Genomic DNA, 136,393 nt, shown 5'->3' with positions numbered 1-136,393 from the left:
CATTCCACAAAGTCACTTAAACCTTTTTAACCAGCAAAAAAATACAGCTGTACCTTATGCATTCATGTTTCTCTCTTTCGCTGAACTGAGACTAGCTTAATTGCCTTGTGAACTCCAAGGTGGATCTATTTGAAGAAGAATGTGTTGGTGTTGAATGGGTTCACACTGATCTATGGCAGCGAAAAAATTTACTGATTCCAACCAGAACTTTCCGGCGGAAATCATGTTCTCCTTGCCTACTCACAGGCGCTTGCGGTCGCTAGCTCATGTCAGCCACATGCAGGATGGCTGGATTCCCAAAGACATGCTGTACGGTGAGCTTGCCACTGGATCCAGACCTGTAAGAAGGCCTGTTCTCTGTTCAAGGACACTACAGAAACCCAGCAGGCTGGGAAGCGTAGCTGCACACTGCAACAGATGGAGGCTGCCATCAAGGCAGGCATCCAGGAGAACGGGAAAAGAGAGGACCTTTGGAGAGAGAGAGAGAGAGAGAGAGGAGAGAGGAGAGAGAGAGAGAGAGAGAGGAGAGAGAGGAGAGAGAGAGGAGAAGAGAGAGAGAGAGAGAGAGATGAGAGAGAGAGAGAGAGAGAGAGAGAGAGAGAGAGAGAGAGAGAGAGAGAGAGAGGAGAGAGAGGAGAGAGAGAAGAGAGAGAGAGAGAGAGAGAGAGAGAGAGAGAGAGAGAGAGAGAGAGAAGAGAGAGAGGAGAGAGAGAAGAGAGAGAGTGAGAGAGAGAGAGAGAGAGAGAGAGAGAGAGAGAGAGAGAGAGAGAGAGAGAGAGAGAGAGAGAGAGAGAGAGAGAGAGAAAAAATGTGAACCTCTGATATAGATATTTATTCATAACACAAGTTTCTACTCAATCACAGTTAATTAGTGGCCTGCTAAATAGATGTACTCTAAAATAATGATTGGAATTATTGGCTGCAATGCCACTTGAGTGACCTTGCTTTGGCAGTCACTGAAATGATACAATGTTTTTAATGAAAGATTCATTGTTAATAATGTCTAAATTATACATACACATAATGCGGGTATTCTCTTCTCCAGGTTTGGTCATGGTTCAGCTGAGTTGGAGAATAGTCTCTACGTTGTCGGAGTCATACAGCCATAGCTGGAGTTTTTCCTGCCTCTCCATCTGTCTCCCTAAAACAGGTATTGACTTCTATTTGAGAATAGTTTCAGAATGTACAAGGTTTATCTATATTCATAAATGTGAAAACCTATTTGTGTGTACACGTACACAACTACAGCCTGTAATCTCATTGTTATGAGGCGCTTTGATTAAGCGAAAACATCATTCGTCTCTCAAACCATATCTCTGTCTGAAATCAAACATGAATTGTGTTACTGTGTGTATTCATTTTCCAGGTGGAGCGGTATGACCCTCTCAGTAATAAATGGACTATGATGGCTCCTCTAAGAGATGGAGTCAGTAATGCAGCCGTGGTCAGTGCCAAACTCAAACTCTTTGTTTTTGGAGGGTCCACCATACATAGGGACAAGGCCTCCAAGGTTGGTGGATATGTATATTTACTGCCCTCATGATTATTACAAGGTAGCTCACACAATTCAACAACTGAGTTCCTAACTAAATAACAGACTATGAACTTACACTGTATGGTATCATCAAAATGTTCTAATTTGAGCAGGTTTTTTTTATTTGCTTTTTATAATTGAGAAACATTTATCATTTAATGTTTTTTGCTCCACTTGTCTATGTGTTTGCATTTATTTTATGTATGTAAGGCAGGTAGACAACAACATTAAGGGTCTCTCTATCAGCAAATTCTACAGCATGGTTGTCAAAAATCTGCCTGCCTTAATATCTCTGAACACTACTCAATCTACATTTTCAGTGTTAGTGTTGCACCTGAACAAAGCTCAACAATAGCACAGTCTAACAACTGCCAAACTTCCTTTGTCTTCTACATCTAGGTGCAGTGCTACGACCCTGTGGGTAACCGCTGGAATATTGCGGCTGAATGCCCCCAGCCTTGGCGCTATACAGCGGCTGCTGTCTTAGGGAGCCAGATCTTCATCATGGGTGGCGACACTGAATTCACCGCTGCCTCTGCTTATCGCTTTGACTGTGAAACCAATCAGTGGACTCGAGTGGGCGACATGACATCAAAACGGATGAGCTGCCACGCCGTGGCCTCAGGAAATAAGCTGTATGTGGTCGGGGGTTATTTTGGGACGCAGCGGTGTAAAACACTGGACTGTTACGACCCCACATCAGATAGTTGGAACTCCATCACAACTGTGCCTTATTCACTGATCCCCACTGCCTTTGTCAGCACATGGAAACACCTACCTGCCTAACTGGGAGACACCAGGAGCCAATTCCAGGTACATTCTCAAGACTGACACAAACACATCAGTGAGTGTTTAAACATATGGCCATCTTTCTGAAGGTGTTTTCTTTTTAGTGGTCCATGTTTATTTGCTTGTTTATTTGCCTCCACAGACCAAATGTAGAGACTGTACTGGCATTAGCTGTAGCTGGTTAAAGTCCCAGTGAAACGAAAAATACATTTTCGCAGTTTTAATCCAGTGTCCCTGTTTTGAATTTTCATGTATCTCTTGCTACATGCCAAATATATATAAAACATTAGTATCAACATGTGGTTGAAATATCTAAGACGACAATAATATTTAAGAGATGTGTGTTTGGATATGAGTGAGCAAAAACACCTATATTCATAGAATCTGGGGTTACAGTACATACGTTTTTATTTCCAAGACAATGTGGCTGAGGTGTATTTCAGTCACAGCTTCTCATGGGCAGAAACACCGATGACATACACTGTGGTTGACAGAAGAAACAGCAGACCTTACCTGTAGGGAAATGTAGCCAACTGCCTAACTTCTATAGATTTATTATTATTTATGATTAAGATTAAGATATAATTTTTTTTAAATTCTAACTCATTCACATCCCACTCCCTGAAATCACTTTCAAGAGAACTTAAAAAATGCAACTCAACTGTATCCTACTCATTTACTGTGTACTTCTACTTCAGATGAAAACATTGTGCTCCTTAATTTACCCGACAGAGGAATGATACTGGTTATGTTGTATATTTTGAAACATCCAGCATTTTATTAGAATGGAAAGCGTGAAGAAAAAAAGTACATTGCATTGAAAATGCCTCTCTTTCACCTTGAATGCAGGACTTTTAATGTGTGGTATTAGTAGTTTAATATTAATATTTAGTAGTTTTTGATTACTCTGTCACTGTCAGTATCAACTTTCCCAGTTACAGAAAGGGTTAAAAGTAAAGCAAGACCATGTTTGCCTGGGCCCCAAAATCACTAAATACGCCTCTGAAAAACACAACCGAGTAAATGGTTGAATACTGTGAAATACAAACAGCGGAGTTAAATTTCCAAATAGGCAGGTTAGTTGCTTAGCACTACTGTTCCTGTTGGGAAGTGAAGAAGAGTTTGGTTGTAGCGTGTAGCCACATTATGGAGTTAGGCAAAGGACAGAAACACAGACATTCCTTGCTTTAGGTAAAAACTAAACCCAGCAGACACATTTCTTATAGCAGTATCATGTAGAGTAAACAGAGTGAAAAAACAGTAGGGTCTTGAAATGAATCTTCACATATTTGTGTTTTAAATTTAGTTCTTCAGATAATTACAATTAAACCTGCGATCTCGTCAAATCATTATCAGTTTAAAATATCCAAGAACAAGTCATTCTTAAAATAAATGGTCAGGTCAAGCTTTAGCAAACAAAAGGCTTCTTTTGCTGAGTTGTGACTTCATATCCTGGTCTCCAGATCTCATGCATCACCGTCAGCACTTTTCAGAGAGTATTGATCAATGGCGTCAGGCCCTGCGTCTCTCCAAAATGATTTACTGATACTATTGTTTGCCCCCCTGTGAACTGAACAGTGGTAAATCAAACAGCACTTTAACTGATTCATGCCATGTAGAGTAGCTGCAATCCAGAGAATCCAAACACACAAGCACAGAAAGCCACAGTGTTGATAAAAGCTTTAAGGTTGAGTCAGTGCTTATCAATGAATTGTTAGATTCATCTCTGAACTTCATCTAAATACCACTTACAGTCAGTATCCATAGAGACCGAAATATCTGACCTGATGTCTGACCCTTGGTCCTTTATAAAAACCATCACAAGTTGTGCTTCTCTCACTCATTCTGTGTCCATCCAACTGTGAGTTAGATCACTATCAGGATGCTCAGGTGGTTAGGCCACAATCTGCATAACAAAGGGCACTCTGTCATTCGACCCTTGATTCAGATAAAGAAAACACACACACAAACAGACGTCAGGAAAACAACAGTATTTACATCTCACATTGCTGCAGTGGCGTACTACAGGACCCAATGACATCAGTGTTAGTAAATAAGCAATAAGTGAAGCGCTAATAAACGGAATACTACTATTTCAACTTTAACTCGGACTTTCAGGGTTGGAAACCTGACTTCAGAAGATTCAAGTTAAAATTTCCATTTGGGAACTGAGAAATTCCGGCTTTTTCAGCTCATCTTGAACGCACCCCATGCGCAGACATTTAAAACAATGGTGGCGAAAGGTTCACGTTGGTGTGATGCAAAAGGTGGAGTGTTTACTGCAGATTTGGTCGGATGAAAATATTCAAAAACAGTCGACAAGACGCACAAAAACTCAGAGGTCTATGGAAAGATTTGTAAACAAAACAACGTATCGTGATGACGTCATCAATGCGTGTGACGTGTTACGGCGTGATGACGTATAGGCAGCAAGAAGCATTTGCCGAGGCCCAGGCAGTGTGAGTACAAACGGGCCTGGCCCACCCTAAAGCACGGTGCACGGTACGGATGGACAGTGTGAGTGCGCCCTGAATGGTGTTCTAGCTCCATTTGATTGACAGGTGACTTCTTGCCCAATGACAGCTGGAACCGGCTCCAGCCCCCATGACCATCTACGGATAAGAGGATGATGATTGTAACATTAATGTATGGATGCAACTGGGTTTAATGAAAAATCTCAGGTTTTCTTTTTGTCTCTCAGTTCATTAGTTGTTGTTTTTTTTTGCATCATGATAATCATCAAAATTGCCGAAAATCTCAAACAAAATCTTTATTTCATAAGCCGTGGTTTAACCGTGAAATTCTAAAAATATAACACTCACTGAATTTTTAAAAGTATTATTATTATAATTATTATTATATTTTTATTTTGTTCAAGAGTACATAATGAGCCGTCTATACTGAGGTCAAGCGAAGCAGCTTTCTTCCTGAGAATATGTTCATCTTGTCATGTCTAAGGGCAGAAGGAACCTGTGCAGTGGGACTGCAGCATATAAATATCCTCCATCCATATCCACCCAGTGATGCATACCTCCTCTACATCGTCAGCCCCCTCCGTCCCTTTTCACCCGCCCCACCCCTTCAAAAATTCATGTTATGAAACGGGAGTCCCAGGGCAGCCTGCTCCTCTCAGATCCATCTTGTCTGTCATATTTACAGCTCCTGTTTTTCATCCATGCACTCCCTGTGTATACGCTCCTTATTGTGTACGTGCTAAGTAATGTCACCAGTCTTAGGAAAATGACCTCTTTCAGGATCCAAGAGGCCTGAGGGTAGAAGCTCCTCCTGAAAAGGTTACCTGGGTGGGTGGGATCTTTAGTGATTCTCTTAGCCTTATTCTTGCAGAATCTGTGAAATATCCTTTAGGCAGGGCAGAGCACCGCCTATTGTGTGTTCAGCTGAAAATAACGCTCTGTGCAGTCACAAAAAGTACTGCTAATCTGTAAAAAAAAAAAAGAAAAAAAGAACTAAATGTCAAGTTCCTACGTTTGGGGGAAAATCCTCTCCCATATCCTATTTGTCCTCATTACTCCTGACCTTGTGTTGTTGCTGCGATGGTTGGTGGATCATACTGGAATTGAGTACCACTTCCAGCACTCAGAGCAGCAGTAACAGCCACTTCTCCCATGAGCCTCCACTGAGCCTCGCTAAGTGAGAAATTGACTACACACTGTAGGCAGTATTTCCCTCACTTTGTTTTCATGGTTATGATTTATTCATCATCAAAACAGGACGGGAGGCAAAGACTTAAAAACCCATTAAAACCCACTTGCTCATGATTTTATTAGAATTCATTTATTTTAACACCGGGAATGAGAGTGATCCACACAAATGACCTCAACAGAGGCCTCCATAAGGCTGGTTTCTTATATGGATTATTTGTCCTTATGACTTGTTACTTCGTAGGAAAGAAAACAGTAAATGAAGGACCTGTAGGAGCAGCCTTTCCAACAAACAGGTCCTATTGTTTCTCTCTCGGCTCACGTATCAATTTACATCTAGCACAGTAGGGTGATCTAGTTTACAGTTAGTTGCTTCCTCTCTCTGCTGGACAAAACTGAGGTCAAGATAAGCATCAAGTTTATCAGCCAAAACAAGGTTTAACACAGGAAGCCACTGTTGGTAATAGGACCTTTTTTTTTAAAGATGTGGACAGGTAAAACGGAACTGGTATTTGGGAAAAAGCAAATGGCGTTCCCATCAACCTCAGCAGCACTTTAGTGCTTATTAGCAAATGTTCGAATGCAGTGATTGAGTTCAAGATTAAAAAAAACCCATATATAATAAAAACATAAATAAAAGAGTAAAAGGTGAACACATGAAGTTACAAAAGTCACAATATCAGTGATCATAATAGCTGTGCAGCATGAAGGTCCCTGTGGCTCTCCAGCAGACAATAACATTATATTTTAAGGCTCATAAAATGTACCCGAGAATCAAAACCTATTACACAGACACCGTCGCCAGGCAGAGAAAAGTGTGTCCTTCAGCACACGGACAGAGACAATGGGCCTCGTCCAAAAACATTTTCCTTTTCTTATCTCAACTTTCTATTACTTTTTTTGTACAAGTGTGCCACCTTAGATTCAGTAGACGTGTCTAACAGTAAAAACGTGTAAATGGCCTGCATAAAAATCCCCATCTGTGCATAAATGAGCGCATGTTCATGAGAATTCTAAATTAGCATAATTAACACTAACCTGACTCCCGTCAGATGAATTTGGTTCCGCCTTGCTTCCCTCATCCATCTGGGATCGCTCCATAGCAAAGTGATTTCAGGAGGCTGAAACCATTTTGCAGTTTGAGATGCTCATATTGATATTGTAGTGTTACAGAATAGCATCAAACACGTGCCCTGTGACAAATGTACCGAATGGGTAGGATCTTGTTAATAAATCGTTCCACCCCTAACAGACACAGATATTATTGTGTGGTTCCTAGTAAGTCCTAATGTTTCTTTCTTTTCTCCCTCTGGTCTCTTCCAGGTGTTTATATCCACTGAGACAGGACTCGGACTGAGGGAGAATCTCTGAGACCCCGCGCTGCAGTCAGGAGCTCCACACAGGAGCTCCACACAGGACCAATCTTTACAGAAACAAGCTGCACCTCACAGACTCTGAATCAGTCCGGAATCAGCAGTGTGGTAAACAAGCCAACAGCAAAGCACCCAGGTCTTAACACACTCTGAGGGAATTAGTCTCTGTAGGACATTTCTTAAATAATGTGATGCCCCTCAAACGGACGCTTTGACAGGTGCTTTTGTGTGTGTTTTGTCTCAGGACATGTTTTTTTAATGTCTTTAAAGTCATGAAACTCACTACTAAACCATTCCAGTGTAAAGACATCAACTAAACTAAAGGCTCCCCTCAAAAATACACGTAAACAAAATGCTGTTTCCTGTGAACATGAAACCAGTTTGTATTTCCAGTTGCACTGCACGAACGTTATCCCTAACACTTCTGCACCAATACGGTGTTAATGGACTGGGTTTGAGAGTTTCAGGTCCCATCACAAGAGAATTTAAACTGCCTTCGGTTTGTCATCGACATTAGGAAAAGTCTGCCTCATTTTATGGGTTAACATTTACCAGTGGATCAGTACAACAGGTAACCATCAGTGTACACCCAGAGAATATCCCGCATCTCAGTTGGAAACATCCTATTGTAATTTGGGATGTGTAAATGAACTACTCTCAGTGGAATACTGAATGTTATTTGTAGCTTCGGGTTTCGTTTGTTCTGCAGAAAATGATACAGAACATAAATAACATCAGCATTTAGAGCTCACCAAACAAAATGATGCGATCATGTAAAAGCTAAAGTTGTAGACAAATGTGGTTATTTTGACCACAAAGTGATCTTTTACTTATTACTCCTTACTACTCTCACTTTATGCTGAGCAGTCAGCGTTCTAAAAGTCAGAGCGGTCCTTGAAGTGGTCATTGCTGCGTTGTTCAGAGTGATTTGACACTTTATTCACTGCTCAGCGCGGAATTCTATACAGTTTTGGATCGTTCTCCTTAAACTTTCAGACGACACTACAAAAAACAAATACACTATATAGTAATAATGTAGCAACAAGTTAGGGACAGTGTTGTTAATTATGTAAACTGTTAGCCAGGAATAAAAAATAAATATATGAATCAATGACTGACTAAATAAATTAATTCATATACCATCACATGTACCAAAATAATCTTAAAAATAAATATCTACATCAATTTTAATTAGATTCATTTTTTATTACCTTTACATTAATTCCCCTTCTTATTAACTTTCCGGTTTAATTTTCCATTTTATTTATTTGTCATCCATTTTTAAAAATGTATTTATTTATGCATTTATTTTTTTATTTGAAATAGATCTGTTCACTTTTTAATGAATTAATCTATTAATTTTTGAATAATGAAGAAGACATTTATATAACAAAAAGAATGCAGGAATAAATAAATACATTTCAAAAATGAAACGCATACATTAAAATATTAATCTAAATAAATAAAAGGGAAAATAAAACAGCAAAGTAAACAAATAGAGGAATGAATACAATGGTAAATAAATAAAGAAGCTAATTATAACAGAAACGACAATTCATGTTACAATGTATCAATTACCCCTTACCTTTACTTTGGACATTCATTTTGATACATTTAATAGCACATTCATTTATTTTTGTCAGCTTCAGTCCTCCACAGTTGACGAGGAAACATTTTAAAAACACATACACTGACAAATCATGTCTTCAATAGTGATGAAAGTCATAAATAAGTGATTTGAAGCAAGCAGTAAAAAGAAACAAACGTTTATTCTTTATCATAAAGTCAACCGTTACCATAATAACACCCACCCGTTTACCCTCAGCCTGCGCTCACGGTGTCAGTGTTTTCAGCTGAAGTGCCAATACTCAAACTATTAGAAGGTGTTTGTGATGAGCTCAGATCAGCGTCGCGTTTTAACTTAACGTTCTTTCGGGTGATGAGGCTGGATCCAGTCCAGGGCCAAATATGGAGCAGCAGTAACAGCTGCTGGTGCCTGGTGGAGCCTGGACGTGTGCCCAAAATCCTTTGAAACCACAGCAAGTCTTACTTTTGCCCTTCCCCGAGTGCCAGAAAAAACTCTGACAAGTTTCCTGATCATTTTCATAAATGCCTTTATGTCCAAAACTTCGATAAAGGCGCAGGGAATAAAACTGCACAGATGACAGGTTAACATCTCAAGTTGCACATGTACTCCTTTTGTATTTCCAGTAGCATGTTTTCGTGTTGAAGGAGCATGTGGAAGTCACATCAGTCATAGGAAAATGTCTCATTTCAGACATCATGCCATTTGTGGGGGTTTTTTCATAGGAGAAATAAGAAAAGCACAGAACAGCCTGGTGTACAGTGTGTCCTGCAGAAACCATCACTGCCAAAGAGCCGTTGAAAGCTGAAGCTGGACCCTAAACTGAATTATACGTGTTTTTCCTGTAACACCTATGCACTTTTGATATTTATCAATGCATTCGTTAGCAGCGGTGGTCTTTCTCCCACAGGTGTGAAATATTTCCTACATGCTGGAGACAACACCAGCTGTTACAAAATGAACAAATAGCACAAAATGGATGAACAGGATTTCTGCAGGACACAGACCCGTCACGGCTGATACGTTGTATTGTCTCTGTGATACAGTGTTTACCGGTGTTGTAAGTCTTTTGCACTTGTCCGCTGCCCAACTGTTACAGAGCCGGAGATTGCAGTCTGCTAGAGTGTAGAAATCTTTAATTACTTTTGATTGAACTCGAGTTGAATCACTTTCTGGACTTGGATTTCAGCTGCTGCACAGGAGTGAAGAGCTGTTCCCGAACACTCTTCATCTGTTCTTTAGAATTAGGAGAAGGTGAGAAGGAACGTGTTTTTAAAAGAACTGATGATTTTTGAAAAAAAAAAAAAAACGAAAGAAACTTGTTTGAGGAAAAAATAATGTTGGATACACGTGTGTTTTTACTGGTGGAAATAAACATTGACTCACTTTTTAAACTGTGTTCCTCTTGAATGTGAAGAGGACGGTGAAAGCATGCCCTACTTTAGGTGGAGAAACATTTATTTCGTTGTGTTTTTATGTTTTATTAAACACATCAGTTGTCAGTCAAGGTAAAAACATGACAGTAGTAAAGATTATCGTAGTGATTTTGAAAAAAAGTGCATCTCGATTCAGCGAGAGAGAAAAAAACAACAGCAGCAACACTGTTCATGTTCTCAGGACTTTTCTCTCGGTTTTCCATCAGTGGGATTTCAGAGGCCGACGATAAAAATAGACCCTTTTCTCTTTGTACTTTGCACTGATTTTGATTTTTCTTATTTGTGTTCTTGCTTCAGCCCCTTAGGTGCAGTTTCATCTCTCCATTTACAAACCGTACCTCCCCTTGTATGCAGCAGGCTATGGACACATGTATCTGCCTGCTGTGTAGCTTCCTAAATATCCACTGTAGGTGTTTCACCCGTACACTTTTATACAATCAATGGTTTCATCACACTCTCGAGAGATTCACTGCCATAACCTGAAGCCAAGTGGGGACACGTCAACTTTCAGAATCAGAAATACTTTAATAATCCCAGGGGGCAATTATTTTCGTTGCAAACTCCAGCTATACAAACAACAAATATTATACAGAAGCCTGTGAATGTTCTCATTTGTCCAGGTCATCGTTATCCCCAAAGCAATTTCACTCAAAAGCAACTGGAGTTAGTTATCTTTCTAGGAAGACGTTTCACCTCTCATCCAAGAGGCTTCATCAGTTCATGTACACATCTGACCAGGCTGGGACTGGACCAACTAACTGGTGTGAGATCCAGGTATTTAACCTCTCACAAGGGCGATGATGTCACTGGAACCCTTTGTGCTTCAAGTGCCAACGACCGTCGTTAGAGTGCCAGTCGTTGGCGGGAAGTTGGTTTCGGCTTTGTTAGTGCTCTATTGAGTCTTAACGACAGTCGTTGGAGTCACAGGAGGCCATTTGTGAACAGTTGTTCTTTGAGGTTATTTTTTTGAATCTCCTGGGAAGGGATGAAAGGGCTGCATTGTAAATTGGAGATAAGGGGTATATATATATATATATATATATATATATATATATATATATCAAATTTACAATAGTATTATAAACAGATCAAAAGTACCGTAATAATCTGCAAAAGAAAAGATTGACTATGGCTCTTCCTGTGGCTCTGTGGTGCATCTGGGTGTGAGGAGTCTTCTGCTGAAGGTGCTCCTCTGCTGGGCCAATGTGTTGTAGAAAGGTTGGGAGACATGGTCCAGGATAGACCGGGGCCTGGACACCATCCTTCTCTCTGCAACATTGTCAGGGTGTACAGCTCCTCTCCTACGACATCACCAGCCCTCCTGATCACTTTGTTCAGTTTTTAATGGCATCAGCATGCACTGTATGTACACACTGTTGCATATATATATACACACACTCGCAACACTTTTTTGCTCTCTCCCTTGCATTATTTATCGTTGTTCCCGTCTATAAATATCCAACATGTCAGTAATGGAGGAGCATTACAGTATATTTTGTGTGGCTGAATGAGAAGTAATGGGGCTGAAGGTCACCCAGCGATGTGTGGAGCAACAACCACCTTGTCACATGACACACAGCACTGATACAAACAGCCCTGAATGGGTTCACGTAGCTCTATGTCACAATAGTCCTAAATCTGTAGTTTGCAGTCCTCCATGTCCACTGTTTTTGCTTAACTTAATGTAGCAACACTACACACCTCATTCACTTTTAATCACTCTGGAGTATCTGAAGCATTTTGAGCATCATGGCCCCGGACTGTGGGTGGAAACCATGTGAACAGGAGGAAAATCAGAGTTGGCTGCAGTTTGCGTCACAGCTTTACATTAAGTGTAACTCAGCACATCTGAGTCCATATTCCCAAATCTAAAAAAAGGCTAAAAAAAAAAAAGCTCCTAACTTGCTAATTTAAGAGTAGCTCTTAAAAAATGAATGTGTCTGTCCTAAATTTAGGACTCCTACATTTTTGGTCAAACAGTATTTCACAAAGTGGACTCCTCCGTCACCGAGAGCAAAACAACCCTAAAATGGCTGCTGCCTACAATCCGCCTCAGAATTTTAGCAACCTTTAATGACAGTGGGAAACCAGATTGATTCCTGCCATATATTTTCCCAAGCATCTTTTTTTTTTTTTTTTACCCGTTATAGGGATTCTAAAATGTTCCTTTAATAACGTCCTTTCTTCCATGCTTGTTTCACGTTGGGCAAGAATCATGGTCACTGTCTGCATGTTAAATCAGTGATTGCTGACATTTGATTTGAAATACATACCTCCTACAGTATTTCTGTTAAGAATTCACTGACAGACTCAAAACAGCCAATCACAGTTTCATGAAAGAGGCTCAACTCCGCCCTTTCTCTTAGCTTCAGACTCCTCCCAGATCCTTAGTAAAAGTTGGTCTGAGCAGCTTTGTGAAGAGGTGTGAAGGACACTCTTGTCTAGGAACCTTGAGTGTTATTTAGGACTCCTCCTAGAGGGAAGAGCAAATGTTTCAGGAAAACGGGCCCAGACCTCTGTAAAAATTCCCAACAGTGGGAAGTGGGGTATCAGCTGACAGTGTTGGAGAGTGAGACCTACTATACTACACGAACAAGCTTTAATACATTAATTAATCACCTTATTAATTAGGCTAAGTCATTTTTCCTCGTTAAAAAGGGCACCACGCCGATATAGTACAGGATTTTATTAAACCTCGGCAAGGGTTTAATACCTGTTGAAGTAGGAGACGCTAGTCTGTCATTTTAGAAGAATCAATTTTTCTATCATTCGCAAAGCAATTTCAGTCAAAAACAACTGGACTGGTTGTTTGTCTAGGAAGACGTTTCACCTCTCATCCAAGAGGCTTCATCAGTTCATGTACGCATCTGACCAGGCTGGGACTGGTCCAACTAACTGGTGTGGAGATCAAGGTATTTAACCTCTCACAAGGCCGATGATGTCACTGACACCCTTTGTGCTCCAAGTGCCCACGCCCGTCGTTAGAGTGACAGTCGTTGGTGGGCAGTTGGTTTCGACTTCGTTAGTGCTCTATTGAGTCTGAACGACAGTCGTTGGGGTCATCCGGGCCATGTGTGAACAGTTGTCCTTTGAGGTTAGATTGTTGAATCTCCTGGGAAGGGATGAAAGGGCGGCATTGTAAATTGGAGATAAGTGGTGTCTCAGACCCCCTCCTCTGTTTAGCGATGGTTTCTCCACTTTTACATAGATGGCTTCTTTTACTCCTCTTTCAAACCATCTGTCCTCTCTGTCCAAGATTTGGACATTGCTGTCATCAAAGGAGTGGGCTTTCTCCTTGAGGTGTAAGTGGACAGCGGAGTCCAGGCCTGAGGAGTTAGCTCTCCTGTGTTGGGCCATGCGTTTATGCAGTGGTTGTTTAGTTTCTCCAATGTAAAGATCTTTGCATTCCTCGTTGCATTGGACAGCATAAACCAGGTTGCTTTTGTGGTGGTGTGGTGTTCTGTCCTTCGGATGTACTAGTCTCTGTCTGAGTGTGTTACCGGGTTTGAAATACACAGGGATGCAGTGTTTGTTGAAGATCCTCCTGAGTTTCTCAGATATCCCAGCCACATATGGGATGACTATGTTGTTTCTCCTGTTATCTTTTTCTTTCTCAACCACTTTGGTTTTCTTTCTGGAGGCAGCTGCCGTTTTAACAAAGGTCCAGCTGTGGTTCCCAGTACACCCAGACTTCTCGTTTGGGCTTACCTGGTCTGTCCAGAATCTTCCCCAATCCTCTGACCCAGAGATCAGACGTAAAGATCACAAAATCGATCATCGACGTTCAGCCTTGGGGGCTCTGGTACCACGTACACCTATGTTCGAACATGGTGTGTGTTATAGACAATCCGTGACTAGCACAGAAGTCTAAAAAACTGACGCCCACTAGGATTTAGATCAGGGAGGCTGTTCCTCCCAATCACGCCTCTCCAGGTGTCTCTATCGTGGGCGTTGAAGTCTCCCAGCAGAACCACGGAGACCCCTACTGAAGCCCCATGCAGGACTCTATTCAGGGTCGCTGTTTGATGCATATGCACAAACAACAGTCAGAGTTTTCCTCCCCACCACCTGCAGGCGTAAGGAGGCGGCTTTGTCTCATTGAAATGAGTGATGGTATTTCTGATTAGTAAGAAGCAGCACAGCGCTAAACCTACAACAGACGGTGGATCCATGAGAGTTTGGGCTGAAGTGAACCAGGGCAGGTGTGTTTCATTTCATTTCCCGCTTCTTCCCCCTATCGTAAAATGTAAAACTATCGAAACGCAGCAATAGTGACCATGAATGTGACAAGATGGAGGCTCTGAAAGAACGGGCTCTCCTGCAATTACACCTTACCACCAAAGAGGCCGCTAGAAACAACATATCTCAATTCTTACGGAGTACAACTTTGTTTATGTCTTCTAAGCAGTTTGAGGCTATAGTTGTGGCCATCTTTGTTGCGTAAAGTTACAACGGTTACGTGTTGACACAGCATCCTCTCCATGCGATGATACAACAGAACCACTCCCCTCAGTAAATCCAGTTCTCTATATTAAGTCTGAACCGCCATAGCATTAGCATTAGGACAGCCACCTGTCTGAGGCAGAACAGTGAATCATTTTGAACTCAGATAACGTTGGGATATTTCTTGAGCGAACATTCTTTTCCGATACAGACGCTCAAGGACGCCTTTTGCGCCGTATCGAAAGCGAAAACTCAGGCACGGGTTCAAGTTAGGCTTTGAATTCTGATGGCTGGGAAGCAATGGTCATGAGAATACCGGCTCAGAGTTAAGGAATTCCTGATTTTTAAGCCTTTACCTCACTTTCAGTTATTATTATTATATCAGTTCTCGCGTCTCCCCCTCCCCCTCCCCCCTCCATCAACAGAACCACACAACACGCCTCATGTGACAAACAGCACAGGTTATTTATTGAAGGGAGAAAAAATTACTGTACATTTTCAAAACAGGAAGAGGACAGATAAATAAAGCTTTATTATTTATTTAAAAAAAAAAAACAACCATCCAACTAAACAAAATCCACAGTTATCAGTACTTAGGAAGTTCAAATTTGTACATAAAACATATTTACAAAATTTGTTGCTTTGCCCTTTTTTTCTCTGTACATAAAATGAGAAAAATATAATTTGTACCCTTTTTGTTTTTTTCTAGTACAAATACATTTCAAAAAGCTCACAGTGCAAAAACTGTAAGGTCTAATGTGGGTTTGTAAAATTCCTTAGGAAAGATTTTGGTAAAATTCTAGTGCATGCTGAATGGGAACAATGCTGAGGACAAGAGAGCCTCAAACCACCACTAAACTCCATGATTGAACGCTGTTTCTTAGCTTATTTTGTTTCAGAAAGATTGTGAATTCAACCGGATAAAGTTCAAACAATACAGAACAGCCCTATATATGGTTGAAATCCTGTTACTAGACTTGTTTAAATAGCAGAGAATGGATCAGTGAGGGGCTGGATGATCTGTGTAGGCTGGTATTCTGGCTCCGGCTGCTACCGTGTGGCCGCGTGTGACTTATACCGAGAAAAAGCCTTTGTGCCTTTAGCTTGAAATGTAGAAGAGTTTATCAGATAGATCAGCGGTGTCAAACTCCAATTTACAGTGGGCCAAATTAAAAAAACGGGACAAAGTTGCGGGCCAAACTCAATATCTACCAAAAAAAAAAAAAGACTGCAAATGTGCATGTTTTCCCTTCTCTCCAGATGTGTAATGTTGAACCTTTTCAGTGCAGGTCCTTGTTCTTGTCGTGGTGTTTCTTATGTTTGATTCTTTGGTTACAGCCACAGTGGCTCTGCAGACGAGACAAACAGCTCTTTACCTTAAGAAACAGATCATCTGCCTCCCACCGCTGCTGAAAGCTCCTGTTCTCCATCTTTCTATTTTTGGGGAGGGGTGGATTCAGTGTGTCTGCAGAGACTGGTAGCATGGATGCTCATGTTTGTTAACAGAAAAGTAGACGTGTATGTGCTTTATACTCGTGGGCCAGCTCTCATAAAGCCTTGATATGATCTTACGGGCCAAATATAACACAGCGGGCAAGATTTGGTTTACGGGCCTGAGTTTGACACCCCTGAGATACATGATGTTTTTTTTGTTGTTTGGGAAGGTGAATAAATTTCGACCGTGTGCTTGTTCGTTTTTCAGACAGCTTAAGTTGTTGAATTTAGTGTAGCATTGCACCATATGTGACAGACGCCGTGTATCTGTAGGACTCATCATTGAATAGTCATTAGAAATATACTCGTAGAAATACTTGTGGCACATCCTGATCCAACACATTAAACGCAACAAAAGTAATAAATTAACAGGGTTTGAAGCTAAAATCTCAGACTTTTCTCTTTACATGTGGTTGGGATCCATTTCATCTACTGCTCATCCGCGCAGGGGCGAAATCTGTATTCCAGTCCAACTGAAATCACAATTGTATCAAAGTGATTTTTCACTTATTTATTTATGGTTTTCATCATTGAATCCATCAAAAACGCTCCTCCAACCAAGACACAGTGTGGACTGGCCGGTGCTGCTAAATGTAGCTCAAAAGCTAAGGGCAGACTGCTTCGCTAGCAGAGTGACGACTACATGGCTTAGCATGTAAACTGACCGCTGTCTGATATCTGATGAAGTTCGAAGACGCTCTAACGAGTCTTCAAACTGGTGTTTCAGGTGGATGTTTGTTTGAAAGCTTGTTTAGCAAGCTACAGTGTGACACACGACATTTGTGTTTGTAGAGGAGCAAACGTTAGCTCTGGGCTAATGTGTGTCTGTCTCTCTCCGTGCTGCTGTCGGACAGATCACTGGCGGGTTAAATGAAGTTCCTTGTTAATGCAAAGACAGTGGGTGCTATTACGAAACACACAAATATAAAATATCTTTTTGATTTTCTTTAGTTTTCTAAAAAGAGCGTAGGGCCGCATCACGCCGTAGCACACAAAGATTTGAAGGCACTAATGTACAGAACACGTCTCAGTCCTATTAAGGCTGTAGAAACATATCGCTGTTTAAGGAACTGGTTTGGATGTGAATGTAGAAAACTGCAGGATTTTCTTCTCAGGTATGAACGAGTCTCCAGATCAACCTAACTGTGTTTTGCTTCTGATCGGGAGATTTGAAGGGCCGAGGGAGACTTGAAGGGCTGAGGGAGACTAACCCCTGCTGGTGTCCGCACACACCAGTGAGAGTGAGCGCAGAGCAGGAGCTGCAGTGAATCAGAGGTGAGCTAATGTACTCAGTTTCAGTAGGAAGCTGCTCCTCTCAGCAGCGAGGCGGGAAATGACCCTGTGGGCTGAAATATTATTCTTCAGACTGCTGCCACTTCCAATGAATCACTCCTCTGCAGAGAACAAGAGGAAAAAATCAATGCGGTGCAAATCTAAAGCCCCGAGTTATTAGTGTGGATGGATGAGAGGGGATGAATTGGAGCCTCGGGGCGTCCGCTGTGTGCTGCTGCGTTATCAGCAGCAGCAGGGCCGGAGAGAAGGCAGAGGACTGAGAAAGACGCAGTATTTGGATTTAGGCTGGGTGTTATTAATAGATATTTTCTATGTTTTGGAGGAATTTGTCCTTTTTCAGATGCGTTTGGTGTAACAGGGATATCTGCAGTACAATGAAGATGCTCGCGGGGAGTGTAAGAGAAACTATTTAGAATTATTATTTATTTTTTTCACTCATGATCCACTGCGCTCAGTAAGTGTCTTTCCAATAACACTCAACAGCCATCTGTTGGAACACGTTTAAAAATGTTGCCGTATTAATCCTGAGTTCACTTGAATTCAGGATTCCTTCCAAAATAAAATCTGACTAGATTACACCTGCTTTGGTATATACCGTCAATTCTCAAATAATGGCTGGGTGTTTAATAACAGTGAAAATAAATAAATAAATAACTGCGCAGTAAATTCACTGCCCTCACATACACAGCTTGACGTGTATTTCCACTGCATTGTTCCATGAGTCGACGGGGTCATCCTCAGCACTCAGTGAGTCTGTGTTTTAAAATAAAAGAGCCTCAGATGTCACCCGCTCGCCTCCTGAAGGGTTTGAATGTGAACCAGATGGAGGCAGTAGGAGAAAGAATATCGATCAGAAATAGTAACATTGTTTTTTCTCCCTCTCCGTCCATCTGCTGAACAGCAAACCAACAAATGGGAGTGGATCTGAAAACCAGAGGGGGTCCTACTGAAACGCTGTGATCACATATACAGTACGTCCTGTATAAGCACCAGGGGGAGCTAGGACGTGAAGGCCTTTCCCTGCCTCTCTCTTCAGCTGAGTGAAAGAAACAGAGCAGAGGATTATTGGCATATTTCCAGAGAATCGTTCAAATTGGTATTCAAGCATGAAATAAGGGTCACTTTTTGGGAAAAAGGCGTTGGCCATCAGTAATTGATATGATAAGCATTGAATAGCTTGAAAAATGGCCGTCACATTGAATTTTTTGAGTGGCCAACACCCTTTTCTAAAAACAGTAGCCCTTAGAGAGTATGTGTGCCAAATTTCATGCTTGTATACCAAAGTGAACAATTTTTTTCACTAATCTGCTGTACTTAGTTTCGAGCCACTATTACGCAATCTTGAGTGCTCCAACAAGTTAAGATCAAGTTTCTTCTTTACAAAGTAGAACGTAAACGCAGTGATTGTCATAGAGCCGGGCGATATATTTTTTTGTTCTAGTATCGACATTCATAACAAATATGTATGTAAAACTACTTGTAAAATAATGCAAATTCATTGACATCAACATGGATGTTAAGGCGGAAGAGCTCAGGATCATGTTTGAACATTATATTAATATAGTTCCATAGTGAGGGGGTGTGCTCAACAGCTGCAGAGGTGCTACTCAATGGATCTTGAGGTGAGACTCTTCTGTCAGCTGTTTCCCATGTGGAGCTCAGTCAGACTGATGTTCAATGAGAGAAAAAAAACCTTCAAATGTGTAAAACATAATCGACTGTTTTTCATTCACGTGCCTGGAGTCATTCGTTTTGACCGCAGGAGTCAAAACAACTGCTTCTGTCATGGGTGAGGCTTTCTTTTACAGTTCTGTCGTTTCCAAATCATTTCTTCGCAATTAACTCGGACCTTTGTAACAAAGAACGTTGTCATACTAATTATAGGGAAAACAATACAGTATCCAGTTGGTGGACTTCTGGTTAATTCATTTAAATGAAATGGACATGTAAGAAATACATACGGAGCACCCACTCATCTCGAACAAAAGGTAACAACGCGCATGCAGAATCTTTGAGGGCTGTGGGGGCTCCGGACGTACAGACAATTCAACATAGATTAAGAATGAAGTGCAGTGATAATAAACGGAGATTCACTTGGGTTTGAATGGAGCTTATCTTTAAAGGATGTTGCTATTTTCCCTATAATTATTACTAAATTACTGAAAAAATGATTTCATGGTTAGGAAATGAAAGACAGACCCTTAATATAACAATGTGTTCTCGTCAGTGGGTTCGTATGATATCTTACAAAAACGTATGCACAGCAATTGCTATGGTATCTGGTGAAATATGACGGAAACTGGTTTGTAGTATAATTTCACGGAATATGACGTTATTCTACAAATGCCCACGGTTTGTCTTAGTACTTCCGGTCCACCAGGTGGCAGTCCTGTGTTTTGACACCCATTCACCACCCCCACCCTCCTCCCTATGCAGATTTGGGCGCTCTTAAACCACGCCACCTGATTTCCTTCTTCGCTCCAGGTGTAATTTATACAGTAATAAAAACAGGGGTGACATACGAATTACAGTGCGTTACTTTTTCGTAGGTATATGTACGAAGTGTAGATGATAGCCTGACTGCAAAGCACCACTCTCTCATGTTTATAAAGTGCATGTTAAAATCTTTGTATTCCTGATCCTGTTGCTCTGCCGTGATTGTCACACTGAAAGCCTTTTAAAGATTCTCGCCGACTCTTCTCCAACAGCTCGTCCTGATCTGTTGGAGTCTGTTGTCGACGCTGACTGAGATAAAAACAATGACTCTCAAGAGATAAAAACATCTGCTTTGAACGTGATCTTCTTCCCACTGTCGTTACATTCATCAGACGGAGGTTTAAGGCACTAAAAGCAATTTTCTTTGGTGATCTTTCCCACTCAGACTCTCTCTAGATCCCTCTCTCTCTCTCGCTAGTGACTGAAGTGTCATTGATTGTGTCTGAAAGTGTGTGGCCTCGTGCACACTGACCACACGCACTGACCACAGCAATCAGTTTGTACAGTGAGAAAGGAAAACGGTGCTTACTATTTGTTACAAACGCCGTGTGGTGTGGCGTCTGTTACTCCCTCTTATGTCTTCTTTGACAGCTTGGCTGATAAAACCGGAGTGAAAGAAAATGTGTGTGTAGGGGGGGAGACACACAAAATCACACATGAGATTAAAAGTTCCTCGACTTGTTCAGCCTGAGACCCAGACTGTGAAACTGAGGACTCGCCAGCACCACAAGCACTCAAGAGTTAGCATCAGCAATACTTGAAAGAAATGGTTGGTGTTAGAGCTACAGTTTTAAGTGTCGAGGAGATGTGACTAACACAGCTGGGAGACATCAAGAGCAGGTTTTCCCTCTTGTGTTCCTAACAGATGGAAGGTTGAACAGGAAGCTCTCCTCCTCCTGATCCACTCATCGGCTCCACGTAACTTCACCCGGTGTCTCTGGGAGGAGGTGGGTACTTTTGTTTACCTGGGACACGTGCGGGTAAGTCAGAACCCGGCTGGCTTCTTGTCCACGATGGTCCATTCTGACAGTGTCCGGAGGCGAGACAGTCGGCAAAGACATGTGGGCGTTTTATATCAAAATAGAGAATTAGGGGACTCTTGAGACACATGTTTGCTGCACGGGCCAGATGTCTGGTTCCTCAGGAGGGTCAGCATCGTCCAGGTCCTCAGCAGAAGAAGATGTCTCCATCGTTGTGAGGGTCCGACATCACTGCGACTTTACTTTCTATAGAGACATGAAGACACAAGTGATAACCTAAGAAATAGTCTGGCACATGAAACCATGTTAGTTAGCGAAAGAGGAGCTGCTAGGTGCATCCTTTCCCTGATATCCTAGTTGAAGAGAAGTCAGGACAGACTTTGTTTATTGTACCTGTCTGTGTGGGCTCTCCTTTGCCCTTCTTCTTCCTCTTGTCTTTCTTCTCTTTGTTTTTGGTGAGCTGGAGCAGCCTGGTGGGGAGCTGGGACTCCTTCTCTGCTCCCTGAGTCTTAGAGGACGAAGACGAGGAGAAGGGGTTAAAGTTTTTGCCCATCCTCTTGGATCCGATGCGGAGGAAAGGTTCTTTGGTCGGGGCAGAGGTTGAGAGCTCCACCTGTTGTGCATCCGGTAAAAAGGAGAGCGTTTGATGCTGTTCTAGGACTCATATAGATGCACATTGTACATCATTTTTCTAATGAGGACTTTATTTTTTACCTCTTTTGGCGGTTCCGCTGCTTCCTTTGAATCTAGATCCAGAGACCAGGTGCTGTGGAACCTTAGGGAGTCTTCAGAGGTAGTGGAGGGGGTCCGCTGGTCCCTCTGAAGCCGCTCCGACTGTAAATTATGCACAGAGACTTGACTTGAAGTCACACAGTACGAAGCCACGCATCCAGTGGTCACATCCTTGAGAGAAAGACTAGTTGTTATTAAATTAAATTAAATTCATGAATATATTCTATTTATATTGCCAAATAATAACAGAAGTTATCTCAGGACACTGAGATACACACTCAAAGGTGTGTCAGGACACTGTGACATCATCCAACCAAGATTGAGCCTGCTGTTGAGTTACTATAACATCTGTCAGCACACTGATGAACTGCCTCTAGCAATCTTTTGCTTGTTGAAATATGGAAGAGTGCCTCTTTGTGCAGTTTTCAGTACTAATCTTTCCTCATCAAGCCAAGATACAAATCATCATTTGCTGAGTGTTTTACTGACTCATTCATTTCACATGTGCATCGACAGATTTTATAAGTTACAATCTTTAAATCAATCAGTAATGTGGAACTGTCACTGGTAGCATCATAGGTACTCAAAGGCAAAATTCTATTTCAACTTGAGTTGTATTTTGGGAGATGTGGCCATGACCTCCATCAGTATTTATAACATCATGTGATCAGTATCTTGATGGTTAAGAAGTGGGAACAATGACACAGGACAAAAACACATGTAGTCACAAGATCAAACACAATCGTCACTAGTAATCCCTCGTAAGACAAACATAAGTACAGCAGGGCAGTCGGTCTGAGATACCCCCACAGCCCTGTCAAATTAACTCATGTAACCCTTCACCACTCCCTAATGTATGTTCCAAATGTACAACACTATTCATTACATTAAAAATGATATTTAAATGAACAAATTAATTAAATAAAGAAACTGTACTACCACTAGCCAACACCAGCTATTTTAACAGTTTATTCATCACTTTTAGCTAACCATTTCAACCGTTTATTCATTACTTTTAGCTAACCATTTCAACCGTTTATTCATTACTTTTAGCTAACCATTTCAACCGTTTATTCATCACTTTTAGCTAACCATTTCAACCGTTTATTCATTACTTTTAGCTAACCATTTCAACCGTTTATTCATCACTTTTAGCTAACCATTTCAACCGTTTATTCATCACTTTTAGCTAACCATTTCAACTATTTATTCATTTCTTTTAGCTAACCATTTCAACTGTTTATTCATTACTTTTAGTAACCATTTCAACCGTTTATTCATTACTTTTAGCTAACCATTTCAACCGTTTATTCATAACTTTTAGCTAATCATTTCAACCGTTTATTCATTACTTTTAGCTAACCATTTCAACTGTTTATTCATTTCTTTTAGCTAACCATTTCAACCGTTTATCCATTACTTTTAGCTATTTATTTCACCCGTTTATTACTTTTTGCTAACCATATCACCACTGTGTCCATTACTTTTAGCTAACAATTTCAACCGTTTATCCAATATTTTTTGCTTTTTATACTGTATATCCATGACTTTAAGCCATCTATTTCTACCATTCATTCAATACTTTTAGTTACCGGTTTAAACTTCTGTGTTTGCTTGCTAACTAGTTTTCACACGCTCTTACATGACTAACATGAAGTGTTCTGTTGTTACTGTGGACTTAATGTAATGTCACATCATAATTTCTATTTTTCAAACTAACTGAGCTACTCTAAAATCTTTCAAGGAACCTCCTGCGAACTGCAAAAGTACCCTGCAAGTTCACTTGGTTTGTCACAGTTGAAGCAGGAAGTGTGTCTGTAAACTGATGGTGATCATTTTACTATTCAACATGTTTGTCCGACCTGGAGGTTTGATTCCAGCCTATCTGATCCTCTGAATGCTTTAACATGCCCCTGTGTTCCAACATCTCAGGAATCAACTGCTCTGACAGAAATATGCTAACATGCCCCCCTTGTTTTGAGCCCCCCAGACTCTGACCTCATCTCTCTCCATGGCCTCCAGTCTCTCTGTGTCTCTCCTCAGAGCCTCCTTGTCTCTCTCCAGTCTCCTCTGTGCCTCCTTCAGCCTCTCCAGCTCTCCCTGGTACTCCTCTTTTTTCCTCTGCAGCATCTCTCCTTCCTCCATCATCTCCCGACGCCTCTTTGTGGTCTGCCCCTCCTCCAACCTCAGCCTCTCCTCCCGTTCTACCAGACATTTCTCCTTCAGCTCCCACGCCCTCTCTCTCCTCCTCTTTTCCTCTTGATGTGCAGCCTGCTGTTTCTGGAACAAACCACAAATGTGTACATTTCAGTAAAGCACTTTGAGCTGCATTTTATGTTATGACAGGTGCTATATAATGAAATCTGGCGAACAAGGCTCTAATGTATGAGCGCACTGTAGCCATGGCTCATAATTTGAATAACGAATCATGGCTGAAGAGAGCAGTGAAAGTGAACCTGTAGGGTGGCCGCCTCCTGTCGCTGTCTCTCCAGACTTCTGTGTTTCTCCTGCTCGATGAGGGAGGAGGGGCGGGAGGAGGAGGAGGACGAGAGCGAGGAAGAGGACGAGTGTCTGGAGGAATTGGCGGTGAGCCGGTCGTTCACGGTCTGCCGCTGGTCCTCAATGAACGAGTCCTGCTGGACCACCACGGCCTAGAGGTGGGAGAAGACGGTTTGGGATGAAAGCAAAGTGCGAACGTGGACTATGTGTGTGGTGTCTTTGCAAAGCAGCCGTGTCTCTGGTACCTGAAGTGAAATCAGCAGCTCGTGGAGATGCGTCACGCTGTGCTGCACCTGCTGGAGGAACACAGCATTCAATTACATTGAGGTTTCAGTAATGAGCTGTTCTAAGACCCAGCAACCATTTGGATGAAGGTGAAGTAGATGAATACATGTTCACACTATGATATCATGCTCACAGACAGATCTTATGGCAAAATATATTTCAGTTTCTCCAAATAATGATTACAGTGGTCCCATTTACCCGAATATTTTACATCATTGACAAGATTTCTTTTTTTTTCAGTGAGGGAAAAAAAATCAAGACATGAAGGAGATCATCTGAGTTTAATTCACACCCCGTGCAGTTAAACTGTCAGTGTCTACACTGTAAGGCAGCGGCAGAGTAGAAGGAGGAGAGTTTACTGACAGGACCATGACGGATGCTTTGGTATGGCAATATTTCAGATTTAAGACATCAACAGATACTGCTGATATCACAGCAGCTGGGTGTTCTTTAAAAAGAGCAATAATTAAGATGGCCGGAGTGATTTTAGTGGCCTCTGCGGTCACTGCAGGAAAAGAAAAATGAATCATCTGTTTTGTGTGTGTGTGTGTGTGTGTGTGTGTGTGTGTGTGTGTGACTGCACATCTGTGTCTGTTCATATTTTCTCTCCATACCCTTATAAATGCATAATCTATAAGCTTGTTTTGTATATTAATTAATCAAAAAATAAAATGAATAAATTAAAATGTTATTCTATTTAATATGTCTTATTATTATCAATGAAATATTTAAATGAGGGGTAATAATACATTATGACAGATGCAACCTCTGCCACCTGTGTTCAACTCCACTTTCATTCTGCCAATGCTTGCTGGGTAATTTACATCCAACATACTAGACGAAGTCCTAAAACAGAAGCTCGTTCATTAAAGATGATTCAGAAAGTCGGACGCTGAAGGCAAGATATTAACTGTGTAGAGGTGTGGTTTTATGAATGACTTCATTTATGAATCACTCATAAACGACCACAGGGTGCTATAAGGCTCAAGCATTGAAGGTGTGATGGGGATTGTAGCGTGATTGTTACCTCATTGTTTCTCTTCAGAAGCATCTGTAGGCTGGCAGTGGCTCCCTGAGACACACACACACACACACACACAAACACACACTACATATTAACATTTACAGCACATTTAATACCACACAGCCGTATTGTAATAACCCCAGCAGACAGTTTGTAGACTACATATCGCAGGACGGCCCAGTGTATCCTATTTAAGGAGTTAATCTTATACTTTTGGGTTATTTCACTCAGTTAGGAACCTTCCTATGCAATAGGACTATTGGACTATTCATGGCCCGTGATTCATCCTCTCTGAAAAAATAATTGTCTTACCCGCAGTAATACTACAGTGTTTGAAATAGTTTGCTACAAGTAAAAGTCCATAAGTATTGGCATCAAAATGAACTAAGTGTTTATTCATGATCATTTATTTGTTGATGATAACTTGAAATATTATTCTAAATCTAAAGGTAACTTGTAACTAAAGGTCTGAAATAAATGCAGTGTATCGAAGCATAAAGTAGCAGAACATGGACAACTGAACCTCACCACTACTAACTTATCACGATTTATATCATCATGTATTGACAGATGACAACGTTTTGAACAGTAATTAAAACCACATAACTGTGTAAATCTGTGGGAACGTCTTAATACTTTTACTAGTAGATACAGCAACGGAGGTGATTAAGATGGTGTAAAGAGATGCATGTTCGCCGAAGAACGGCAGGATTTAACGCTGGCTCTGAAACATTTTACACCCAGTGACACGGGCATTCATTTTTCAAAAGAGATCTGGGAACAAAATTCATCATAAATAATACACTGAGGAGGCGCATCTTCAGAACACACATGCACACTCACACACGCACACGCATACACACACACGCACCTTTTTCAACACACTGTCTGACTCAGTCCTGCGGAGGTCCAGAGATTCATCCCCCTCTTCCTTGTCTCCATCTGAGGACGGAGAGGAAAAGTGGCGTAAAAGAAGTGAATCAGGTTTCGTCGGCCAACGTGTGGGATAAACCTGCTGTCATGACTTGTGTTTTCAAAATAAAATCATTCCTCAAGAGAAACTGAAACAAAGTGGATAGAATAGAAATGCATCTAAATACAATACTTTTCTGGATGTGTGTTTATTATGTTGTGTGTCTTACTCTTGCTGATGTTCATCTGATGACTGTCGAAGCCTCCGAATGTCTCAGCTCTCCTGGGCAGGCAGACCGGTCCCACATTGCCCCCTGACAGGACAACTGGAACACTGCAGCCTGCTCCACCAACACCACTGTTGACTAAACCATGCAGGTTCTCCACTAGAGAGAGGGGAAATATTACACATTATATGTCAGGGGTTCCTACGTTTGCTCCTATTGTGGCTGCTTAGGGTCATATGAGATGGATTCTTTTATGAAAATGTGAAATGTTTCGACTGTGGAATCTTTGCTTAACATGTCAGAACACAGGGTCAATAACACTTTTTCACACAATTATCCATGGACTACAGAGCTGCATGCTGCTTTTGAGGAAGCTGAATTAAGGGTTGAACATGGATAATGAGCAGAGCACTGCCATCTAGTGTCTCAGGATCGTAGTTGCAACAACAAAAAATGTATCCCAGCAGTCGGGTTGCCAGGTTCATTGCCCAGTAGCCTACAGGAGACCGGATTCTGTTTGAACCTGTTTGAACCAATCCCCTCCGGCGAATTGTAACAATAAAAACAAGTATTGCAGAGGAGTTTGACTGACAGTAACCGTTAACCGATGAAAGAGAAACGTAGCCATTTGGGTGTGCGTTTTAATAACGTTAATAACTCCTTTCTCTCAGTCCATGGAGTGAATGCTTGGCCTATATTGACTCTAGTTTTTGCCTGTCACCGGTCACTGCTGGGACAAAAAACGCCCTCTTCACTGAGACTTTCACCCAGTGCCAGCCTACAGTAGCTGCACCGAACAACCGACAGCCTGCAATGCCGGCTGCTATTGGCTGGTCTTTGTCAAACCCGTCAAATAAATTAAAAATATTAATTCAGACTAAATATATTTTTTGGAAAAGAAATACTTTCATTCTGTACCCCTCAAAACACCCCATGGGTGTATTATTATTTTTTAAATATAGCTTTTAATAAAGATTCGGCATATTCAACCTTTAGGATATATGTATTATAATAATTTACCATGTAGCATGAACATAATTAGAAAAAAAGATAGTTTCTACATTTGAAGAAAAATGGTTAAAAAATCCAAACCCAAAAAATCTAAACTATGAACACAGATTCAAATCAAGCACAATGATGGCACTGAACGGAGCAAACTTATTGAGTGAGTGAGTGAAAGGTTTAGCTGCACAGTTGAGAACAAGAATCCTGTCTCCTAGCCCTTAAGACTGGCAGATGAAAAAACATCCAGGAGGACAACATGTTGTCTGAATAATGTGAATGAGACTTGAGTTGAAACGAGTGTCATATCGCTTTAACTGACATATCTGTTTAGGACACAGGAATGTTTTGGTGCACTGACACAATGGCATGGTTGTTTGGGCGCTAAAGGTGGCTGTGATGCCTTTAATAAGAATCATTTAAATGCGATAATAAATAAGTTAAAAAAGATTTTAAGAAATTCAAGTTAAAAATCAAGTGTCATCTGCTGCCACCTACTGGTCATGCAGCAGCAGTCATCAGACAGACAGGCCTGAATTCTGTGGATGTTTCTGTTTGAATTTCGGATATGCTAGACTTTTTATCTGTAAGTAATCTGTGTAAACCATTATCAAACACTTGCATTTTTTAAAGGAGTGTCGTGTTACAAACGTTTCTACAGTTTTGGTAAAACATGTCTTAGCTCTTTGTGCTAATTGCCTTTGTGACGTGGCTGTTGCAGGAGTTCAGGTGTGTTTCTTTATGCAGTGTTGTTACAGTACAGTGTTTGCTTTACATTATGGCAGGTATGGTGTATCAGTAAACACAATTATCTCAGATTACCTACCTTTTATTTGTATATGTTAATGTTTGTGTTTTTATCTCTATAATATTTCAGTTTCAGAGGAAACAAGACTTCAGTAAAACACAAGAAAAGTCAAGCTTTCTGTTTTTATTTTTGGACTTTTAAGTGTTAACTGTCTGTCTAGCTTTGCAGAAGAACATAATTCTGCTTTTATTTCTAAATCCTGGGAAAAACATCAGGAGGGTTTATTTGTTTAGTATTTGTTAAAATCAAGTCTAATCATATACACAGTATTAACTTCTCCTCTCTGGGACAACATGGGGGAACCTCCGAAACTTGCTCACCTTCCCTCAGGGCATCCTTTATGATCGGCTCCCCTTTTGTGACATCATCAGGTGTGGCCATGAATAACATGCGCTCCCTGATTGGTTGGTTTGTATCGTCAGGAGCGGGGTTACAGTCGCCCAGCTCTCTGAAGATGTGGACCTTCTCCTCCAGTAAGGACACGATCTGCTCATCTTTCCTCCGGAGAAGCTCTGGAATAAAACACGAATTAACGAATGGACGGATGACCTTACAGCTGCGACACGATCAATACAACAACATATAATATAATGAGGAATGGTCACCTCGGATCTCCTTCGCCCTGCTCTCCTGCTGCCTCCTGTCTTCTTCTGTCTCACTGGGAACTCCCTCGTCCTCGTCTTTCTCCCTGTCAACACACGAGTGCACCCTCAGTGTGAATTTCAAATATTATCCGGCCGAATCAACAGGAAGAAGTCTTTAAAGGACCCAGTATCTAGAACTGTGAGTATCTGCTGGGACAATAAGACTCTTCCTGGAAGAGTCCACAGGGCCGTGAAGCTCTCCTTCCTCTTTGGTTTGTTCTTCGCACAGTGTGACACATGATTTCACTTTATGTTTGGAATGACCTAACAGGGTCTTTTGTTCCTAGTTTGGCCATCTTTTCTTTTCTTTAAGAAGACATTTCTTCATCGATTGAAGCTCTGGCTGCAGAAGCTTTACGGTCACATCTATGAATGTGATTGTGAATAGAACCAGACTGACTTAGATCAGTCAGTCGATATATCAGCCGGCATCTATTGGTATTGTCATAAATCTTTTCCAATATGTGCTGATACGCCAATATGTGTTGAAAACCTTTTTTCTTTTTTTTTACAGAATATAAAATGCAGAAAACGATGCTTGGGGTGATTTCTTATAATGTCATATAGCTATTTATTTCATTTTTATTTATCCTTTATTTGAATGGTCAGCAAATTGATTGATACTGAACATGATGTTTATTTAGATTCTATTTTATTTGTATATATTCTTTATTTAAATGATCAGCAATTGACTGATAATGAAGATAAGGTTTATTTAGCAAATTATTTTATTATATTTTTATCTATTTTTTATTTTCTCAGTTTTAATTTCTAGAATAGGTTGACAATACATAGCAAATATTCTTTAATACAGTTTTGTTTAGTAAAGCAGCCTTCTGAGTACCTATGCAGTCATATCGGTGCTAAATCCACAAGTATTTTTTCATTCCAGCGCAAAAATGTAGACGTCATATTTGTAATCTGTTCATTTCTCCCTCTACAATCAGAATCAGAACTAGAATCAGAAAGGTGTTCATACCCAAGTTTGTTTCACACACAAGGAATTTGCCCTGGTGTTTAATGCGCCCAACAATTCGAAAGAAATAAACAATAGGCAAAGTACTGCAATCAAGAATATATACAGAAAAAATACCATAAAATATGAAAACGATAAAAATTATTAGAGAGACAGTTAAAAACAACAAAAAGTTGTGCAGATGTGTGAAGATTTTGTAAAAAGTCAACTAGCAGGGGCTGTGTTTAATGTGTAAAACTTCACAGTATGTACATGATCCAAGATGTCCAAGTCCAATGCACTGTTGTAACGCATGGAGGCAGATGACTGTGTGGGTGGTGGTGGGGGAAGGGGGGGTTAGAGTGCGTGTCAGTGGGGGTCCTGGGCCTTGGTGTTGCTGAGGCCAGTTGCAGAAGGAAAAAAACTGTTCTTATGACGGGAGATTTTGTACTTGACAGACCTCCGCCTCTTGCTGGAGGGGAATGTTTCAAATAGTTTTTGTCCGGGGTGGGAGGGGTCGTAAATGATCTTCCATGCTCGTGTCAGTGTCCATGTCAGTACGGGTCTCAAACCTAATGTTGCTGTGTTAAACAGAAAAGCAAGGCAAAACGCCAAGCGGACAAAGCTCTAAAACAAGAGTAAACCTGGGGTTGGCTTTCACACACTGGCGAGCAGCGGTCGGAGGACGGTGTTAGAGGGACATGGGATTCTGGCGTTGTTGAGCCGGGGGGGAGGGGCCAACTTTGAATGTTGTGTTTACAAAACCACAAAATCCCACTCATTGTGCTTTTAACTATGGAAGATATGATGTTCTTCCACTGGACGACCTCTGATGCATAATATGTGTGTGCGCGTGTGTGTGAGTGTGTCCTCACATGCAATGCATGGCGTCCTGTATAATGGCCCTCCATGTGTTGCGCTCCTCCTTGCTGCTGGCCAACACCTCCACCATCTCTGGTCTCTCTATACCAGCCGTGATCAGAAAGAGACCTGCAGGAGACCGAACCTCAGTCAGTTTCACAACTATACTTTGTATCATACTGTCCTGATCAGCAGGAAGTTAAAGAAATGTCTGTAATGCTGTGTACAGAGAGAAGAACGGGAGAAGCCTGACCTCGCTCCTCATTGGCTACTTCTCTGACAATCAGATTCTGTAAGGAGATGACTGTAGAGCGCTGGTCCTGAGAACAAAGAGGACATATATGCATGGAATGAGCACATACTGTATATCTAAATGAAATATAAAAAAAAACAAAAAACAGGTTTTTGTGATGTGCTACCTACCAAAGAGGCAAAGACATATTTCTGGTCTTTTTCCTGAAGAAAGACCAACACATCGGACAGGAGCATGGCCTGGACATCTGCAACACCAAGAAACAAAACCGTGATTGCAACATCCTGTCTACCGTCTGGGTGCTTCTCTCTTGATGCACATGTTTAAAGATGCATGAAGACTGGGAACCCGGTGTACCTTTGAGTCGTCCAGCAGAGTTTTTCAGCTGCAGCGCTCCGTCGTGCAGCAGCTTCCTCCCTCTGATCAGGTCTTCTTTGGCAAACATCTGACCGCTCTTCATCCTCATGATGGACTTACTGTCAGTGCGGCTGGAGAGCACAGAAAACATACTCAATGTTTAACCTTCGAGTTTCTCTCTCGTCCACACTGAGAGGTAAAAGAGAATAAGGTTCCAGCTGATCCTCCTGCTTCACTTCAGAAACTCTGGTCCCTATAATGTGGATGTCCACACTCAGAGGAGAAATAGGCCTACTTTGGGCCTGTCAATAGCTTGTATATGTTGCTGCTTAGTAAAATAATGAAAATAAGTACTAAATATTATAAATGATAAAAAAAAGATATTGTTGTCATTTAAATCCTGTATTATTATACAACTGTATACCGTATTCTCCCACATATAAGACTGGATTTTTCTGCATTGAAAAAGGGGGGGCGTCTTATTTTCAGGGTCAAGCAACCAAGTCGGTGATTTACGTAGCTGGTCTATTAAATGATCAACAGTTATTTTGAAATTGACTGATCATTTTGTTTTGGTCATTGGAATGGTGGGCTTGAAATCGAATTGAGAGAAAATACTTTTGTTGAACAAGATTTGGACTTCAAAAAGACTTTTTCCGAAAACTATTCTTAAAAAAGGATGGTCATTTAATAATCATGGTTGTCTTATATTCGGGACAATACGGTAATTGAACACACTACAACTGCAAACATCTTATAAATGTCTGAAACACTCCTTTTACAAATATGCAGCAGTTCACAGGAGGAAAGAAAAATAAGAAAAATAGGAAATAAGAAAATCTACATAAATTAGACCTCAGAATCCAATCCCACAGTCACAGGTGTATTCATCGTTGCATTTCAACTTGAGAAGATAAACCGATTGTAAAGTATTTTTGTCGGGGAGGATGTCAGACCTCCACAACGGAACACAGTATTTGAATCAGTTATGTGCATTTGTCACAGATGAGTGTACCTGTAGACCTCTTTCAGTCTCTGCTTCTTCTCCTGCTCGTTGACTTTACTGTCCACAGCCGTGATCAGCTCCTTCACACAGCGCAGAGCCTCACAGACGCAGCCGTGGTCTTCATCGCAGTCTGTTAGAGCGGGGAGGTACCGCATATAAAAAACATGTCTCATGCAAGTCACATGTGCTTTGGGTAATCACTGTCGACAAGCTCACAAAGCTTCAACTGAGGTCTGACTATTTCTTTTTGCCTAAAACTGTGTAAAATGAATAACAGTATATTTTACACCAAGTGTGTCTTTGAGGGACAGGACGGATCTTCATCCTTACCTTTAGTGTTTTGGAGTATCCTCTGGATGAGACCGGGGTATTTGGTGATCCTCTGAGTGACCAACAAAATACACTCTGGAATACTGAGCCTCCGCACGATGCTGCTGCTCATTGTTCTCTACACAAACACAAAGATACACAAAGGTCCTTTAACGGTCCGGTAACATGCAGGTGAACCGCAGCACTGTAATCTGGCGGGAGATGAGTGCTGACCTTGATGAAAGCCTGGAAGCGTTTATCTTTGGCGTGCAGGTCTTTGTAGAGATTAACAGCTTCATTGTGGCGACTGCAGAACTTCCCGTAGACTTTCTTCATACGATCAGCACTGCAGCCTGAAAACTGAATTTGATAGCAATATACTTTACTATACTTAATGCACACATTGGAGGAAGGATTAAATTTTAACTGGAATTGAACCTTAATGTGTAACTCCTGCTGAAAGGACCCTGCGGTCTTTTTTGGCATGAATATACATCAGATAAGCCATCGAGATGCATTTTTTTGGAAGATCACCTATTGACAGAGACTTACCCAACTCGGTAAACAAGTTGATTGAACATCTATAGAACTCAACACCAGTGCATTCGGTAATTAACTTGTTTGGGCTGCCCCTCAATATAGACATAGCCGGCTGCTAAGGCTTGTAGCCTTGTAAAACAGTCTTTTTTAATAAACTCCAGGTTCGCATGCTACGTTGTTGGTGCTTTGTTTTCTGTGTAAGGACTCTTCTCATGCTACTGCAGAGGTTTGGTGTTACTTTGAGCAGTATTAGTGGTTAAAACAAAGCCATTTTGGATGCAATCAGCGCTCCGCCCCGAGCTACTCAGTGTTAGCCATGTCTGGCTGTTAGCGACTCCGGGATTTCTCTGCTAATAGGTGATCAATGAAAAAGAAAAACTGTCTGAATGGCTTATTTGCTGTAAATCTGTGCCAAAAAAGACCAGAGGGTCCATTTTCGGTGGCATTACACCTTAAATTATTCGCACACATGCTCTTAAATTTATTTTACAGTTAGCACACATCTATTTTTAGTCAAAAATGCTTGTGAAACATGCGTACTGTCGAGCACTGTTATCCTTAAAATCTAATGTCTAAACTGTCATTGTCAGTCCGACTGTCAAACACACTCACCTGGTTGAGCAGGACGTCCCCGATGCTGCAGATGAGGAAGCTGTTGTTTTGTCCCTCGGTGGATGAAGCTCTCTTTCTCTCCAGGAGCAGGGTGAGGAAATGTGTGTGTGTGTCCAACAGGTCATCCAACACAGGAAAAATCTACAGAGAATGACCAGTAGAGTAGCCTTTAATGTGTATATATTTTAATGAGGATTTTCTCATCAATAGTAGGTTAAACTGCTCCTCTGCACATTTCCTAACCTTGTCCAGAGTGTGAGTGTCCAGCTGCAGCTCCTTCTGAAGCCCTTTATAGTACACTTCAGACATGATCTTCAGTGTCCTCACATGGTGGAACTCTGTCTGGTACAACTCTGTGGAGAGAAAGGACTCGTATCTCCGCATGTACGTAGAAATGTACGTGTAATGTGCACATAAGGTTTGTCATAAGATATTTTACCGTAGATGACGTCTTGTTTCTTGATTTCATCTTTCTTCAACGTTTTCAGGAACTTCTTATCCACTGTACCGCTCCAAGAATCAGCTTCCAGATCTTTCGTGTCACACTCAAACTCTCCCATCAGCTGACTGTCCATCATCTCAGTACCTACACACGCACATGCACACACACACATTTAGAAGGGCACATGCAGGAAACTGTGTCAGATCAGAGTGCTTTGTCATTTGTTTTCACAGTCATTGTATATGTGTGTGGGTATTCTACCTTCATCAGTGAGCGACTCAGTCGAGGCATTGACTTTGCTCCCCTGATGGAGAGAGTCGGTGGACTGGGACAGAAACTTCAGGCCTTTCAGTGAAACATCGTCTAACCTATAAAGAAACCGTGAACGTGAATGAGTTTTTAATTATCATTATATCAATTAATAGGTCCCCTCTCTACAAAAAAACAACCACTGTCTTTGGTTCTAAGTATACACAAAGGATGCTTCCCACTAGCGCAGGAAACAAAGATCACCAGGACAATAAAATAAGAGTAAGATTGAGAACAAAAACGTGGTTTGATCGATACAGATGGAACAAATTAAGTGAAAACAGACATTTCTGCAGTAAGTGTCACGTTCTATGAAATAAGGTTAAGACGATACCAGTGCGGGTACAGAAAGAGTCACTTCTAGATGGCAGAAGGGTATTTTTACTACAACAGTTTAAGTTTCTCCAAGGTGCAACTGAATGCACCATGAAGTCCAGTAGGGGCCAGGCCACCAGGAAGTGCGTTGGACTTTGAAGTCAGTTTAATTTAAAGACCAAATGGTAGAATTACAGCTTCTGTGTTTGTCATGTGATGCCCATTTCATGTCATTTCGAAAGAGCTGCACGATTAAATCATGTGTGTGTGAGAGTGTGTGTGTGTGTGTGTGTGTGTATGTATGTGTGTGTTTGTGTGTGTGTGAGGTTTCTCACCCTGCTATATTGCTGGTGGAGATGCTCTTGGCCAGGTTGCTGTGTGTGCTGAAGATACTGGGGTGCCTCCGTGGAAAAATCACAGGAATCCCGTCGTCAGGGGTGGTTGCTGTGGACCAGCGTTCCCGTGATGAGGATGATGAGGATGTGGATGACACAGACGATGCTGAAGATGTAGCTAGATGTAAACATCAAAGTGCACATTGAGAACTTACTGTGCCTAGTGCTTTATTAGGAAATACAGATGTGTAGATTTGCCCGAACGACGACCAACTAGGAGTCTATGACGCATTGTCTATCAAATATGATGCACTGATCAAACAATCAGTATTATGTAACTGTATTGCCTAATTCTCGCATACAGTGTGATAAACATATACATAAACATATTTTAGTGTACTGTAAGATGAGAATGTTTGTCTGGCCGGTCGGCTGGTGGGTGGTGTTTGGTTTTGGCTCGACTTGGTCCAGTTTTCTTTATGACTAACTCGGCCGTCCAGGTCTCGTCCCTCCACAAAACGTGTGAACTTTCTAGTAAACAAACACGTTCCTCCCTACCACCACTACTGAAATGTGATCTCCTTCATGGCACAGCTTGTCTCTGCAGTAAATTGTGTATAGCCTGTCAGACACTAGCAGCTCCATTAGTCTGTTTATTAACAAACATAACAAGCTAATCATATTGTCATATTGCTAATTACAACTGTTGGGAAAGCTACGTGGAAAGTAGCACACTCAGTAGCTTCACTGATCAAAATCAAACCACTTTCCGCTTGTAAACCAGACCGGACCGCTAGCCATCGGGCTTTTAGAGTCTTTGTCTTGTGGCTTGACACGTTAAACGAAAGTGTACTTGTTTGTACTGTATGTGTTCTTACATTTGCTCCTCAAGTTAACAGCCGTCCCAGGAGGAGCTTCTGGCACTAGTGGCTGCAGCTGGAAACAAACACAGGGCATCAGCAGGTGAAAGCTAAAACTTGATGTATCGGACATGTTTGCTTTGGTCTTTGATAGAAGGGAATACTATACTGTATGTTGGCTGTCAGGTCTGAAGGTAAAACACCAAAACAAACATGTGCTTTTGTGTGTAGGGGTCACTTGTTTTTGCTTTTCCAAAATTTTTTTTAATTATTAACTTTGACATTTTATTATTAACTTAATTTAATACACATCCAACACTTGACACGGATTCATAATGTAATATTTCAGCTGGAGTATTCAGCCTATCTGGCGGTATTTTTGAAAACCTGAAGTCATCTTTTTGTCCACTGTCAAAGTAAAAGTGATGCACTTTTACTTTCAGAGAAGTAATAGGTGTGCGTTAGACGTACCTTCGTTCTGCTCTTTGTACACACAGACAGACTCTCTCTGCAGCACTTATGAACATTGGCCCCACAGTCTGCAAACAGCACATTATGATCATTAGAAACATCTCATTTGCATTGAAACTGACTGTACACATCTCTGCCTCTTCAAACCTACAACTTCCTGTTTGTGCCACTCGTCATCAGCATACTAAACCCTGACAGAGTTATGAGCGACACTGTTGGTTTATATATATATATATATATATATATATATATATATTGATATCTGTACATAGTAGTCAAATATTTATGTTAACCTTTGTTGTCCTTGTTTTAAGCCGGCCTATTGATGTGTATGTACATCGAGAGCAACAGAGTCAGATTCCTCAGATGTGTTCACCATTACGGCTTATTCAAATTCTAAGAAACCTCACGTCAACACAATGACACATTGAGCTCTGTTCAAACACATTTGAGGTTTTAAAGAGGAATAACTTTAAAGAAGAAGAAATCGAAGATGAAAAATAAGAGAAGGCACTTCAAATGATTTTTTCACTAGTCTAGTAATCTATGTTTGTATGTTTTTTTAACTTAAGCTTAGAAGCGGTGACATATCGATGAACAAAGCTCAGAAAGGAAAGGACAAAGAGCAAGCATGCATCTGTAAAAATGTCACATTTTGTAGATGGTGGTAACCATGAAGCCTGCAAGATCTCTAGTTTTAAAATCAGTAAAGAGACCAATGATCTACTGACTACACGAAGTTCAAAAGGACTGACATCATTCATTAGCATATGGACATTGACTGTAATACTGCCAAAAATAATGCTGCAGACAGTCTCGCTTTATTAGTTATTAATAATAATAAAAAACATTTTCCTACAGGTTCTGTTTCATTTCTGACAGTTTGAATGTGTATGAATGTGTTTTTTTTAAAAATCCTGTGAAGTGACATGACTGTCGTGTTGATGCTGTATGTGCATTCCCACTGTGAGAAGCAAAGAGTTGAAGGGAAACGAGACAGATGTGTCAGAGTGAAACTACTAAAGGAAAAGACTAAGAGGAAGAGGTGGCCATGGAGGAGGAGGAGGAGGACGGAGAATACAAAGAGGAAGGAAGGAGAGTGGGATAATCTAGACGAGACAGAGGAGAAAAGACACGCCTGACTCCCAGCAAAGACAGGAGAAAAACAACATGTCAGGAAGGGGAAAGGAAGAAGAGATGTGAGTGATTCTTACTGTTGCAGAGGAACGTTTCCTTGTTGTGCAGGAGTTTGGTGCAGTGCTGACAGGAGGTGGAAGGAGACGGACTGACTGGGATGAAGAGATGACCGTTGGTGCTCTTCTTTTCTTTCTCTTTACTGTCCCGGTCCTTTTCTCCTTTCTTCTCCTTCTCCTGGAAGCAATAGAAGAGATAGAAAATCAAAACAGGGACTTCTATTGTTTACAGATGAATATCTGCACTGCCTAATAACTGATTAATATCAACACATTCAAATTTGTTATTATTTTTTGGGGCTTTTTGCCTTAATGATAGACACAGCTAGCATGGGCCCTCTCGGTTCATTTTTGATTTCCAAGAGGCGTTATCAGTGTTGCAGAAAATGCTTCTGGAAAAAATTAGACAGACCTACAACCAATCACAGCCATGAAATGTGACCCGCAGCCAATCACAGCAGCCAAGCGGATGCAGTAACCGAATATCGAGTCAGTTTGAGAGTTTGATCAGAGTTTCGTGAGCCTTAAAAACTGAACTGAACAGACCTGCAGACTGGACGGTGACGCTGTCAGTCATCTTCTTTAACCCGCCCCACGTGAGATAAATGGTTGTGATTGGTCCGATGTTGTACGGAACCATCACAACAAGTTACTGGAAATGTGTCTGAAGTGGAGAGGGGTCAGACCTGTCTGCCAGGACAGATGGAACACTGGTCTGGCTTGTAAGGCTAAGTAACAGCTTAAGACAGACAGGAAAGGGACAGAGGGAGTGACATGCAGCAAAAGACTACAGGTCGGATCCAGGCTCTGCACCGCTGTGGTGATGACTTAGCCTTTTTGAACATGGATTCCCTGCTCTACCAGGTGAGCTACTTTTTTGGGAAATGATCCCTTTCTTTTAGTGTGAAGAAGTACAACATTCCTAATCTTCACCATCGTCATATTCATCATCACACACACACAAACTTACTGTCATGTCACATTCTCTCAGGATAAGCTGCTCAGTTTTCACCACACTAACACTGCTCTAGTCACTATGACAATGACAACACACACACACAGACGATCGTCATCATCCTACCTCATCTGATCTGGTTTCTCCTCTCCACCTCACAGAGCGATTAAACCGCTTACTCAGCATGGCTGTACCTGTCTTCTCTCCTGTCTGTCTGTCTCCTTCTAATCCTCAGAGTAAATTCTGTCTGTCTGGATTTCTTTCACTGACTGAGCATCCTGTTGTCGTCCTTTTTGATTTAGTCATTGTGTACAAGCTGCTGCTGCTCGTCTGTCTGCGTTCAAATCAGGAAGTGAGCTAGCATCACACACACACACACACACACACACACACACACACACACACACACACACACACACACACACACACACACACACACACACACACACACACACACACACACACACACACACACACACACACACACACACACACACACACACACACACACACACACACACACACACACACACACACACACACACACACACACACACACACACAGTTCCTCTTTCACTGTCTGTCTGCAGATTTTTGCAGAATTTTCACAACGCCCCCATTTCAGCATAAACCCAACTATGTGTTCGTATCTGATGACAAAAATTGACGCATCAGTAAATGCAGGATTACAAGGTTTAGCTGAAAAACATTTCTCTTGCGCTTTTTTGGTTTTTTTTCTTTAAAGAAGTTTTACATGTGGTTTTGGACATTTCAGCTTGTTAAATCTATGCTTGCCTCATTCACTTATTTGAATATTTTGTTTCACTTCAGCTTTTATTTAGTTTCAGTTCTAGTGTGCTGGGTAGGAGTCATATTCTTCTAAAGATATAATGACCCAATCTCATTCTCCACCTTAAAGACAAAGCCCTGAACCCTCACAGACTTAACTGAAGTCCTGGTAAGTGGTCGAGGGTGAGGGGCTGCAAGGGCTCCAAATGTTATAAATAGGAATGGCCAAAACATATAATATACAATTGTGGGTTTGGGACATTTTATTAACCTTTTTTTACCTTCTTTACAGACAAGAAAATCTACTCTCTTTACTGAGTGGAGCAATCAAATATTAAATGTAATCATTCAACAGCATCATTAAACAAAAATCAATGCACTCCTTTGAGTTCATGTGTTTTTATGCGTCTTTATTCCTTAATGTTAGTTTTTTGGTGTACACCCATGTGCAAGTCCTCCTTGTTTACTTCTCTTTACACTTTCTGGCTTCCTAAAGTCACAACGCAATGAACTGTGGGCAATTCTCTCAGGTAAAGTCTGCAGAGATGCTGTTTTAGGGAAAGTGTTCATAAAGGGCATGAACATGTTTGATAGAGAGCCCTCATGCCATACAACCCATAACAATATCTTCAACAAAGAATGAACTGAACTGTTCCATCTTTCCTAAAAGGAAAAAAAAAAAAAAATGTAATCAAACAAACACTAATAAAGCCGAGTGGGTACAGTACCTTTAGAACCATTGGTAACCCGCAGGGTCATGTACCTAAACATTGGATCTGTTTTATGTTTCCACTGCAGACAGACAGGATGTGACCACATTTTATGAACAACTATAGTGCAAAATATAAACTCAAAATATGGAACCCCACTCCAGTTAGTGAACTGTGGAAGAGACTGGGTCAGAATGGACCAATATCAAACCAGAGCAGTGTGAGAAACTAGTGATGTCCTGTGGGCGCAGATGTGCTGAAGTCATTCAAAAGCTGTGGCCTCTACACTTCCTGTTCATTTTTTAATCCTACAGAAGAAAACATAAATCTTCTCTTCTGACACAATGGTTACTATTCTCCAATTGCCCTGGTTTTTAAAAAAAACAAAACATGCTGGTACAGCAGTGGTATAGCCACAGTGGATATTCTATCAAATTATTAACAATAAAAAATAATACTAACAAGTCAATCAAGTATTAATACTTACATGGACTTTATGACTCAACTCTTACAAATACATTGAGAAACTGAAAGGGTTGCAACTAACAACTTGTTTAATAAATATGTAGATTATTACTTAGATTAATTAACTATTAATTGTATAAAAATAAGTTAAGTAAAATTGTATTAATTCCAGCATGTTATTAAAAAAACTAAACAGATTCCTAGTCTTTTTTTTTTTTTACAGTGCTTTGTTAAAATATGTACCGTTACATGTAACGTAATACATACCATGTTGTTTCAGTTAAGTTATGTAAAAGGCCACTACAGAGGCCAATATAATAAAACATGAAATTAGATGAATGGACATTGAGGTAATAAAAGTTGTGAATGCGATTTGGTTCTCAAATCCAGTCGTTTAGACAGACTCTCCGCACTGTTATCTGAAAGTGTTTTTGTTTATTTATAAGTGATCGGATTGGATTTGTGTACAAATACATGTTGAAAGGAGTTTTTACTTTATATTTTCTCTCAAATATAACAAGAGGTAATGCAGCGGGTTACCATGGTATACCCAGCTACAAGCACAACATTGACATAAATCCCACAGACACATTGTAGTGATGTCATCTGGAAGGAAAGAAGGAAACCACAGAGCTGTTTCAACTTCCCATCATGAGCTGCCGATGGTACTGCACCACAGACACAACCTACCCTGTGTGTGTGTGTGTGTGTGTGTGTGTGTGTGTGTGTGTGTGTGTGTGTGTGTGTGTGTGTGTGTGTGTGTGTGTGTGTGTGTGTGTGTGTGTCTGTGTCTGTGTCTGTGTGTGTGTGTGTGAAATAAATCTTATATAGCACACTCAGAAAAGCTAGCCTCCAGCAAGCTGGTCAGATATATCAGATATTTCATGATCACTCATTTTAAAAACTTCAGCCGTCGTTAACGCTGAGGGGCTTGTCTCTCTGTACACACGGCAGTAAAAAGTTCTAACTAGAGACAAGAACATTATGAGAAAATAAAGGGAAAGCATCACAGCTCTAGTGTGAATTTCGGGTGTGTACATGATAACTCGAGACAGTGGTTCTTCTCACCTTGCCTTTCTTGCTCATCTTGCTGCGGAGGTAGCTGAACGTCCGACTGATTTTAGGTCCTCCTTTTCCCTCAGTGTCGCTCCGCAGAGGGCCCGGCTCCTCCTCTGAAATACTGACAAACACACACACACACGATTATGAAGCTAGTCTGCTTCAATACACAGAACAAAGAGGAGAGAGAGGTCTGCTCATTTGATTCTAACTACAGCAATCTCATTCTGAGTGAGGCAGCAGTGTAACACGTTACGTTTGGATGTGAAGTCATTCCATTACAGTTATTGAGTTTCTGCATTCTGACTATGGTATTATGCATTAAATTGCAGCCTGTGTCAGTATTTGGAAAGTCTTCAGCTGTCAGAGTGTGGTTTAAAATATAAAACAACAGAGTTTCTTTTCTTACCTGTATTCTAGTGACCCGGAGTTACTGGAGAATGAGCTCACCCCTACAGGAAGCAAAGAGGACAGACGTCAGGTGAAAACAGCTGCTACACTGCAGCAAAACTGTTTATATGACACCTGCAACAAAGTGTTCAAAGCCAAGCCTACTCATTAAATGTGACTAGAGAGTAGGAAGTAAAGAGGGTCACACAAAGTTGAGCAAGGGAAAGAAGAGGGATAGACAAGTGGGTTCAAGTAATTAAAACAAAAAACAGGAGACCAACTTTCATGTTACAAACATGAACGTGTTTTGGTCACCTACAGCAACATACAGAAGGCAGAGAAATACAGACGATCAAAAGGTCCGTTACGATGAGTAGACAAAGGTCAGTAAAATCATGTGTCTTATTGATGGTTTACAGAATATGAGGGGGATGTTTTTATTGACACGTGATCAAGAAAGTCCATGGTGGCAGCTGTTTTATCTGTTTTTCATCTTTGTCACCATGATCGAGAGGTAAACAGCAGAAATACAGTTAGAGCATTATTAACAAGTGCGGTGTCTCAGGATTATGAATCCCAAATCTTACTTTGCTAATAAGTGTACGTTATACAAAGAAAACTTTAGAGTTTTCCTTTTCAAATAGAACATGTATCAACTCTTAAGAAAACAATAAAAATGTACAATTGTTAGGCAACTCCATAACAAATTGTTTTCTCTCGACTTACACAACAAACTTACAGCAAAAAGTTAAAAAACAAAACAAAAACATAAATATATATGAACAGGAAATGGTTAATGGTGATTAATCAATGGCATTTTTGCTTAACCCCTCTACTACATACTGATTCAACTTTTGGAGAAACACAACTCTTGCTGCCATGGCCAATCATGTAACCAGCGATAAACATCCTGCCTCTACCACAGCTACAAGAAATTCTTTTTTTTTTATTATCTAAAAAAGGTTAAAAAAACAAACAAAAAAACACCGGCACTTAACTACCCAGGAGTTTGGGTAACTGCTGATTTTTTCCTGCAACAAGCTGCAGCACAGTTGGTCAATCCCTCCGTCTCTTTTCTTTCTCTCTTTCTCCTTGAAATGAAGCTGCCTTCAATCACGCTTGGAAATGGAGATCTTAACAACTATGTGACAGAAAACAATAGTAGTGAAATATAAAGTCTACTTGTGCTACATAAGGGGGTTTAAGAACACAACCGGACGTCACACAAATGGGCCTTTTAACTCAAACTCCTACCTACGCACAACCCCGCGGTGATTAGCCGAAGCTGCCTGAGGAGTTTGAAATCAACCTTAGTTCGGCCTCACTGGTACTGATTTTTTTGTGTCTTAAATCTGTTTACCTGCTGGACCCGTCCCCAGCAACACATTTCTTACACTGTAGCTTCTGTGCCAGTCCCCTCTTCTTCTCCACACGACTGTACTGTAGGTAATACTGGGTACCTCAAGGAAACCACACTATCCCTTTAAGCCACGCCCTCTCTCAATCGAGCTGTTAGATGACCTGAAAATGATACTTTGCCTAATAACTATGAACACACTGTACCGCACTCTCATTATAAAGTAATGTGAGCTGTTAGTATGTGATTTGTCTAACACGGCATCTATACGGATAACATCACGTTGCAAAGGTTGAGCCTGGTTTCACTTTTTTTGTCAGAGCCCCCTACACAGCATCAATATGAAACTGATCCTCTCATCTACAGGAACCCTTGGTGACACAGCAAGACAGAAATGTGAATGTTGTTTTCTCTCAAACTGTCCTTTGAAGGTACGGTACAGAAATATTTTGGTGTGGTTAATATATCTAGGCCTTAAGATGGGAGTTTCATTTTAGTAACAGTAGAGTTTTGATACTGGTCATCTATAAAATGTTTTAAAGGCAACTTCCAGTCAGAGTCAAATGGACAGAAGAGACACTCCTGTACTGTTCAACAATACACAGAACTCTTAATATCCAAACAAACAGATGTTTTCAGTTTGAGCTGTAAACAGCTGATGGCCTCCAGGAACCTGGAAGTGTCTTTTCTATCCATCTGATGCAGCAGTTCCAGTACGACGTGGGCATGTTTTAGTGACAATTTGTTGTTTTGTTGGACAGTGTTACAGGACAGCACACCGACAGAGGAAACACGGGACTACAGCTACATTCATCATACTTACTCCCTCCCTCCTCCTCCTCCTCCTCCTCCTCATCATCATCACTGGAGGGAGAGCCAATAGAAAAGAAGCGTCTATTTTTGGGGAGGAGCGGGGAGATACTGAGGGAGAAGCTGATTCGCCGCTTTGATCGAGGAAATCCACTCACTAAAGGGCATCGATGAGATGCAGCAGTGTGAACAGGAAAGTAAATGAATAATCTTATTGCACAAGTTCAAGAGTACAACTTCAAAATTACGAGAGGGCAACAGGAAGTGAAAGATGAGGGAACAAAAACTGTCAAAATAAAACACACAGACTCACCATCTATATCGCGGTGACTGATGGCAACCATGGAGATGGATTTGGTGAGGATTTGGTGATGGAACATGGTGGGACAGCTGTTTGTCACTGACAGTACCTGATGTGATGTCTGAAAAATACACAAGGGGAACTCGAAAATATTCCAGATAGTTGGATTTTACTATATTATATATGGACTTGTATTTCACATCGCGCCCTTCAAGTCTTACGACCACTCAAATAGCTTTACACTAAATGCAACATTCATCCATTCACACACACATTCATACACTGCTGCAATTTGGGGTCCACTATCTTGCCCAAGTACACTTCGGCATGTGGACTGGAGGAGCTGGGGACCAAACCTCTGCTCCATAAGCAGATCAGACAATTATCTTAAAGCTATTATTGTAGATAGTGATGACTTCTGGGTAATTTATATTCTGAAAAATGATTGTGTTTAATCCTCCAACATAACCAGGAAGCTAGCTTTAGACACACACACACACACCTGGCTATCGATGCTACTTCCGTCTCCTTCCTGCTCCTCCTCAGTGAGGGACACCAGTGAGCCTCTCTCCTGGCTGTCCAGACGTAAACTCCTCAGAGCATTCCTCCCCTCCTGATCGCTGAGGCCGGGACACTGAGCCTGGACCGCTCCCCTCTCCACCTGCAGACCCTCCAGACTGTAGCTGCGTGCAAGGACACAACACAGGTATATAACCATCATGTCCTCTTACATGTCGTTGTGCTGTGCAGCAGGACTGGTTTTAGTTAATGCTTTGACCTCTGCCTGAAATCTTTCTTATTATTAACCCCTCCTGATTACCTTCTGTTGTCTATTTGCTCCTGATCAGGACGATGTAGGTTGGATGGACACCAACTCATACTGGAGAGATGGAAAGATGGAGGGATGAAGGGCGGATGATGGGAGATGTGAAAACATGGAAAAGAAAGAGAGATGTTTAAGAGAGAGATTATTAGATATTTGATGGATGGATGTTTTAAATCTCTAATGACACTGATGGATTAATAGTGGTGTTATTATGATGACATGCATGTGTAAACTATCAATGACTGATGCCTTGCACCTTTACATGTGTGCACAGCAGCCAGTGTTGTGTTACAGTAGCTCTTTTAGCAGGAACTGTTACTCTGACGCATTGTCTTTTAAACTAAGTAACTAAATTACCGTTACCGATAGGCTGTGACTTCGTTATCATCTCCACCATCCACCAAGTGGGAGACTGGACGGGATCATGTATCTGTGTGCAGGTGATCTCTCAAACTACAGTACCCATCAACTTAATATTTCTAGTGCACATGTATGACTGTAGGCTCGAGGACCTTTCGTGGTTGCCATGATTCACAATTGTTGAAGACCTTTTTTAATGACTAAACCGTTCATACCATCATCAGTGTGGAGCAGTAATATGTAATGTTATTACTTTGGCCAGTCCCAAGTAGTGTAAGGGATTATTATTATCATATCATTAATATAAATCCAAGTAATGTTGCGTTACTGTTAGAGTTAGAACGCAATTTGTTTTTTGTCCTAGGTAGGCTATCTTATCTGATAATGTACAATCAGCAGGTCAGGCCTCGGTCACAGAGGGACTTTTTATACATACTCCTTGGTGCTCTTTTGAGGGAATACAAAATGCAAAGAAACACTAGTTAAAAAGTCGAAAGAGGCTATTGCTATATTTTATCATTGTTTAACATACATGAGGTTATTGTTACTGTTCCAATAACATGGATTCAGTTCTAAAAGGAGCTGGATAAACAGGTTGTACATTACTTTTTAAATAAAAAAGTAATATGGTAATATAACAAGTAACGTTACTTATTTGATATAAAGTAATAAGTAATGTAATATTATTGCTTTTTAAAGGGAGAATAAGTAGTAACAAGAGTAACTTGCCAATGCCACACTGATCGCCATTGACTGAAACATGACCAAAGGCATTCAGTGTATTTTATTTTCTAGTGGTTTCACAGTGATCTGTCGAACTTAACCCAGTGTATCACCACCATAACTGATGAGTTGTTTTCTTTGAACTGTCAAAGACATTTGAGCAGCTGGCTGACCTTACTGAATGTTTAAAACCAGTGGTCCTCTTTTCTAGTAACCTTAAGGCACTTTAGAGTACTCCAGGGGGCATGCATAATGCCTAAAATAAAATATCTACTTTAATAAAGAATTAATTTATTGATGATAATTGGTGCAGATATGACATCAAACATAATCATTGTATGTTTTTGACTGCTTGACTCTCTCGTCCCAATGTGTATATAAAGCTGGAAGATGTTTGTCGTCCGGTATTATGACCAGGACCTGTTTTGCCCTGATTTACAGTGTACCTGAAGTTTCTCCTCTCCTCCTCCTTCCCTCATTACCTGGCACCTGCTGCTGGTCTTAAAAGCCCTGTGTGGCTCCACCAACACTCTACCCCTGCAACCAGGAACAGCAGCAATGTCTCCAGACAACATTTTGTTTTCCCTTTGTTACTTTTGGTTACAATAAACTTAGATTTCTTACATCTAAGCTTTGTTTGAGTAATACACGCTGCTTCCCTTGAGCTGGGGTTGTAACATATTGGGGGGCTCGTCCGGGATAAAGAAAATGCTTTTCCCTGTCTCCTCTAGGCTGTGTTAATCCTGTAGTTTTGGTGGTGTTTAGCATTGTGTCTGTGAGCATCTGTGGTCTTCTTATGGGGAGTATGGTGAGTATAGTATCCGAGTGCTTCTGATTTCAAATTGTGAGTGATCTCCCTGGTTAGTTAGGGAGTGTGGCAACTGGGCAGAGCAATCTGTCCTTCCATCGGTGTACTGTTTGTTATTTTGCCTTTTTTATATTCGAGGCAATCCTGGGTGGAGACATGTTTCTCTGGTGGGGAAGAGCATTTCAGGGCCTTGGTCAAATGGCTGAGTTTACTGAGGTTTTGCTGGACTTTTTTTTCTCTCTCCTTGATTCCTCCTGTTCTCACCTTAGTAATATACAGCTCAAGTCTCCAGAGAAACAAAGAAGAAAGTTTGTGTTCAGCTGCTGAGGTGATGAACTACACTTGACACCTAACACTGCACCATATTAAACTGAATCACTCCATCTCCCTCAGTCCTGCCAGATGGTGAGGAGCTATTTTTTATTCCATTAATGAATTTTCCATTGGATACCATGCATGGTTCTGGGAACGTGTGTAGACTGTCAAGTGAGCAGTCTGAGGCTGCAAAGATGACTGCATCACTGCAATCCTGGCACAAAAGACTGCTATGAAGAATAATAATGTTAGTATGATGATGGTTTAGGAGCTTAAGGTATTGTTGATAAATACTGCCGGACGCACATTTTTATTCAGTGTGACACACACACACACACACACACACAGACACACACAAGGACTAAGAATGTCATCACATACATTCTTGTCTTCAGACAGTGTTTCCACCATGTGTCTCAACTGCTCTGCTCATTAGTGACTAATGTGAGCATGAAAGAAAGAAGTCATTGAATTACTGAGCTGAATTACTGTCTGTCTCATGTGGAAAGGCCTGGACAGTGACTCACTGACACATCAGTGTCTGCTATGGCCAGTCTTTTGGCTTAAAGCAGTAAAAAGAAGAAGAATGTGGACATGTAAAGATACAGAGTGACGAAGCAGGGGCCGGATGAAAGTGTACCTTCTCCTGTGAAGGGGGGGGTTGGCTCTCTTCATCTCTTCCGACAGACTCTTCAACGAGCTGAAAGAAAGGGAGAGAGAGAGGGAAAGAGTTGAACGAAAGAATGGAAGTGAGGTGTATAATGTCTAGGGATGGGAATTGAGAAGCAGCTACAAATTGGAATTGGAAACTAGAATCATATGCCTCCAGGTTATCAATTCCTTGTATCAATGCAAGCATGTTTTTTTACCACTGCAAACTCACAGATCTACGCTCCTGGAAACTTGCGATAAGAAGGAATCATGGCAGAGAGGAAGAAACTGTATAAAGCGTAGCGTTATAATAACATTATCTCCACGCAAGCGGGTTTAGCAGATATTGAAATTAAAACCTAACGAAAAAAGAAAGCTGGACAAATATTCTCTAGTTTCATCTACACTGTGTTCTGACTCAGGGATAATAAAACAGTTGGGTTGACACTGAAAACCTCTGTAGACCAAAACAGAAAATTGATGAGAAATCAATCAGGAAATCGCTAAAGAATCGGACCTATGAACAGACTCGAAAAACAGCATTGGCATCAGTGAAATATTATCGATTCCCATCCCTGATTATGTCTGAAACCAATGCTAGGTTTCATTGTGCACATGCAATAATGTTTATGTTAATGCCTATAAAAACCTTTCTACATCCATACATATATCAAGTGTCCTAAGTGACAGGATGCAGCGTGAATCTTAGATTCATTATAATAAACTGGAAATGAGAAAGATGGTGCAGTGATGGACACCTGTACAGGGTTGGATCTTTGTTATACAGATACAGCATGCTGCACAGGATTCTGGTGATTTCAGTTTTTTGTTGACTATCCTGGTGCAGTCTATTGAGTGACTTGTGATCTGTGGATGACTCCTAACTTTATTGTTTATTTTGATAAATGTCTTTCAGATGTAGACAGTAGGAGGCAGGGTGAACCATTGCACAAATTAGGAAAGGTTGCATCACCCAGGGAAGTCCATTAGTCATCTTTCATGTCTAAATGCAACATGTAGGGAGAGGCGCTAGCTTACGGAGCTATTGCAAGTCGGAGTTAGCTTAGCAGCGTAACACAACTAACTTCAATCAGTTGCTCGCACATCCAGGTGACTGCTATTGAAATTTCCTGTCAGGTGAAACAATTCCTATGTTCCTCCCAAACTCTAATGTTCTGTTTTAATGAACCACTGTGGGGCCAACATGTGATGTGCGAGCCTGATCGGTTACTGTCATGTGCTGAGCTGAGACTGCTGTGGTCACTTCCTTACTTGCAGTGGCCCTGAGAAGTCAATACAATGCAAATACAGAAAACACACACTGTACTTGGTTGTGTTTCTCTATTTGCTGTGCACTGAGCTCTCAGAGCCACCGTAGTTACTGCTAGATGACTATGACAACAACATTCTTCATTAATATGCCGTGGGATACAGGTTCACAGTCTTCTAAGGTGTAATTTGGTACTGGAGGCAGTAACACCGGAACATAGTGAATGTCAAGTTATAATCATAACGTATCTCCTGTTTGTCTGGAATTATAAAACAGTCAGGTATCAGACTAATTAGACCTTTCTTCAGAGACAGAGAGTTTTGTAAGGTAGTCTGGCTCACCAGATGTACAGTTCCCCTTCTGCTATCTCCGCTATGTATTTTGCAAGAACACCGTTGCTGCATCTGTGGCTTAGCACTGCCCAGACAATTGTAATTGATTTAAAGAAATACAAACAAGCCACATCGCTTTATCCCCCTATCCCATGTTGATAACTTGTGCAACCAGACCACACTCCAGCACTGACACAGCGTGCAGAGAGCAATGTGAGACTATTTGTAGGGAAACTCCAAAAGTACGTGGACAGACTGTTAAATCAACCAGACGTACAATGTCTTCTCCTTTGAATGCATATGCATGAGGGAGAGAGGCCCATTTTAGAATCCAGATCAGCTGACAGATGTTAAACAGATGGCTGGTGCTCTGGTCTGATAAATGACAAAGGCACACACTCAGATAAAAATAACCCGGCTATAGTGGTGAAGATCATTAAGGGACTCCTTTCTCAAAAAACGTACTAGCTTAGTGCCTTTGCTGTGACATATATCAGTTTCGTGTGTATGGAAAATAGTAACTTGGAAACCAGAGGAATCTGCCAGGCTCCTGTTTCATCTGCTCTGGCAGGTACGTTAGGCCCCTCACCCCTTCAGACAGATTTCCAGTGGGTCAGATCCTGGGGAATCACTGCCGTTTATCTCATGTGTGGTGGAATGGCTATACCCGGCAAAATAAAAGTTGATGTACAGTGGAGATCAAAATTGGAGAACAAAGTATTAATTCTTGATTTATTCTGAAATACTGTTACTGTATTTTTTATTGTTCAGAATTTGATAGAATATCTGCTGTGGCTATACCACTGCTGTACTTACATGTTTTTTAAATGATCAAGGCACTGCAACAAAAACCTCTATTTTGTGAAAAAAGCAGTGAGCAAAATTCAGATCCCTTACAGTTATTGGTATTAATCTGACACCTGGTGACAATTGACTAAAGTGACTGAAACCCTGAGACAGCAGGTTGTCCAGGTGAAGGCCAAAGGGATGACCCTCTCAGCCATCAGAGAGAGGTTGGGCGTTCACAGTCTGTGATTTCAAGAATATTGAAACTTTAAGGGACACAGATTCATTAAAATCCCTCAAAAAGGCCGTTCCATGTAAAACAAGTGCACAAGAAGGATGGAGGAGAAGATTATGCAAAGACTCAATGGAGAATCAGTTCAACACTGCAGCTAGAGTTGCTCGCCAGTTCAGTGCTGAACAGGACAAGGATCTGTCTTTGCACATTGTCTCACCGTTAAAGACTTTTTTGGACCGAAAGCCCACTCTTCAGTGATCAAACCTCTCATTGGCAGAAAGAAAGGCTAGACTTGACTTTGCTGCAGATATTCTATCAAATTATGAACAATAAACAGTACTTCACATAAATCAAGAATTAATACTTTGATCTCTAATTTTGATCTCCACTGTAATATGACATAAGGTAAGGAGGATTGCATGTTTTTAAGGTTTTCCACATATTTTACATATCTACAACAGACAGATAGAATAAAGAGAGAATGATGAGATTTTTTCCCTAACTCTCTGTGGGTTACCATCTGGGAGAAGATGGTCATTTGATGGCTCTTTGAAGACCCACTCATCCTATGAAGAGCTTTGCAGTGCCATGAGGACTAGATGTTTTACAATCCTAACCTAGAAAGCCTTGCAGAAGGCTGATATCCAGACAGTACCTGCGCTGTGCGATGTCGTTATCTGCAGCGGCGTTGTTCCTGCCCGGCTCCCAGCTGTGGCGACGGAACGGAGACAAGGGACGGATGGAGGCTCGCAAGATGGCAGACGAGACTGGATTTTCTGAAAGCTGATCTTTTTTCTCTTCTTCTTCTCCTCCTCCTGGGATTTAAATCGGACATACAAAACTATTACCCACTGTGATTCTCATGAACAATATTCACTTTTTTAGGATTATGTTCTGGGGATCTATGCCTTACATCAAGGTCTACATACAACTTTCCGACCCTACAAGATTCAGAGTAAACAGTAACTCATTGTAAACTACTCCAGCAGAGTTCAAACTGTTTTGTTCCAACATTACATTGACCAGTTGAGGTATTTTTTAACCTTGACTTGAGCATTAAAGGCTTGATGATTATAAATAATTAAGTGTTTGACCCTTTGCAATCACTTCTGGAAGGGACGCTTTGTAAACTTGATAACCATCTTCTGCAACAGCTCCCTGGTCATTTTCTAGATGATCCCACACTGATGATTTAAGGTAGTTATCGACTGATATGGACACCACAGATATCGTAGCTTCTACAATTCTTACGGTTATGATATTGTGACGCAATTTAAGTGTGGTTAAGGCAAAATCAGTTAATCCAAACATCCCTGGTCGGCACCCGAGAGACCCCCCTACATCCCTTTCCCTTTTTAGATAAACTATGGCTGATGTAAAACGGCAGTTAGAAATTGAAAACTGGATTTTAGGTTTATACTCATCTAATAAAATAAAGCATCCACACACTCAAATCTGTGTAAATATAGTTTTATCTCACGATGTTCCACTGAGAGACCTTCTTCAAGGAGTTTTCACTCATTAACATGTTGTGCTTCCTGCTGTCAAACTGCCATTCACAGCTAAACTGGGTCCTCTTGTGGCAGGGAAAGCTCGGAATAATTTAATGAGTACACTAAAATGGTCTGTTGGAAAAGATAAAAGAACAAACTGTGTCCCTAACCTCTGTCCTCAGTTTCTGACTTCCAGGACAGTCTGGAGCTCAGAGGGGCCACAACGTCATGTGTGCCCAACGACAAAGCCTCCTCACTGGGACTGAGGGCTTCCTGTGTCAATGCATTATCAGCGGAGGAACAGGAGACACGAACGCCTCTGTCCCTGCGTCCAACACAGGGAGGAGGGTCTTTAGGCTGGAGAGGAAAAGAAGACATCAGAGATGAAGGCTCTACTATAATAATAAAAAAAACACACATTTCTGTCAAAAAATCAACAGGAAATATTGTGAAGTCACTGGGAAACACTCTCATGCTCATATTACTGTGATGGAGGACTTCCCAAATAATCTAAATACTTTCCACAAATTTCATCCAAGTTTGACCAAACACAAAATCCCTCATGCTAAAGTAGCCCCATAAAGAAATGACCATCACTTTTTGATCTCTCCATCCGTGAGTCATCTCAAGTACTCCACAACGGAGCACTCCCACCCCAGCAACCCCTCCTATTGTTGTCCAAATCTTAGAATTTGTTTCCAATGTGTTTAAGTCAGTTTTTAAAGGATCCTGTGAGACAAGGTTCTGGGGGAAACAGGAGTCACATGTCCTCTCTGGAGTTTGCTCAGTGGAAAAGGGCCTCTTCCAGAACAAGTGAGTCACACTGCTCAGCTGAAAACTGTCTGTCTGTAACAGTGTGCACACATTTTCACAGCTTTTATGAATGTCAAAATGTTGAATATAAATGTTACTCTTTTTATGCTGGATCTGGTGTGCGAACAATGTGGTCATAATCCACACTCTTTTGGTGTCACATGTTGTCCTTGTTGCTGTTTTCCCCTGGTTCCTGCCAAGTTGCAGAGAGGAAAGTGTTTCCTGTCTGTTGTGAAACCCTCCAGAGGTTTTCCCATTCTGGTTCATTTTAGAAAAGTGTAAGCAGCAGTCTTATTTCTGACCCTGACGTTATACAGTAAATGCCATCTGATACCATTGTTCATGTACACACAGATCTGAATGCAAGCTCTTGACCATGGATATGTGTGTGTGTGTGTGTGTGTGTGTGTGTGTGTGTGTGTGTGTGTGTGTGTGTGTGTGTGTGTGTGTGTTTCCTACCTTTTTGAAGACACTGTCATCCAGTTTTGCACTGACTTTCACGCCATCTTTGCCCCTTTGCAACACACACAGCGACACAGAGTCCTCTCTGTCTGGATGAACATCTGGAGAGAAACAGAGACAAAAACACCTCAGTGATCCAGGTAAGTGCAGTCTGCTAAGTAAGTGAAAGATACCTCGACAGAATATGTGAAGCCCTGTCTGAGCAAGTAGCTTATTGCACTGCTGGTTGCAATCCACCGAGACAGGAAGTTGACCTCATATCACCCAAACCACAGAGAGGCAGTCTGAGTGTATATGTGAGACAGTCAGCAGGACCACTGAGCATAACATCTGTTACAGTTCAAGTCAATTCTATTTTATTTATAGAGTCAAATCATAACAAAAGTTATCTAAGGACACCTTCCATATAGAGCAGGTCCCTCCACATTCTTGGATTTACAGAGACCCACCAATTCCCCCATGAGCAAACAGCAAGTTGTAACAAGAACAAAAGTTAGACACAGTGTTACTCCCTGCTGTTGTACAGCAGAACAATAAACCAAACATTACACAAGACCTAAGAAAAATAATTTAATAAAGAAAGTCGTTTATCTGTCTGACCACGAGCAAGTTACATTGTGCTTTTCATGTAAGCTAGGTTTATTGATTTTTTAAATCTTTTATTGATTGCGAACGTCAGCTTTTAATTGCATCATTAATAAATAAACGTTTTCCTTTTACTCATTGTCAGTTAACCACCACTGATCTAAATGAGTGATAAAAATGATTATCCTGTCGTGAGTGACTCTACAGTCTGGATGTAAAAAATAATGTGCTGCACATTTGTTCTTTTTATTTTCTTCAAGTAGGACATGTCCATCACTAGACCGTGCCGTTCCATGCCAAGAATTTGTCATTTAAATGAACTTGTTAATATATACCAGGTGTGTCAAACATACGGCCCACAGGCCAGATCCAGCCCGCCAAAGGGTCCAATCTGGTCCACTGGATGACTTTGCAAAACGTGAAAAATGCAGAGAAGTAATTAATCACAGTTTTTCAATGAAATGCACTGCTATTCCTATTTGTCTCCTGGGGGTTCCGCTGTCTTAATAAGAGTCAGTCACAACTATGTGTTGATCTTAAGTTAATAGCAAAGTCAATTATGTCTACTTCATAAAATATTTGCAATTTCTTCTCTAGAAATATATTGCTTTGTAGGGTGTGTTAATACAGCCATAAAAGCATCCCATTGGTCGATTTTACCGCACGTTTTGCGCATCTGGCTAGCTAGCTAGAGAGGGACTGATACTGTACATTAACGTTACAACAGTAGTCATGAATCATGTGGATTATTCAACGACAGTATGACTTAAGGACCGTAAGGACCATAAGAGCCGTAAGGGCCGCCACACCTTATTCCTCTTCAAGAAGTGAACTTCCTCGGTGATTCAAATGTATTATTACAGTATTCTCTTTAGGTACTGGCTGCTGTATTGACGGAAATGATTTACTGTGCCTAGTGAGTCAGCCTGCAAATTTAAGTTAACATTAGCTTGTTACCCAAACTGAATAAACATATAAACACAAAACTGCTTTGCTAGCTCAATCTTGTTGTGATTAGGAGACCCGCTGGACTTTTTCCATTGACATGTTCAGCCTACGTGACGTTACTATGTCCACCAACATGTAGGGTTAGCATTAGCTTAAGCTTAAGATAGCACCGTGTCATGGACTCACCGGCACCACTGATGTGATCCAAACATTACAAGAGTTCAGTTAGCTAACTAACCCTACGGATCTACCTATGGTATGTTTGGACTGCATCATGAAATCTTCTTTTATGAATATTGCGTGGGAAAATGTGTTTTTCAAAAAGCAGAAAAGTAGACACAGTGTTGGGTTTTACAAAAAACAGAAGTAAATGGTAAACCAGTGTGTTTTGTGTGTTCACAGCACCTTTCAGTGCTCAAGGTATATTCAGTACCACTATCAGGCTCATGATGAAAAATACAAGAACTTGCTAGAACTGAGAACAGAGAAGATAAATAAATTGTTGGCAGGTTTGAGGAAACAGCAGTCTGTTTTTAGTTTTAGCCAAGAGATAAGCGATGCAGCTGTGAAAGCTAAATTGCTAATGAAATAGCATCAAGTCGAACTCTGAAGGGAGTTTGGCTGCAGAAATCGTGGTCCCGACAAGTGATGGGCTTTTACCAATATCAGCCTGAAGAGAAACTCTGTGGCAGATACGATTTTGGATCTTGCTGTTTTACCTGTCCAGCACACTTGAGATCAAATCGGGCTGCATGTGTCCCATGAATTAAAATTAATTTAACATCCCTGATATATACCATAATATCTCTCCTAATGGGTTGGGTAACTCTGACTCAGTTACAGGAGCGGTCTGTCAGAGAAGAGTTTTAGGGCTGTATATCTGTGAAGCCCTACAGCTGTGCTGTTTTGGACTGTTGGCGCCTTGCTGTGAGCTGTAGTTTGATGAGGCGTAGGAGGAAATCCAGTGATGCACTGTAGTTTTAGTACCTGGCTGAGTGTGTTTTATGCTGTCTGTTACCCTTCAACAACACTTTGTGCATGCTGCACCTGTGTTCTAGGATATTTCTCTACTATATTTTTCGGACTGTGGCCCCTTTTTTGCTCACATTTATTCCAAAAACTAGTTTTGGTGGATAATTTAGTTGAAATGAAAATGTTGAAAGATCTACAGTGGGTGAAGTCTATAACAGGACTTCATGTCCATGTTCTGTTGGTACACATACTCTGTACTGTAGTAACATTTGTAGTTTTTTTCGGAAACACTCAAACCTTTTCTGAACACCAGCTCCACAATACTTACTCTAAGTATCACTCTACAAACTGCTCCAATTCTGAAGTGTGAAGTAAGTAAGTAGATTAAAAGTTTACCTGTACATGTTGTTACTGTGTTGGTTTCAGGGCAGAAAACATCCCTCTCCCTCTGGATCTAAGAGACAAAAGGAAACAGAGGAAAAATGATTTACTCTGATGAACAGAACTAGTTAGCAAAATTAAGGTTGTTAAATTGTTCAGAGTACTTGATATATTTTCAATGGGTTCTTTGTAGCACCAGATTTATGCTGTGGCACTATCTACTGGTTCTATGGAGACCTCTGTGCATGAGTGTTCCAAACATATTTAAATATGATGTAGTCACACCCACTGGCTTCACAAGTGACTGTTGAAAACACCCCACGGCCCTGTGTGTGTATCTCACATGTTTGCGCTATAGTGTGAGCAAATCAACATGCACTAGAGGAACTGCCACACTGCCATCACAGCAATACACCCTCACAACAGGTCACAAGCAAATCACTGTTCCACCCCTGCAGCCAGACACAGCCAGTTCAGTGTAATGTTGGAGAAACGTAGGAGGGGTTCGCTACAGCACACATACCGAAACACACAGGACAGCAACACACAAACGATCCATATCTGATACAACATTTTGCATTGGTAGCTGATTTGAATTGCTTGTCGAAATAACCCTTCAGCCTTCCCATCAACCCCTTACCCTCTGACATATCAGACATGACATTTTATTTTCCTATCGTAAGATATTTACGCAGCTAACAGCCAGCTAGCTATCTCAGCATTTGTGAATGTTAGTTGACATTAGCTTAGCTATGTTTCCAGATCTCATGAGAGTTTGTTGCTGAGACAGAAACAGGTTTTAAACAAAGGTCATTTCATGATTTGTTCAAATGGGTCCATTATTTACTTCAAGGGTTATGGGGCTAAGGGAGGAGTCATTATCTGTGTTCATGTTTACTGTTTCTACTGGAATCAACACACTCAGGACCTGCCACTAGTGTCCTAAAGAGGTGGGGCAGTAATGAAACACATGACACAGATACAGGAAATTACTATGAGTTGCACAGTCTCTGGTTTGATCTAATCGCAGATATTGGTACTATATCTACATTAGATAAATTGGAAATAGTATTTCCACCAGAGAGTAAAAATGCATTTGACATACATATATAAAAACTACTGAATTTCAAATTTAGACTTCAATACATTGTGTATAGTTCAATCAAATTTAGTTCTGAGCTTTTTAAGGCAGTATTTTTGACTTTGTTTCAGACTGTACTGGAGAAGGCCCAGTTGGGACAATCATATACTGTACAAGATGGTTTCATCAGCCTAGAAATGGACTCTGCAATGTTCAGTTGGAATATAAATATTCATGTACGTATAATGTAAATACTGGACGGCCAAATATTGATCCTTGCGGGACACCTTTATCAACCATCTGTGGCCTTTTTTTGGACAGATCTACAAAGAATGCAGCTCAAAGTTACTTTTATTAAGCGAGGTAACAATGGCATACTGTTCTACTAGTTGAGTTGATCAGGAAAGCTTAGATATGGGATCAATATTTGCTTGAAATTCTACTTGAACTTAATTTTTCAACTGTAAAATGCCCATGCTCAAACAACTTATGGAATCCTTATTGATAAAAATGTTTACAATATCAATATTGTTGTACACCTTAACAATCCAGTGTTTGTTGGACTCTACCTATAACCCCTTGCAAACAGCTTGAGATATCTGATCTGCTGTTAAACACCAAAGCAGCAAAATGTAGAAAAGAATTAAGTGAGTTAAATGAGACAAGTCCAATTACAGTGCATGATGGCTGCTGAAAACCTACAAGAACACACAGAAGATCTCTCCTTTGGTCCCAATTTTGTATAAATGTAAGTGGTCTACAGATTACACGTTGGATATTAACAACCTGACATGTTTGAAGCAATGGGATTTTAAAGCCCACCACTGGTCTGTGTAACTCCTGTAGGCCGAGCCATGAGAATGACCTCATATTTCGTTTGTGATTGTTAATCACTGAAGCCAATGAGTCCTTTGTACCCTCGTCCACTTGTCTCAAAGGATCTGTTGTCCTGACTCCATGCTGCCTGCTCTGTCTATTATCAACATCCTGCAGAAAAGAAAGATCTTCACAAAAGAGCAACTCTCCAACATGTAGGAGACAACGGGCAGCATTTATCAATCTGTTCACCCGAGCTGCATATGTTAGATGTCTGTGTGAACTCTCATTTTAATCCTCCTCATGCTCATTGATAGAAGTGTTTCGTTCACTGCTCACTCCACAATCTCCTACAAGAATGTAGCTAAACGATTAACTCTGGCGAATATCAAATCATAAAATATGATTTGTATTGGAACTACAGCTTCAAATAAAGACAATAATCCTTAACTGATTCTATTTAAAACGTGTTTAACTTTTAAATGGTCCAGGTGTAACTCAATAGTAAAGATAAAATAGAACCTTAGTAGGAAAACAGAAGTTAAAATTGCATTGGGCCAATGAATTGAATGATTTTCTTTAAAAACTGGAGGTTGCGCATGTAGTTGGGCGAGGCCCAGATTAAATGTACATTTTTTTTAAAAACAGAAAGTTACTGACAATAATTTGAAAATTTTCTTAGGTCCATCAGAATGCACTTTAGAGATGATTCTGAACATCAGCTCCTCCTACCCTGTCTCCACTGTGTCAGGCTTCAATATCAGATCATGAGGTGAAGAAATGACACATGTGGAACATCAGTCAGCTTTATCCTGAACTGAATATAACCATTAGTACAATAATGTATTCGTATCACACCACTTTAGGGGTGACCCGGAATAGTCAACTCTTCGACAATTTGCTCTGAGCAGCCTGATTCAACTGCCAATCTCATAGTCGAATCATCGCAAAATGCGCAAAATGTGGTTATGAAACACTGGATTATTCCATACTGGCTCTGGGGGTGCTGCATGTCTGATTTTACATATAGATGCTTGGTTTCTCCCAATAAACCATGATAAATAGCCTATTTGTTTGTAAGTTAGCTAGATAGAAAGGTGACTTTAGTGACTTGAATGCCAAGTTACGACCAACTTATGGTGTAGGTTGTTTCCTGGCTGATACTCAGTGGATCTTTGATATGACACACACAGCTGTTAGCGAACACAAAGGTCATGTCTGTGCAATTATTTTTTAGGTTGTGATCTTCAAATCTAGCCAGGCATAGAAAAACTCTATGTGGATACACTCCATTGTCCACACTGTAACACAAGACCTCGCATCGTGGCTTCTACACTGATCACACTTCAGTGTTTTCCAGGACCTGGTATGCAGTCATTTACTTTTACATTTTACCCATACATACTTGTCCCAACATTTCCCAGGATGCTTTTTTAACACTCTTAAATAAACGTGCCTGGACTCGTATTCAGCTCTGAGTTTTACTTGCTGGTGCACAGAGCAGACTGTATGAGCAGAATGAATAAGAGAGTCAGAGTTTTACTTCAGGAAAAGACGTCCTAACAAGTACTCAGACTGCACAGGGTTCTATTCTAGCATCTATTTGTCTTTCACAATGGATTTCTCTCGCCATGATTGCTACATTTTGCACAAAAAGGCTGAGGGACTGACATCAAATTGTAGGGGTGGGTAAAAATATCAATTCATTAGTGCATTGCAGTATAATATTTCCCAATTCAATATTGATTCATTCCTGTAATGCTGCCCTAGTTGCGTACGGGCGCCATGGGCAATGTCGTAGTGTGATTTGCGTTGTACATAGGCCCCACTCGACCAAACAACATTTATTCAAATTCAATGGTCCCTACAGTGTTACATCTCTTTGGCCCTATTCGCACGTTATTAATTTGGCGTGAAGACGTGGGGTAAGGTCCTTCTTACCAGAGATTTTAGTGCTGTCTGAATGTGCCCTGTCAGTAATTATTCTGAAGAATGTCAGTAAATAATACGGTGATTTTTAGCTTCTGTTAAAGGGTCCTGAAAAAATACTAATACTACCTGCTGATGGTTCTTGAAGCAGCGGCTGCGGGTTCGACTCCGACCTGCGGCCCCTTTTGCTGCATGTCTCCCCACCTCTCTCTCACTCCATTTCCTGTCCATTCTATTTAATAAAGGGCTTGAGAAATTGTCAAAAAATAACCTTTAAAAAAAAGAAAAATCCTGTCCGAATATGACCCTCTATTAAAAGGATATGACGGAATATCTACATAGATTTTACATTTAGTTTCTGTGTTTTTTTTTAGCATGGAGGCAATTGAAGAAGCACTCTTAGCACTTTTCTTAGATAATCTATTATGTCCTTTAGTTTCGTTCATTCAGTTGGTTTTGTGTCCCACCTCTGGTAGAATACAGGGATTTTATTAACCATCTATATTACAGACGTCCTGAGGTAAAATGATTTTACCTCACGTCCCCACCTCAAACTAATGCCGTTCGAATAGGGCTTTAGAGTGTAGTCTTGTTAGGAATAGATCACTTGGTCAGTATAGACAGGACAAATGATTAAAGTATAACTCAACATGCCAAGTTGTGTTGTAATTTATACTAAAAAAATAATCTCAACCTATTCTCTAAAATGATCTTTACTTTAACAAATCATGTAAATCTAAGAGAACTTAAATCCAAAAGTATGAAAGAGTCAGTAGCTTTTCACAGCTCATTATGTATATAGGTGTGCCTCCGTCTGACATACAATTAGAAGCTGTCCAAACCCGCCAATGTACAGTCAAGACATGAGAGACCTCAAATAACATATGAGCTGTGATGTTCAGGAGCAGGAATAAACAGCATGATAAAATCCTCCAGATGAAGAGGGGATGTGAGCAGCGTGGGAAGAGAACACCACTCACTTTCTGTATGTCATCTCTGTCTGTATATCTTTGCCCAGTATATTACCTTTTCTGGAGGTTTGTTTAGAACCTAAAATTCCTCCAGCCAGAGCCTAGTTAATATTACCAGAAAGTATATCATTTATTCATTTTAATGTTTATTTGTAAAGACAAGTATGTAGCAGAGACCAATGCCCCACATTAAAGCATTATAGCCTAAGCTAATTTGCAATGTCCATCCCTATGGAGCTTTTAAAATACATAAAACAGCAACGAATACAAAACAGACAGTACAAAACACAAACTCAAGAAAAAGTACGTACATTAAAACACAAAACAGGTGTCATTTGAATCAACTGAGGAGAATTACCTAATATTGAAGTCAGTGTCGGTATCCTAGCTTCCATGACAGAAACATGTTTGCGAGAGGAAAGACATCCGGTTTTAAATCAATGGATCAAGCAATCTGTTTTCCCCAATCAGATGAATGACATGTCATCTTATACCATTATCCCCTTCTTCTCAGAGTCCACTCTTAAAAATCTGAACAGACATCCCAGAATCAATATCATATTATCTCATTTGACTGTGTTATAGACTGTAAGACTAGACTACCTTTAGAAACAGGAATTAAAGTCTCAAATTCTCATTTTATTTGTATATATGTGTTACATTCTGTGACGCCATGAGCAGTCATTAGTGTCAGGGGTTCATCTTTTGTGTGTCAATCATGATTCATTTTATAGTTAAGATGCTGTGCGTCATTAGCAGTTGCTGTCTCCTCACATGTGAGGGTGCCCCCGTTTGGTAAATACATCTCCTCCATCCTCCTGTCTCTTCCTCAGATCTCTCTGGGAATATCTGAGACGAGAGGAAGAGACTTGAGTGAGGGAAGTGAGGAGCAACGGTAACTAAATGGAAAGCACCCACTGTCTCCATGGCAACATTGTACTTCCTGTTAGCACCACTCACAGCATGATAATGATGATGAAGTGTAGTTAAAAAACTCAGAGAATAAAAATAAAAATATCCAGAGCGAAAAGACGTTTTGCATTTGTTTTGCAGTAGATTCTGTGTTAAGGCTGAGAATGTCACACCGACAGTCCCCTCTATTTATCCATATACATATATCTGTGGTGCATTGAAAAACTGTGAACATTCAGGTAAAAAAACTTGTTTCTATAAATACTGGTATGGAACTTGTACAGTACAGTCCCACTGCATATTGACTGACACTTCTTAGTAGCTTAACTTCTCACAATCACAATATATGACATGGCCAGCCAGGACTTGGAGCGACTCTGCTAGAAGCCTGTTTATAAAGGGAATGGAAACTAAGCAAAGGGTCTGAAGGGTTAATGGATCATGCCTCCATATTGGTGACAGATTGTACACATTTAAAATACGCCACAATCTTGCAAGACATCGGCACCATATCTGACCTGTGAGACTGCAGACAAATGGCTTATTAAAAATCCAAAAGGAGCGGGCTGAAACAGCTAAATACTGTAAAGAAATAATACTTTCAAATGTTCAATACAGCTTGGTGGTCACACACACACACACACACAGCCTCCTACCTTAATCAGCACCACATCCACAGTCCTCTCTCCTTTGGCACAGAAGCTGTACCTCCGCTTGTGTCTCTCATACATGCTGGCAGTTTGTTTCTGCAGCTCGATGTGTTAATACACAAGCTGTGTATTAACCATTTCACAGGTCAAATCACTAACAATCACACCACTCTCTACTGTCTCTCCTTTCTCTCAGTTAGAAAAACAAATAACGTACGTATAGGAACGGCTGAGGGTGGAGTTCCCATGAAAAAAAAAATGAAAAAAGATCCAACTGGCAGTTTTGCAAGCTGCAGGCTGTGGATTTTCTTGACACCATAAGAGAAAAAACCCCAGCACAAATTAACTGTAACTAAACATTTTGTTCCGCCAATCTTCGCTACGGAAGAAGAGAGAGGTGTGGCGAATCCATGCTTTAAATCATTTTAATTCTGGCGTCAGAGATTACAAGATGAAAACTCAAGTGTCGATCGAAACATTAAAACCAAAAGAAGTCCGGCACGTCCACAGTCTGATGTGTAATCCAGTAAAGTCTACGTATCTGGTGTTCCTTCTCGCTGCAGTTTGGGTTGGAAAATGAGCCTCTCTGCCCACATCTGTTCATAGCAGCGGCCCCTCCCTCTATCCCTCCTTCCCACTCTATTCCTTTTTTCCTTCAGGCCCTCAATTTCTCTCTCTCTCTCTCTAACCATCACATCTGTCCTTCACTTTGAAACAAACTCCCTCACATCCATTTGCGACTTCTCTGCTGCTCCTTCACATCACAGGAACAATGGAGCTCTATCTGATAAATGCCTCTGCACTCTGAGAGTTGGCGTTTTATCTGCTGGAAAGAGAAAAATGAAGTGAAGGAGTCTGCTACTGGGTGAGATGAAGTGTTACTCTGCTGCTGTCTTTAAGTGAAGAAGAAAAAAAAACGGCATGGAGGTCTTTATGACGTTCTTCAGTGCTGTGGTAATTACATATGCTTCAATTATAATCTGCTGTTACACCCATATGCAGGATCAAAGCAGAGGCAACCCTCTCATTCATTTGTGCTGGAGTCTGTTTCCTAGGCTGCTCACATTGCTGGAACAATTACAAATGGGAAGTAAATGTGATATTTTCATGTAAACAAGGAATTGCTCTGCTCTTTCTATTAATGAGTGATGGAGGTGGTGATGCAACCTGTAGTCAGTAAACAAAAGCCTGTAAATTGGCGTTGAAGTCATCTGCACTACTGATTGACCGATACATTGGCCAGCTGTCGGCTGATATTTGCGGCTGATAATATCAGCTGCAAGAAGAGGTTTAATGATGAGAGATCTGTTTTATACGTCGTTGAATATAAATTTGTATTAACGTTTATCACGTACCAGACGATATCAGGTCAAGAAAATCGGCAGTCCGTATCGGTTGTCGGCTAAGGCTGATGAAAAAAAAATCTGTATTTGCCCTAAAAAAATCCATATCAGTCGATCCCTAGTCTGCACAGTTCACACTAATGTGAAGTGTAATTCTGGAGTAAAAGCCTCCCATCAATTACCCAATGCACTGGTAATTCACTTCAAGGAGGAAAGTATTGAACTGACTTGTTTTGGCTGCCTCTCAATATGGACGCTACGTCCATATTGAGAGGCAGCCAAAACAGTTAAAGCATGTAACATTGTAAAACAGTCTTTTTTTAATAAACTCTGTGTTCTCTAACTATGTTGTTGGTGCTTTGTTTTATGTGTAGGGACTCTTATCATGCTACTGCAGAGGTTTGGGTGTTATTTTGAGCAGTATTAGTGGTTCAAAAAAGCCGTTTTGGATGGTGTTGATCATGTCTATTGGCGACTTTCTGGGATTTCTCTGTTAATAGGTGATCAATGAAAGAAACTGTCTCGATGGCTTATTTGATGTACTGTATATTCATGCCGAAAAAGACCATGGGATGCTTTTACGCGGGAATAACACTTTACAGTCGGAATTACATTTTAAAGGCTTATGGCACCGTCCCTGGGTGGCATATATTCAGCATGAGTTAGTGCTACTATTTGGGCTTTAGGACACATTTTTTATGAAAACAAAAAGTGTTCTGCAAATGGGGAGTTATTTGTGTGTTATGCCTGCATGTCTACAAGTGTGTATACAGTAGGAGTGTCTTTGTGTCAGGGATATAAAGTGATGAGCAGAGGGTTAATGGATCATGCCTCCATATTGGTGACAGAATGCACACATTTAGTCATTGATTCATTCTCAGCCTTATATGGACCCATTTGTGTTGTTCTTGTTTTTTGAGTTTGGACATTACATCGTGCTTTGGGTGTTGCGGACAGAATGGAGTCCTGTTTTTTTTAGTCTGTTTTAACCACATCCTCAATCTTGTTCTGGCACATATTAAAATTGAAGACTTTATAGTCTTTCCATATAACATATTTTTTTATCAGACCATTACTTAATAACTTTTGTATTCTTTATGCTGGACTACACTGCATAGTCTATCTGATAGTGCTGTAGAGACAACCTTGGCTTTTCTGTGTGTTTAAGAACATATTTTAAGATCTTATTTCTAAAATATTTCCCACTTTTCTTTACACAACTACACCTGCTGTAAACTGTCCTGACTGCTGCTGCATGCGTGACACTATTGGAGCGTAACAGCTGGTTGTGGTCTCAGGTACTGTTTTTTGTTTAATCATATTCAAGAAATGTTGGTCCGTTAGAAACGTATGTCTGTGTGTGTGTGTGTGTGTGCGCGCACGTGTGTGTGTGAGTGTGTGTGTGTGTGTGTGTATGTGTGTGTGTATGTCTACGTGTGTATGTGTGTGCATGTGCGTGCGTGTGTGTGTAGCTGCTGTGTAGAAAATCAAAACGTAAAAGCTGTTACTCCCTACCTGGAACAGAGTGCTAACTTACAGCCAACAAGTGGAAATATTCAGCTTCATCTGAAACCAATCAGCAGCCTACAAACACAGCAATACCCATGGTAACAGCTGTACACCATCCAGCTGTGACGCAGAGAGACAGAGACACACAGAGAGAGAGAGAGAGAGAGAGGGAGAGAGGGAGAGAGAGAGACTGCTGCTTTTTGCTATGATCTAATACTGCTCACGAGGCATTACAACAGCAAGTGGATGATCTGCAAAACCTCTATCAGACTCTGACAGTTCATACGGTAAAAACTAGAATTATGACCCTCCAGAAATGACCCAGGTGTCGGAGAAACCCAAATATGGTCGAACTGGACACAGACACACAGCTACACATTAAGAACTAAAAAAATCACCTCAACAGGGAATTTCAATGTGGCCATAATGGTCAGCAGTGTCAGCTAATGTCCTCTCAGCTCTCATTTTATTTAAAGACACTAATTCTTTCCCAAAACTCCAAGATTTTGAAACACTCTGAAACATCTACTTGAAGAAAATAGTGTGGGCGCCAAAGAGGCAGCAAGATATGTGTGAGCATGTCACAGCCTGACAGACAAGCAGCACAACAACACAGCTGCAGATCTCCTCTCAGGCTCTGCCTTATGTTTGTTTTCACATTTGAAATGTGATACTCACCATTTTGTGATGATGTATTGTTGTTAATTGTTTCTTTTTTTCACCTTATGCTGCCCCGTCTATGTTTTCTCTTCTGGTTTAAACATACTTTCTTTGATTTACCGGTTAGTGTAGTGCTAGCAGTAGTTAGCGTTGCAAACAATAAACAAAATTTGGGAAGGTAGGTATTGGGGTAGTAGGACACGTACCTTCAGTTAACACCTGTAGCGACTCAAATTCAGCCAATCCTCCGCCCCTGGCTCTGAGGTTTTGTTCGGCAGAATTAGAGTTGCTACAGCTGCTAACTGAAGCTCCGTCTCTGGAGCCGCCTCCTCTCGGCAAAGGCAGAGGGACTATGGGGTTATGGGTAAACAGAGCGAGAAAGCGGCTGATATTGTGGCGGGCAACCAAAAATAAATCAATGTATGGTAAACACTTGATCAGTGACCGGAAGGATGACATACAAAAATGGCCTAAAATCACACATGAGGACATTTTTAACTACTTTATATGGTCTTTTAGTGTAATTTATTATGATTTTATAAGATAAACTTTATTATATTATTTATTATATCATCATTATAACGATAATAATTACAAAAACACTGTTGAGTCGACATGTGCCTCTGTTTGGCTGCTGGCTGGTCTTGCACACAGAGAGAGAGAGAGAGAGAGAGAGAGAGAGAGAGAGAGAGAGAGAGAGAGAGAGAGAGAGAGGGAGAGAGAGAGGGAGAGAGAGAGAGAGAGAGAGAGAGAGAGAGAGAGAGAGAGAGAGAGAGGAGAGAGAGAGAGAGAGAGAGAGAGAGAGAGAGAGGAGAGAGAGAGAGAGAGAGAGAGAGAGAGAGAGAGACAGAGAGAGAGAGAGAGAAACACACACATATGGAAGTAGTTATACCTGGTCTGACCACGAGGAAGCAGCAAAGGACCAACACTCACACTCACCTCTGACCTCCCACACACACAAACACAACAATACTGAGAGCAGGGCCCCCTCCTCCATCCATATGTGAACCTGAATACATCTCACAGTTGGCATAGTTTGCAAGAATCTAAAGAAAGCAACACTCGCTTTGCTTTGTCTCTTTTGTGGTGCAGGAAATAAATTCCCCCTGCAGATACATTTCCAAAGAAAGAGGTTTCCTGCACACACTTGTCACATGTGCACTGATTTATTTGAAGAACTCAGTGTTTTGGTCATAAGGACCCTCCTCGGTGACATAGTGCTTACAGAGCACAGTCCACAGCTGTGTTGTTGCAAAATAACCTCCAGAAAGGACTCTAAAGAAGAGGTTACAGCATTCATCAGCAAAAACAGAAGAGAAAATATCATCTTTGTTTATACTGTTTTAAATCAAAACAACTGCTAAATGCTACCGGGCACAGTTATAAATAAATTAATTTATTGGTCACATGAAATCATAATGCAAGTATTAGTGTGATCCGAAAAAAAAACTGAAGACCTCAACAGGGAGGAAAAGCTTGTTCCCCAGGTGGTTTGGATCTTGATTCTCTTAGCCTTGTTCTTGTAAATATCCTTTAGGCAGGGTAGAACACCACCTATTATATTCATCCCACTGAACCGCTCTTTGCAGGTCCTGTTCGGTAGTGTTTCTGTACCTAACAATGCATCAACAATGCGATTAACCACACATCATTTCAAGTCCAACACACCCATGGGAGCACCAATGGGCACATGACACTTGCTACTTACACAACATCGGCACTGGGTGTGAAAATGACAACTGTGTTCACCTGAAACTCACGATGGGCAACAGTGGGACGATGGGAAATAAATCTGCTTTCTATCTGCAATCACATGACCAACACTCAAACAATCTTTATGTTATATGTTATATCTACGTCATATGAAAGCTGCTCATGTTTTGTTTTTTTCAAAATAAGAGCACGCTGTTGTTCACGTACATGTGCGGGCCATGTTCCGGCCCTTACCGTGGTTAAATGGCTCTGTGACAGATGTTTTGAGACTAAAGTAGTCTCTTACTTTATTTATGTCATCTTTGGGTATTTATTTTCATCCACTCTCTGTCCTCACATCATGCATCTTAACCAAAACAAGACATGATGAGGTAATCTCTCTCTTTCTCTCTGGGTTTCTATTTATCCTACTCTGACCTGCTGCTCCAACGACTGCGTCATTAGGAGACACTGGAAAGGGATTTATATGGTGACCTTGGCCTGGTCTGCTCTGGTATAACGTCAAAATGCTTGGAGAGCAGTGAGGATGTGAGTACTGCCAAGTCATGTTCTTATCATCTGAAGGAAGGAGTGTGGAGGCAGAATCATGGGAGCTGGGAGTTTGGCACTCGGCTTGTGCTGTTATCTGAAGACGTTATCAGTGGAAATGGACTCTTATTATGCTGGTATTGTTCTCACCTTTGCGAGTCTGTGTGTGTGTGTGGGCAAAATGTGGTCCTGGGCACACCTACTGTGGCGGGGAACTAACACAAAGGCGGTTTTGAGAACTTTTGGCTGGTGTTTATATATTTCTATCTGTCTGTAGACGGACAGATTTTGTCACTGTGATAGCGTCACAACACTGCAAGACACAGTCATGAAACTTTAAAGTTTTATAGTTGAGATCTAAATGAAGGCAGAGTTCAAAGATGGGTGTGGTCCAAGCAAGGGCACGGGTAAAAGGGTTAGGGTGTAGGGAAGGTGCCCTTTCTCCCTCCCATATGTTGTCCGTGGCCCAATTTGGCGTCATAGCTGGTGTGATCCCATCACAAGATGGTATTTGCCTTAGGCTACATCAACACTACTACATTTTAGTTTAAACACATTTTTAGATACGTTTATACCTGGCGTCCACACTCCTCCGGCATTTCCGAGACACTAAAACAGAGACGTTCAGAAACACTGCTGAGCCTGTTTTAGTTTGAAAACTTCAGAGGTGTGTTTTAGTCTGGATGGGCAGAAACAGAGACCTTTAGAAACGATGACGCAGAAACATCAATCAGTCCTATCAGTCAGGTAGGCTGACACGTGTTTCATGATTTCAACTTTCTTGTCAATTACTCAATGCAAGTTCTTTCTGTATTTGATTTTCAACTGCAGAATAATGTTATAACAACACAGCCTACTGTTTACACAGGCAAACACATGCCCAATGTTGGCAAATGGTAATGTGATATGCGTTTTCAGCTACGGACACTAGTGCAGATAGAGAAAGTTTTTGATTTGAAACGCTGTTTTCCGATGAAAACGTAGTCGTGTTGATGCAGTCTTAGATTGGTGTGTGTTACCTGACTTATCTGCTCTGTGACTGATATCTTAGCGCTCAGCTCCCTCAGCGTTATTCATACACAACTGCATCTGTTACATTTGCTGTGAACGACTAAGTAAAGCCCCCAAATGACTCTGAGCTGTGTGCTGTGATTTGTTGGAGAGAGGTCAGAGAGGCAGTGGGAGGACAGACTGCAGATGTATCAGCTTTAGTTCAACTCTGGAAGGATCCGGTGTGTTTCTATGATACAACAGTGCCCATATGTTTCACATTGCATATGAATATGACCAACTGTTTCTGGTCCTGCACCATGAAACATTTTGGCCATGACATTTGAATATTTCCATTAACTTCAATCAATGTGAGTATAAACTTACCTGCAGAGTGTGTGTGCCATCTGAGTCTCTCCTGGTCTGTTGACACTTTTCTTCTTCTTCTTCTTCTGCTGCTGCTGTAGAGGACAGAGTATGTGAGTTCATCATTACAGGACATAATCCAGTTAGTGTTCGTTTCCTTTATGTAAAGTTATGATAGTAGAAAATTTGGGGGAGTAGAAATGGCGAGAATAGAGATTCTTATAAAACAGTATAGAGAGGACTATGGGTTACATATTCATATTTTATATTGATAAGATAGATCAAGGGTGTGAAACTGATCCAATAGATGGCTGCAGGTTTTCATTGCAACCGAGCAAGAACTGATCCAACAAATCAACTTTGTGAAGGCAATCCAGGTGACTGAATAAGTAGAATAGGAGTGAATAAGAGTCAGGTGTGTTCTTGCTTGGTTAGAATGAAAACCTGCAGCCACAGCGGCCCTTTACTGGATGAGTTTCACATCCCTGAGATAGATTATCTGTGCGTTTTGTTGCCAGACAAAATAGACTCTCCTGGCTCCCTAATTGCTGTATTCTGCAGTGTATCAACACCGGTTCTTCATCTACTCATCCCCAGAGCTTTGTTTCAGCAGAAGTGGATCCCCGCCTGCCTACCTGCCACACGAGCGGGACTTATCCCCCTCATCCCCTCTAGAAACTTTCTGTCTGAGCCTATGACCTGTTGGGTCCCCCGTGTTGATCGTAAAATATGCTGCAACAACAACAAAAACGGTCTTCAAATAATACATATGAGAGCACGGTAAATGCCATTATACTGCACCAAAATCCAAATGCGATACAAGAGGAATAACTGGTCCAGACTGACTTTCTGCACAGAGGAACCAATGAGATCGGTCAGCAGCTACCTCCACATCTATTACCACTATTAAAGCAGTTTCCCTGTTGGTTCAAGCAGCGGTGGGGCCTCTAAAGCTGCAGCAGACCTTAGGAGATCTGAAACCTACAGAGACTAAACGACCGACACACAGCGATTTCTTAGTTCTGACAGATGAGGTGTGAATCAGAGTGATGGCTTGCTTATTAAAAGGCAGCCGACAGTGTGTACCTGCACAGTGCTGCTTTAAGTGACATCCATAAAAACACACAGACAATGTGTGTGAGTGATATAACAGAGGAGCTGTGATGCTGAAGATCCTGTAGGGAGTTTCCTCCTTTCACGGTGAGTCAGTAAAGTTTCTGGTTAAAATAATAAGGGGGTGAAATGGAAACCTTCTCTGACCCAGCCAACCAGCCAGCCTGGAAAATGCTGGAACATTATATACATACAGAGCTGCCACTCCGGCTGCCTGTTTGAGTTCATTTATGGGAAGTGCAGCCTATTTTAGGACTCTGCTCACTTCTTCGGCTTTGATTTAACGCAGCATCCCATTCGTTCTCTTAATGTTTGGCATTTCTTCTGGTCTATAACGGGATGCAGTCATCTTCACCTGCACCCCCACAAGACCTGCTGTGTCTACTTCTTTCTGTCCATCAGCCACGTTACTAGACTCTTGGACTTGTCGACATGTTGGGCACCCGAGGAGATTTCTATGCATAATAATAAAAAGTTTCATATCTTGCTTCAGTGATTTAAAAACTTGTCAGCAGAACTTCAAGCTTGTCTAAAGGAATATCAATTATTATTCTATTCTATTCCAATATAGGTCACTTCATCATATCCATATAACAATACATAAAACTATAAAGCATGTTTTCTGCTAATTTAATAAATAAATAATCCATATGAAATAACTGCACGGTAAAGCCATTTTTATTACTCCTTTATGAATAAAATACTTGAAAAAGTACTTATTAGTACTGTATATTCTCATTTTTATTAAAAACACATAATGTGTGAGGATCAGAACGCAAAGTTATTTTTGACATTGTTATAGAAATAATATAGAAAAATACATACTGTATGATAGACATTTTAATGTTATTTTGATGATATACATCTTCCATCTCCGTCTTACACAAAGGAGAACTTTATCTCAATTTATCAGGATATCTGCTCACGTATGTGAAATCATAGGTTATGTTCTCCAGTAAGTGTTAATCACACTGAACTGTGTGTGCTAAATAATGTTAAGTTTGATCATAAAACTGCAATTTTCAAATGTTATCTCCTAAGGTATTTCAGATAAAGCTTCCTGAGAAGTGTTAATGTGCTTGTTATTGTCAATTTAGACAACGTTATTGTGTATCACAAAATCTTTGTGGGATGTACGAACTTATGTGCAAAACATCGTCAGCCTCATTGACTGCCATCGGCCTATCTGCAAGTAAAACGTCCTTCACCGATGGCAGGCCGATTTTTTTTGCATTTGGATTCAGATAACAGTCTACTAGCATATGATGCTACTGCAGCTGCGGAGAAGAAGTCACTCAAGGACACACCACTGGCATAACGTATGACTTTCGAGGCTTAAGGGTGCTGTTCATACATGGGGTTTGTTTAGAGTGACAGAACGCGTCGGCCGTGTGAGAGTATTACACCATGTAGGAAAAAAGATCAGCAGCATAAACCACCACCAGAAAAAAACCCTTGACAACCAAAGCAAATGAGAAAGGGACAAGATTCCCCACAGACAGCAAAGTTGAGGGATTTCGAAAAAAGGGGATGGAGTTCAATGCGTTAGATGAGCAGCCTTTCTTCATTGTGGAGGACGTTTCAAAGCCTGCACTTTTCCCCCAATCGATTCCATTGAAAGATGATGTAACAACTATTAACGGAGAAATCCGGAAGAGTCGCTAACAGCCGAATGCGGCTAACAGTGATTAGCTTGGGGCAGCACGGTGAAGGCATTAAAACGACTTTTTAACCACTAATACTGCTCTAAACAACACCAAACCTCTGCAACATGAGAGGAGTCCCTACACAGAAAACAGAACACCAATGGGTTCCTTCCTTTTGGATTGCATTTGGTAATCCATTTGAATGGACTTTACTAAGAGAGGAGCTGGTACAGGGGCCAGTAGGTAAGTCTTTCAAAACACTCTTTTAATAAACTCTGGGTTCACTAACTACGTTGTTGGTGCTTCGGTTTGTGTGTAGGGAGTCTTCTCATGCTGCTGCAGAGGTTTGGTGTTATTTTGAGCAGTATTAGTGGTTAAAAAAGCTGTTTAATACGTTTTAATGCCTTCATTGTGCTGCCCCGTGCTAATCAGTGTTAGCTGCATTACAATACATTAACTACTGTTAACTACTGTCTCCGGAATTTCCCTGTTAATCCGTAATTGTCTTGATAACTTATCTGATGAGTGGATTTGCCAGAAAAGACCACGGGATGATTTTACTCAGGAATTTCACTTTAAGTGTGGGACGTCCACGTGTGAAATGCCATGTTGACATGTTTGGGTGACACTTTCCAGCCTGTCTGATCGTCTGACTGCTCGCTTTGTTGTTTCAGCAGGTGAGGTTCTTCTTCTGAACAGCACATGTTCTACCTGCACAGCATTCTTTCCTATCCTGACTACGAGCTGAAGTCTGGATATGATAGTGTGCTTGGGACAAGCTCAATAAAACTGATATTATATTATTATCACCATTACAAACTATGGTAAGACTCAACCGCTGCACCTACATACATACACAGCAGGTCAGTCGCGGAGTCACAACTATTACAAGATGATGTGGCGATGCATCATGGGCCTTGAATCACACACACAGCACAACCATTTCTCACTCCACCTCTAGTTTCACTGTCCACTGTTAAGTCTTGATGACATCATCAGGTTTCCTGGATACCGTGCCCCATACAAACAGTGGCGCCGGATCAACAGCCGTCACACACACACACACACACACACACACACACACACACACACACACACACACACACACACACACACACACACACACACACACACACACACACACACACACACACACACACACACACACACACACACACACACACACACACACACACACACACACACACACACACACACACACACACACACACACACACACACACACACACACACACACACGTTACTGACATTATTCCACTCTTTCTCTGGGCTTCCTTCTATTCTAAAATTATCTGCCACTGCTGAACATGGAGGGGGAAACAAACACTGATTCAGTCAGACAAGTCAGTCTCCCTACATGAACCTGGTCATGACCCACTTAAGAGAGTTAGGAGTACGACTGAACAACTTACAGCGTTACTGTCTTAACAAGCTGCAGTGAAAGTCAAAGTCAATGACCACTGACAGCTGTAGCCTGCTGACGTTGTGTGATCGGCCGAACTACAAAATACATCTCTAAGCTGTTGACTACTGCTGAAACCATCCCTCGTGGAACTCAATTAACTCAATTACAACAAATCATCGATACTAATTATTTGCATCAAAGCTTCGTTTAATTAATTAATTGACTGTAAATACATATAGAGCATTGTGTTTCTGCACACATGATTATTAGATTTCACTTTGGACTCCGGACACCACACCTACGGAGGACAAATGGCGGGAGGAAGAGGTGATGGCGTGGGTTACAAAGTAGAGGAAGAGAGAGAAATGCAATGAGGGGGGGACGAGACAGGCCAGAGAAAACGACAGAACGTGTCCAAAGATTGGGATCATTTACACCTGAAACTACTGTGTGTCTACCGTAAAACACGACTAGCTCAGCGCAAAAGCACAACATCAATTTGACACAAGGTAACATTAATGATGATACGACAGCCACGGAGCTCCTCTCACCATAACTCTGATGCGCCAGACTTATAGTTGATAATATAATAATCGTTTGCCGTTAAAGAAATAACTTTTTTAATAAACAAACTTTTTATTCTATATATAAATGATATATGTAACGTCTCAAATATGTTAAAATTGATACTATTTGCTGATGACACAAACATTTTTTGCTCAGGGGAGAATTTACAGGATCTTCTGGGTTGTATCACTGAAGAAATGTGTAAATTAAAAAGGTGGTTTGACAGAAATAAATTATCTTTAAATTTAAACAAAACCAAATTCATGTTATTTGGGAACTGTAAAATGAACACTAAAGCAATAATACAGATAGACGGGGTGGACATTGCAAGGGTACATGAAAATAAATTTCTGGGTGTAATTATAGACGAAAAAATAACATGGAAACCTCACATAAAGCATGTTCGAAGTAAACTGTCACGGAGCATCTCAGTACTAGGTAAGGCTAAACACTTTCTGGACCACAAATCACTCCACATTCTTTACAACTCATTGATATTACCATATTTGAGTTACTGTGCAGAGATTTGGGGCAATACTTATAAATCTACACTACAACCACTGTCGATTCTGCAAAAAAGAGCAATCAGGATAATTCATCACACTGGGTACAGAGAGCACACTAACCCCTTATTCTCAAAATCAAAAATACTGAAACTCACTGATCTTGTCAGTTTCCAAACAGCACAAATCATGTATAGAGCAACAAACAACTCGTTACCAGTAAATATTCAAGCATGTTTTTTTTTCCGAGAGAAGGGGGTTATAATCTGAGGGGGGAACTGAATCTAAAACATCTGTATGCACGCTCAACTTTAAAAACTTTTTGCATTTCAATATGTGGAGTGAAACTGTGGAACAGACTAGCGGAGGAGCTCAGACAATGTCCAACCATGAGCAAATTCAAACAACAGTACAAACGGATGGTGTTTACAAGGTACAGGGAAGAAGAGGGGTGTGACAAACACTAGGGTTCTCATTTCTTGCCATACTTGTCATTTATTTATTTATACACAAGCAGTTATTGTTTGTTTGTTTGTTGGAATTGTTGGTTTTGTTGAGCGTATTAAATTTTTTTATAAATAAATAAATAAATAAATAAATACATTAAAAAAAAATGTAAAAAAATAAATAAATAAATAAAAGAAACAGGATAAACAGGAAGTAAGAAAACCTATAGTATAGATACCAAGTGGAGAAGGGGTAGGAATGAATAAGCTTATGCTTCTTCCTGCTCCTTTTCAAACATACAAAGTGTTTTTAATGACTCGTGTTTCAAGTGTAATTTATTTTTTTTCATATGTTTGAAATAAAGCATTCATTCATTCATTCAAAGAAATACAAATGTTTTCTAACAAGGAAACCAATCCTATTGTCTTATTTTCTCTTTTGTAATTTATGAATGCTCTTTAAGCAAAAGTATTTCTTATCCGATTGCTTGATAAAAGGGAAATTCCGGCGTAAAATCATCCCCAATTTTTTTTTGCATTACACCTACTAATGGAGAAATCCTGGACGGTCGCTAACAGCCGAATGCAGCTAACACTGATTAGCTCAGGGCAGCACAGAGAAGGCATTAAAACGTCTTTTTAACCACTAACACTGCTCATGATAACACCAAACCTCTGCAGAAGCATGAGAAGAATCCTTACGTTTTTGGTGCTTTGTTTTATGTGTAGGGACTCTTCTCAAGCTGCTGCAGAGGTTTGGTGTTATTTTGAGCAGTATTAGTGGTTAAAAAAACCTGTTTAATGGGTCCACCGTGCTGCCCCGAGCTAGTCAGTGTTAGCCGCATTACATTACATTACATTAATTACTGTTAGCGACTGTCAGGATATCTGGAAAAAAAATAGTCAGGATGGCTTATTTGATTATTTTGCGCCTGAATTTCACTTTAATCAATGAAATAATCGGTAGACTCCTTGATTACTAAAATAACCAATAGCTGCAGCCCTACTGACATCGTCACTGTCTAAACAAGCTGTAAGTCAATGACCACTCACGGCTGTAGCGTGCTAACGGTGTGTGGCTGGCTGAACTTCAAACTAAAGTTGTCATGTGCGTTGTTTTGTTTTTTTTCAGAGGGTTTTAATGTTTGAACAGAGAGAATGGAAGATGTCTATGCAGCTGATCACACCCCATAATTTTCATTACTGTGCTGCTTTAATGAAGCACCCTGGCAGCATCTTAATGTTGTTTCATGTAGAAACACTTGTGATCATTCTTGGCACAAACTCATCTTGTGTGGACCAAAACATTACAGACACTGCTCAACCCGGGTAAAGAGAGAGGTGAATGTGAACAGAATGAAAGATAGAATGTGAACGTTATTTACCTGTCTGGGATTTGACATCCACTGTGAACATCTCTTCCTCTTCCCATTCCCTCTTATTCTCTTCTCTCTCCTTCAATCCTTCCACTGTATCCAGAGTGTCTGCGTCTTTGTCCAACCCGTCAAACACACCGACCTCTTTATCATGAGCAACAGACTCATGAACTTCGCTCTGGAGCGTGCCGCTGCTGCCAGCATCAAGAGGGATGGCGGGGAAGCGCTTGATGTCGTCTAACGACTGGTAATCACCTGTTTCCACATCCACGGGGGCAGTCGGTTCCTCTGGGCTGGGATCGGCCGCGGGGGTCGAGTCACAGGGGGTGACAGGAAGCGTTGAGCTGCAAGTGAGCGGCGGAGTGGGAATCCCCCCCTCGCATGGTGTTCCGACCTCAACGTCCAGCTGGGGATCTCTCCCGTGCTCCGCAGCCTGACAGTCTGACCGTGACGTGTCCTTGAGAGCTTTTTCGCAGCTCTTTGAGCTGTGTGGCCTGTCCTGCTCATGTGTCTGCCTCCCTGCCTCACCCTCTGCGGTTATAGATTCTAAAGGGTGATTATGATCTCCATCACTCTCTTCCTGACAGATAGACTCCTCTTGGGGGCCTGCACGCTCTCCTGGTCCGGGATTCTCCTCAGAAGCCTCTGTATGTTGACCTGGCTCTGTAACAGGACAGGGGAGTTCTATCTGCACGTCACCTTGGCTGTCTGTAACCATTTCACTAGCTTCTGGCAAAGGTTTCATATTAACTCGCAGTGGGTGGTCTTCTTCTTCAGGTAGTGAGCATGGAGAGACTGTGTTTTGTGTAGTTTCCTCTCTGTCGAGTTGTGCTGAACTTGGAGCAACTGCGTGCGCGGAAAGGTCAAGGTTAGCCTGCTGGTTGCTACTTAGCTGAGCTGCTGGTAGCCATTCTGTCTCAGTGTCACACAGCCACACAGGCTCACCACAGACTTTAACATTAGCTTGTTCTTTAGAGGTGAACCTGTCAGCAGGTTCAGTGAAGGAATGCTCTGTAGGAGGGTGCTCTGTCTCGCCTGGTAATGGCTGACAGTTGTCATTGCTGACCAGCTGAACAGTGTTGAGTAAATCATCTCGACCCTCTGACTGGTTGTCTGCTAACTGTAGGCTCAGCTCTATGGTAGCCATGGCTGATGCTACCGCTACCGTAACTAATGCTACCGCCGTGGCGACTAGCTCTTGATCGTAATCCTCCTGAATGGAAGGCAACTCCTTCCTGTGCACCATCCAGCTGTCATTTTCCTCACTCCTACTTCTTCCCTTCCCAGCTTCCTCTTCACCCCCCCACAGCTCATTTCTCTTTTCCTCCTCGTGCAGCTGATCTCTCAGCATCTCAGGAGCCAAACAATGCTCTAAATATTCCCTGGCAGTTGTCTCAGCGCTTCCTTCCCGTATTTGAAGTGGTAAAACATCCGCTGAACCTTCAAGTGGCAGACCAAAAGCTTCTGTAGGACACACAGATTCTATAAAGCCTTCGGCTGTTCCCACGGGGTCCACAGGTTGTACTGGGTTGTTTGGCTCCGTGGATTGTGCATGTTGTGTATTCTGTTCAGGAAATTCCACAAGATACGAGTCCTCTGTGAATTCTGTAGGATCTGAAAGTTTGACAGGAAGTTCCTTTGGACAGTCAGATTCCAATAAAGCTGTCCGGTCCACAAATGTTACAGCTTTACCAGCAACCGTCAAACCCTCTGTTTCTGACCCTTTCTTTGACTCTACATTATCCACTGTTTGTTGGACCAGACTGTCGAGCCCTTTTAATTCCAGCTCTGAGGTCCTTTCCTCCGTATCCGCCTTTCTGACGTCCATTTGACTAAATTCTGAAGCAGTGACAGTAGAATCTGGGTTAATGTGTTCAGGTCCGTGAAAGTCCATGCTGTCATCCTCCGGTGATTCCTTTGTTGAAACTTGGACTTCAGTCAGATCTGTTCTCCTGTGGTCTGTCGGACTGAACTCTGGAATATCGCTAGGATCCGAGTTTGTGACATCACAGTCGGGCCCATGAGCGCCCCTGGCCTGGCCCTCCGTCTGGCTAGGGAGATGCATGGCGTCCCTGTCAGCTTCCTCTCTCTGGGTTGGCGGCTGGACGTCTGCCCTTCCTGTTTTATCCTTGGCTTCTGACTGAGTGCTCAGGGTTGTCTTTATCTCTATCTGACTCTGAGAGTCTACGCTGGAGCTGGAGCTAAGCTTGGCTTCTATGCCTCCTCTCTTCCCCCTCTTCTTCCTCCTCTTTTTTCTCCCCTTTGCTCCTCTCTCTTCGATCCCTTGATCCTCTTCGACATCTGCTGTTTCAGAACTCTTTCTGCTGTTAGTCGTCTCTCTGTTACTGAGCTCCTCTCTGTCTCTCTCCACTCCTCCCTCCTTCCAATCTGGCCCTACTTCCTCCTCTCGCTGTGATCCGTGTACTTCCCGTCTTTGTGCACCAGGTCCATGTGACAGTGCTGGCTGCGTTCCAGCAGCATGTGGCTGACTAAGAGCTGCAGATAGTTGATGAGAAATAAGACCAGAAGCTGGGGCTGAGCTCAGATCACATTCTTTCTGCTCGCTCATTCCCTGCTTCAGCTGTTCATGTTTGCTCCGATCCGCTGTGTCACTGTCGTACCAAACTGACTGGGAGTTCACTTCTCTGTTCCAGTCTTCATTGGCAACCTGGTCAGGGTTTTCACCGTGATACCAGACTGTTTTTGCAACAGTTTCTGGTTCATGTGGGGGGGATCCCATTCTGCTTCCAATCCAGCCTCCATCTCGCCACAGCACCCTCCGGGGTTTTCTTTCTGTGTCCGGGGACTTGCTGCTGGTCCTCCTGCCAGACTGAGGACTGTTGTTCACGGTGTCAAATTGGCGTGGCTCCTCTGTGTCTGACTGGTTTTCCTGGAGCTCCTGGGATTGTTCCTGGCCCATGGTTACTATAAGGAGACAGGTTTAGATTAGACTGGAAAAGAAACTCTTTCGCTTATTTGCATAATTTTAGTCATTATTTCTATCTATTGTTCTCAAAGTTCATTAGGGATCTGGAAACAAAGCAACATTGATGATCAAAACAGTTTGGACAAATTATCTGCCTAAAGCTCAAAGCTATTATACATACATATATACAGTTCAAAAAAAGATAACAATATTTGACCAATACAGAAAAGAGGAAATATATATATTGATATATATATATGATTCTATATATTTTTATTTTCTTTTTGCAATTTACTCACAGTGTATTGTTGTACGGTATGTTGTTGTAGGACCTGCATTTTCGTATGCAGTTTACATACATGCGGTATATATAGATTTATTTGTTTCTTCCGTAATAATATGATATTGTAAAGTTGGGGCAGGACTATATAAGCACTATGCTTCTGCCTTTTCCCTGTACCTTTTTTGTTTTTTGATGGAAGCTGAATGATTTATCTGTTTGTGTTTTATTCTTTTTATTCTTTTATAGTATGTTGATTGTTTGAAATAAATAAAAATCAAATCAAATAGACTGTGATGGATATCTACAACAGATTGTTTAGGAAATCATTTTACTACCTTCATTTTCTCTTTCTAATAAGTTTGACTGACCTGCACGTTATTTCCTGACCTATCTGTTTCTGTTTTCCACCAGATGCTTATTCTTTGGCATTTTTGCCTTTGCTGTACATACACACACATCATAGGGAGATAGTGCTTCTTTCTAGAATTTAATGTTGCCACTTTCCCAAATCTCAAAAAGTAATTCAGTGTGTACATCATTATAAGAGTTAGGACTGATGGCCAAACATTAAAATAAGTTGTAATAACCCATTAATGCAGGTCCGCATTGAGTTTGTTGTGGCTTTCATGTACTTCCATGTACACAAAACCCGTCTAAATAGAAAACCTTGTGGATCGCCCAACAGTCAGGTGGGCTGCTAACGGATCTCACTCCTTCCTGGAGCCGTGGACGTGCTCACAGCTCACTAATTTCAACAAAAGCAGCCTAGTCTTCAACACAATAGATTATAAAAACAACATGCCTTGATTGTGTCATTCTTAGCCTGCCTATTGATTATTTCTAAGAGAAAATGGACACATGGACCAAACACTAGTCTAAACTGGGCTTTAGTCTCTTTTAGTTCACTATTTTGGTTTACATTTGGTTTACAGTCACTCTTCTGGTTCCCTCGCACTGCTCTTATAGGACTATTGTCATATGTTACCCTAAAGCCCATGCTAACATTTATTTACTATGCTTTGAGTCATCTTAGAGGTGATTTTTCACTTTTGATTGTGTGAGATCAAAACTTGTGACTTGCGTATCTTTTGTTCCTGCACTACAAAACAATTTCCCCCTCGGGTGTAATAGTTCAACAATCAACAGTGACAATGACACACACAACCAAAAAATACTCAGTGACTCAGTGTTCCTGTACTTTGTCTTCTGCATGGGCAGTCAACTTGTTACCCAAATCACAAGTTGATTTTTATTATTCAGGTAAAAGAGCCTCTTATTATATTCAGCAGTAGGTCTTTGTGGTAGAACTTGGTCTGTGATTTTCATTTGATCAAACCCTGAGGTAGTTTGAATCATTTGGTATCCCACTCCCCATCCACTGAGTGACTCCGCTCTCTGACACATTGGAGAACTCACCTGTTTTCTCTGCAGCTGATTCCAGATCAAGGTTCACTGGAGCTTCTTGTGCTGGGAGTCTTCGAGCGTCTCCCTGATCTGTCTGTGTCACTGCTTCTGTCTCTATAACTCGCTCACATATCAGCAGGTCAACTTCCCACTTCTCTCCTTCCTGTTTTTCTACAATGGTTGTGGCAGGCAAGGCCATTGCCTTTCTGGCAGAACACTTCCCATCACCACCTGTTGCAGACACGGGCTTTATGGGTAACGGAGTCTCTTCTGTTCTGGGACTACATTGAGTTTTTGTGGCTCCTTCGTCACCAATCACAGATGCCAGCGCTGGTCCATCTGTCTCCGTTCTACTTCCTGTCGTCTTTGTGGGCTTGCGTGCACTCCCTCTAATGGCCTCTGGGGTGCTTCCGCTACTTCCTGGAGATTCTGTTGCATGCCTTGGGGTTTTTCTAGTTCTCTTTTTGTTTCTCCTGCTGCGAGAGTTGGCAGCTGCCGTACCCTTCTGTTCTCCCGGAGCTTCCTGGCTCTGACAAACACTTCCACTGGTACCGGATGTATGAGTGACAACAGCAGAGTCCTCCCCTTGTGCTCTCTCCTTTAGTGACGGCGGACTCCCCTTTTCTTTTGTTGTTGTGCTCGAGGTCTCTATGGTTACCACAGACAGGCCTGCATCCTGTCTGCTCTCTTGTTGGCCGTTAGGGCAGAGCTGCAGCCCAGAAGCAGGGCTGCCCAGGTCAGGTGTTGGCGCGTCAGGACCAGAAAAGTCTGAGTTCCCCTGCAAGAAGGAAGACAAAGTAAAGTGTTGATGGAAAAGGGCATGACACAAACTGAGCAGTCAAACACAACAATACAACATTTAAATGAAAAACTAGACATATTAGTTTGGTGAGATTGTCTGTATTTATTTATGCAATATATTGTTACTGTGTAACATGTTACCATGTATGCACATCAGCGTGTCAATGCTTGGTTTAAACAGGTGTGTTTCAGCAGTGAGTGGCCACACAGTGATCTTAAAGTAAGACGCTTGTGGTGTGGTGATTCACCACGTATGAGATGAGTCTGCACCTAATAATTAATACTCTTATTTAGTGTGTATGTTATCAGTCGGTGTAAACACACAATAGAACACAAGTGACAAGCAACCAATGGAGCTTTCTTTTCTTGGTCCAAATTAAATGTGCACAGCATTTCTAAATAGTGACTGTCTACATGTTCGCACCAACGTCACTGATGAGATGTGGTTATGGTAAATGGTAAATGGACTTGTACTTATATAGCGCCTTTCTAGTCATCTGACTACTCAAGGCGCTTCACAGTGTCTGTCACAATCACCCATTCACACAGACATTCACACTGATGGCAGTGGACATCTACATACCATCTAATCTGATCTGATCTAACCATTCACACCACATTTACACACCCATGCGCAGCACGGGGAGCAATTCAGGGTTCAGTGTCTTGCCCAAGGACACTTCGACATGTGGACCGGGGGGAGATGGGGATCGAACCACCAATCTCTCGAACAGAGGACGACCCACTCTGCCACCAAGCCACAGCCGCCCGGTTACACACTGTATTGACACTGTTTCAGTGAAAGCTACAGGCACATTACCAATGGCAGCATTTCAATGCAGATATTTAAAAAGTAACTGAAAAGTTACTTCTCCCAGTAATGCATTACATTTGAGTCTTTACATTTTAAATGAGGTTACTAGTAATGTAAAATATTTTCTATTTTTCAGTAACTAGCACACCACTACTTATGAAACATCTGAACTCTAAATATAAACCTGTCAAACTAAAGCTCAGTTTACCCAGGTACTGAAAGCATGTATATGGAAGTGAAAACAGAGGTAATCTTAACAAAATAAAATAAGTCTCAGAATAAAAACTGTGAACGCACACGACCAGAGAACCGCTTAAACAGGATATAGCTAGGAAAAATGTCATGGGCATTCAAAAAAAATGAAAACGATAGTTTAACAGCTTAGATAATTATTTGACTCTAGATAATGTGATTAAACTGAGGATCTGACTCTGTGTCTACTATCCCTACACATTGTCACACCTTTCACATAGAAGGCTCACTCAGGGTTAATTTTGAGTTTGAAAGGGGCCGACTCTACTTCATGACCCAAGCCAAGAGGTGGATTGGACAAGGGTTGGACACAGGAATGTTTTTTTTGTAATGTAAATGCACCTAAATGCTGGCTGCCACCAAAACTGAGCAGGACTGTTTTCAGCTACAGCGGAGGAGAATGACTGACAATTTGAACAACATGGATATGTGACCAGACTTGGAGGTGCAGGACCTCTGGGCTGTCCGTGATGAGTGAGAAGTTAAGCGGCAGACTGGGGGGCGGTGAGAAACAACGTAACATGAATGTGTGACGAGGCTGCTGAATGTGAGTGGTATCCGCCGTACACAGAAACAGCTCACAAACCAACTGAACACAGTAGACCAAAGTTCATGACCACAACAAAAATGTGGTGTCGGGCAAAGTGAACTGACGATACTCGAATCTGTGTAACTGCCTCAGCTCTGGTCGGCAGCAGAAATTGCATGTTTTTTTTCTTCTAATTTTGATGCTGCTTAATGTTACAACCACACTCCAACGGCAGGTTAAAATTACTTCTACTCTGTGGTTAGGAGAAAACCACTGAATGTGTATATACATGTGACACACAAACGTGTACATACAAATACCCCAAACCAAGACATGACATTGCTAAAGTTCAATTTATTTGGGTCTGATGGGAAACATTATGTTTGGCGTAGGACTGGGGAAAGACTGAACCCAAAATTTGTAAAAAAGTCAGTTATATTTGGAGGAGAAAGTGTCATGGTTTGGGGATATTTTCTGCAATAATAAATGCAAATGTTTATGTGAACCTCATCGGCAACATGCAATAACTTCACTACAATTATCTCCCAATCAGCTGCAATTTTCATGCAAGACAATATCCCTGTCACACTGCAAAACGGGTTTAGTAGTTCCTTGAAGCTAAGAATATTGAAACAATGAGATAACCAGCCCAGAGTCCAGATCTAAACCCATAGAGAATCTCTGGAAAATCCTTGGCAACAAAGTAATGTCTAAGAAACCCACTCCAGTTACTGAACTGTGGAAGAGACTGGGTCAGAATAGACCAAGATCAAACCAGAGCAGTGTGAGAAACTAGTGATGTCTTGTGGGCGCAGATGAGCTGAAGTCATTCAAAGCTGTGGCCTCTACACTTCCTGTTCATTTTTGAATCCTAGAGAAGAAAACATGGTTGGAATCTTCTCTTCTGACACAATAGTTACTGTTCTCTAGTTTTGCTCACTGTTTTTTTTCACAAAATAAAGGTTTTTGTTGAAGTGCCCTGGTTATTTAAAAAAAAAAAAAACATGCTAGTACAGCATTGGTATAGCCACAGTGGATTTTCTATCAAATTATGAAAAGTAATAAATAACAGTATTTCAAAATAAATAAAGAATTAATACTTTGTTCTCTAATTCAAACTCTAGTGTCGAGTACAATGAGCGATTCTAGTTTTGGTGTAGAGCAAGACTGGTGTGTGTGTGTGTGTGTGTGTGACAACCTCTGCATCACTGAATATAACGTGTAAACCTCCGGCCCACTTCCAGTACATGAGGTTATTGGTATGCATTGCTACCTGGTTTTAACCCAGGTCGTATCTGAGTCGTCATGAGTTGAACTTTGGTCTGACCCGGGTCACTGCTAGAAACAAGAATGTGTAAACGCCGTAGTGCCTCCCTGTGAACACCCCGACAGCTCACCTTTCTGTCCCTGTGAAGATGAATATGTTTCCTCAGCTCCTTCAGCTCCTCCTGTAAGCAGCAGTCTTCACTGTTCTGGGTCTCTGCCCCGACCTCTCTCTGATGGAGGCCCGGGGATGTCAGGGTGTAGGTACCGAGACTTGTGTGGCGCTGAAACACTCGGCCTTCTGGGTAAAAGTGAAGCTCCTCCTTCGGTTCCACTTGGATCCCTGAAGACGCCTCATACCTGCAATGACACAAAATAACATGTGTATCTGAGAAACTATGGACAACTTTAACTCAACAAATTGCACAAACAAAGACTCTCTGGTCTGTTCTCTCATGTAGAAACAGGATTGAGACACTAGTGAATGCTTCAAAGAAATGTCGCTCTGAGATCCTTACCCGCCTGCTGTGTGAGTAAATGGAAGGAAAAACGATTGACGATTGACAATGAGTTTCAGTCTCAAACTTCACGGCCTGCTACTCAAGTAACAAAAATGAGAAGCTGCCAAGATAAATATAATTCAATAACTAAAACATCAAACAAAGACACAACAAGACGACAGATCCCGACACCTGGCTTATGTGCCACACACAGCCCTGTGTGGTGGATGACATCACTTCAGTCATGCAGACTCTGTAGGCACGCCTTGCCCAGACCCACCCACACCCTAAGCTAGGATCAGCTGAGCTGCCAATCACCGCCCTGACACTCACGGTCTACCCTGAGTCATGAAGAGCTGCTCATTGACTCGTGCACGCTCCTTTCTCCTCAGCAGCACACTGAGTGTGTCTTCACCACAGGCATTCAGTGGGAGTGAGTGCAGGGACTTTGGGTGGCACACAGGACAGTGCTTTCAGGTGTACTTCAACATCATCAGCAACTGTCAAACACACAACAAAACCACATACACACACAGGTTCCCAGGGAGTTCTGTGTGTTTTAAACCGGTTTCTCTTCATAGTGACAACATTAATTCAGTAAGTTTCTGCTCTATTGTCCTATCTGTCAACTCAGCCCTTAACTGATTAAAACATAGAAGAGATCATACGCTGTACACAAAGTAGTCAGCACTGATAGTAAACAGTGGAGTACATCCAGAGGAATTCCTGAATAACAATAGGTTCTTTTGTTCCAGTGAGAACATACCCATGTATGCTGTCTGTGTTTATGTCTGTCAGTAACCAGCAGCTGTGTACAACAGCACATCTATTTCACTGTCCACACACTCCTCCACCCCCTTTCTTTTTTCCCTTCGCCTTCCCCAGACTTACTGACTGTGATGTCATCAGTATGGGACAAGAAAGTTGAAAGGAGGGGGGAGCAGGAGGAGCAGATAGAGGATATAATGTCCTCTCTCTCTCTCTCTCTCTCTCTCTCTCTCTCTCTCTCTCTCTCTCTCTCTCTCTCTCTCTCTCTCTCTCTCTCTCTCTCTCTCTCTCTCTCTCTCTCTCTCTCTCTCTCTCTCTCTCTCTCTCTCTCTCTCTCTCTCTCTCTCTCTCTCTCTCTCTCTCTCTCTCTCTCTCTCTCTCTCTCTCTCTCTCTCTCTCTCTCTCTCTCTCTCTCTCTCTCTCTCTCTCTCTCTCTCTCTCTCTCTCTCTCCCTCCCTCTCTCCTCCCTCTCCTCTCTCTCTCTCTCTCCCTCTCCCTCTCTCTCCCTCCCTCTCCCCCTCTCCCTCTCCCTCTCCTCTCCCTCTCCCTTCCCTGAGGGTGGCGCTAGAGGAAAGCTTGTAGAGTGGCAAAAAAGGGAAAAATTTAATTCTGTGGGCATGACTTTTTCTGTGAATAATGGTTATTATAAAAGACAGTTGAGGGAAAAACTGTATACAAAGATAGACGGCTTGACAGCTCCCTGAAGGTGAAGCCAAAGCATCTGGATCTCCCCCTGGTGGTCAAAGACCCTATAAACACCCATAAAGTTTGTTTTTTATTAGTTATTTGATGCTTTAAAAATGGGGTGAAATGTCATGACAGATGTGGGGCATGTGTATCGGCGGAACTTTGATACCGCCCGATAACTACCGCAAAATTACACGGCAGCACCTGTATCCAGGATATTATGGCTTCACCTTTGTACAGTGGGAGGATGTGGAGATGTGTTGTCCATCTTTATATACAGACTATGGTACACACAGTCCAGAGGAAGTGCTAAAACATGTGCTCCATATAAAATGACAGCTAAATATAACTGCAGCACAACATAGTGCTCGGATACGTGCGCAAAGGTTTGCGTCGCAGTATCTTCTTCATCAAGTTTTTGGTTAGGTTTTTTTTGCAGGATGCACCTTATTATAGGTTTATAGTGACTTATTCTAATGTCAAGAGAATATAGAATATACAAACATGCCGTTCAGCAGTGTCATTTTCTACAATTATTTGTGTTATAAATTGCTTATGCAACACAAACTGTTGTGTGCCATGGTGTTTTGCTCCATCAAAGATAGTTGTGGGTCATTTATTTTTGTTGTATACTGGTTTGTCGGGTACAACGCCCTGCACTACTGCAGCTTTCGATTAGGCTTGTTTTCATAAGATCTGATGAAAATCCATGTGGAGAATTTCAAACAAACAAACAAACAAACACCCAACCCTCATCAAGACTCCTGGGTGCAGTGTGCCGTACAGGTGTTCATATTATTGTGTCCATCCATTGTATGTATCAATATAGGTTCTAATTAATATAATAATAATAATAATAATAATATAATATAATAATAATATTCCTTTATAAACTTGTTTAAATGTGATGTGATGATGAGTCCATCTGTCACCACCACACAAACATGTATTTGTACACTGTAGAAAACGTGGTACTCTTTCCACTTTAGAGCACAGTGAAGCGATGTTACAGTAATAAGTACAACAGCTTACTCATATTCTAACAACATATAGTCAAACCAAGGCCTAACACTAACTCAACAGCTCAGGTACTCACTGTGCGAAGAGCTCAACCAGCTGCTGATGTCCTCTGCTCTCTGCCAGACACACTGCAGTCAGTCCCTGAGCGTTGGGCCTCCTCAGCGCCTCCCTGGCTCCCGGCTGCTGCAGGAGGAACGCCGCCACTGTCTTCAGACCATGACTGGCCGCCAGGTGCAGCAGTCTGGAGAGCTGCTGGCACTGAGACACAGCTGCAGAGGAAGAAACAAGACAAACAGTGAGGGGTGGACTCATCTGATAAGATGGAGACACCTCCTGGTGGAGAGAGACATGTGAGACACCAATATAGCAGTTTACTAGTACAAGTAGTCTTTATTCAAACTTGGGTATGAGCCAGTCATGGGTCTTTGGTTTTCTAGACGAAAGGGAAATGAAATTTAAAACCAAATGTTTCCTGTTACTAGGTTGTGTTGGTTGTTTATACCAGCCAACATGGTCTGCTTTTATATACTAATGATGAATGACCTAAAACACACTTCATCCAACTGAAAACAAATGGGATTTCATTTTCAGACCATCTTATTTTAATCTTCAAGTTGAAATACTAATTAGTAATAGAGGAAGTCAAAAAAGGATAGGAAAAGCATACTATTCCGAGGGGTGAATTGATAAATCACCACTTACTGCTTATACTTCACAATAAAAGCAAACAATATAAAGATACTTGTAGGCCTTTACTGTGAAACCCATAGTGCTGGCATTGAGCAAACAACTTCATATTTTGTCACGTGTTTACTGACAAACTTCGAACAGCAGGAATGAAAAAGTAGCACAGACTGCAGATTACAGAGAAGCCCACAGCTCCGTATAGCTGTGAGCAGGTTTGAGTGTCAGCATTCCCACAGTTACACCTGTCTGCCTACAGTGTGGACACAGTCAGTATTATTATAATTACAATTATCATATAATATATATTATTACAATACCATTTCTGTGTCCAGCATATAGGGATGGGAAATTATAAGATTTTACTGATGCCAATTTGGGGTTTTGATTCTGTTAAATCATTCGTATTATGTGTTGACTGCATCCTTACTGCATTATGAGGGCATTCAGATTGAATTATAATGCATTTATAAAGCTTCATGACACTGACACACAATATCAAGAGTCATAAAACATTACAGTTATGACTTAAAATGAATCATAAGTTCAAGTGTCTTATGGACGCTCTTGACTAGTTATAAACTAACGATGGTTGAATGATAATACATTATCACTGTCAGCACTCAACGATCAGCTGCAGTAAGGACTAATGTGTTAAAATGCTTTTTTTTTTTAATAACTGCATGGACTTTTCCTTACTTATAATGATCATTTTACAGACATTACACTGTTATCTTTTTGTGTGAAATGAAGCAAAACTTTGGAACATTTCTTCCTCTCTGCCATTACTCCTTCTTGTTGCAAGTTTCCAGAAGCGCGTGAGTTCGACGTTATTGTTTTGCAGTGCGCAATTGTCAGAAAAATGCCGGCATTCATAAAAGGAATTGCTGTGCTCGGGGGCATAGGATTCAGATTCCAATTTGTTACTGGTTCTCATCTGGAAACGGATCTCGATTCCCACCCTAATGCATGTGCCTTTTTCACAACTGTTTTTGAACATATTTCTGGAAACAGACTTTGTGCTTCAGGTCACTGAGTGGCCTTTCCCAAGGCAACGGAACAGTGACTGAACGACTTACTGGGACAATGACAATTCAATCTGTCTGTCCCTTTACAACATTCAGTATTTAAGCTTTGTATTCCACTGTCAGAGAGGAGGCTAATTAGCCTAGCCTGCTAAGTGTTAGTGCTTTATAGAAAGGAAGGTGTCCCGCTCACAACAATTCAATTCAATTCAATTCAATTTTTTTCATAGTGCCAAATCATAACAAAGGCTATCTGAGGACACTTTACAGACTAGGTAAAGACCACACTCTATGACTTATTTATGATTTACATAGACCCAACAAGGGTGGGAGTCCTGTCACCTCAGGAGGAATGTACAGACAGCAGAGAGCACAGATGTTCACACCTGCCTGTGAGGTTGCTGGACTTGAAGTGATTAAGCACAGGTTTAAATGAAGTCATGCATACAAAGTGATTTGGTTATTTTTGGTTGTAGCCTTGTAGCTCACCGGTGCAGCTGTCGAGCGGCACAGACACATCCATAAATGTTTCCTTGTGTGTCTCTGTGCAGTGGCTGTCTTTGCCATTGTGTGTATGCGTGTCAGATAGCGACTGGTTACCCATCTGTCTGTACACACCTGCTACAGTCCTGTGGGGGCGTAGGCTGAGGTGTTTCAGGGCCAGGGCCAGGCTCTGGTCCAACCTCTCACACTCTTTCAACGGAATCTGACACACACGCACATGCGTGCACACACACACACACACACACACACACACACACACACACACACACACACACACACACACACACACACACACACACACACACACACACACACACACACACACACACACACACACACACACACACACACACACACACACACACACACACACACACACACACACACACACACACACACACACACAATAAAGTCATCTCTATGTCCTCTCTCCCCTTCTAAAAACATTTATCTGCTGTTTATTATGCTGTTTTAATGACATGTCTTACTTCTGGACACAATTTGATTTAATTCAAATCCAGTATCAATACCAAAACAAATATCTAAATATGACAAATTGAGATTAATGACTATTATACCGAATGAAAATGTCTTTCATTCTTACCTGGTGATCATCCAGAAGCAATGCTTCCTGTGGAGCCACGTTGTCAAGCAGGAAGTGGGCCATGTCCAGAGCCAAGTCCTAAGCACAACACACACATTGATACTGCAATCATTGGGGTAAAGCACTCAAACCCATGTGTCTATTTCTGTGAAACGTTTCCCAACATGTCACATCATCAAAATGTTTTACGGTATCAAACTGTTTCATCAGCTTTATGTTGTTACATGCCATTCTTAAACCTGATTAAAAAAACAAATGTTACATACGGTATATGTTTTAGGTCATTTAGAATATCCGACCAAGTCATTTTGATTAAGATAAATACAGAACAGACAAATTTTTGTATGTAGTAAGAAAATCCGATGAGCATAAATCAGCCACGTCTGTCAAGTGATGCTCTATCTACACTCTATTTTATTAGGTACAACACTCCAATGCAGGGACGACCCTCCTTTCCCCGGACTAGCTTGAATTCTTGGTTTCAACGGGGTGCTGGAAACATTTCTTAGGGGTTCTGCTCCATGTTGATAGGATTGTATCACACATCATTACACTGAAACTGCTGACACAAGATGGATCCATGCTTACATGCTGTTTGCGATTAGATATTTGCATTAACGAGCAGGTGTACAGGTGAACCTAATAATTGTGTGCAGCAGGCTGGGTTTCTCCTCAGTTTGGAGACAAAAGCACTTTGTTCTAAATCAGGTTGTGAAATAATGAATTCTTACATCATTGTCAACATCCGGATCCAAAATACGAACGCTGTACAGCTTCTCAGCTTCTCAGAAATCAATTTCTCTGGTCACACACAAGTTGCTAATCGGACCGTAAACAATGATGGGAAGAGGAAGTCTTGGCTCGGATATCCACTGGCTATACCGTAAAGCCAGAAAAATATTTAATTTATTCCCCCAAGAGGCTAATTTGTCATCAGACAAAGAGCCGGTTGGTCCTGTGATCGCTGGAATCATGACCCATTTGGACCAGTGGAAGGACTGTGATGTTACCTGTACGAAGCAGAAGGTCTCCTGTGAGTGTGTGTCCACCGGGCCACCAGGACGCGCCAAGCATAATGTCACCAAGACCTTCTCACACACATTATGAGCTACAAACACACACACACACAAATAAATTATTGTTGGTTTTGTGTCCACAGTAAACCATCCCATAAATATAAAAAAAAACTTTAAACAACTTTGAACAAATAAACATTTTCCAAGGAGCCTGAGGAGCAGTAGATGTAGTGGTGTCATAGCTGCTGCTGCTCTGCATGGTTGCATGTGTAAAAAAAAAGTCTATAATCCGAACTGCCTGGCTGTGTGTTGTTGCTTTGTGTTGCATGCAAGTCTAACATGTTCTTGATGTGGAGACTGTTGTTGTATTTCTGTACTGTTTGTTGCTTACTGTTGCTCTGCATGGCTTCTGCACTGTGTTGAGAATGCTTATTTTGTTGCTGTCCTTACGCCGTCTTGTCTTCTGTCTGTACATTTTAACCTGTACTAATGTTTTGCCAAAAGACCACAGCTGAAAATTAGCCAGTTAGCTAACACTGGCATATTTACAGTAATTCTGATTTATGCGCATTGACCTTATAAAATAAATAAATAGCACGCACGCACGCACGCACGCACGCACACACACACACACACACACACACACACACACACACACACACACACACACACACACACACACACACACACACACACACACACACACACACACACACACACACACACACACACACACACACACACACACACACACACACACACACACACACACACACACACACACACACACACACACACACACACACACACACAAACAACACACACACACACACACACACACACACACACACACACACACACACACACACACACACACACACACACACACACACACACACACACACACACACACTACAGATGTCACCAATCAGAGAGGACAAACCACATGTAGTGAGCAGAGAGCAACGGGACTGGATTATTTACCATTCATTCTTAAAGTCCTTCTGCGTAAGAAATATACAATCTGTGTAGAGTTCACAAAACCTCAAACTCTACTGGTTTAACACTGCCTGGGTCCAGACCTTAGTATTCACCCACTCCACAGAGTTCACTGATTCGCCAGGCATCAAGAAACATCTGTCATTTCTATACTTGGGTCCAGAATGAAAAAACAGAATATAATGTATAGCCCGGGAAAGGGAAGTTTGGGGTCCCCTGCTGCCCCCGCGACCCGACCCCGGATAAGCGGATGAAGATGAGATGAGATGAGCTGTTTCTAATCTTTATGCGAAACTAAGCTAAGCAGCACATTTAACGGACATAAGAGCGGGGTTGAGCTGAACCTTTAACTCTTTGTCAGAAACTAAATGTGTTAAGAGCTGAAACTATAAATCAAAGGTCAAATTTCTCGGTTTCTTTAATGTGAATATTTCATACTTCTTTCCGCCTCTATGACATTTAACTGAATATCTTTGAGTTAGTAGTTATTCTTTAAAAAATAAAAAAAAGACTATTATGAAGGTAATATTGGGCTTTGGGAAACATTAATCTACCCTTTTCTTAATATTCGAAAATCTTATGGACCAAATAACTAATTAATTAACCAAAATCGTTAGATAATTGCAGCCCTAAATACTTGTATTTTCCAAAAAGTCAGCAGCTCCTTTAATGTGATGATAATGGGAGCGGAAGACTCCCTTCATGTGTACTTGACATGGTGGTAGCACGTATACTGTTATCACTCATTAAACCATTACAGTCTTCTCTACTTTGCTGCTACCTTTAACAGAACTCAACACTTTCTGTTTGGATGTTTCACCGTGTGACTTATTACAGTACAGTGTTCATTCAAACCCCACCCGCCCAATCACAAAAGATCAGCTTCGATTGGACGGTGTTGATAATCTGGTTGGTTTGTCATCACTACATTGCAGCTGACAGCCTGTCATGTGTAATTATCATAGCTCCGTTTCACCAGTTACACACATGTCAATATGCACAGGTTGGGACAGAGACACTGCTGTGTTTAGGAGAGTAGCTGTCTTATTCATTTCTGTCATGTTGAAATGCATCGGATGCATCCATTAATAATAATAATGAATGAAGTCAAAGTGTTTGCACATGTTGCTCTGGAAGTCTGACAAGAAGCATAAAGACCTGACAACACATCCAACCCACTGCCTTCACAAGCTGAACAGCAAAATGTTTCCCTGTAATCTATTTGTGGGGAAAGTGTTCTCATCAGACATGATGGTAGGGAGGAGGTCTCTGCTCGCTGTGGAGCAGAGCAGCAGAGAGAAGCATCAGCCTGGGACAAACATCCACTCTCTCCTTCCCTGTCTTACAGCTACAGTAGTTACTGCTCCTGGGCATTTAAAGGACTGTGCTCACACTTTGAGTTTGGCAAAGTTGGTCTGTTGCCTTTAATCTGCTTCGGGCTATAGTGAAAGAGCAACTACACCCAGGCTAATAACCCTGCTGACGCACTATTACTCCTTCATGCTCTGCCACACCCTGTACTATTGTGCAATGCCACATCTCAGCTGGGTGTGGTCATAACCGCAACATACCACACCTGAGCACATCGCCCAGAAATACTGGGTGATGTGTGGAGTGGAATTAATTTCTTTAAGCAAGCTGTAACCATCCACAGGTCATTGTAAACGCCTGCGCTGATTGTGACTAACACATGTGATGTTGAAGTCGCCTGGTGAGGATCTCAATCTGTAACTAGGTCATGAGGTGGTCAGCTTATCCATTCATCCATCCCTGATCCGTGCATCCATCCATCCCTGATCCATCCATCCATCATTCACCCACCATTCGTCCATCTATTATCCATACATTCATCCATCCATTATAAATCCATCCATCATTCATCCATCCATTCATCCATGTATCCATCATCCATCCATTCCTCCATCATTCATCCATCTATCTATCATCCCTCGATTCATCCATCCATGATTCATCCATCCACCACCCACCCATGAATCCATCAATCTATCATTCATGCATCCATCCATCTATCATTCATGCATCCATCCATCATCCACCCATGAATCCATCCATCATCCACCCATGAATCCATCCATCATCCACTCATTCATCCATCCAGGCGCATGCACGCACGCACGCACGCACGCACGCACGCACGCACGCACGCACGCGCGCACTATTATTTATTTATATATTCAGAATATTTATTTTTCTATTGGGAATATTGTAGCCTCACTGTTGTGTATATAGTGTATATGTTAGCAGCGTTACTTTCATCCATCTGCAACATTCTTAATTGTTCTTTCATTTCAGAAAATGTCTATCTTTGACTCACTTAAATAAAACTAAACGACTATACTGGTTCAGACATAAATCCATTGAGTAAAGTGTGTGTGTGTGTGTGTGTGTGTGTGTGTGTGTGTGTGTGTGTGTACCTGGACACACAGCCTGCAGTGTGATGTGGCTGACTCGCAGTGTGCTGGTCAGATGTCTTTGGGTGGATCCTGAGAATAAAAGATAAAACTCCACCTCCTCCTCTTCTCCCTCAGCACGACACACGTCATCATCGCCGAGCTGAACTGTCAACACACACTCTCCCTGAGAGGACACAAAGAAAGAGAAATCAACTTTAATCACACACTTCACATAAACATACCTTTTAATGCAGACTGATCATGTTCACTTTATCCCAGAAGAAGCCTGACAGACAGATCTGAGCCACGACTGTACACGTCGCCTCAATCCGTCCACCACAGCGAGCAGCAAGGATACCATCAATGGTTCATTGTTTCCAGAATATGGTCAAAAGACAAATGAGTGAATGTGCATTTCCATCCACTTTTTCTGTGAATATGAGTTCATTGGTTGATGGAGATAAACATTTGGGCAGCGGATTCTCCAGTCGGAGCTCAAAAGATGGAAAACCATGTGGAAAACGGGATGGAAATATGACATTTCTGTTAGTTTTGTGTATTAATGTGAGGAAGGTTAAAGTCTCCTCCTCGCTCCACACGGATCTCCTGCTTCACGTACGTCATCATTCATTCCCTCAGTCTACACGTTGCTCCTAGGGGAATTTGCTTTGCACAAAGAGAATAAAAGAATATGAAAAGAGCATTAACAACCATACATGACAGCACACAAAAATGGTCATTGCAGGGGTCAGAGAAGCGATGAAGTCAATGATCATTTTCCCAAGTTTTCTTTATGTCAAAAATGAATGAGTTAAGGGGTTATGAATTGAAGGGGTTAATTTCAGCTCTATAACTGTTCTCCGGTGAAAAGGACGAACAAAGCTGCATCATCTGCAAATGTAATCACTGTACAACTGTCCTGATGACTAACACCATCTGTCTTACATACGGCTTGGGTATACAATGTGAACAACAAAGGTGAGAGGGCGCATCCTTGTGGTTCCTGTCTGAGTGCTGATGACAGATGACTGAGAAGCTAATGAAGGTTCCAAGCATTTAACTGCTGTGACCCATAGACTCTATATGAAGATGGACGGCTTCACAGCTCCCTGGACCGCCCCCTGGTGGCTGCAGTATACCTCATAGATCCCACCTCCTCCATGTTGACACGATGGGACATGGGCCAAATGGATGCATGTCTAAGACATTTTCCCCAAAGATGGTTTCTGTCATTTAAGGTTGTTTTGATGTGTTTGAAGGGTTTGTCTTATTTCTGAATTGTGTGTCATCATGGCAAAACGTGGTCATGTAGACAACTGCTGGCAAGGGCACCACCATAGAGGCAGTTTGGAGTATTTTTCCAGTTGTTTATGTCCGTGTACAGATTTTGTCACTGCAATCCGGCTATTCAGTCTGACGTAACACCCTTTCAAAATTTAAACGCTCTGTTGAAACAACAACAGACAAAAAGGCCGCACATGTGGACAATTATGATCACCACTAATGTCAGTCACCATTTTCATCCATAAGAAAGAGGTAAAATGACAATTTCGTTGTTTTTTAAAAACTCAGATCTGTTCAAACAACAGGGAACACGGCACTGCTGCGTTGTACAAATACGAGGCATGGACCGGCTTGGACCTTGAAATCCTATTTTGAAAAGGCGTTACGTCACGATTTAACAGCCGGATAGCTTCTAAATTGTGCGTGATACGGTTCCGAAATGTTACAGGGGATTATTTGAGATCAATATGAAGGCCAGGTTGGAAAAAAAGGGTGTGTTCCGAGGATGGGGGCTGGAAGTAGAAAGGTAGAAAGTTGGGCCCCCCCACTTTACGCCCCTGGCCCAATAACCGTGCAAGATACAGTCACAAACCTTTACAGGTGTGTAGAGATAAAAATGGATGCCAAGTTCAAAGATGATTGTGGTCAAAGAAAGGGCGGCGGAAGTAGGGGGGTAGGGAGTTAGGAAGCCATTTGTGTTCCCCCACCCTCAACTCCCTCCCTGCAGTAGCTGGCGCTGTGATGACAGGATGGATGCTGTTCCTGTGTGGCATATGTGACAATATGGGGACACCTGTCATGTGTCCATCGACTGCTTCTCTGTAAGTGTTGTGCCACTGAAAAATAAGAACCTCAACTTGGGATTTAAGAGCTGAGAGAGTGATGTTTGCATTTAAGGGTTAAAAGACAGAATGGAGCCTTTAGAGTGTGTATGTGTTCGCTCTCGTGCGTGTGCTGTGAAACATGACACAGCACACACACTTCTGCTGAACAGGCAGTTAAAAGTCTGTTAACAGCCACACCCACACAGGCTAACAATAGCACACAGGAATGTTTCAGATCTCACCACAAATGCACACACGCACGCACACGCACGCACACACACACACACACACACACACACACACACATTACTGCTGGTAAACGTACTGCAGTGATACAGGGTCAGTTCCAGATGCTTGGCTGCTGATGAGTATGGAAACATAGTTGCTCCATTATTCAGCTCAGGTGCTCTGCAAGGGGGGTGATGACACTTTTCCAGGGCACATCAATGACATATTTGGTATACGGTATAGCATGCTAAAATGACATAAGAAGTAGGACTGCATGTTGAGATCAGGTTCTTATGTTGACCCTTTAAGAACATTGATATGTTTATGCATTGATATGTTAGTAAAATTTGCTTTTTCTTCAGCTAACTAGCTTCCTGAAGGTGAATGTGATTCCAGCTTCTCTGTCTGCTAAATTCCCCTCCACAATCAGAGCAGAGGAGTCTCTGACATAGTGTTAATATCTGCTCTGAACTCTGATCAAACTGTGAAAGGCAGTGCTAATCAAATATAAATCAATATTCTGTTACTGTATTGCCTATGTATTTCTTCCGTGAAGTGTTTAGCTGTAAGATGAGAAAATGTGTGTCCAAGTCAAGCCAAAAACGAGCCCCTTGCTTGCTTGTGTGTTGTAACATTTCCTTAACTTATATATCAACTTCAATGATCACATAAGAAAATGTTTAGATCTGTTTGGACGTTTAGACAGACAGAAGTTTATCTAGCAACAGGGTGTCCACTCTGAGGCTTCAGATGGAAAAGTCAAAATGCTTTAACAAGTCTTTGTTGTAACACAATTGCTGCTACTTATGCAGACATTTTATAAGATATAAAAGAAGTGTATGAAATGTCCATGGTTATGAGTGATTAACAGCAGACGGACGGGACACGGTTCAGCATGTTGAGTCATCCAAATGACAAGATCTACAGAAAGTACAGGTGAGGGTGAAAAGCAGCACCCAGCATCCACTGTCAGCCTTCAATTTCTCAGGTGCAGGGCTGCTTCTATTGAGTATATAAACAGTCTGTGGCTTCGTACTGGATCATTCTATCACTGCACTGGCACCACCGCTTACAATACTTTGGCAGAACAGAATGTAATATCAGATCTTTGCTCATTAACATGGTTACAGTACAGGACCCGGAATATAAGTGTGTGTGTGTGTGTGTGTGTGTGTTCAGCAGTACACAAACTGTAAACATCCCATAAAAAAGCTGCAATGGAATTTCCCTGTGACCAAATTATATCATTTAATGAACGGTTGAACAGAACCACAAATATGTTTATTCTGTCTCTTTGTCACACACACACACACACACACACACACACACACACACACACACACACACACACACACACACACACACACACACACACACACACACACACACACACACACACACACACACACACACACACACACACACACACACACACACACACACACACACACACACACACACACACACACACACACACACACACACACACACACACACACACACAGAGAGAGAGAGAGAGTTAGACAGAGTAGGACAATCTTGCACATATGCTTATTTACACCCAGGATCACATATAACTTAATTAATTTCTCCTCACACATGTTGGGTCAGTTAACGTTTAACTACACATTGGTGGAAAAGAGAGGTTTTTGGACTTCACAAGTGAATTAAAATCAAATTAGGAATTAGAATAATGAAAAGAATAAAAGCCACATGGGTTTGTAAAGAGATTTTTATATTGCATATTCTTTGTTGAGATGTACAGTTGGGATCAAAAGAGTGATTTTCTTCTGTTTCTGTCCTAAAAGGTCTGATGTTGACTATTGTCATTTGACAATATAATAAACATGTTATGATTACTTGTTTCTGAAACGGTAAAAACGTTTTTCAATGAATTTTCACAATATAATGCTCAGTCGATAAAGCAGGATTGATTTTACAAGATACTGTTGCATAAATTGCAAAATATAGTTGTAATAATGTAACTAGTACGGCTACAAACAGGTAAATAAAGTGAAGGGAAAATGTTTAGATTAAATGACTGCCATGGCTGTTGTTTACTAGCACTTTTAACCAGATTGACTCCCTCTTGTGATTAGGAATGGCAGATTTTACGTATCTCGTATTTACGTTATTAATGCGAGCCTTTCGTTTAGTCCAAAATGGCGGCGGCTCCGCTCTGCAACAGTGCAAAAATGTTGGTCGCGTGAATGGCGTGTCGCCTCTTAGTATTATCACCTCTTTGCTATAACTTAGTTGTAGATCGCTAACATTAGCTCCATGGACAGGCAGCCGAGGGCCCTGTGTCCGTTCATCCACCCTCATGTCTCTGATCGTCGCACACACCACACCTCGAGTAAGCGATCCTAGGTCCCTCTAATCCATCTAATGGCTGTTGAGATATTTCTGTCTGAACCAAAAACAGTGGTCCGACTGACAGATGGACAGAATTACAATATGATGAATGATTATCTGTTTGACTTTTTTTTTGCCCAACAACACCAAAAGTAAACAGTCTACCTTAGGTTTGAGTGTAAGTAGTAGTTTATAAGTTGTTTACAGATACGGACTGCCGATTTTCTTGAGCTGATATTGTCTGATACATGATAAACGTTAACCCAAATTAATATTCAACTACTTATAAAACACATCTCTCGTTACTAAAGCTCTTCTTGAGGGGGGGTTGTGCTATGATATCCGCCCAGCTCCAAGTAGGGAGAGAGAGAGAGATTATTGAATCCTATGACCAGTGTTCCTAACAGCTGCTGTATGAATACATACTGTATAATCACCATGGCAAGCAGTTTTATAGATGAGGCATTCGGCATTCCTGTACCATTTGGACCCACAAACCTGCTTAGCTATAGTTTCAAGCAAAACCCATACAGAGCATGCATTTGGCATTCGTGTTTCCACTTTCAAAGTTTATGGCAATCGGCCAATACCGCTACACGTAAAACACGCAAATATAGGCCGATAGTATCCGGCGGCTGATGTATCTGTCAGACTATTGTTTACCACCCAAAGTAATAACAGATCCCCAGAAAGAAAATGTGTTCACTTTGTAGCAAAAGTCCTCCAGTTTAGTCATGTTCTGTATAGTAGTAGTAAGGAAATTGTGAAATACATCTATTCACAGTCCTTCCTTAGATTTAAATAAGAACATTTTAAAATACTAAACACTTCTCTAAATGCTAACAGGGTCTTTAATTTCCTCCGGGGCTCCAGACTGGGAAAAAATGGTTGCATTTTGCGACCAAAATCTGAGACTGTGCGACTGAATTTTTCATCTGGTTGCCCATGTGCGACCAGATACCTCACCATATCAATATGTAAGAGGCTTAACAACAGCAACAGCGAGACAGATACGACAGGAATAATATGTAAGCACAGTAACAAGATAGTGCAGTCAGCACAGTAACACAAACGCGTAACACGTGAGCTCCCGCAGCTAGTCACAGTGTCGGGATGGTCCATGCCGTCTGTCGGCAGCTCCAGAGCCGAGTGACAGTAGAAATTTACTGAACCAAAATAGTTTTAAATGCTGATCCATGGGAAGAAATCAACAGTGTTTAACTGGTTCATTGACTTGATTTCTCCACACAGCGAGTGAGGCAGCAGGTGATACACAGACTGTTCTGATCAGTCAGTGTAGATACGTTTTCATATGTTTAAAACACATAAACAGACTGATCTGATCAGTCAGTGTAGATACGGTTCATATGTTTAAAACACATATATAGACTGATCTGATCAGTCAGTGTAGATACGGTTCATATGTTTAAAACACATATACAGACTGATCTGATCAGTCAGTGTAGATACGGTTCATATGTTTAAAACACATATACAGACTGATCTGATCAGTGTAGATACGGTTCATATGTTTAAAACACATATACAGACTGATCTGATCAGTCAGTGTAGATACGGTTCATATGTTTAAAACACATATACAGACTGATCTGATCAGTGTAGATACGGTTCATATGTTTAAAACACATATACAGACTGATCTGATCAGTCAGTGTAGATACGGTTCATATGTTTAAAACACATATACAGACTGATCTGATCAGTCAGTGTAGATACGGTTCATATATTTAAAACACACATACAGACTGATCTGATCAGTCAGTGTAGATACGGTTTATATATGTAAAACACATATACAGACTGATCTGATCAGTTAGTGTAGATACGGTTTATATGTTTAAAACACATATACAGACTGATCTGATCAGTGTAGATACGGTTCATATGTTTAAAACACATATACCGACTGATCTGATCAGTCAGTGTAGATACGATTTATATATTTAAAACACACATACAGACTGATCTGATCAGTCAGTGTAGATACGGTTCATATGTTTAAAACACACATACAGACTGATCTGATCAGTCAGTGTAGATACGGTTTATATATGATGTAAAACACATAAACAGACTAATCTGATCAGTTAGTGTAGATACGGTTCATATGTTTAAAACACAAACAGACTGATCTGATCAGTCAGTGTAGATACGATTTATATGTTTAAAACACATATACAGACTGATCTGATCAGTGTAGATACGGTTCATATGTTTAAAACACATACACAGACTGATCTGATCAGTCAGTGTAGATACGGTTCATATGTTTAAAACACATATCAGACTAAGCTGATCAGTCAGTGCAGATACGGCTCATATGTTTAAAACACATATACAGACTGATCTGATCAGTCAGTGTAGATACGGTTCATGTGTTTAAAACACATATACAGACTGATCTGATCAGTGTAGATACGGTTCATATGTTTAAAACACATATACAGACTGATCTGATCAGTCAGTGTAGATACGGTTCATATGTTTAAAACACATATACAGACTGATCTGATCAGTCAGTGTAGATACGGTTCATATATTTAAAACACACATACAGACTGATCTGATCAGTCAGTGTAGATACGGTTTATATATGTAAAACACATATACAGACTGATCTGATCAGTTAGTGTAGATACGGTTTATATGTTTAAAACACATATACAGACTGATCTGATCAGTGTAGATACGGTTCATATGTTTAAAACACATATACCGACTGATCTGATCAGTCAGTGTAGATACGATTTATATATTTAAAACACACATACAGACTGATCTGATCAGTCAGTGTAGATACGGTTCATATGTTTAAAACACACATACAGACTGATCTGATCAGTCAGTGTAGATACGGTTTATATATGATGTAAAACACATAAACAGACTAATCTGATCAGTTAGTGTAGATACGGTTCATATGTTTAAAACACAAACAGACTGATCTGATCAGTCAGTGTAGATACGATTTATATGTTTAAAACACATATACAGACTGATCTGATCAGTGTAGATACGGTTCATATGTTTAAAACACATACACAGACTGATCTGATCAGTCAGTGTAGATACGGTTCATATGTTTAAAACACATATCAGACTAAGCTGATCAGTCAGTGCAGATACGGCTCATATGTTTAAAACACATATACAGACTGATCTGATCAGTCAGTGTAGATACGGCTCATATGTTTAAAACACATATACAGCGGGAGAAAACTCGATCGGCTCAATTAAATGGAAACGTAGTCTCTGTTCTGAGAGGTGAGTGTGTGACGGTCGTCACACCACTTCTTATCTCGCTCTCTGTGGAGCAGTGCCTGTATGTTGTCAGGCAGGGGGCGGGCCCTTTTAGACACCCCCTTGACACACACAAACAAAAACACAAATTTTTGAAGATGAACTTTTGTTGCATCTTAAAAAGAGCACAATAAAAGAGTGACACTGAAATTGAAACAGCACATTGTAATTTCTGCATCTATTAGTGATTTACGGTGTGTGCCCCTAAAAATTTCTGGTTGCGCCCCTAAAATTTCTGGTTGCTCCTAGTGAAAAAAGTTAGTCTGGAGGCCTGTCCTCATAAAATTCAAATACACAGAGGAGCACAGAGAATGATCCTGATCATTATGTACATCAGACATAGAAGGCTAACCTGCTAGCCACTAGCAATGGTTCACGGACTTGATCAATTGTTGGAAAATAAGATAAATAACAGCCAGCGGCCGTAGAATGTGCAATGACAATGTTATTATTTGTATATTAGTTTTGTAGCATATCATGTTGCAGCATTTGAGAGAGAAAACACAGTTCATTATGATGCTGTGTTATCACGAGAGATACTTACATAGAGTGGAGCTTGTTGGGGGTTCAGTTTCATGGTGCTGGACCCTAGAAGAAAAGACAGGGGGACAGAGGTGTGAGCATTCATTCTACAACATGTGTCAAGTAAAGGTCAAAGAAAAACTAATCAATAATTTGATACAAATATTGATTTAAACGGAAATATAATGATTTTTTTCTTCTTTTTTTTTGCCACAGGCTAGCTGACATCAAATTTACCAGACTACTTTCTGCGTGTTGATGTATGTTTTCCTCCAGATCAGAACTGTGTCCATAGCAACGTTATTACACAGCAACAACAGCATTGTTTGAACAGATATGAGTTTAAAAAACAACAACGAAACTGTCATTTTACCTCTTTCTTATGGATGAAAAAGTTGTCTGACATTAGAGGTGATCGTAATTGTGCACATGTTCGGTCGTTGTGTCTATTTTGTTTCAATGGAGCGTTTGGACCCAGAAATCGTACTTTGAGAGGGTGTTACGTCAGACTTAACAGCCAGATAGACCTCCAATATAATACAATCAGTTCTATTTAATGATTCACTTTTTAACGAGGAACAAAAAACAGAAAGTTCTACAGTGGCCCTGAAGGCCCAATAAACTGCAACTTCAGACTAAAATTACCGCTACAATAGTGTCCCAAAAAACAGTGCCTACATGGCAATGGTTGCTAAACAAACGGTAGATACGAAACCGAATGACAGGGCAGATTTCATTGCCCCATTTCTGTGCCATTTAAATGCCTAAGCTGCTCTCTGGTGCTCAAGACAGACGTTACAGGTAACAGAACCGGGGTGAAGTTAGTTCTAAGTTGGCGGCTGGGACCGGAGTGAATATCCATCGGATATCTAACTTAAAACTACTTCCCCCCCAGTGGCAAACGAAGCTTCCCTGCACGTGAGTGATGTGCGTTAACAGTTAACAACATTACACTTGGCAGAATGTCACGTTAGCCTCCGTTAGCTAACAGGTAGTCCTCTCCAGACAGTGAGACAGACTGTGGCAGACTGCGACCCTAAAAGTCTCTGTGTTCAGCTCTCAGGACTTTCATAGCTTCTAACTGAATCTTTGTGTTATGAAGTTTAGTTTCTCTGTTAGAATTTTCAGATAAGATATAATATATTTAAGATATAAAATGTCATCACTTCATCATTTTATCTTATTAGATATATGTGTGAAATGTTGTCATAATTACCATAGGAGTTGATGAGTTATGGACAAAATTGCATTTTGTAAGGTGACCTTGATGTTTGACCTTGAAAATCTTATCATTTCATCCTCGAGTCCGAGTGGACAATTGTGCCACATTAGAAGAAGCTGCATCTGCAGCAGCAACATTTGACAGGACCTCTGATGAAAGAAGCTGACGAAACCCTCCTGATAATTTCATACGGACACTCCTCAAACACAACACAACACACTGGAAACCAGCACAGGCAGCCTGTAATACAGGTTAGATGGAGTTGATGCAGCAACATGTCTACTTGTTTTAAGGTGTGCTGTGCCAAGTTATGTTCCTACACATAAAGATGCAAGTTGTCCCACCCTAACAGGCTTAATACTAATTAATGGAAAAGTTGCCAGTCCAACAGACAGGTGACCCATGGGACTGTTGACACTACAAGTAAATAGAACAAGGCTCTGTCAGAACTGATGCAGCAGGTCGGAGTAACAGTTCGTCATTTGTCTGCAAGGTGCATCTCTCTCATCATTGTATGTGCATTTAATGTTAACAGAGGCTGGCGATTTACTTAGATCAGGCAGATTGTGATTATCAGTTGTGATCTACTCCAGTTACAATGAAGAAAATAAATGTGCATTCAATGCAAAAATGTAAATAACTAAAAGCTGATTATTAGAAACATAACACATAGCAATTAGGCTTTTATCAAAGAATTCTGTCTGGTTATTTGTGAAACCTTTTAACACTGATTCATTTATCCATGTGGGGATTGACCCTTTAAAACGAAACTAATCATTAAATTGTCGGATTAAACACTGACTGGCATGCTAATAAAAGAACATTCAGGCAATCGGATACAGTGCGTTGGAAACATGAAAACCATGATTGACTCCAACGCTGTAAACCTGTGGGAAACACTGTAAAGCATAACCCCCCTCTGTTGCTGTTTAGCCACTTAAATGGCGAGACATCTGGTCACGCGCGCACACTCAAATGTTGGTCACAAAATGCAACCATTTGGTTTCAGTCTGGAGACCTGTCAGCTTATGTATGAAAAGAAACATGGGACGAGGGCTGCTGGTGGTCGCAGCAGCAAATGCACTTAGCATGTGAATGAAAATGAATTGTAATGACAAAGTTAAGCAAAGGAGCAGTTTGTCATAACAATGAGAGGAGTTGGTCCAATCTTAAAGGTTGGTGAGCCTGGACCGTTGTTGTCACTAGCTTCAGGACTAACTCCCTTCACTATAATCTGCCAACAGCAAGCAACGCCACAGAGCCTTGTCTTGGGTCTTGAGGAGCTGTAGCATTAATTCATCATCAGATAAACTGCACACAAACTGCTCCCCTGAGTTCACAGTACTACCACTGACTTACAGTTTATCATTAGCAGTAGCTAGTATTATTAGCATCAGTGTTGGCAATATGATTAGGGAAGACCTGATTCATTCGTTCCTCCTCAGTGTCAGTACAGGATGAGACGCATGACGTCAGCAGTGAGTCTGACTAGCTCACTGTTCAAACCCCATTCTAATTACATGTCATAAAGACACCCGGGGTCACCACCCAGCTCTTCTACATGCAATGATGTGGTTGGGCAGGAAACAGGAAGTCAGGGGAAAACAGAGGAGCCTCACAAGTCCTCCTCACACACTTGCAGGAGAAAACAAGCCTTCCTTACAACACACACACACACGCACACACAAAGGCTTAGTCCAACACAGAGGCGGACAGACTAGACAGATGCCTGTTGCACATGTGTCTGTGTGGTGTACAAAGTCGTGAATCACACTGACTTCAGTAAGAGAACCGTTGTTACTTTGCATGTTAAAAAAGTGAGATCTTTGCAGTCGTGACGTACTCAGAAACACACTTCCGTTGTCTGTGATTTTGAGCTGAGCTGTGGGCTGTGATGCACGACATCCACCTGCACACACACACACACACGTCGTCGCACACACATTGTGCTTCGGTCAGATTTTGACATTTGATCACACTGTCAGCTAGGGTTAGGCATCGCTCTAGGCTGACAGTCATGCATGATGAATGGAGGCGAATGTGCAGCAAGATGCCTGATGCCTGAATATTGATTAAGTACAGAACTGTATGTGGAGTAAACACTGCTGAACGCTGAGGTCTACAGTGGAGAAAGCCACCGTATTCAGTGGGTCATTCAAATTTATAGAACTCTGCTCTGCTTGGGTATGAACTGCTCCACAAAAGAGTCAGCTGACAGGCGTGGATGCCACAAATACCTTCCATTGAATTAACTGTGAGAACTTACTGTCAGGCTGGCACCACCTATTTCCAGGAGCACACTGATAAATTGTGTTTGACTAGTCACTGAGGCTTGGCTCGGATTTAAGTGGGGGCTGAGTATGATTTCAATTTTATAAATTCCAATTCTCCTTGTTGTGAACCGTATCTGCAATTACGGTTGCCATTATTTCAATTCCAAAATGTTAAAAAAAAAAAAAAATATATATATATATATATATATATATATATATATATATATATATATATATATATATTAAATGAAAAAATAGAGTGAAAATTGAATTTCCCCATTCACGGGACTAATAAAGGAATTCTTCTTCTTTTTTTTTTTCTTCTATTAACTGGAAATTCACACGCCAACAACTCTCTGTACTTCTGTCCACACCTTGGAGCCAGATATAATTTGTAGCATCATAAAATATAAATGAGGACAGAGATAGTGAGAAACAGCTGCAAATCTAGCAGTGATGAAACGGCATAATTCCGAGTCACTGTTTTCTTCTTGATTACAGCTGTTGTAAGGGTAGTTTATATCTTTAATAGAAGAGCAGACCAGTACGTACAGTAGTGCATGTGTGTGTATTTGCAGGGAGAGTGAGAGAGTGATATTGGATGCAGAATGAGCGTACATGCAGGTCGGAGTGGAGTTTTGTCTAAGTTTATGCTAGTAAGAAAGTTTAGACTAAGTGAATGTAAAGAAGTGTGCACTGAACTAAGAAATGCAGTAGCTTCCTGTGTGCTATTTTCCCTGTTGCTGAGTGAAGTAAAGGGGGTTAACCCCAGAGCGGGTGCAGGCTCCATCCCTTGAGACAAAGAAGGTGTCTAAAACCAGCTGTTGGAGACTCGATGAGCTGAGGCACAGGTAACACCATCAGTAAATTTGAGTGGAGATGAGACGGGTCTGTTCATATCGCTGCAGTGTTTACCTGCAACTATCTAAAACAGCTTTGTGTCTTTTCTGCAGCAGCAATCAAAATACAGCAGCGGCACACCTCCAATGCTGAATGCATGTAGGGGAAACACTGGTCCGTCACACTGTTACTAGCCATGCATGCTACCTCGTATCTGAACAAATGGAAACACTAGGATTCACGTGGACAGGTCTTGTCAGATTGCCACGTACGTACTTGGAGATGTTTAGCCTTTGCGGCAATAATAAAGGGTTATTGTGTTTGACAACCTATAAGCAGAACTTAAATTCCGTTTTTACGGGTATCTGGTACTTAGCATTTTGGATTTCTAATTTTGAACGAGGGGTCTAGTCTACGACCAGAAAAAGAAAAACTCAGGTCACAACCCTTTGGTGGACGCATCCTACTTGGGTCTTAGTTATAGAGTTAGTTATAAACAAGGAGGAGTTAAATGCTTAATCTGTACACACACTGCTGTTTCTCAAAACTTACGAGTTATTTCTTAAAGTAGTTAGCTACTTATATAATACATTTTAGTTCAAGAACCATCCTAAAAAAACTTTTATTTTTCTATCTGATGCTATGCCTGTTAAGGAGTCAAATTGTGTCCGGCAAGCCGCACAAACCCTGACTGTGTTCTCCAAACAACAGAAGGCAGCATTTAGTATTCAGAAAATCATACGTTTGATGACACATTTAGTCTTGAAATGCAGTTTGTGAACAGAGACTGATTACTGCCGGTAAATGGGGGGGGTTCAGTCACTAAAGGACATTAAGCACGAGGCATTAGGATGACTCAAGTCTACAGCATCAGATCCTCTTGTCCTTCTGTCTGTCTGGCTGCGGAGATAATCCTCACCCCCCCCAGTGAAATGCATGTATATGCTGTGTATGTGTATGTGTGTGTGTAGCCCATGCACCCTCTCACCCCACAGCAGGGGTTCATTTGAGATCAATCTTTTTTCAAAGCCCACTTATAGTGAACTCACTCACTCGGCCGACAGTGGCCCCTTCACATGTTGTCCAATTAACAAAATAGCTTTACTGTGCCATTCTAGGTTCTAGGTATGTATAAAGTTCAGTCTTGTTGTCTCACCTGTTAAGTCTTGTTTCACGTAATAAATAAATAAATCTATTTTTAAAAAATCTATAAATGTGTCTTAAAAGTGCAAAAAAGTGTAAAGGGGAAAAAGGGGGAATAAATGTAGCAGAGGGGATTGTAATGGCCTTCACAGGCACATACTGTAGACAGCAGAAATAAATTCATCTCGTCTGCCTCTATATCCAGAGCTGGCAGTAAAAAAAAATCTGATCCGGCCTAAATATAGGAAGAAGGAGAGGTTCAAATAAGAGCAATCAGATGCTGAAGCAGTAAAAACCAAACCCTGTGGGTAATTTATGATAGCCACTGCGATCAGCGCACTTGTCCAGAAATATGGACGCAGCTCTTTTTAAAACTCCTTTACAGAGATGTGGCATCTGCTTGAGTGAAGGAAAGAAGGACACGATACAAAGATAGAGAGGGAACCGTTCGTTTCTATCCTGACAAACACAAACACATGATATAATTAAGGTGAAATACAAAAGAACAGAAGAGTTTACATTGATGTCTTTTATGACTGTAACCATTTTAATTTTCAAGTAAGGCTGTGTATCAATTGGCCAATAATTAGCCATTTATGTTGGTAGATATTCACAAAGAAATAACAGCAATGTATCTGGCAATGTTCTATATTTTTCAGTCAACAAAATGAAACTAGAATTATTACATATTACTTGTATGTCTCAAGTAGCAGTACACATCCATGTCTGTCCAGAAACTTTTAAAAAGGTATTAAGTATATTTATTGGGGAAACGCTTCACACACACTTCAACATGCCAGCACAGAAGATCTATACAAGGACAGTTTAAAGATTACTGTCACAAATTCAGTATCTGACCAGATGTCTCCCCTTCTGTTTCAGAGTTATTTTGTTGAATAATTTACAGAAAAGTGTATGAAATGCAGTCATAATTAGTTGATGAGTTAGGAATTCTTGAGTAATGGTCAAAAATGTGTTTTGTGATGTCACATCGATCTTGACCTTTGCCCTCTAAAGTCTAATCAGTTCCTCCTTGAGTCCAAGTGCCACGATTGAAGAAAATCTCTCCAGGGGTTCCTGAGATATCTTGTTCACAAGAATGGGACGACAGACGGACGGACTGAGCAACCTGAAAACCTAATGCCTCCGGCCAGTGCTGTCGCCGGCGCCAAGGCATAAAGATCAAACCAACGGTTAATATATCTACTACAGTAACAAGTATTGTGTGCATCAAAGCCTGACACATTTTCTTCCTCCAACTTCAATGAGCCACACTGCCGCACTGGGTCACATGTTGCTGAATTACCATGAACACACACACTGGAGTTTATTTGGACTCACACAAACACAGTTCTGCTGCAACAAATACTCACAAAAAATGTGGAGTAATCCGGGATTGGTTGACAGCAAATATAGAATAACACCAGACTTACCTTTATGTTTTAGTTTGGCGTGTTTTTATTAGTAGCTTTTATTTTAGGTAAGTATGTATATTGATACAGGCTTAATCAATGCAACATTCGCCTGGTTCTATTTTAAAGCTGACCTGAAATTAAGATCACATTAAAGACTCTAAAGACTCTAAACTCTAAAAGAAGGTCATGGTGTCACTGGTGCCACACGGTAGGATTCCACATGCATTTAATTGTTGTTATCAACAGCTAACCAACCATCAAACTTTTAGTGATATGCATCAATATTCAGGAGCTATAACCTTAAGTAGCTCTATCTAACAGGTCATATATACATATATATCATGATGAAGCAGCTTTCTTGAGCTGAGCTGTAAGCAGCTGCTGCAGCAGAGCCACTATATGTTTGGAGATCAATCACAAGGAACACACAAAACACCAGCCATTTTCTGGAATCATTTTTCAGTCAAAGGTGAAACAGCACAGATATGATGTGTTATAGTGGGACTTGATGTGCCTGCTCCATTAACTGCTATAGAACTGGCACTAGGCCTGGGCGATATGACAAGATAATCATTAAACCCATTATTTGTGGGCCACAATAATGATCCTCACATGCCCATGATAACAGAACGATATTCAATTATGCAACAGCTGCGCGAATTTTTCGCTAAATTCGGTTTCTGTAATAACAGCAGGACAGTCGAGGCTGTTATCTGAAATGCTAAAGTCAGTTGAACAGGTGAGGTGAAGAGAGCCTTGGCCTGCCCTACCAGTTACAAAGCAGCTTGGTAGTGAACGACACCAACATGCTGTCTGTGTTTTAATGTGAGCTAGACCACAGAATATTCTATACAAACAGATCAGTGATGCTGCTTTGCCCCTGTTGTTCTTCGTGAAGTTCGCTTGAAGTGATGTACGTAATGTAATGCCGGTGCCCTTGAGTTTTTGTGGACTGAGCACTGCTCCAGACTCCGTTATCCAGCTAAATGAATGAAAGGTAATGCATCCACACACTATTGTGACAGTGTAGGACAGCACATTGCTATTGCAGGATAAGTGATACTGTAGCATTAAAGCATGGTGAAATTAGCGAGCTAGCTGACAAGTCAGTAACTTAGTTTGCTTGCTTACACCGGATACGTAGTAACTTAGTGGCAGTGGGGTGCATTCTAGCTGTAAATTCATCAACTAACTGAACTTATAGGTTGTGGACAAAATGTAGTCCTTTTTTGTTCTCATTCCATACATCAGCTATTGGTTTTTCTAAACAAGCAGTTGGGTGGTTTGTAAACAATCTCTCAGGCAGAACCCAGACTGTTTAATTAGAGGGTTCCGCCTCATATTTATTTCAAGTAAAAAAACGGGGTCCCACAGGGTTCAAATCTCGGACCATTATTGTTTACAGTTCACATTATTATTCTACTATGCTTACTACTATAATCTTAGACTCAAATTGTCATTTCTATGCTGATGACACTGTCATCTACTGCTCCTCACCCACTCCTGCAAAGACTGTTGAATATTTTCAACGTGCTTTTGACAGAGTACAAGAGCAGCTTTGTCATCTATAACTTGTTTTTAAAGTAGAGAAAACAAACACTTATGTTCTTCACCACTTCAAAAACAGCATGACCAGCACTGTCTGAGAATATTTTAACAAGAAATGGTCAATAAATAGAGTTGGTATGTACTTTTTAATATTTAGGATTTTTAAATGATGACCACTTGTCTTTGAAGGAGCATATTCAGTTTGTTGTTAAAAAGCTGAAGCTCTTATTATGATTTTATTATAGAAGCAAGTCTTGCTTTTCTTTTTATTTAAAACAGACACTGGTGGAATCGACCTTTTACTTATTATTATTATTGACTGTTATTGACTACAAAGATCTGCTGCATATGAATGCATCTGATACCTGTCTTCACATGTTGAATAGTGTATGACATGGGGCACTGAGATTTATAACAAACTGTGGTTCTCTAACTCATCACTGTGTTCTCTACACTAAAGTAAGCTGGTTATAATTATAAGCACTTCGCCTCAGTCACTGGTTTATGCTCATCTATTAGGCCATTCTGGGTAAAATTCCTCTTAATTATCTTCACTTTTAATTTGGAAACATGGAGGTTACAATCTCCACTCAACGGACATCCTGCAACTGGTTGTTTCAAAAGTATGAAAAGAGCTGGGAAAGATAGCTTTTAGGATTCAAGCATGTGTTGCTTGGAACAATATTCAAATTTTCTTTAATCTTTAAAACCTTGTACCCTTGACTAATTATAAAGATCTGGTGAAAGCTCTGGAGTCCAGGCTCCCTGTAGGCAAGTGTTTTAAATAAGTATGTTTTTATTTGGCTAATTATTTGTTGTCTGATTTTTAGACTATAAATGTATTGCTGCTGTCTTGGCCAAGTCTTCCTTGTAAAAGAGATCGATATTGCCCAACCGTAACTGACAATGAAGTCTGGCACAAAAAGCGACTTTCTAATGATTTTAGAGTTTCTTTGCACTGCACCAGGAAATAAAACGGGGACACATTTGGCAAGTTTTGTTTATAACGGTGAAATGGTCTATAGCAGGTAGTCAGCAGTCTGAGACTGGCAGAATACATTGGACAAATGGAGGTTACTGTTCCATAGCCCAAGGGCTGGTGTGAAGAAGTATTTGTCAGATGGGATTGATATCTGGGCCTGGATGGTATACATAGATTATTAGCACTGTCTCAACCCAGAACCAACTCCAACCAACTAAACCTTGCCCTGTTACAGAACGGTGCTGTAATCATTACCACACATGGACACAGACCAATATTGTGTGTGTGTGAGTGTGAGTGTGAGTGTGTGTGTGATTGTGTGTGTGTGTGTGTGTGTGTGTGTTTGTGGATGTACCAGTGTAACTGCTATTATGTGTGCTGGCATCTGCATGTGGAAGCTAAGCAGCCTGCAGGGCAGCCAGAGTGCCATGATAACAGGCAGGCTAATTAAGATGGCAGTAACCATCGCCTGTGCTGAGAGACAGGAGCTTAAGATAGCCTGAAGAGACATGACCTGAGGAGGAGGAGAAAGAAGAGGGGCAGAAGCAGGGAGGGCAAAAAGAGGAAGTCACTGCGTCACACTGGGTCATATCACTGGGGTACAACACAACTGCGGAGAGGGCCCAATAGCTGTCACACTGTCACAGGGGTAATTGATACTTTTTTACTGAGGCATCCGCATCCAACCGTGAGTCGTGAAATACTGTATTTTGAAAAGGAAGATATGAATAAACCATCCAGATTGTTTTGTGTGTACACCCCCTGGCGTTTCAGAGAATACTGAAACGAACTTTCTTGGTGCATGCTCTTGGTTCGTGTGCTGACGCTGAGGCCCGAGCTACGGTGTCTCATGTGACCAAAAACAAAGATTGACATGTGATGATGGTTCTGATGTATTCAGGTGTCCCAGTAAACTGTGACAGTGGTCCAGCAATAACAACAGGAGCCTGAAACTGAAGCAGCTAAATGGAATTCAGCCATCGTTCATTTGAGCGGTATCTCGTACCTGTATTTACCTCAGCTGCAGAGGGAGACAGGCCTACCTTTACTTCTAATTCTCTCGGTTTGATGAGTAAATCTGCTCTGCACTGAACTTATTTTAACACCACCTCTTTAGTACCGAGACATTTGGTTTTTAGCTGGGGTGTAAGATAGCGTACAAAACACGCGCAACCCCTGAGTCAGACATACATGGAGGCTGCACACACACACACACACACACACACACACACACACACACACACACACACACACACACACACACACACACACACACACACACACACACACACACACACACACACACACACACACACACACACACACACACACACACACACACACACACACACACACACACACACACACACACACACACACACACACACACACACACACACACACACACACACACACACACACACACACACACACACACACACACTCGTGGTGAGAGGAGCACAGAGGGGGCTATGTTTCCACAACTTGTTGTAATTATGTGTTATACAACTGAATGCTGACTCCGGCTGTTCTTTTACAGAGAAGTACAGCGAGAGGCTGGAGACTAACTCAGCTGGCCAGAAGTTATGTCTGGTATGGAAGGAATGAGACGAAGAAGGGGAAAGAAGACAGAAAGAGAAAGGGAGAGAGTGGACAGAAGGAGCGGAGGGGGGGAGACAGAGAGGCACAGCAGCTGCTTATCCAAACCAACCTCCTGCTTTCAGCTGTGGTGCGCAGCAGCCGTTCTACTCTGCTGCACACAGAGCTGCAGTGTCACTCACTTCCACCGGTTGCACACATGAAGTGGCAGCAGGCTGGGGCCTTATAACAACAAGCCACTGCAGCTAAAGGCATGGTCACGCTGCTGCTGATGCTACTGCTCCACTACAGTTCTAGTCACAGTTAAGCAGTCAATGTACGTTGATTTTCTGGGTCCATGCTGTTATTAGTCAGGCTTTCTGTTATTAGATAAGTGCCTCAGAAAGGGGAGTGACATATTTCTTGTGCAGCCAGAACAGACGAAAGATGTGTCAGCTGTAGTACATCAGGTTTGGAGGGTCAGAGAAAGGGATTTATTGTGCCACAGCTTTACTGATCACAGGAGAAATTTTAGACTTGTCTGTGAAAAGAACAGTGATGAAGAAGCCCAATTTCACTGCAATTCTGTGTTCACCAGCAGCACCAAAGCAGCCATCATGAGGCAGAATCCCCATACTAACCATAGTGTAACTACTGCATCAAACATGTAAACCCTCATCAGCTGTGATGCCATATATGATCAATGCTGGACTGCCGAAGTGAGGACCAGAGCCACTGACACAGAGCCTGACAGGCTGCTATTATTATGAAAGTGACCTGGCATCACAGCCCATTCCCCCTGTGGCTGAGCTACAGAGATTGAAAGGGTGCCCAGCGACACTTTAGGAGTAAGTTGGGAAAAGCTTAACTTGCAAATGAAGAAATGCCAGTGACAGCCAGATGGCCAATCACGCTGCTTTTAATGCCCGCAGAAACAGAAGCAGAGTTGTTTACAACTGGAGGATAGCTTCCAGTGCAGATATAGCACCGCAGTGCCCATCAGGCTCTGCCTTCATTGTTGTGTTCAAAACAACAAAGCTGTTCTGTACTCGGTAAATACATTTTGTTGTAGTAAATATAAAGTATTCTCATCAATGGGTTCGGGTGATATCTGACCAGAACTTCTGCATAATTCGTATTATGTCTTACAAAATTTGACATTCTAATTAACGCTGTGAAATGGCGACGGGTACGTGACGGTTATATTTAGTTATGATAAGAAACAAAGTTGTGGTTTGGCTTAGTACTTTTGGGCTGTGTCTATCATTTTCCCAACCCAGTTGAGATTAAACCAAACCCACTTCCATAAGACGGGAGTTTGAGCCAGCATTATTTTTTACCCACCCATGTTCTGCCCTAGTGTGCTGTGATTGGCTAACATTACTATGCAGTGATAAGAGGATTGCTATGACAAGAGTGGCTGGCTAGCTAGCTTGCTAATTCCATTTTACTGTACCTTCATGCTACAATGGTTAGCTCCAGATTCAAAGTGAAGTTTGATGTCAGAGCCAGTCAAACTGAAACTCTGCCTCTAGCAGCGGGATGTTGGTGTTAGCTCCCAGGAAGGGGGCGGTGAAGCCCGGGTCCTGCATCTGCTGCCCAAGGGGCTGTTGGCTCACAAGCGGGGACTGTCGGAGCAGCTCTGTGCCTGACCAGCTTCCCTCAGGTGCAGAGCTTTCCGCCTCAGAGCTTCGAGTACTGGCACAGTGTAGGAAAACCCACAGCCACCTTCAAAGTGCAGTTGGAAGTCCAACAGGAGACAGAGAGCTTCACACTCGACAGCAGCAGTTCACTACTCCAGTCATCAACAACAAGCTTCGCAGTGTTGTGTTTCCCCATCAAGAAATGTTACCCCTACCTTTACCTGAACAACATCTTATATCCTTACCTTCACCATGAAGGAGAGCAACTATCATTTAAAAAGGGAAACGGTTTTCGACTGTGGAACACACTTCAACAAACACCTGTCCCCCCTGAACCCCTGAACCCTGGGCAGCTGGGTCTATCTGCAGCTGTAGGTCCTGGAGATCACTGCCGCCTGCCAGGTAACACCGACACCAGGCTGCTGGAGGTAGTGCTTTAGTTTTAATGATTTAGAATTTAAACTTCACTTTGAACCAGAAACTCCTCAGAAATGCAAAGTTTTTATGACACGATGCTCATGGAAACACTGCCACTTAAAGTTGGCATTCATAATTCCACACAGCGAGTCCACAGCCTAACAGTCCAGGCTCATTTAAAGGTAGACCGACTTTTAAGGTGGGCCAACAATTCTGACTGTCGTGACTCCTCGGGGTCAGTGTATTTCCGCAGACTTTCTATGTCAAAGTAATAAGCAGCACGATCCTCCCTTCCTTCGGAAGAGCCAAGCTTTTCTGAGGAACGTCTTTATTTTAGAGTTCTTGCCCACCACTCGATAACTTAATGTTACAGTACAATTGTGGAGTCTCCTGTACTGTAGGTGTAATGCTGCATTAAAAATGTCCAAACACTTCTCTCAGCATATCCTCCTGCCAGTGTGAGAGCCGGCGGCACCCTTTGTGATTTCAGGGCTGTCAGAAAAGATTTGTTAGCAGACAAAGGAGACATAATCTCTGTCTCTCTCTCTCTGTCCTTCTCCCTGGACCCACTTGTCCAACACCTCAGCGTGAAGAAGGGATGTAACTAGTCACATTACTAACTGCTGGGGGGGAAAAATTAAAAAATTAATTAAATTAATGTTATCAGAGCACCAATGACTATAAGACACACAAAGGTGTCCAGTTGGGTTGCGTTGTGGTGACTGAAGCATTCATAAGGGGGTCCCTAAACTCTTGAAATTGCATACATTGGGTATGACTGGAAAGGTGAGAGAGCATTTTGTCGAAGCACACTGTATAAAATGAACTGTTGTGACATCTAAGATAATTGCAGCCCCATGAAACGTTACAACCACAAACTAGAGACCAAGGGAATGCCCTTGCTATATAAGGATGTTTCTGAGCAACTTAAGTGCTCACCAACAAATCCCCAAAATATCTTACACGGGTCTCCAAATGTCAAAAGGTTTTGATACCAAACAAAAAAATGGATTTGTCCGTAGTGCTTATCAAAGTCTGGGTGTCTTAATGTGTTTTTTTGGACTTCTTTTTTTTAATTCTCAAGTGGTAAACAATATTTAAATTTAGCATCAAAAGGTAAATCAGTGCAGACCTGCTCCCATAATGGAAGCGGAAATTTAAATGTAACGCAAAAGTTACATTACCTAGTAACTGATTACTATTACAAGCAGTAACTGGTGAAGTAATTCAGTTTCTTTTGAGTGTAATATATAAAGTATGCTTACTGTAAATAACGACTAATTTTCAGTAACTTGCACAACACGGACTCAAGACTGATTTTAGTGTACTGTAGGGATCGACCGATACAGAGTGTTTAGAGCCAATGCAGATACCAATTATTTTTTCCTAACCCGATGACCGATACGGACTGACGATTTTCATGAGCTGATATTTGGTAATACTTTTGCTTTTGCTCCCTCAATTTACATCACAAAAATGACACAATGGTGATAACAAATTATAAGAGTCTCAATTTAAAAAAGAAACATTAAGTGGACTTAAAAAAGGTGTCTGTAAATAACGCAGAGAAAAACTATCTCCGAACACAGCAGCCCACATCGTCCGATACAATATACACACACACACACACACACACACACACACACACACACACACACACACACACACACACACACACACACACACACACACACACACACACACACACACACACACACACACACACACACACACACACACACACACACACACACACACGCACACACACGCACACACACACACACACACACACGCACACACACACACACACACGTGATTAGTGGCATCCCTGATATGACTCATCAGATCTCCCAGCAGCCCTGTGAGGCCACGTACGTAATTATCACTGATTAAAGATAGCTTGTGTGCTTCGGGTGCCAACTCTTCAGACAGAAAACGTTCAACAGCACTAACATGGTAAGACATTATCAAGACAGATCTTTTATTGACTTACTTAGACACTTTTACAACAGTGTTACTCAGCAAAATGATTGAGAGCTGAGCAGAAAGCGTACATGATTATATCTTCAGTACAGTAGTGTGTGAAGTCTGGGGGACTCTGCGGAGTCAGGCCAAAGTGTGCCCGACCCGCCTCCAAGCAGCTTGCGATGCTGCCCCCATACACCTCATGATGACCCCCCTTCACCCTATGAAATGTAGGGAGACTCAGCTTATATCTGCGCTGGAGAGCAGAGAGAAAGACATTTTGAAAAAGATAAGATACAAAGTATAAAGTATAAAACAAGTTAACAGTTTAAAAAAAGCTTAAAACAGTAGTAAAAAAGGTAAAGTGACAAGTAAACACAAAAAGTAATACATAAACAGACTGGTCAACCATTTGTGTGTGTGCGTGTGCGTGTGCGCGCGTGTGTGTGTGTGTGTGTGTTCGGCGAGAGCAGTGCTGATTGTAGAGTCTGACTGCTGCTGGACGAAAACAACTGCGGTACCTCTCCTTCACACACTGTGGGTGTCTCAGTCTGTCCCAGAAGGAGCTGCTCAGTGATGTCAGCGTCTCATGAAGTGGGTGGGACGTGTTGTCCAACATGGATGACAGCTTCGCTATCGCCCTCCTGTCACCAACCCCCTCCACCGGGTCCAGCGAGCACCTCAGGACGGAGCTGGCTTTTCTAATCAGTTTTAGTCTCTTCCTGTCAAGCAGCTGTGATGCTGCTGCTCCTGCACACCACACCAAAAAAGATGGCTGATGCCACCACAGCGTCATAGGAGGTCCTCAGGAGTGTCCCCTGAACCCCAACGGACCCGAGTCTCTTCAGCGGATAAACTCGGCTCCGGCCTTTCCTGTACAGGGCGCTGATCATCCCTCTACAATCCAGTTTATTGTGTATGTGAAAGCCCAGGTACCTTTGCGAGTCCATAGATGCAATGTCCACCCCCTGGATGTTTACCAGTGTGGGTGGAGGATGTTACCACCAGCTCCTTAGTTGTCCCTGCATTGATCTGGAGGTGGTTCCGCTGGCACCAGTCCACTAAGCCCCAGTTTAGTTCTCTGTATTCTCTGTCGTTCCTGTCTCTGATGAGGCAAACGGCCGCAGAGTCGTCAATCAACTTCTGGGGGTAGCAGTATGAGGAGTTGTAGGTGAGGTCCAGAGTGTAGAGGGTGAAAAGGAAGGGAGCCAGGACTGTTCCCTGCAGGGCCCCTCTGCTGCAGGCCACCGTGTTGGACTGAAAGTTCTTACTCCCTGTCCCTGTTTGAACTTTCAGATATCTGCTTAAGTTGACTGTTCATTCTCCGAGTCGTGTTAAGTTACCACTGATGAAAACCCAACATTTCCTTTTTTTCCTGCTTCATAATAAAAGCTTTTAAATGACAACATAATGGGGGAGCTTTCTTGTGAAGAATTTCACAAGAAATAAAATGTGTTTATCCGTTTTAAAGCCAATCATTTTGACCACTCAGGCTCTCCAGCTTCTACATAACAGAAGCAGACATCGCAACGTGACAACAGGAGGGTCTGTAGTAATATTCTACATATTTGTTAATTCAGGTACATTGAAACTGAAAAAACAAAGTTATTGTTCATCAGCATAACACAGAGCTTCAGAGAGCCAGGATAAGACCAGGCGGGCGGGTGTCACACCTGTACAGAGCACTCTGTTTCTGTAATATGAGAAATAACTTTCAAAATACTACTCTTTACTACAACAAGTACGAAAAAGTCCAAAATACACTGAGCTACCCGAGAGCCAAGGTCCTAAAAAGCCCCACCACTGAAGACACACCTGTTGTAATGGAAACGCGATTCCCTGCTGTGCTGGGCTGATGCGCTGAGCCAAACCGAACCCAGCCAGCACATGTGCATGGAAAAACACAATAACACATAACATGTGCCCCTCCTGTGTGATGCCCACTGACAGGCTTTAGATCATATTATACTGTAAATACACTGCACAGAGTGCAATGCTAAACATGCTCATCGTATAAATGTCTTCTTCAAATTAGGACACACAACCTGTGCATGTAGTTTGAGTTGTTTTCTTTTAGAAAGATCTGCAGATTTATTTGTTGCATCTACTTTCCGCATTGATCCAGACTAGTTTTCTTTTTTCTTTTAGGTTGAGTATGGATTTTGCATCTTGTCGCTCCAGGTGCTCTGTTTTTTTCCACGGTTCAAAGACAGGTTGTGTCTGCCCTCTGGCCTGGTGGGAGGTGAGTTTGGATAGGCTGCAGCCCCAGGATGAGAAAGTGGGCAGGTTTTTACAGAGTGCTGAAGTGCTAGCCCAGTCACTACTACAAGGAGAAAACGATAATGAGCTTGAGTTATTCTGCCCTTACCCGAATTTTCGTCACTGCTCATCTCTTCTACACAATATCACTCACCAGTCACTTTATTAGGCACACCTGGTGCTTCATAAAGTGTCAGTGTGGTCTTCTGCTGCTGTTCCCTCTCTGCTAGAAAGTAGGTGGTGGTGTGTGTTCACAGATGCTCTCCTGCATTCCTCTGTTGGAACCAGTGGATATTTTGAGTTACTGTTGCCTTTCTATCAGCTCCATCCAGTCTGGCCATTCTCCTCTGACCTCTGGGATCAACAAGGCATTTGAGCCCACAGAACTGGGGGACCATTCTCTGTAAACCCTAGACATGGTTGTGTGTGAAAATCCCAGTAGATCAGCAGTTTCTCAAATACTCATCTAGCCCGTCTGGGACCAACAACCACGTTCAAAGTAACTTCACTCACCTTTATCCCCATTCTGATGCTCGCTTTGAACTGCAGCACATCCTCTTCACCATATCTACATGCCTAAATGCATTGAGTTGCTGAAATGTGATTGGCTGATTAGAAATTTGCGTTAACGAGCAGTTGGGACAGGTGCACCTAATAAAGTGGCCGGTGAGTGTAAATGCTCTGGGTCTTCTCATTATGAGAAAGAAACACAAGTGTTGCTGGGGAGAAGTGAGCTCCTTGTCTTGCTCACAATGACGCCCTCTTTGGAAAGGTTGTGCTCCAATAGCGTGGAAGGGATGGCGTGCAGATGCTAAGCTGCTCTGGAGTTTTGGATACCGTTTCCTCATTTTCTTTGTGCCAACTGACCCCCATGAATCTTTTTTCGGTGTTCCAAGTATGTCTTGCATATATTGGCTACGAGACAACAGCAGGTAGGTTACAAACAAGCTGAGTGTGCCCAGCCACTTCCTGTCCTTTCAATTTAAATTCCCAAAAGGCCAAATCATATAGGTTTTGATTTATTTTGAAAGGGCGCATCAAAGTTTATCTTTTTTTTTCTTTCGACCAAGCGACCAATGAAATCTGGTCCGACCAATGACCTTTGTGGACGACTTATGTTTGGTCGACTATAAGGGGGCAGCCCCTGCTGACAAGAAATGAAGCATTTAAAAGGCTATTTCTTAAATATAGGGGAAACACCGTCTTTATATAATCTTCATTACATTTCTATTTAACCTTAGAAAGACAGAAACTTGGTTACATTTTGTCCACATATGTCATTGATTCAAACTCAAGTCAGAAATCCCATTTTGACCTGCAAACATGTAATTCTAAGAGTTGTTTGATTTGGATAGCAGCAGTAGCATTAGTAGCCGGTTGAGTAAGTGGTGTTCCTCTCAACTCAGAAAAACTTCAAACCTCTCTTACGGAACAGTGACCTACAAAAGATTATCTACACTTTCATCTCCTCATGACGACTGCAACTCTCTCCTTTCCTGCTGCAGCCACAAGCCAATGTCCATGCTCCATGTAACACTTCCTAAGATAAGTTCACACTGCAGTCTACATCGTCAGATCACTGCACTGATCACTCTACACAACTTGCTGCATTGTTTTCCCATTTCATGACTGACCGGCGTCAGGCAGTCACACACTACAAGAATCCCCAGTGATTATCTGCTCTCCAAAGTGTGTTTTGTCAGGGAAATTATGTAATACCATGATGAGTGAGACAGGGTTTTTTGATCGTGCAATTAGGAATGGGTAAACAGTAGCAGTCATTAAATTAGTTAGTAGGGAGTGTATGAGTGAGCAAGTGGAGCAGCAAGTTTAACCGGTGAATTATCAGGTAGCAGTGAATGTACAGTAGAGTTTGCAATTTGCGCACAAATAAATGCTGCAGCTCCTCAAGACCAACAGAAGCTTCCCGGCTGCTGAGTGGAGGGACGGGGGTTCCGGTGTCTCCTCTGTGTTTTTTTCGACAACGTTGGGAGTGAGAGGTGCTTTGTTGAAGCAGCAGCACAAAACACAATGTGATAGATCTTTTATGTAATCGTGAAAACATAAAATTATTTTGGTTCATTATGAAACTGTGGCAGGGACTGGGACTAGGAAATTTGGGACGAGAGTTGAAAAAATAAAATGCTAACTGCTAACGTTACAATGAACACCAGGGAAAATTTAACTAAGCCTGTTTTTTGTGTTGCACCTCCCTGACAACATAAACACACACAAATACAAAATCAGACACCTGTCACTGTGAGCGTGATATACAATTGTGTCTGGTGGTGGGATACTGCAATTTTCTGAGTTAACACCATGAAAACGCACAGCAGCTGCAACAGGGAGCCAAATTCAGTTAAAAGTTTTGCTACTTAAAATTATGGTTGGAGCTCCAGAAACTGTCAGCGAATAGAAAACCAGGGCTTGTGTAGTGTGAACTCAATATTACTAAAGTGTTGCTACTGCTGTTCAGCTCTTCACAGGAACATGTTCAGGTACCCATATTTTACCTTCTTTTTCTACCACTGAGCTTTAGTATACACTTTGACTTTTATCTTATGAATTTGCAGTGCCCAGTGCAATTTCATATCTTACCCCGCCTTTAAAGCTGGAGCCCAGTCTGAGACCCTGGGGAAACAACCTCTTGACTGAGGAAAAAAGGAAACCAGGCGCTATTTAATATTGCCTCTAGACTTTGGAATGCCGTGTACAAAAACTTCAAAATACCCATTAAACTTTTAATATCAGCAGACTTATTTTAGCCGTTCTTTTATCTTTTATCTGCTTTTTAATTGAGTTCTCTGCATGTATGTTTACTCATGTACATTCATTTGGTTTACTGTTTTAGAAACATAATACATACAAACCTAATAGGTATTCCTTGTTTTCATGATTATAACAATATACATTATTTGGACTATATATAACAAACATTTTACAGATAAATAAAAGACAAAACAGCAAACACTCAGAATGAATAATGACTCGGCCCCTTTTCATGAGGTGAAGTGACATAACTGTAATGTGACCACCCAGAACTGCTATTTAGTTTGTGTCTCCTTGCAGAGCACTTGGCAAGTGGAGCAGCCTAACAACAGAGCACAACAGTGTAACACAGCTTCAAGCCTCCTATGAATCACTGCCGGAAAATCTTCACGGCTCTGTATGCTCCACCTCCCCTGCAGGAGAAGGGAGTCTGAAGTTCTAGTCCAATCCAGAACATTTTCAGACCAGAATATTTCAAATAAATGGCAGTGGAGATCAAAAGCGCTCATTCTATTACTAAATTTCCATCTGCCTTCCCCATAGAGAGCTGAAACCACAACAACCAGATTCTGCTCTGAGTGAGAAAACCTCAAAATCCCACTGAAATCCAGCCTTGGAACAAAGATGACTGATGCTGACCAGTAAATTGTAAAGTTCACTCTATTTGGGTAAACGTTGATGTAAAATATAAACCAAAAACTATGCGCATGTCTTTAGAGGCCTTTGACAAACACCTTATTCCAAAAGCCCGTGACCATCGCAGGTTAATGGTCCGTCCTTTTCCCCATACATCGATGTATGTCTGGCGGCCATATATTGATTTTTAACGTTATTTAACTATTTAAAATGGGTAAGATCTTACTTTCTTGCAGAGCTGCGCACAGTGCGTTGACTCGCTCTGCCTGTCCTCGCCCCGCAAAACAGTTGAGCACTAACAACAACAAGACGGCACCACCTCAAAGGCTGTATTCACCATGCATATTCAAAATAATACAGGTTATCATGTGACGATACTGCTGCACAGGATGTAGAAAATGCCTGTTATCACCACTAGTTGGCAGGGCCAGACAGCTAATTAGACTGGGTGAAGATACTCTGTAGCAGTTCCAGCAGGTAACTGCCTAAAACCACAAACTGTCACTTTAACAATGACGGAGCAATCACAGACATGTTGTCAGAACATAACAACGTGCAAGTTCATTCAAATGAAAGCTGCTCAACTTAGGCAAGTTCCAAAAAGTCTACTCTTTTCCTGCTGCGCTTCCACATTTTGCGTCCCGTTGGTTTTTGCCTGAACCCCTTGACATAGCGTTTGTTTTGTAACTCGTGGTGTAACTCACTGGACTTAAAAAATGGTTGCTAAATCCCAGGAACACATTTCTTCATAAAGACTGATGAAAGAAACCCTGCATGAGAGATTGCGCTGAGTCAGGCTAGAGGAACTCTAGACAGGAAGTGATGTCAGTTGCTGATGAGTCCCTGCATTATGGTCTGTCGCCCTATGCTCCAGTCTAACTTTCCCACTTGGAGCCAGCACATGTTTTTGTACAGCACGCTATTAATCAATGACCTCGCGTTCTGATGAATAGTTGTTTTCATTTGCATTGATGGAACGATTGATTTTACTGAATATCACTCTCATCTAACCACTGTGAAGAAGTCGTGAGTGGCTCAGTGTTTCGGGGAAGGAATCGACCCCTGCATGTTTTATGTTTTTTGTCGTCTTTGAGCAACTTCAATCTTTCAAACTTAAACTTTGTGGACCCGGGAAGCTCGGGGTGGCTTGCAAGGATCGGGTCACTTTGCCTACTATACGGCATATCTTTACGCTTAACAATTGTGTTTGAAAGTGGTGCTTCTTCTTCTTCACTGACTCAGTCGCTCTCTCCCTGCCTACACTTTCATCATCAGTGGCATCTGAGTTGGAACCTCTCGTTGTCTCTACCTCCTCAACAACCTCATCCTCCCTCACCTTGTTTTGCTTTTTAAAATAATCAGCTATAAACATTCATATAACCTCTTTGGTTCTGCGCTGCTACGTATATTCACAACTTGGGTGGGGGCACCGATGATAATGCTCCTTGTGCACTAGCATGAATGCCACCACAAATAATGATTACATATGTAAATGTGCAGTATCATAAACAAAATCCTGTTGTGCATCACAGCATTAGCCCTGATGAGGATCAACGAGAGTGAGAGGCAGAGTATGACTCAACGGTGAAACATCCAACACTGGTTAACCCCCGCATACCACCGCTGACTGCTGTGTGTGACACACTGAAGAGGCAGACGGGAGAAAACAGGGTGTGTGTGTGTGTATGTGGTGGGTATTTTTGCCTTTTGAAGAGCCCAGGACATGTGAGATAACAGAGAGCTATGAATAACGGAGTGCTTGACAGCCAACATGTTCTCACTAGGGATGTAACAATACACAGAAGTCACGGTTCGCGTCAGACCCCGGTTTAGAAGTCACGGTTCGGTGTGAGTGTGCGAAAAAAATGTTGGACGCGTTTCTATTTACATCCCCAACGACGGTGGAATGACACCGACACAAGATCCTTTTCTTACAAACAACTCTGTCCCTGTTGACCCCGGTACGGTGATAATACGACATGAATAGACGCACCGTTAGGGCCCTGGTTCTCATGGTTTTATCCCTCCTCCAAAAGAAAGAATAACACTTCTCTTCTCTATCCAAATGTCCCGTGGTCCCTGTGTTATTATTGTGAGGATTGTGTACAGGAAATGTCTCCTGTCCCAACCACAGCACTTGTTACTCTCTATCTCAACATACCGTCGGTCTACCCATTTTTCACATTCCCAGGTTTCCACACTTGATCTGAAACAGTCCGAAAATCCAGCCTCTGAGAAACTCTGTGCTCCGAGCCAACAGAGGTAAGGTTCAACAACGCGAAGGCCAAGAAAACACTCACAGGCCGTGCTGTTGACTTTCAAGTTGAAAGTGACAAACCGAGATTAGGATCTAGGTTTCTGCTGCACACCGCACACTCCAACAGGTGATTTCACCTGGTGATGTAATGTGTTAACCAGTGGGATATCACAGAATTAGTCTGTGGTCGGAAAGGAATCCTACATTGCATACGGCTGAAGAGAATCTAGTCTTAAGGTGCTCTGTGGAGTGTGTGACGACTGGCGCTATGGTGCAGCGCTTTTATGAGTGGATCCATGTGTCGTTTGTTATGATACGTTATCCGTACCAGTATCAAAACAGTTGATCGGTATAGTCAACATAGTTTTTCTAGAGATAGCGTCGGTGTTTTCAGGACTGACTGAATGTAACACAATATTGGATTGGTATTGATCAAGTACATCAAATCAGAGCATCCTTAGTTTTTGTTTTTTTTTAAACTTGCTTTAAGAAATATTAAGACATTTATTACAATCAATTTTCAAGTAAGCAAAGTATTCAATTCCACAAACAGCCATACACAAACTAAATAAAAGGCATTAAAGATGGCAACATTTTGGTTTAAATCAGGAAATATTGGATCAAATAATAATAAACAAAACTAAGAACCAGACACCTTTATCTGTCTGTCTATGTGTGTCTCTGTCTGTCTGTCTGTCTGTCTGTGTGTGTCTCTGTTTCTGTCTGTCTGTCTGTCTGTGTGTGTCTCTGTTTGTCTGTCTGTCTGTCCGTTTGTCTGTCTGTCTGTCTGTCTGTGTCTCTGTCTGTCTGTCTGTGTCTCTGTTTGTCTATGTCTCTGTCTGTCTGTGTCTCTCTTTGTTTGTCTGTCTGTCTGTCTGTGTGTGTGTCTCGGTTTGTCTGTTTGTCAGTTTCTCTGTTTGTCTGTGTCTCTGTCTGTCTGCCTGCCTGTGTCGGTTTGTCTGTCTGTGTCTCTGTTTGTCTGTCTGTCCATGTCTGTTTGTCTGTGTCTGTATGTCTGTCTGTATGTCTGTCTGTGTGTCTGTCTGTGTCTCTGTCTGTCTGTCTGTGTCTGTTTGTCTGTGTCTCTGTCTGTCCATGTCTGTTTGTCTGTGTCTCTGTCTGTCTGTGTCTCTGTCTGTCTCTCTATCTGTCTGTGTCTGTCTATGGGACATATTGTCTGGCTGGTGTGCTGACATGAAAAGAAGCAGTCTTGCTTCCCTTCTCTTTGCCTTTGAAACAGGAAAAGCTGGTATGAACGGGAGTGAGCGTGCTGACAAAGCAGCTAAACTGTACAGAGACAGACAAGGAAACAGCTGGAGAGAGAACGAACAGATTAGCAGCGTCTCTCTGTCACCATCGTTAGAGAACTGTCTGTGATTGGCCTTTACGTCACATAAGTGGGGGTGAGGGCCCGTAAGAGAGCACCTCTGTTTTTACTTTTCTGGATTTACTTCTTTAGTTCCATATCGTGCAAACATCTCTTGACAGATATTCAAAATACAGACTTGTGGGCTCGTTAAAGGAAATTAACTCGTTTAGCCAGTCAAATTACTTTTTTTTTAACTTGCTTTTAATCGTTCCCTCATCTGCACGTGTTGCTCTTTCAGCTCAGCCGTTGTTGAGCTCTGAATTTTTGCCTCAAACATTTCCATCCTTGTCTCTGCATGAATGCACCCTGGAACCCCTTTCACACATGCACTGCAAACTTCAGATCAGCTCGGCACAACCTGCTGTAGGGGAGAACGCAAGTCGGTCGGACGGAACATCAATCGGTCTACCCTAACCGTTTTGTAGTGCAAAGACTACTGATTCTCTATGTGAGCCGATGTGCGAATACGGCCTCACATTCTCTGGCGTGTTCACGGCAAACGAGCTGGCTTGTTGATGATGTTTCTATCATGTCGTGACCGACACCCAAAGACAACAATCCTCCAGCGTTGTAGGTGTATGGTGGCCCGGGTATACCAATGCTGCCTTGCACGCGATTTTAATTCACCCTGCTCGGCAGTCTGGATTCCATGGATCCGATTTTCGCCTCAGCGAGGGGAACCAACCACAGAGCGGGGAGGGACGGCAAGCCGATGACGACATATGCGACACACTGAGGCTTGTAGTTTGTTTACATCTACGGATCGCATCTCTGTGTTTTTTTCTGATAAAAACATGTCTATAGAGTAGCGCTACCTTCTTCCCTCAGGTTTGCCTGGGCAATAGTCGCTCAACACCATCGTGTACACGTGAATCTCTGACCCAAGTTCTTCCTGGTCAAATTTATGTCGCTCTACATACATCATCTGGTATAATTGATATAATTGGCTATGAGCTATGTATGGACGCATTTGATAAGACATTAATAGGGCCAAATAAACAGCTATGGGGAATCGTAAACCACGCCTCAAAAACGAGAAAATGAATGGGTGGTTCCCAGACCAAATCTTCTTGAGATTTGGTTGCCTTAGCCAGGCTAGAAGTAGGGCGATTTACACAAAGGCGGCAACGAAAATGTCTAACTGGAGAGACAACGAGATTCAGGAACTTCTGACTCGAAAGGAACAGCAAGTTATTGGGTTGTTTAACAGAGTAATTCCAGTAGACGAGAACACGCCTGATACAGAATCTCGGGTTGCACGCTACACGAGTGAGAGAGACGACGAAAGAGATGTCCCCACCTGATTTTCCTGACATTGTCTGGCGTTCATATGTGATAATGGCTCAGGAGACCTTTGAAAAAGACACGGATGTCACGTTGTTCGGATCTGTTTTCCTTGCATTATTGCGCACCATTTTTTAAAATGTACACATTAATCTTATGCTTTATAGGCGCCATAGCACAACACACGTTCAGAAAAAAACCCTCAAAAGAGTTAAAACCTTGCTGTGGGGGGCAGGCCAATCTATTCTGTTTATTGGATTTTGTGGATTATGTAATCAGTCTGACTTGTGTCTGTTGTTATGGACACAGGACCAGCAATGTAACCTTCTACTGGAGGGATCGCAATCTGTTGAAATATATACAGGTTTCTTCGAAAAACGGTGACAGGCACCAAATACTTAAAGAGGATGCGGTGAAACATTCGGTACATCTCATACGCACAACACACTGGATTGACAGTAGATTTTTTAATCTGTTTATTGAACTTACAGTCCATTTATTCATTTTTTGAGCTATACGACCATCTTTTTATTGTCTGTATGTAAACTCTGCTCCGTTCGCATTCCCAAAAATACCCAAACGTTCTGCCTGTGTCCTTTTTATACAGTCTATGGTCCTGACAGTCTCAGATAAAGTGTTCACATTTGAGGAAGCAAGATTTCACTTATGAAGTCATAAAAACAACAACAACAACAACACCTGGAGTCAGACAGGGTGAACATGTCAGAAGTTGAGTGCAGCCAGAGGGCATGGCTGCAATATCTTGTGCAGGACTTCAGCTTTGTTTGTTTTTTATCATGCATAAAGTTTAAAAAGAAAGGCGACTTTACTTGTGGTAAGTAGAAAATATCTGGGGTTTGCTTCCCATCCACAGCAGTGGCGCAGAGTTGTTTAGTTCACAGGTAAAAATGGAACTTCTCTGTCCTAATAACGCAATAGAAACACGTCCTCTTACCTATTGAACCCATTATAGCGACACCATAGGGTATGCAGCCGAGAATGTTGCACTAATGTCGAACTTCCTGTGGGAAACTATAATGTACGTATTGTCTAGAAAATAGCCCCCAATCAAGCCATTACCCCTGAGTCACTTCTTCGGGATTCCTCCTGTAGGCAGCATCAAACTGACACCGACAGAGCAGTAAAAATAGCCTTTCTTGCCAAACCTCAGAGGCTCGTTGTTTGAAGCTGCAGCGTTTGCAACACTAGCTGCAAAAAAAAGTTGCAGAAACCACATCAACTCAAGAGAGGAAAATGTGAAAACAAGCCGCCTTACAACTAGACTCCCCTCGCCAATACGAAGTTAAAACCAGGCAGTGTACGCGAATGGAGGGGTTGTTGTAGCTTTTGGCCGGGCTATCTTCTTACCTTGTTCCAGTGTTGACTTCAGGGCTCAGCTCACTCCCCAGCACTCCCGTCTTTTGTGTTGGACGCCAACTACGCTTCAGTATTTTCCGGGAGCCCTTAAACGCATCTCCGTGCCGTCTGCGGGTGATAAGCGCGGATCAAAGTGTTAAACAAGACCATTTTCTTTCACGTACAAGTCCTTCTCCATGTTGGGCGCTGGTTGGGAAGACACTGGGTCCATGCTGAGAGTCGGTCCGCGATGCGTCAACGCTCGGCGAGGGGGAAACATCGCGTTTCCGGTGAGCGTTTTCAAAATAAAACCCAGCGTAGTGGCAAACTTGTTGCGCACATTGAAAAATACCAAAATAAAGCCGCTTTGAACTCGCTTCCTTTAGTGAACATTAATGACACCGCGTTGGATACAGCTAAGATAAAAGTTTACGATCGAAGGGAAAACGTCTGATATTAACGTATTCTAACTCCGTACTGAAGATATGACTCGCTTGAAAGTGAAATATTTTGTTTAATTTGAGGTGCCAACTGAAGTACAACGAGACCTATTGCAGATTTTCTAAACATCTGGCGAGCCACAGTCAGTATTTTGTTCTCCAGTACTATAGGAAAGGGTGACATCTGGTGGTACAAGAGGAAAATTACACCTTATAGCAGCGAGCTACTCATATGAACACATTCATTTACATGTTTTACAAAACAGTCTGTAGCACACATTTCCCAGTTAAATGATTTTCATTTAATTCAATTCAATTCAATTTTATTTATAGTGGACAATGTACAAACTATTGTTTATTATTTACATAGTCCCAACAAATATTTAGATAGCACATAAAAAAAAACAAGGGAATCTCAAGGTGCTTGGGCCCTTTTTACTTTTTCAAATCTGTTCAGACAGTGCTCACTTGACAATTGACTGATTTCTATTTTGATTGAGTTCTATTTTGTATTCGAAATAATTTCTTCGTATTTATATATTTTTACATTATCTATTTATCTGTATTGCTGTATGGCTGTATTTGACAGATAGAGGTTGATCTTATCTTATGATTTCATGCAGCACATACCAAGATTCCATCCATCCATCCATGCATGTTTTTGGCCGCTCATATCCGCAATCTTGTTCCATTGGCCACAACTGAGAGGATATAAACTGGTAAATATCTAATTTCCTTCTTTTCCACGACGGAAATGCATCACTGCTGACGCCACACTCAACCATCTGTTTTGATATGGACAAGGCATCCTTGAGCATCTGTATTAAATGCAAACTTTAAACTGTAAACCCATCCATGCAATATTAGGCACTCAGAAGAGCGACAGTGTCTGCGTAGGGAGGACGCCCGGGGGTTGTGTATGGCTCAACCAAACGCATGACTTTGACACAGGAGATGTTGTTCATGTCGCGTTTGTATCCCCTTCTGTCACTATTGTTACAATACAAAGATACTTATCTTAACCCCATCCATGATCTTTTCCTAACCAAGTGGTTGTGTTGCCTAATCCACTTACTTCATTCATTCATCTTCAACCGCTTATCCCGGGGTCAGGGTCGGGGGGGGGGGGGGCTGGAGCCGATCCCAGCTAGCTTCATTAACTTATATTTATACAGGTTAAATCTCATTGAGACCCAGGGTCTCATTTGCAAGAAAGACCTGTTCAGGTAGGCAGCAGCAAAACACAAAGTTACAGACTTACTGAACACAAAACACAAACAGTAAAATAATGCAAAACAAACCCCAAAGGGCAAAGAACAAGTTAAGTACAAGTTAAGTTATGTACAAGTGCAGACCCCCACAGACTGTCTCTACAGCCTTCAAACAAGCAGTTTGTAGTCCCCTAAAGAAATAAAGCTGGACAGCTTCAGCCTCTGCTGTTTAGCATCTCAGATTTGTCAAATATAGGGATGGAGTCAACAATAGTGGCAGGTCTGAGGAGCAGGTATTGGCTGAAAGAGATTTTATGGTATGCCAAAATTTTATGGTATGCCACTATTGTTGACTCCATCCCTATATTTGACAAATCTGAGATGCTAAACTGTTTTAACAAACATTTCATAGCCTCCGGCTCCTTGTTTGATTCCTCTCGTGATGTTAACTCACCTAGTCAGTCCCTTGCCAACCCTGCCACAGGTAGCCAGGATTTCTCTTTCACCCCCTTCTCTGTTAAAGAGGTTCTTATGGCCTTAAAAGACCTAGACCCTTATGTTTGTCTGTGCACATTATAGCTCAACCGGTATCTCACATTTTTATTCTTTCTATCCAGAGCAACATTATTCCTAAGTGTGGAAAACCTCCTATGTGCTCCCTCTCCTGAAAGGGGGTGATCGCACTTTAATGGATAATTACAGACCCATCTCTAAGCTCTCTATTTTAGCAAAAGTGCTTGAAAGGCTGGTGAATGACCAGGTCAAGGATTACCTGAGCCTGAACAATATTTTATCTCCTTTTCAATCTGGCTTTAGGAAGCTGCATAGTACTGCAACTGCTGCCATTAAGGTAATAAATTATATGTTGGTAGCCATGGATGCCAAGAAACATTGTGCTGCTCTTTTTATCGATCTTTTAAAGGCATTTGACACAGTGGATCACTTTGAGTCAGCGACTGTCCACCATTGGATTGTCAGACCATGCAGTTGGCTGGTTTTCTAACTACCTTTCCAACCGTAAACAGTGTGTGCAGTCCGGCGGTCTTTGCTCCGAGTTCCTAAACACTGTAAACGGTGTGCCGCAAGGTTCTGTCTTGGGCCCAACTCTCTTTACCATCTATATTAATGAAGTGGGCCAAAATATTAATGCATCTGCACATCTTTATGCTGACAACATTTATGTGGCATATTGGTAACTAAAAGATCAATAAGAGAAGATTTGGTTGGGCATTTGGGGTTAAGACGCGTGGGGCTTTTATGATTTGTGTAAGGTTAAAACCTAAACTGGGGAAGACCAGTCCCAATTAAAATTACCCACCAGAACAATTTCTTTGAATTTCAGTTCAGATAACAGCTGCATTAAAGAGGATAATATCTCTGCGGTGACAGAGGGGGGGCTGTAGCAACCAACAATAGTAAGGTGTTGACCACTAGACAAAGCAATACTTAAAGCTAAGATTTCAAACTGTTTACAAATAGATTTGGCAAGCAAGATTTGTGCAGCAAGACTCGATCTGACATATATTGCCACTCCATCGGCCTTATTAGGATGATCATAACGGAAAATATTAAAACCCTGAATTGCTACATCCTTGTCCAAAACAGATTTAGAGAGCCAGGTCTCAGAAATGACAATTACATCTTCACCAGTCGACTCAACCCAAATTTTCAGCAAATCCATTTTCAGGTTAGAAAGCAGACTGCAAGCATTTACATGTATGATATGCAGACCAGACACATTCTTAAGATCTGATGGCGTGTTACCTGTAACTGGGGGACCAGGATTTGGATGAATTACAGATAGCAGAAGAAGCTTAAAAACGAAACATTTTCGCTTAATGCTCAGACCAATTGAGCCATTACAGGAATTAAAAGTATAGGCCCTACCTCATATGGCACTCTTATGGTTCCATAAGGAGAACTTATTGGGGAAACAACAAATATCCAAATCGCCCAAGCAAGTTGGTCAGTGGTGGGGTTTAAAAAGAAAATAACACTCTAGGAGAAGGTTGCTTATGGGAGGCTGTTACACATGTACTAAAGTGTGTGACTTCGATGACTGAGTAGGGTAGCCTGAGCAAAAATGAAAGGAATTGAGAATAAAAGGAAGTCTGTCAATAGTTGAAGTCTTCAAGAAGCAGCAAGCTCAATTGGATCACAAGGCCCCTCGATATGTGGCCTGGCTGATTTGATCTCAGTCCGACGAAGATTGGATCTTGGAGCGTACAAACAGTTAATGCGCCCTGGTATGATCGGATGACAGAAGCCACCTTGAGAAGACAAGTGTCACCACTAAAAAGTTTGATAAAAGATCTAAAAAAATCTCTTCCACTTAAGCAATATTATTAACAATATTCCGCAATTGTCGTTACTTCACCAGCTTTCTCCACAGAGTGAAGTCACACTCACTGATCTGTAATAGGTCTGTAGCGACAGTGGGTCCCACCCCTTATAGGCAGGTTTGAAAAATGATGAAATAATGCTTGTAGTCTCTCTAACACTTCTTTCATGTCCCCTTTAAAGACCCATACTTTTCCCCCTGCCAGTGCTTAGTGTCCCCTGGTTAACTTTTAAATTTTCTCTCTTTTGCATTTTTTACCTGTCTTGTTTTTCCTATGTTTACTGCACTTAGCACTTTCTTGTGAAGCACTTTGGTGTGGCTCAGCCAATTGCAAATGTGCTATATAAATCAAATTTGACTTGACTTCCTGCTTTAAATTATACAAAATGACAAATTTTGGTTCATTTAAAGCAAGAAGTTCTAAAGTTAGATGAGTCTCTCTCACGTCTCAGGGGAAAATAAGGGAATGGTGCAGGAAAATTCAAAAATATGACTGGGTTTGTAACGATAACAAAGCTTAATGTAAATGGGTGAAGTATTCCTTTAAAAGAAACTGGGACCATCTTGCAAGTGGGATCACACCAGCTGCTATGCCGAATCAGGCCAGAGAGGCAAAGTGGTGGGGCTGGAGCTGTACTATTCAAATTAAGTGGTGGAAAGAGCCAACTTATGTCCCTTATATTTCTAAAATCTGTTTGACACTCATACGTCATCGTGTTTAATACATAGTGTTCAATTCTCCTCTGAAACTACCAGCAATACAAGTCAGTCATCTTTATAATGTGACATGGAGTATTCACAGGTTAAAACTCTGAATATCTAAATAACAGTACTTCATAATAATAATAATAACACTTTTTTATTTGTATAGCACTTTCCAGTTTTTAATTGACATGGATACAGGGTTTATTCCATACAATAAGTGAACACACAAACCCCACACAGGGAGAAGAGATCACCTCCTACTTCCTGTGAGGCTGCCACACTCATCACTGAGTGCCACTGCGATTCCCTTGGATGGGGTGGAGGAGGTGGGCCACA

The 136,393-nt window shown here is 41.5% G+C and overlaps 2 protein-coding genes across 6 annotated transcripts in view; one reads left to right on the top strand and one right to left on the bottom strand.

The window, feature by feature from the left end:
* Positions 1–10,104, top strand: part of enc2 (ectodermal-neural cortex 2) — a 26,348-nt gene extending 16,244 nt beyond the window's left edge. The window contains 5 exon segments of the mRNA XM_083916945.1: positions 1,046–1,092; positions 1,095–1,150; positions 1,367–1,510; positions 1,934–2,347; positions 7,309–10,104. Of these exon segments, the coding sequence (XP_083773071.1) occupies positions 1,046–1,092; positions 1,095–1,150; positions 1,367–1,510; positions 1,934–2,320 (634 nt within the window). The 3' untranslated portion in view covers positions 2,321–2,347; positions 7,309–10,104.
* Positions 10,105–15,274: 5,170 nt separating this feature from the next.
* LOC310949281 (uncharacterized protein) lies at positions 15,275–131,552 on the bottom strand. 5 transcript variants are annotated; one of them, XM_083916662.1, is made up of 47 exons: positions 131,373–131,552; positions 104,427–104,470; positions 95,892–96,054; positions 92,452–92,549; positions 91,442–91,519; positions 90,952–91,039; positions 88,701–88,893; positions 85,784–86,009; positions 82,003–82,768; positions 77,387–80,302; positions 70,322–70,395; positions 56,848–56,905; positions 53,944–54,047; positions 52,842–53,028; positions 51,834–51,993; positions 48,545–48,604; positions 45,693–45,752; positions 45,375–45,555; positions 44,885–44,993; positions 42,424–42,466; positions 42,024–42,135; positions 38,058–38,214; positions 36,844–36,911; positions 36,391–36,448; positions 35,513–35,690; positions 34,815–34,921; positions 34,551–34,697; positions 34,355–34,464; positions 34,112–34,252; positions 33,194–33,319; positions 32,981–33,098; positions 32,660–32,780; positions 31,645–31,775; positions 31,458–31,534; positions 31,288–31,354; positions 31,049–31,163; positions 29,180–29,262; positions 28,895–29,086; positions 26,768–26,923; positions 26,497–26,567; positions 25,629–25,673; positions 24,562–24,612; positions 24,274–24,468; positions 23,816–24,097; positions 21,800–21,919; positions 21,479–21,698; positions 15,275–21,331 (listed from the first exon to the last, which is right to left on the bottom strand). In XM_083916662.1, the coding sequence occupies exons 2-47, from the start codon at positions 104,457–104,459 to the stop codon at positions 21,273–21,275; spliced, it is 8,904 nt and encodes a 2,967-aa protein (XP_083772788.1). In that variant the 5' UTR covers positions 104,460–104,470; positions 131,373–131,552; the 3' UTR covers positions 15,275–21,272. The 5 variants fall into 5 exon arrangements, with proteins under 5 accessions (XP_083772788.1, XP_083772790.1, XP_083772791.1 ...); XM_083916664.1 differs by having other exon boundaries at positions 24,562–24,609; XM_083916665.1 differs by having other exon boundaries at positions 35,513–35,678.
* Positions 131,553–136,393: the final 4,841 nt, after the last annotated feature.

The sequence above is a fragment of the Echiichthys vipera genome (assembly GCF_963691815.1).
Source record: "Echiichthys vipera genome assembly, chromosome: 7".
NCBI classification, from domain to species: domain Eukaryota; kingdom Metazoa; phylum Chordata; class Actinopteri; order Perciformes; family Trachinidae; genus Echiichthys; species Echiichthys vipera.
This window is presented reverse-complemented; position numbering and strand designations above follow the sequence as displayed.

Bases quoted from the DNA above. Each gene is read 5' to 3' on its own strand.
- LOC310949281 (XM_083916662.1), bottom strand. From the start codon at position 104,459: ATGAAACTGAACCCCCAACAAGCTCCACTCTAT. The intron at 82,769-85,783 runs GTGAGCTGTCGG...TCCTTCTTGCAG, and splicing joins ATCTTCACAGGGACAGAAAG to GGGAACTCAGACTTTTCTGG. The intron at 31,164-31,287 runs GTCAGGCTTCTC...GGTCTCCTGCAG, and splicing joins AGTAGCCAATGAGGAGCGAG to GTCTCTTTCTGATCACGGCT.